We start from the raw sequence: 143206 nt of genomic DNA on the forward strand, positions 1-143206 counted from the left end.
CAATAAAAATAAAAAATCTGATAAACTTTAAAAGTAATATGGAAAGAAACTCTTAAGTCTCTTAAAAGTCCTCCTCGCTACTCCTAAAATGTTGGACCTTGTGAGCTCTTTTAAGGATTAAGATGCTTTATGAATTACTTTTTTCTTTACTAGGATCTTTTCTGTAATTCTAAGGGGAAACGCCCACATTTCAAAGAATTTTCTTAGAATTTTGTCACTAGGAGCAACTCTTTGCGCTAGAGAAAATCTGAAAATCTGAGCAAAAGTCTTGTAGTGTATTTTAGCCTTAAGCAGTTACCTACGACGTCAGAAGTCTCAAAATGCAACGCAAAACAATTTAAGGGGTGCAGTTCTACTCGATTTTTTCCCTGTTTTTGTTTTTAAGAAATTAAAAACAAGATTTTAACTGTTCTACATATTTTTATATGGTTTATGTAACCCATACAAACACAAGAGATGACGTTGAATAGCGGTCCACAATCGTGACCTCTTCGTGAAAGCGTTCGTCTATCATTTTTTGTCTTCCTGGATAAGGTAAGAGACAAAATCCTCCCTTCAATTAATTTACATGTATATTACATGGACAGGTTTAAATTAAGTGTGTGAGGGATGATTTTTTAGTCAGGTGTGCGTGAGATTTATATTAAATGGGCGCGTATAGAGTGTGACGGAAGTTATGTAACGTTAGACATATTTTAAGAAAGGGAACCAATCGGGGGTTTCCCTCCCTTTATTAATTCTATTATTTTGCTTCAAAAATGACAAAAACGTTGGTGGGGTTTTTCCTCATGTGTTTTTTTTGTCTTTTTTCCGCATTTATTTTCGTATGAATAATTTTAAGCTTATTTGTCGTGTGTACAGACTGGTGACAATGTACATTCCCATCTAACACAGTACGTTCTGACAACGTCGCCAGTTCGTCTTCATTTGGTCACCGTGACATTACTTTGTGACCATGTTCTGAGGACGTCTTGGCAACGTTCCATTTCTAATAATATAATAAACGTCTGAGCTACGTCCTCAAATAACGTCGTGAATTGATCCCGTTGAGAACGTTGTAGCGACGTGATGTACTCGTCTTCAGATGACCTGGACACTGGTCATTTGATAAACGAATCTGGTCATTTCTGTTTATTATGTTATTGTTTGGAAAATGTATGATCAGAGTAAAATCTGTTATAATGTCAAGACGAATGCTATTAATCTGACTTCTGACAGCTATTAAACTGGAGTTTAATTAGATACCACAATTACAACTATTTATTTTGTACGTGCGCGTCTACAGCACGCACGCGCCTTCTTTGCAAAGTTCCGCGCGCTCTCATCATTTAAACGTTAACGGTCATTTATTTTTACCTCACAGCCTGATTTTACTTTAGGGGTTTATTAATATCCTTTCTTTACTTTATAGCTCACAGATGTGAGAGTAAACACATATTTTAGTGATATGTGACTAAAGTAGCTTGATTGTTGTTTCTAAAAACGGACAACCTGCTAAATTTATGTGGTAAGACAAGAATATAATGTTAAGCCTAAACATAATGTTTATTCATCTCTGTCAATAAATATATGCTTTAAATCCGCTATATTGTGTTGAAGTCTTTGATTATTTATGTCATGTAGGCTATACAGTATAAATAAAATATCTGATTGTGATGTGTTGAGTTTTATAATCGTTATACTGTGCTTTATACGTATTTGAATAGAGAATTACTCCAATTATGCATAACATTTCATATTTAACGCACAGATTAAATCACAAATTAATTTAATAATCCATTTGATGGATGATAATTGTTTAAATTAAATTAAATATGAAGACTGTTTGGTCGTTAGGACGTGCTCATCACATCCCAGAAACGTTATTTGGTACGTCGCTGCGACGAATATGGTACGTTCCAGCTATGTCTTCAGGAGGTAATCACCATGTCCCAACAACGTCCAATGTTACGTCGTCAGGACGAATATGGGAATCACAAAGTTACGTCGCTGGAACGTTATTATGGTACGTCGTGGCAACGAATATGGTCCGGTCCACGTACGTCGTCACAACGTAACTGTGTTAGCTGGGTTGAAATGCTTGTTGCAGGGCGAAGGCAATCTACAGCAAATACAATTTATAGTAATATAGTTAAAAGAACAAAGTGAAACGAATTAAAAGTAAAAATAAAAACTTACTCAATATTTACAATAAAAATGTATAGGCCTACAGATATGTTAGTTTGTGGAATATGTACAATAATGTCTTTGAAATTGCGGATGCTAACGTGAGTGGTGGAAACTTTGCACGATTCATGAATATTCATCAATATATATTTCCTTTTGTGTAATATATTGATATAGGGAAGAAAAACGGGAAAAGATTCAAATACGTTTGTACTTGTTAACTGTATCAAACAAAATGTTCTGTGTTTGTTTACATGGAACCGAGAAGTCACATGTTATCTTTGAATGGCATATCTGATAGCCTATCAACACTGTGTCACTAAATATAAAGAGAAAATGGGACTTTTTTGTAAAGGATAGATTTGAAAGATATATCTGAATAAATAAAAGTACATTAAATATTGCTCATTTGAGTTATTGTGAATAATCACACAACTAAAAGTAGGCTATCCACAAGGTGGCAGTCTAATCCAATCTTTCGCTGCAACCGCCATATATTTTTTTTAATAAATAATTCAGTATTATCTTTAGTCATTCCGTGTTTTTGCGTTATCATCTTGATAATTATCAATAACTAATTAAATTAATAATGTAATAGTGCTGGAATCAAATGTAAATATGCTAAATTCAGTATTACAAGAATAGATGCGGTTGTTTAAAAGTGTTGTTTTAGTTTCATAGCTGAACACAAGTTTAAGGATAAGAAATGTATCGTTATAAGTTTTCTTTAAAAGCCAATACTTTGCCGGCCTGAATAATTCATTATTAATTGACGCAAAATGACGTCACTTCCCGTGCAGATGCGCTTAGGAAAAATGGCCGCTCATTGAATTGATGTGTGCTGAGTCAACCGCTTTAAACAAAACACGAACACTGCTCTATATTACACACACATGAGCTGTTTTACCCTGCAATATAGGTAATGATATAAAAGCTTAAAACGATTAGAAACGTTTAGTGATTGTTTTACTTATTTGTTATTTTTGATAGACTGTTAAAGTGAATAAAATGTAAAGGCTGATAACTAAACTCATTTGTTTTTAGAGAAGAGCACTCCACAATTACGTCCTGAGATCATTTATTATCTTTTGACGTTGTTAACATTTATAAAATAAATAATTATTTCATTGTGTAATATTTATTATCTATAATAAGCGTATTAACACTTAACAAGGCTTGTTTCACATTAGGCTTTCATGTTAGTGTTTATTTATAGGACTAACTATTATATTATTATAGAAATCATTCACACCGACAAAAAAACACAGCTTCAGAGTGTACTGAATAAACATAAAAATTAAACAAACAAACACTAAACAAGTTACTGTTTAGTTTACACACTGCTGATGTGTACTTTCATCTCTCCAGGGTGCCCTATGGCCCAAGATGCTGAAACAGCCCTCCTGTTACCTTGTATTTAGGAGAACCAGGTTTGAAAAACCAGTTTTGTACATTTTATCCTTTTTTTCACCCTTATTTCAATTCTGAAGAACACTGGTAAACAAACAACATTGCCCACATTGACTTCCATTGTATGGGCACAAAACTATTTCTCAAAATATCTTAGTTATATACAGGTTTTAAACGACATGAGGATAAATAAATGATGACAGAAATTTTATCTTTGGGTGAACTTCAAAGTTGACGCCATATTTCAATTCCAAAATATCTTCGAAGTAGGCAATAATTTTAGTCTGCTCACCACTGAGATGAGATTTATGGGTAGGGTGTGAGGGGTGTTATTAGGGAGTTGTTAAGGTCAAGTAAGTGCTAGAGCCACTGGAACTGTAGGAATTCCGAGGTTCCACCCCAGTTCCCTTGTTGGCCAAAGGATCTTTACAGCCATACAGGATTCCACTAGAATGGTGTGGTCTGTTGCATGTTGCTGTGGGGGAAAGGGAGTTGAATTTCAATATAAAGTGAAGTTGCTTGGGTTGTATGGAAAGAGCAGAGGTCATTTCGGCACACATATTCTGCATTTAAACAGGCAAGTGTTGTAGCAGCAAGAAATGAAAGGAAAGATAACGTCACCCTGAGCTGTGCTGTAATAAATAGCTTGAAGGGATGACACTTTTGGTAAAAGATGTCAGTTTAGGTTTAAGTTACAGATTCAGTAAGCTGCGTATAAAGTTGATTATGGCAGGAAATACATTTGAGTATAGTCTCTCGGTAACATACATACTATTGAAATTAAATAAAATACTTAGAAATAAATGTTAAAATACACTGTTTAAAAAGTCATAAGTATCCATTCACTCATCCATTAACATATAACAATAAACCCTCATTTTTGAATGATATAGAGGGTTTCATTGGACGCACATGCCTGGACCTAAGTTAACCTCCGGTCTGTGTTTGGTAGTAATATAACAATTTATTTTATATTTAATTTATATTTAAAAAATGTATTATATATTCATTGTATTAAATTAAATTAAAAGTACTTAACAGTTATTGATTCTTTGAGGAGGTCTACCGGAAGTTAAGTTTGGGTCTCATACAACGTTTGTTTGAAACTGTCTATACTGTGTGTGCAAGGATACAAGAAAATGTCTGTTTACAGAGAAAATCCAAATCCAAGAATTGTACAGATGACAAATAACTTAAATATAGCAAAAATGTGTTGATTTAGACAAATTGTCGCCTTGGAATTATAAAGTTCTATTCACATTCTGAGCAGGTTTGAGATATTGAGTCTCAAAGTGTTTGCATTCCATTTGATTTTGTTTTAAAACCTGTTTGTTTTCTAAAAAAGTCCCAAAATGTACGCACACAAAAAACTTCACATTATGTAAAAAAGTTGACACAGAATAAGAATAGCTATGCGAATAACTCAATTTTAACAAAAATATTAGATAGAACCTTATAATTCCAATGCGACAAAATGTATGACTCAATTCAAATACATTTAGACTTGGAATTGCTTTAAGAAAAACACAAGCTTAACATTTATGCTTCAAAAACCATCTGGGATGTCTTGCCTATCTCCATTGTTAGTCCCTTTCCTTAACCACAACCTTTAAATTAATTAAAATTCATATTGTTTGTCTTTCAATAGATATTAATCTTGATAATTAATGAATAAATTGTTTTGGTCTAATTTATTTTTACAAACAATAATTTTAAAGCAACAAATTTTGATCCAGTTCATGATTTTTAACATTTATACTCTACAGCAGATTAAAGTATCAAAGAACATTTCATTAAATAAAATTAAGAAAAGTATGTTTGCTCTTTCAATGGTAAGTGCCCATACTGTATGACATGTAAACGTCATGGCTGTAGAGTTCTGGAAGGTGGATGCTTAGATGATAGGTTATCTTTAAAGTAATGTTCAAAGCTCCTCCCTCAACCCTCAGGGCTTGTTTGAATAAGGCTCGCTTGCCCCTGTATGGGGTGGACTCCCCCTGGCCCATTGCCCTTTGACCCCCCATGTACATTCCGCATGTATTCGGCGAAATGAAGTGTGGAATTCCTTTGAAGTTTGCTGCTCTTGCTGGTCACCATTTATTCATTTTTAACAACTTTTTGCATCCATAAATTTGTTTTAATTGATCCTGTGGTGTAACAAATACATTTTTAACTATATTTTATATAGTGTCTCTATTAATATGAAGACAACAATGTGTGCATATTAACTATAAAATAATTAGCAAAATGCAGTTTAAAGAACTTTAAGATGAACTTTAGATAGTACATTTTGGATGTCAACTTCCCAAATGTTTTTTTTAAGTATTTTTATAGAGCAAAAATTTGACACTTTTTAGGGCTAAATGTATTGCATGACCAAACAGATTCATATAAAAAATGTCATTTAACGTTATCATTAATTAAACTATCCAAAGATTATTATAAACTATGAAATTTCTGCTCTTTGAGTTTTGGCATAAGTGTCACGCCATCCTTTAAAAACAGCTTCTGAAATGGTGTGAACAAAAATGAACATTTTTTTGTGCTCCGAATTTTTTTAGTTCACACCCTTCACGAGATTTTGAACTGGAAATACGGACGGAATTCACCTACAGGAAACCCAGAGCTTATTATAGTGATGTTTTCTGTCATGTTCAGCATTCAGAACTCTCACCCTGCCACCCACACAGCTGGAATGTCGGGCATGCGCTCAGTACACCCGATTTAGGGTGGAAAGGGTAGAGCACTCTTCTTAAGGCAAAACAAGGGGGGAGAAAGATTCAGTCTTGGAGGTGGGGGTTTAGGCTTAAAAAATGAGATGAATCTCAAAGGGGCTTCGCCTCCCATCCATGTCACCACCCACTGGGATGGTGACAGAAAAATCTAATCCATTAACCTTCTGTTTTGCTCAGGGAAATTTTCAATGACTATCTATCACCGGTGATTTTCCTTGTTGGGCTGTCCACAAGGGAAAACACCAAAGAGAGAAAAAGAGAGGGAGGCAGAAGATGAAGCAGAGGAGGAAGGTTAAAGGGCAGAGGAAGAGGGGAGGAACATTTTTGGAGGAAGGGAACTGGGAAAAAAGAACAAGGATGAAACCTTTACCTCCCATCTCAGAGGATTTCTATTCTCTGTTTGTACACAGTTCAGGTGTGACTGATGGAAGTTAAAATGACAAGGAATGAAATTATTGAAATTACTTCAATAACCCACAGTTTTTATTCACAAATGTGTTTTATGAACTTTACACAAAAAAATCGATTGTTTTAATTACATTTAATGTGTATTCTTTCTAAAGCAAGAATTAGTTTTGTATTGTCTATTCCAGTTTTTTTCATCTTGTTGTTATTAAGGGATAATTTATGTTATTACGGTTTGTATAATAGTGTTGTTATAGTTAAAAATATTGTAAAATATTGTAAAATTTTACATGTGATTGTAGCATCTTGACTAAATAAAAACATCCTTAAAGAAATCTAAAAAAAATTTAAATACCTAAATGTGTTTTGATCTAGAAAGCACCTTAAAGATAGACAGCAATGAAAGTAGCCTACATCTTTATTCTCACACACATAAAAATCATTTATTTCTGTTTATTTATTAAATCACGTATACAGAGAGATATGATGTAAAAAAAGTGAGATTGAAAGTATCTTATCCCAAAAAAATATTTGCGTTTGTAAACTGTGTTATTTAATCATCCATGTCTGTAGTTACCAATTATTTTTTGTTAGGGTAGTCAATTACATATTAAAATCATTTTATTTTGGGATTTCATTCTCAAAATCTGTTTTTAAAATCTGTAACAAATGTTTATAATCACCATAATCTTTTTCCAAATAATTATTCCGACCACATGTGCATATAAAAAAATGATTGTAAAAAAGGTAAGGTGTCTTTTACACTGTAACAAGCAATTGAAACAAATGATTTGTTTTAATGTACATTTCAAAATAATTATTTTATGCTTTTGTGAGTAGAAATGTTGTTAGTTGGTTTATTGGTTTTGTTAAAAAATTGAAAACTTTAGAAAAAGCTGGATGGAATACAAAATTACATGTTTAATAAAGTATTTTAGAAATACTGCAACAGTGCTATTAAATACAAACACAGCACATTTGAGTTAGGTAGTTATTATTTATTTCAATTTTATTTAGTGCTTTTCGAAAGAAACATTCGTTCTGTTTTACACTTTTATGTAGTTGATTACATAAATTATTAAGTGCTACATTTGTTCTTTTATACAAAATTAAATAATGTTTTTAGAAAGACATCTAAAAGTAATTTTAACATGATTGTATTTGCTCTTGCTTGTTGCAAATAACATAAACTTAAGCAACATAAATTTGTTAAAAACATCTGCTTGGAATATGTTTTACTGTTGAAATTGTGCTTTGTTGAGTTGCACATTAACCCTTAGACAGACATTACATGATAACCTATAACCTTGAAGAGAATCCACCTATACAGAACATACCAGAGGGCTTTCGGTCAAAACTAGATTATTGTGTGTGAGTATGCAAATGATTTACAAAATGTTATGACAGCAGTTATGACCAATTCAGGGTTTTAAATCCAGTTAGATTTCTAAATGTAAAAATTCCCTTTAAAAGCATGCTTGTTGGAAATCCAACAATTTTTTATGTGTGATAAAAAGCAAATATGTATCTCCAGTCTTGTAAATCACTTGAGGTTATAATCACAAAACAGATGAGAGAATATCTCTTCATGTTTTTTTTTTTTTCGCAAGCTGTTGAATGCATTGCTCTGCCTCTCATCAAACACTTTTTTACAGAGTAACCGCACAATCAGATCCCTTCAAATTGGGGGACAGTGAAAGGGGATGGGGGGAAATGGGCCCTTTTCCACCAAACAATACCATTATTTCAGCTCCCTTGACCAAGAATGCCACATTTCACAGCCCACTACCCTCCTCCAGATGTCAATCAAAGCTGACTGAGGACCCAGGCACCTCCCAGGACTGGCCCTTCTGGTTTGGCCCACCCCTGTGGTCCAACCCACCACAATTTGATGAATCTGCGTGCTTCTGTTAAAGGTTGCCACATCAAAAATGTACTTAAAATCAATATTACGTTTCGTTTAACATTTCGAGTAAAAAAGTTCGTTTTATGCAGTTATATATAGCTTTTAATTTTGGTTTTATAAGACTAAATAGAAAAAGTAATAACTTTTTATACTGCATGTACGATATACGATATTGTATTGTCATTGTGTTAAATGTCTGTACTAGAAGCTTCCAACACCAAAGAAAATTCCTTGTGTGTGCAAGCACACTTGGCAATAAAGCTCTTCTGATTCTGATTCTGATTCTGATTCTGATACAAATAAATCGCAGCTTCATGTTACTATGTGTTTCTATAGAAATATTTCTATAGGCCTACAATAGTAGCAGCGGAAATAACGAATTAATAATGATAACACGACATAAATAATAACAACGCATGCGATTATGCTTCTGAATGTAAATATCACCTTTTAATAGGACTGGTTGGACAGGAAAGGACGGTGGTGATATGAAATTTGTGAATGGGACACAGTGCGTGGCGTATTTGTTGTTCAATTAAAGTATGCAGCCGCGGTATCACATTCGCGTCCAATTACAGAGCGAGTCAGAGCGCTGAAGAGCTGCAGATTAAACCAATGGTTGATCGGACAGCAGAGACTAGCGCAGGGACGTGCCAATCACCGCCGCGCATGCAAATGAGGCGCTTGCTCCGGCTGGATCTGAATGTCAACTAGTCAAAGATGGAGTCTTTACGCTGGAAGGCCGTGAGGCCGCGCGCGTCTTTACATTCGCGCATTTATTATCTCCCGGATCCGCGCTTTAAGATTTGAACTGCGCTCGTGGAAACGGAAAGTCTTAATGCACACGTCATTTGAAAAACGGGAGCAAAAAAGAAGACGTCCAGGTTTTGCACCTTTTGCTCAACTTTTCTTCTACTCGCACACTCTTCTTTTTTTCCTCTTCGTTTTTTTTCCTCTGGCGAAGTGTCCCTCCCATGGTTATATACCATTCATGAAATTTGGGGGTTCACTATATGCTCTCCAAGATTTGGGGATGATTGGGCGGAAATGGCGGGAGCTGTAGGGCGTAAAGGAGAGTTTGGGGTGGATGGGACCAACAGAGGCTCATGTGCAGAATTAACGTAACTGATCGCCTCGTTTTCATGCGCATCAGGACCGTGTGCCATCGAATGCTGGGTACGAGCAAATCTTTTTTACGGTATGCAACGTTTATGTGCGTGGTGTCTGCTGTCTAAGAACATTGAGAACGATGAACGAATCGCATTTATAGTTGTTGTATAGTTGTAAATGGACGCGCTAATGTGTGATCATATAAGGTTTACATGTCAAACAGTGTTAATATGAGGGTAATGTGTAAACACACCAGCGTTATCGAATCAACTGTTAATTCGAGTCAATGCTGAGGTTTCGTTCGTAACAATTTAGTGTTGTTTTGCATTTATTCGGAGGAAAAACAAAAACTGGTGAGTGCGTTTAAAATCCGACTTGATTTGCATTATAAACGGAATCTGTTGAATTCTAGAATTCGTTAAAAAAATGAATGAATGTACTTCGGAAAGTTTTTAAGATTGTCCACAGGTCGTTAAAAACGCATTTTTAGGATTAACTTCATTAGGCAACATGTTAAAGTGTGTTTCTTTTTTTTGCGTCTTTTTAAAGAACGTTTCCTAACGTTTCGTTCTGTGTTTCAATTTTATCGAATGCATTTTCGAATATAAAAATACGTTCTTTCTGTTTGTTTACTTTTTACACTTTTGTTTCGATTTAATCACCTTGTATATGACTAGCAGTGTGTAATAATTCCAGTCGTTCCAGGAATACATCAAAGAAGTGCTGTCACGCTCTGTTCTAAAGTTCTCACGACATCCATCCTAGTTACTTATAGAGTTCAAATGAGATAAAAGAGCATTTCTTTATTAATTGAATTGTATGCTACTATTAATACTAATAATGTTTGAAAAAAGATTTGCAACTTTTAATAATGTTTTTTTTAAAGCAGTGTTCCACAAAAAGATCAATCCTAAAAGAAAACACTTGGAAAAGATATAAAGCATTCAGTTGTTGTTGTAATATCTTGCTTTTATTTACATTAGTACAATAATTTACACTTTTTAAGTTTGTTTAGCTATAGATTTATATACAATAGTGTGAATATTTTGTTATGGTACTTGAGTGATTTACAATTTCAAAACATGTCCTTCAGTCTGCTTAAAGTTAAGTTCAGCTCTTTCCTTTGATGTTATTATAACATAAATTTGAGAAATGCATCATAATTGAAACCGATCAAGCATGACACAGGGAAGGAAGACTGTATGAAGAACTTGTTGATATTGACCATGTTATGTCCATTGTCCTTTTTCTGTTGTACTACTGGCCAATCAGAAGAGCAGTGCAATATTAAAAGGGCATTGGCTTATAGAACAGAGTCCTCCACCTACTCTCTATTGCCTCAACCTCTCTCATGTTTTGACATGTAAATACAGTGAGTATACACATGGCCTTATCTTTACACACGTATTGCAAATAGTAAATATTTAGCCAACTTTGAATCTACTATAGCCTTTTCATGTTAAGCCTATGCTATTGCAAAATATCCATAAAGTGTCTAAATTATTTTTTTCTCACAAGCAGGTAGAAATTCCTTTCACTTGTTTTTTAGTCGCCGTGGCTGCATGTAATTTATGCATGTACATATATACTTGGCACTAGATGTATTTTTAGAGACTTGCGGAAAACAGTTGCGAAATTCCATCGCCTGGAAACTTTGAAGAACTTTAAACTAGGGATAGGGTACGAATAGGCGTCGCTCAAAGAAGATGGCTGACCCCGTGTCCACGTGCTGATGTGCTGAGGTCAGCTGCTCTGACGATGTTGCACTACTGTACCATCCATTCTAGCAGTGCAATAGTATTGTCATAGCATTTAGCCTCTGCCTACGGTCATCTGTCACGGGAAGCAAATTCCAGACTAAAGGCCTCCATACGTTATCCTCCGACTGTGAGATGTCACATTCTTGTTTCATAAATAAAATCAGTACTTTTTGGACCCAAAGCTGAGTTGAGGTTTGTTTGGGGCCCGGGGATCGCAATCACAATCTGCGCTTTATTTTCCGCCCTGCGATACTTTGTAGGTAAAGTTAAAAGGTGAGAATGGCATAAATAAAGGTGCGTGGGTCGGATCCTCCCTTGTCGCAGGTTGGCGGAGGGGGGGATGGGAATGTTTTCAGTGGAATGCAGGGAAGCAGGTCCAGTTGTGAGTATAGGGGTGGGGGATGGGTCAGGAGTGGGGCCCAGGACTGCTAAACGTGTCTCTCGGCATTGCTTAGACAGTCCTTAACATAACTGAGTGATTCAACCCTATAGCCTCTGAATCGTGCATACCATGCTATATGTCAGGAGCACGTTACGCTTATGGATTTTAGGTGTCTGTACTTGCCTCATATCTATGGTCTTTTCTGTAACCAATGTACACAAGAATCCAATTCGTAGTAATACCTGCAGTTGAATACTTTGCTCTGATTCACACAAATGATGTTATAAATGTCTTGCACTAATGCTTGAGAGTCTAATGCTCCAATCCTCCACACCTGAGTAAAGTAGATTTCACACCAAAGTAGGCTAGCGCAGTCTCAAGGCAGGCATGCAGAATATGCCTCTGGTTAAATGTTAACCCCGTTTATCCATAGGTGTGGGCAACAGAGAAAGCAAAGCACCTCAACCACTCAAGTAACAAATGCGACGTGTCGAGGCATGTTCGCAAGGGTTGCTGGGAAATGGTGGAATGTGAGGAATGGGAGATGATGTGTCTGAAGTGCTATCAAATAGGAGATATCATCATCGTCATCAGGCTGCTTTCGCTTCTCTGAGGCAGACTGCACAATAATCCAGTAGATGTCTATAAACATTTAGGCTATACAGTGTACAAACACAGACTGTGGAGGAAAACATGTACGTATATGTTTTTTCTAAAGTTAAAGATTTGTACATAATGTCATTAACACTAAAGACTTAACTGAATTGCACTGCACAGTTTATTTGGTGGTTAGACAAAGAGAAATAACCATAAATTGAGTTGAGTTAAACATGTTAAATGGTTCATTGCCTGTGTTGGGTTGGCCATACTTACAGGCCAATAAAGTTGTTTTATGCTTCTAAGTGGATATAACATTTAATATCTTAAACTGTCCACAGGGGTAGCATTATCTGAGTTTTATGTTAATAGCTTAATTTCATTTTAAAGCGAAGTCGAGTGAATGTGGTGAGATGGGTCTGACTAAAATGGAGTCTACGTTACTACGTCATAATATTTAGTGGGCGATAGATCGCTGTTTGGGTTTAGCCTATAACGAAAACTGTAAAAACAGAAAACACTGAGTGACTAAAATGTGCAGGCATTTAAGCAAAGATTTAACGCATTATTAACAGTATAATTTAAACGAATATCAATATTACTAGTAACGTAGGCCCATTTTACCGGTGTTCCGTGACCAACGAGCTCCACATCCGGTGTTTATTTTCGTCAGGCATTTACTTGACCGGATTGTAAATAATAAACAAGAATTTAGGAGACAGGGACAAATCCTTGGATTAAATTAATTAAATTGCATATTACTTCTTTAAAGTTTACGTTGGTTTTGAAAAGACTTGACTTACACGGACGTAACTTGTTTATGCATTTGCATTGCGTTTAAATGACATTAATTCCGATGTCTGGGACAACATATTTTGTTACTTCGTAGCTAACAAACACATAAAGGCCTAACGTTAACTAACTTGATGGCTTAAAAATATATTGTCACGTCTTCGTTTCCTTCTAAGTTACCTAAAATGGTCGACGCAGCGGATATGAGTACAAATCGAAATCTACTAAGAAGACTTAACATCCATAAATAATAAGAAATGAGTTTCATCAGTTTCCGTCACGATACGCCGTGTAATAGCTCGTGATTGAAGCTTATGGTTTTCCATTGCAATGTAGTCAGCTGCAGACATGACATAGGCTTTGCCGCCATCTTACGGACAACGTACAGAGATTTTCCTGAAGATGTCCGTATGTTCATTCACTTACACCTTAAAAGTCGCGTTTAAGCCTACTAACGTTATCTAGTTATAGCTTTAGTTGGATGTATTGCGATAGGAAATTATTTTCATGGGTCATGTGCAGTTTTGTAACCTTTAGGTAATTCATAAATATTTACAAAGAAATATAGCCTACATGACAGGGTTAGAATAAAACAAGGCACTTTATTGTATCATTTTCATACAAAAAAACCCCAAAGGTAAATGCATTAGCAACTCATTTTAAATCAGTCTTATAGGCAGAATAGTAGTTTAAAGTTTAAAATTCACTGTTACAAGTTAAATAGGCAACTTTTAATATAGTGCAGTCAAAGGAAGGCAACTTGTGAGTAGATAAGTATAAAAAAACTGTCGAATGAGAACACCCAACACTAAACCAGTGACCTGGTACCCCAGTTTTACACCCAGTCATGAACAACAAACAAAATGCTAAATAATATCATCTATCAAAATATCAGACGTGAACTAGTCTTATTAAATGCACAGACAAAACATTAATATAAAAGTCTAACAAAATGATTACTATTATCTAGCTCAATTGATGACATTAATAAATGTCAATGATATGGCAAGAAACAGTGAACCTCTACTGCAAATCAAACTCAAATCGACAAGCAATGTGTATGAGTAATACATGAAAGGAATGAATACTGTGGAGGTTCATATTTACAGCAGTACTAAAAGTTCACATCAGTCCTTACGTCTCAATGGGAGCAGGGTTATTTTGGACACGGTTAACTTGTCCACAATTACTGTCCTCACACTCACATTGGCTTTGTATGGAGAAGATCAGACATTTAATTCATTGAAAGGCAAGAGAATTGTAGAAGTGAATGATGGTTATTTTAACAGAAAATACTGCAAATATGCATTAGTGGAAATAGTGCAAAATGACGATAAATTGTTACATATTCATAATAAAGTGATCATGTCAATCAAACCTTGATGGGTGTGGGTTTAATGATGTGAATGGTTGACAGCTCTGATGTGGTCTGTTCTTTGGTCTGTGGATCCACAGCGGCCTCATGAGGCAACTGAAAAAAGGTTGTGTTGACACATCAAAGTCAACAAAGATGTATGTATATTTTGACATATAACAAATCCAACTGATGCTCAGCCTTTTCTACCTACACTTATGGGTAAATTGTGCGCTTGCTCACATAATTTTATTAGCTGGATGAATTATTTCTTCTGAAGTTTTCACAGAGAGTTTTCACCCGTTCGTCCACATGTGTCATAATAATTACTATGGGCATTTAACATTGTCTGACAACCACAAAGTGTCCAGATACATTTTATCTTCCTTTGTAATGTATGTTTTTTTAATAAAAAAGTGTGGGAACGTGTTGTTTTTATAATAAAATCACATTCAATAATATAGTTTAATATTAACATTTTAATAATATGTATTATAAATATGTGTTATAAATATTTTAATTTAATATTTTAGTTAAATGTTTGCTTAAAGTTTCCTTTAATAAAATAAGAAAGTAACACTTTATAAATTGTATTTGTTAACATTAGTAAATGCATTAGCTAACATGAACTAACAATAAGCAATATTGTTTTTCAGCATTTATTCATCTTTGTTAATGTAATTTTGCATGAACTAATGTTAACATTTATATTGTTTGATTTTAATAATGTATTACTAATAGGAAAAATGAACAAACTAAGATTAAAAGATTATATTATTGCTGTAGAAGTATTGTTCATTGTTGGTTCACTTAAACTAATGTCAACAAATACAAACTTAATGTGATGTGTTACTGAAGAGAATTCAAGCGGTGTGATATTTTGCATTTATAATATGTTAACTGGTCCCTTCTTTACCTTTATGAAATCAATTCAGAATGGCATTCTTGTATTTCTCAGATAAACATTATAAATGTTAATGTATTTTATATGTTTTCAAATAAAACAACAATATTGGACACGTTACCAGGACAAGGGGTGCTCTGAAGAGGTAACTGAAGGGGTAGTTCAGGAGATTGAGGCAGGAGTCTGAGTATATATCTGCATAACGCAATAACTGACTGGCAAACAGGGTTTTTGTGGAACCACAGCGAAACAGACTGCCCATTTTCCCATAGCACAAATCCATGCCATATGTCACCATCTGTAAAACAGTGAAACTTATTATCACAGTGCAGTCAAATACAACAACATTTTATAATGAGCAAGACATTAAATGTTTTAAAATGTGTACTGAGGAAATGGCTTTATAAATCCAACTCTATTGAACTTACCTTTATCCTGTTGTGAATGGCACTGATATCTGGGCACTCCCGGCTCTCACTGTCCAAATGCCTGATGGGAGAAAATTTTGAAACAAAATGTATATTTTGCGCCATGTATTGTTTCATATGTAAAGATGAATAAATAAATCAGACTGTAGATTTGAAAAGTCTGCGCAGACATGCAGTGGCGTTTACAGAGTACTCTGATGCCATCTATTGGCCATTTTGATTATTGCAACCTGTGGTTATCTTTGACTCTCAGTCTGGCATATTTAATCAATGCAGTAATATTATATTATATGGATATGATCTAAATGGCTAAATAGCCCACCCTATCCACCTATCAATATTTCATATGTTTATGGTTAACATTAAAGTTTTGTTTTTACATTCTATTAGGTCATCTTTTTATGGTTTTTAGGTTTATCTTATGTTTATTGTATTGTATTTCTTAATTTTTTTATACCCATAGGCCCTTATTTAAATAATTGTGTACTGTATTCTATTGTGTTATGGTCTCTGTGTACTGTTGTTGCTGTTTCTGTGTACTGGATGCTCCTGTCACCAAAACAAATTCCTTGTATGTGCAAACATACTTGGCAATAAAGCTCTTTCTGATTCTGATTCTGTAATTGTGGAACAGAAACAATGCAAGAAGACAAATTCGTTCTTACTGATATAATCCCTCAAGGAAAATATCGAGATGTCTTAACTCCTCAAACATAGCTGTAAAAGAAACAGGATTTTTATGTATTTATAAAAAAAATCTGCATAACAATATATATTAGTTATTAACATACAGCTGCGGAAAAAATAAAGAGACCATTTCAAAGACCAGGTTCAGTTTTTCTGAATTTACTATTTATAGGTATGTGTTTAGGTAAAGTTATTAGTTTCATTCTGTGAACTACTAACATCATTTCTTCTAAATTTCAAATAAATAGTGTCTCTATTTGCATTTATTTGCAGAAAATGAAAACTGGAGAAACAGGTCAAAATAACAGAAAAGCTCTGTGTTTTTTCAGACCTCAAATACTGCAAAGAAAACAAGTTCATATTTACTTTTAAGCAATACAACAGTAATATTTCTACATGTATTAAAAATGTATTCTTTTATGCGATAACCTGGATTTTTATCACAGTTTTCATGTGTTTTGTCATGCTGTCAGTCTTTCACATTGCTGTTGGATGACTTGATGTCACTCCTGAGGTTAATTTTGTTGAAATTCAACAGACGCTGGACTAAAATGGCCACAATACATCTGAAATGCTGATTAAATGAAATTTTGGATGGTCTTTTCATTTTTCCCGTGGCTGTATATGTTATGGTTAAAGTTACCATTAGTAAATGACACCAGAACACTCACAGTTTTTGTCTGCCCACACATGCAGCTCCTTAACAAGCTCAGGAACGACCAAGAATGTCTTCCAGCCCTGACGTTTCTTGGACTTGAGAATGTCCCCGAAGATATGATCGCCCACATAGAGGATGTCTTTACCCCTAACATCCAGCAGGTCACACACAATATCTGAAGACCCTAAGAAAGGGGTTGAGCAAGAGCAAGTGATGTAAGCCACCATGAAAGCTTAGCACAGAAATGAAAATTAGATCTGAACAAAATTCTTTACCTCCAGAATACACTGTCCCGTGCTGAAGGCCTCCAGTGTATGTTCCTATACGCAGCTTGCCAGTGTCCTACATCAGTGGTGTGACGTGCATTTGTTAATCATTTATTACAATAGCTCCAAAAGTCAACATTTATTTATAAAAATTTAAAGGGGTCATATGACACGGCTAAAACAAATATTATCGTTGGTTTTAGATGTAATGCACTGTGTATACACGATTTAAGGTTCAAAAACGCGGTATTTTCCACATACCGTGCATGTTTGTATCTCGCCTCTCTGAAACGCGCAGATTTTTAACAAAGCTCATGGCTCTGAAAAGCGAGGTGTGCTATGATTGGCCAGTTAACCAGTGCGTAGTGATTGGTCGAATACTGCAAGTGTGTGACGGAAATGTGACGCCTCTTACCATATTTGGAACATCAGGTTCCAGAGCAATTTTTCTGACAGGTACGCCCACCTTACTTGCGTGTACATTTGGGCGGTCTTAGTCAAATCATACCACGAACTGATGTAGATTTGTGGGGGTGTGGTTACACGAGGCGTTTCAGGCAGGTCTGGGTGAGCATTCGCTTTTAGATAGAATGTATCTTTTGTTCCGACACTTTAATTTTTGCAATTGTACGTGTCTAATACATGCATGGGCAACTTATAACATACCAAAGACACAGAAAAACACGTATTCATGCCATATGACCCCTTTAATTGACATCAAATGACATCTGTATGTTTATAGTGGGATAGATGCATTTATGCTAGTGGATAAATCCTTTAAAAAAATCTCACCGTATCTACTTGTCGTAAAACGGTTCCCCCTGCAAAGAACAATGGTTTCTTCGTGTCCACCACCACCAGATCAAAGTAGGACTGCCAGGTTTTTTTGGGGTTCTAAACAACAGGAGTGTAATGTAATATATACGGTGTGTTATATCAGTCCTTAAAGAGAGTTCACTGAAAAATAAAAATTCTGTCATCATTTACTCAGCCTCAGATTGTTCCAAACTTGTATACATTTCTTTGTTCTGCTAAACACAAAGGAAGATATTTGGAAGAATGTCAGTTACCAAACAGACCAAACTGACTCTCATAGTATTTATTTTCCCTACTATGGGGATGAGATCTGTTTGATTACTGACATTCTTCCAAATATCTTCCTTTTTGTTCCGCATAATATTTATACAGGTTTGGAACAATTTGGGTGAATAAATGATGACAGAATAATAGTTTTTGGGTGAACTATCCATTTAAGAATTCCCACTCAATGTCTTTTGTGTGTGAGATCAAAAATACTTTTTCATAAACAATAGAAAGATGTGTTTTTGTGTTCGGGCTGCTCACCTTGGGGCCATGCGGTGAATCTAATAAGTATTTCATAATACCCTGAGTGGGGAAAAGAATGAATAAATTAAAAACAAATGATAAAATGATGTTATTGTCCAATAAACTGTTGTTCACCGTCTGTGCAGATCAGAATTATGAATTCTCTTTACCTCTGTGTAAGTGAAGTCGCTGTTAGTGGCTAGGAAAACTTTGGCAGCCTCCTTGATGCGACTCAGTAAATCAGGGAGGCGGGGCTAAACAAGAACAGAATGTTTGTAAAACTGAAATACAACGTGCTTCTGGACTAGTGTTGTTTATGTTTATGTATGTGTTTATTGTACAAATAAATGGATCATATTATCACAGACATAAAGCACAATATTAAGTTCAATTATATGAATCATTAACGCACATTACTTACATCTTTAATCACATATTTATCCAGGTTCTTCAATGTTCTTTCCTTCAAAGTGCCCTGAGAAAAAATTTAAGAAATAAAGTAAAAATACTTTACATTCATTTACTTCACATTAAATACCTTAGTACTTCAATAATAATCATGTAAATGCTTCAGAATGTCTTAATTTTTTTCTCATTTGGTTAGAGAACTGATCTGCGTGCAAATGTTAGTGGTCTTGCTTCATTTAACTTACAGTGTCATGAAGGTGATCCATGGCATCCCGCACATCTTGAAACATGCTCCTGTGTGACATGAACAGGTCACCATGTTTGAAGCCTTTCTCACAGCTAAATCAGAGAGAAAACAGATTTTAAGGGAAACTGTGGGATGGCAGTAATAAATGCACACATGTTGAGGTATAAGTGTAGTACAAATTTAGGGAGAACAAAGTTGTGGTTAGTGGTTTTGCAAATATTTAACCATACCTATACATATGAGAAGTAGGACCGGTTTCATAGACAAGGCTTAGTTTAAGCCAGGACTATGCCTTAGTTAAATATGGATATTTAAGTCCTTTTTTTAAAAATGCCTTAGATAAAAAAACATTACTGTGGCGCATCTTGAGACAAAACAATGGCAATTATATATTAAAAAATATGTCAGGAAACTTTATTTTTAGTTAAGACACCTCAAACTTTCATTTTAGTCTAGGACTAGTCCTAAGCCGGGCAATAAGCTTGTTTGTTTAAAGAAGCCCTAGATGGCAAAGATAACTGTCCTAAAATTGAATCAATGCTAAATTGGTCATTTTTAACATTGCTTCAACATTCAACACGAAAAAAAACACTCACAAAGATCACTCACTTTTTGTATCTGGTGCTTTTGGTGAAGAAATCCACGAGACAGGCGTAAAGATACGTCTCTGTGAGAAAAATGGAGACATTAAGTTTGTTAGCCTTGTAACATAATATATCAATTATTCATTTAACCATTTAAACTGTCTGTACCTGACAGGTTGAAGAGCGTGTTAAGGATGTAAAAGCGCTCAGTGTCGTCTCTCTGGATAAACTTGTTCGGATAATATCCCTGGATCTGTGGGCTGCAGACAGACATGTTACAAGCTTATAGATGCAAGAATCCTGACAGATTTACAAACAAACATGTGCTGAAGTAAAAAGCTTGTGATGGAGCAATAACAGTCTGCCGCTGCGCACCGTCCCGTGCTGACAGACAGATCTAACAACTATTGTTCGCGATGAGCCGATCTCTTGCTAAATAAAACCACGTCAACATTGCCAAAAATAACAACTAAAAAATTGTAAAAAAAGAACAACAATTCTTTATTAAAACAGAATACAAACTTCGGAACACAATGTAAACTTGTTTAGTTGTTTTTTAAATTATGATAATATAAACTGACAAAAAAACCTAATTTGACTAATTTCAACACAAATACGTCACTAACTACTTACATACAGCAGATATGTAAAAAAAACGGTTAGTTATTGTAAATACTTACATATATTCTTGGAATGATTGATATTGTATAAATATTATGTTTATTGATAGTACAGATGCCAAGTTTTTTCTATTTTTGTATTTATTGTGTTTGGTTTTTAAAGGTCCAATGTGTAATTTTTTAGAGGATCTATTGACAGAAATGCAATATAATATACATAACTATGTCTTCAGAGGTGTATACAGACCTTACATAATGAAGCGTTATGTTTCTATGCCATCTAGTGCTTCAAAAGGGAGGGGTGAAATTCCCAATCTCACCACTAGATGCCACTACATTTCATACACTGGACCTTTAAAAGTTCAATTTGATGTTATTGATACATCGTAATTGCCTTGAATTGCATGCTCTGCTCACTGTTCACCCTATTGCAATAAAAACCTTAGCTCAGAGCTTTTGAAGGTCTTTTGAACTGTGCAGGCTACTATACACACCAGCACACAAATCCTGACACACTGTAGTTATAAGCCACAGGTCAGTGTGCCAGTCCCATCTGTTTATCCTGCATGTGTTTTAGCTGCCAACAAAACCCATATCAGTAAACCAGAAACCACATAAACAAAATCGACATAAGTCATTGTGCAAAACCTCCCTATACACCAGGTGTCAGATATAAATAAACTATTAAATATATCTCATATAGTTGATTACATCATCTGAGCTTGACCCAAATAGTGGGGTTAGGTGTCCTAAGATATTTTCCACAAAGGGCACAAAGCATTATGTTTTCAACACATGGCCAGTGAACGGAGGCCATTTCTGCCCTAGTGGCACCAGTCAGATGTGTAGAACTACAAAACTCCTTTCTTCAGATCTGTTTAACTCTAGTGGTGCAGAAAACATTAAACAATAAAAATATATTTGACAAGGATGTAAAGCAGTAAACAGCGTGTCTTTTTTAAGACTAAAAATGCTTTCTGCGTATCCCCAGAACCATCCCCTTTTATTCCTTTAAATGCTTTAACCTTGCGTCCCTTTAACTTTTTGTCCCATGCAACATTTTATATTTTCTTCAAACCTTCTTTGTCAGAAAAAAAGGGGCATTTGCGAACAACATCTCACTAAAGGACCCACATCTCACTCACCCTCTGAGGTACTCAAAGCCGTGTGTGCAAACCAGAATGTTTCCATTGGAGTCTATTTTCAACAGGTTCCCGTTCTTGGTATCGTAGACAAGACCTCTGGAGAAAAAAATGAGAGAGAATGTTAAAACACAATGATAAAGAGAAATGTGGAAGGGAAACCCTGTCCGGTCTGCTGCATCCATCAACATATTACTGCTGTCCTTCCGAAACCTTGTATCTCTATATTTCGTGATTTTTAGCCATAAATCATTAGTCACCCTTTATGTTTGTCACTGGGTTTAGCAAATATCTTACCAATAAAAAGTATTAAAAAGTGCTTGTCAACTTTGACAACACAGTTTTAAATCATTTGAAAAGATTACAATTATTTTCCATTGCCTGAAAAACAGTGAATTTGGACATCCGAGGTTTCGGAAGGAATTAAAACCAGTTAGATATATTTTTTAATACTCGACAAGAATATGTTAAATGCTCACTCTAATAAAAAACAACTCTTCTCCTTTATCTCGCCCTCCTCTAACAGGTAATCTTTCTGAAACTTTGTATATCACTTCACATAATATTATTGCATCCTTGCGATGAATTACTGAATTGTTTTCCTCATTGTTGTAAGTTGCTTTGGATAAAAGTGTCTGCTAGATTGTAACTGTAATAAAAATTTAAATAATGTGTTATAACAAATTCCATCTTCTAACTATAACCCCCCGCAGCATAACTGAGCAGAAAGTTCTGGCTCCACTCAAAAACTCCACTCATTTTTAATAATAACATCTTCACGCGCAAATTTTTTTAAGTGTTTCATTAAAATATGTGTGTTAATACGTGTGCATTGACAACCTACTCCAGTATGAAAAACATGCAGAAAACAGCTGACTGTGTTTATTCATATAAACATACAGAGGTTGAAAATGTAAACCTCATTGTCAAAATAAAGATCTGTATACTAGAGAAAGCGCTGGTGGAGCATTTGACAGATAAGAATTTGTAAGATGCATTCTGTAGGTTTGGATAGCGCCCAGTCGGTTTCAAATACAGCGAAATGGATTTCCAGAAGCACAGGACCTGCCTCCTCATTGGTTAACGGATGCTGACATCACAGGTCACATGACTGAGCACCACATTTAAAAAAGGATATGCACCTCTCTCTTTTAAATCTGGATTCACGGCGTTGTTTGACATGACATCAACAATAGTGTGTAGTCAGTAGACACCCTTTACCAGAATTTAGGCTTTAATTGTAAAACAATGAAACAATGTGCTTCTGTTTTGCATCGTCACACACTCACCGGGTAGGGAAGCTGGGGTCATATGTGTAGCCCAGCAGCTCGTGCGGATAGCCGATTGACACAAGTCTGTCCCTCAAAAGCTCAAAGCCCATACTTTCATACTCAGGAGATTTGTACACTGTTGAAAGTGAAAAATACAATGTTAAAGGGACAGTTCACCCAAAAATAAAACACCCGTCATCATTTACTTACCCCCAAGTTGTTCCTAACCTGTATAAGTTACTTTGTTTTGTAGAACACAAAGAAATAAATATTGGGAAGAATGTTAGTCATTTTCAGATCTGGGACCTCATTCACTACCATAGTAGAAAAAAATGATTGTTTACATTTTTTTTATTCTGTTGAACACAAATAAGATATTTTGAAGAATGTATGAAAGCAAACAGTTCTGGGGCACCTTTGACTGCCATTTTAATTTTTCCTACTATGGTAGTCAATGGTGCTCCAGAACTGAAAATTACTAGCATTCTTCCAAATATCTTTATTTGTGTTCATCATAACAAAGACATTTATACAGGTTTGGAACAACTCGAGTGTGAGTAAATGATGACAGAATGTTCATTTTTGGGTGAACTGTTCCTTTAACACACGATAGCACATACAACCTGACAACTTCTCACAGAGCAGAGTCGTAAATGTTCTCACCTGCCAAAGTGTAATCCATGTCAAAGCCATAGCACTTTATATTTTCAAGTGTCAAACTCCGATTCACGAACACCCTAAAAGAAACAAATGTTTGTTTTTTTATTTGATGGGTCAAGTTTAATCACAGAAAAAAAGAGGTTTGTTGTAACCGTGCACTGTTATCTGTCAAAGAGATAGAACGGCAATTATGACAAGAATTAATTGTTATACGTCTAATCATATTTTTTAGGTAGCCTATATTATAGTTTGCGTCTAGCTCCAGGACCCTAGATCTTATTGTTATACCCCGGGTTTCACATATTTCACACACGTGCATAAATAAATAAATGAGGCCCTGTATATCACGTCAGCACAGTTTAGCTCTGTTCTTATCAGGTCGCTCACATATGTCAGCAACTCAGCTGGTGTATAGTCACTTGTGTTTAAATGACGTAAAGACGCAAGGCGAAGTGGCTGCCAACTGGCACACTCTCTTCCTGGCAATATCTCTATACAATCCCTCACGTTTCCATGAGTAGAATGGAAGGTTAATGACTGAGCGATCTAAAAATAGTAGACAATGCAATTGAATTAAATCTGTGAGTAAACTGATGTTCTAAATGTGCAATCATTATTTACAATTACCAGAAAATGATGAATGACTCATAATTTCTCGTTCTCACGTTATTTATGCCATTAAAAGTTACTGTAATATATTTATTTATTATTATTATATATAGTATACAGTATATATATATTGTGGATTTTGTTATTTTATATAATATAATGTTAATATATTATATAATATAATATGTTGTTAATATAATTTCAAAACTTTAAATAAAATATACAACAAAAAAAAGTTACTGTAATATTACCAACAAACAACTCAATATACAATATACTTTCTATAGCGAATTAAGGGTGACTTAAAAATTCACAATTATTTGATTTCTGTAAACTTAGAAAATAAGCGTATTGAAACTAAACCTGAGGCGTTTTATATTGTATCACTGAAACGATGGCAACGAAAGTGTCATTAGTCATTCAATTTTTAATCAAACATGAAACCCACTTTGTTTCTCGAGACAGGCCTTCAATGTGACATCCTAAGCTAGTATAAAACACTATTAAAGGAGTAGTTCACCTTCAAAATGAAAATTCTGTCATCATGTACACGCCCTCTTGTCATTTCAAACCTGTATGACTTTCATTCTTCCGCAGAACACAAAAGAAGATATTTTGAAAAATGTTGGTAACAGAACAGCACAGCCCCCCATTCACTTCTATTGTAACCATTGCAAGTGAAAGGGGGGCTGTTAACAACATTCTTTAAAATATCTTCTTTTTTGTTCTGCGGAAGAATGAAAGTCATACAGGTTTGAAATGACAAGAGGGCGTGTACATGATGACAGGATTTTCATTTTGAAGGTGAACCAATCATTTAATGATGTTAAATAGGCGTGTGATGAAACTATTAGTCATCAATAGCTATTTAAAGAAAAGAATGTTGACAGAGATTAATCATTGTTTTATGCTCAGGTTAACACGGAAGACTAAGCAAACAAATAAACATAAGCAATGCAACTAACTATAGTAACTAACACCAGTAGCCTAAATTAACACACATTTATGAAGCAAACTATTTAAAAAATTATGAAATGCTATGAATTAATTTATAAAATTACGATATTCGACTATAAAACAGCAAAAAGGGTTTTCTTGTCAAAAGCAAATATATTAGTGAGCTCATTTTCTAAATGATAAATGTTGCTATCTGGAGTAAGTGGATCAATTCCCCAATAAAATCTCCTCGTGACTGCAAGATTAATATGTGGAAAACATAAGCTTGTGAAAACAAATAGTGATAAACTTGGTATAGCTAAATAAACACTAAAACTACCTCACTTTAATTGTCAAGCTCCCTTTTGAATGCTCCGAATCTACCTGTTGTTCTTACCTGGAGTTAATGTCTTTTTTGCCCGTGCGCCACTCCATTGCAAGTTTGCGCTCTGCCTTCTGCGCGCTCTCGGTCGGCGTTTGAGTCTCTAGACTCCCCATATCTGATGTCACTGTCTCGACAGTCTCTTCAGTCTGAAGCTGTCCCGACACTCTCCTTTGGCATTTAAATTGTTTCATTAGGTTGACATCATCAACGTGAGCTTACCTTGGGGTTTGCTTATAAACAACCGCCCTGCGTGCGTAATTTGGGCGCGGGTGTGGGGCGCACGCATGCATTTGTGAAGTTTCACTAGAGGCTGCAGCGCACGGCTCGAGCACGTAGATTGTGTTATCAGACAGGGACACGCGCTCGCCTCTGAACGCGGAGCACCCCAAACAAGACAGTCGATACCGCGCCACCGAGCAACTCACGCATCAATATTTCATAAAGCACGTTGTTTTTTTTCCCACCTCTTCGTTTTCACAACGATGGAGAGTCACTTATAAAATGCAGGGGAGACCTGGCTGTCACACGAGGGGGTGGGCTGACTGTATCTCAGGTCAAAAGTCCAATCAGAAAAACGAGTGGTTTTGTGTAATGGCGAAGACACATCGTTTAACACTATTTACAAACGTCAGGGCAGGTCGTCACGTGACTAATTATTTGTCCGTTTTTGAGATACTACCCTTCAGAAGTTGACTAAAATGTTTAATCTGAAAGTGTGTATTGTTTGTGTACAAACATGTAATGGTACCAAAATATTTTCTTTTAACAGAGAAATATCTTTTAATTTAAGTTTTATTTCAAGATTATTTTTTGTAATCTTAAAGATGCTTTTTTATGGTTTTAAAAAGCATCCCAGAGTGAAACCTCAGGTAACTGGTGGATAAAACGCCAGAAGTACATTATACATTCTAGAAAAAGTATAGCTGCTTTGAAGAATGAAACAAAAAAATGTCGCAACAAGCGTATAAAGTAGTGCAGGGTTATAGTGTAAAATAGTGTATAGTTCTTTCATTTGTATGATTTAATTGTTTGAAACTTTTGTGTTAATTTGTTGTTTCATGGATTATATTGTGTTTGATAATTGTTATTGCTCAAAATACAATAATGAGCTATTTAAAAACTCACCTTTATGACAACACACGCCCTAAAGAACAAACCATATTTATTGCACTAAAATACCAGCGATACTATTTACAACCTCAATAAATCCATGATCATCTGGTATCAGTTTTAAATAGGTCTAGTTTGCTGATTTTGAAAATAATTTGGTCTCTAACACAATGGCAAAACCAAACCAAATCACACCCAAGGCAAACTTGACCTGTTTCAGCATTTAATCTCATTAACAATAATTGTTCACACGTTAAACAGCCATTAAAGAAATAAAAGGTATAAAATAACGCAATTACCTGCTTAATGTGGATAAATATGAATGATTAAAGACAGATGTCGCGCTACATACTCATTTTGGTGGAGTCCAATATTCAATTTGGGAACTTTATGATGTGATAAGAGTTCATCACACCCTGAGGACAGGACTGATGCTCATGAGAGACTGCAGTCTTACTAATAACTCCACGAATCATTCAAGCAACAATGTCAATAAATGCATTGCACCTCGACAACTGTATCAGGCCAAATCGGAATTGCGTCCCTTAGCATGACAAAGTACAAATCTATTGATTCAACAGTTATAGTGCCTATAATTGAAATTGGATTTTGGGTTTACAAATGGGACGTTGCTTAGAGTTTGCTTTAAGATTTCACGAACAAGAGCGCAAAACCAAGCGCATGGTCATCAAAACAAGGAATGATTATTGGGTGTATATTGGATTGTTATTGGTCAGCCTCAGATTTGATATTAAATGACTGATACATCTGTATTAAAGCTTGGTAGATACGGCGGCCTGGATGTCATTGATGTGTACGGAGCTCAGTTTGGACTCGAGGGAGCGTCTGGGTTTCTGGTGCATTTTATTAAAGTCCTCCGTGATCTCCAGAACAGTTTTATTCTTGGTTTCCGGCACGTTGAACCAAACGAACACACCGGAGAAGAAGCAGAACACAAAAAAGATGAGGAAGCAGAAATAATCCAAATGCTTCTGCAAGAGAGAATTGCACATGTGGAGAAAAATATGAGTAATATGTTTTTAATAGCCTATATACTGTAGAACATAGTTTAATCTATAATAACGCAAAATATGCATTTAGTCAAAAAATATTCAAGCTATTTTAATAAAGCTTACCACTATGAGTGGAAACAACATGCCCACCAAAAAAAGTCCGACCCAGTTAAGGGTGCCTGCCACAGTGAACGCTGCTGGTTTATAAGACTGTGTGAATATCTCGCCAGGCAGTGGAGCTGTTACCGCCGCTGTGAAAGAGAGAATTAACTGAGCTACAAACAAACCTCTCAGATACAGGAGTGGTATGGTAGAGCATGTACCTGGCCCCGTGGAGAAGAACAAAATGTAGATACAAATGAGGACCATGCTGCAGTATGACATCCAGGACACAAACTCCTAACACAAAGAGAATACAAACCCACAATTATGCAATCTTTTCCTTCATAATACTGAAATGTCACGATGACACAAACACAGATATACTAGAGAAGACCAACCAAATCTAAATGTATTGAAGCTGACCTGGAGGTAGAGTGTGATTGTAAGCAGGGCCAGCGCTGCTGCCATGCCCAGGTAACCCCTAAAGAGAAGAACCTTCTTTCCTGTGCTCTCAATGATCAGCACCTTCAACCAAAACAACCCAGTTAACAACCACACTACTTCATTTAGGACCCACCACATAATGTATTGAGTTCAGATGAGATATATACGAGCTATGGGCTGATGTGGTAGAGAAGAGCTCACACAGGCGATGGAGGTGGAAATTTCGCACAGCCCTGTTCCTAAGGCAGCATAGTGCAGGTTCTCATTGGGAATACCAGCCGCTTGAAACACATCAAATGAATAGAGATAAACCTGTAAACACATTACAAACACCGAATTTACATTTACATATCATTTGCATTTGACGGATGCTTTTATCCAATGCAACTTTAGAGTGTGTATCTTCTGTCTATCATGTATCTGTCTGTATTCATAATGATCATATATACCATATATCTATAGATTAGATGAATAAGTATCAGATTTTCTTCGAGGGGAAATAAAATGCGATTATATGCCATGTGTTTTCTGCTCTCTGCCTGTTTCCTGTATACACAATGTGGCTTTCGCAAGGGTTTTTGACAAAGTAGGCACTCTCATATCGATAATTCCCGCTTAGGGCGTATGCGGCAGCTGAGACTCACGGCGTTGATGCCGCAGAGCTGCAGGGTGACGAAAGTGACGATGACGGTGAGGAGCTGCCAGCGGACATTGACGTCGAGGAAGAGGTCCATGAGTCTGTGGATCTTCACGCCCTTCAGGGCAGCGTCTTCAGCCAACATGTCCTCCATCTCTGGTTTGGGGTCCTTTGTAGCTCCCCAGAGCCTGCGTAAAGCTGAACCAAAAATGACAGACATACACAGCAAAAACTCAGATTGTATTTCAAGTAGAAGTATAGGTACAATTTCTGAAGGTTTTGCCGTGGCGAAACTTAGGCCACGATGATGCGAATGTGTTTTACCATGATGCTAGCATAATGAGTTGTGACGCTAACGTGTTTTAGCATGATACTGGCATTATGCTAGCATGTTTTACCATGATGCTAACTTGTTTAAACCAAAGATATTCATATTAATATTCCACGGCAATGAATGGCGAGGAGGAAGTGCCGCCTTACTGTAAAACAAGCCGATTCTCTGGGGCGGGGCTCTTGTGAGGCAGTAGATGAGGCGACCTTGAAAATGGTGATTTTTTAGCACAATTTAAGCTTAGCAAAAACCATATTTATGATACAGTTCATGTCATATTTAATTACTGATCAGAAATTTGCTGTTTAAATGTGATTTTTGCCAGCGATTTTAGAAATACATGCCTTCAACCATTCAAGAAGATAGGCCTGTGGACTTCCGATGATGTAAATAGTTGCCCAGATTTGTTGAATGCTTATGATTGGGCCTTTAAAGTCCCCATAAACCGGAAGTTGCGAACGTTTTTACTTCCGTATTCTGACACATTTACGAGTGAAAGGAAATTTCAAAGGAGAAAATTAGTGGGCGTGGTTGCGTTTTTTACTGTATAAAAAGAGCTGTTGCATTTTGAATTGAAACTAGCAGCCGACTGACAGTGGAAGGGGAGGAGTTAACGGATGCTGTGCCCAAGCCGTCTAATTTACGTCATTTGAGAAGGATCGTCATTTCAGGGCGGACGTGCATTTTCAGATTTTAACTGAAGATTATTAGGTTGCGTGAATTTTAAAAAGAAAATGACCAACATTGATAAGGTATTTATTATAAACGCTGCAATATTTCATGAAAAAATAAGAATGGTCATTTTTATTTCACTGGGAATTTAAAGGGACAGGTCACCCAAAAATGAAAATCCTTCCATCATTTATTCACCTTCATGACATGTCATACTAATGTCATAAACCTGTATAACTATCTTCTGCAGAACACAAAAGAAGATATTTTGAAGAATGCTGGTAACCAAACAACATTTATTCCCATTGACTTCCATTGTATTGACAAAACCACTGAGACATTTCTCAGAATATCTTTTTTTAAACAGAAGAAAGAGTCACAACAGGTTTGAATGTCAAGATGGTGAATAAATGATGTCAGAATTTTTATTTTTTGGGGTAAACCATTCCTTTAAATAAGCAGCGGTATTAGTTATATATCGCTCATATAGTGAACACTATTGTTGTCCTACAAAGTTTTATAAAATGTAAGTTCTGACCCATCTCACAGCCGTGACGGTCCGCCCTCTCCAGCAGGAGGTACCGCGGGGACTCAGGGAAAAAAGGCAAGGTGAGCAGTTGGAGAAGACCGGTCACCCCGCTGAAGGCCAGCAACCAGATCCAGCGCTCCTCAGTGCCCAGCAGCTCACTAACACACACATACACCATCTAAATCAATTGTTTTCAAGAAATGTAAAGTCCTTAAAAAAAAGAATGTGCTCTAATATGGTTCCAATTAGAAATCGTAAATACAGAAGTATGTTCGGATACAAACTGATACAGAATCAATACTGTTAATAAGATCAGCAGAACACCCCACCTGATTCCTAGCAGCTGTCCGGAGAACTTCCCCAATGAGACGAAAGAAGCGACAGAAACACCAACCATCCCACGCAACCTCTTTGGGGCGCATTCCAGTATATAAAGAGTATGGACGATCAAACTCACACCTGCGCCATATAACACATCAAACAACTATTTTTGTAGGTATAGACAGTACTGCCTACTGTATGTAGCAACAATTTTACGCACCAGCGTTAATGCCATATACGATACGTCCCACAATGATCATCTCAAATGAGAGTGTGGTTTTACTCAACAACATTAGGACGGCACCACAGATTGCCACCACGTTGTTTAACAGCAGCGTTTTCTTCCTATGGAGAGATATGAAGAGAATGCAAAGAGCCTGTAGGAATACACTTCATTGCTGAGAGACAGATATGACAGATATTATAAGCACCCCAAAATGAACATTCCAAGCCTGTATGACTTCTTTCTTCTACAGAACACAAAAGAAGATATTTTGAAGAATGTTGGAACTTTGACCCCCATTGACTTCCATTGTATAGACATAAGACCTTTCTCGAAATATCTCCTTTTGCGTGTTGCACAGAACAAAGAGTCACATACAGGTTTTGAAGGACATGAGGGTGAATAAATGATTTCAGAATTTGTATTTTTTTGGGTGAACCCTTTAATCTACACTAACACAGCATAAGGATGAATCTTAATCCAGGTTAGATGGTTAAAAAATCATCATTGGCTGTTTTCTCCTCCCCTATTATTATTCCACGTCAATTCTGAAATTAAAAGCCAGCGTTACTCATTGCACTACTCCCATTTGTGTATCGATTCACATGTTGAGCAGAGTGGCAACACTCAATACCAATAATGGCTCTTAAAAATGAAGAAAAGTAGCTTGTTAAAGGATCCGTGTTAGAGGCCTTGGCACCAGCCGGTCACATACACCCAAATTTTCGAGGTATATGCATCCCCAGAGGCAATTTACCTTCCATACACTGCTGCCAGACGTCCAGCGGAGAGGGTGCCGATCAGTCCACCGATGCAGTATATGGACACGATGAAGGACCAGATGAGGGTCAGCTCCCAGGGCTCGAGAGAGCGGCCGTAACGCTGCTGGCAGGTGCTGTTCACCAGGTTTTTAATAAACTTGCAATGTAAGCACAAATCTCGCTTGATTATGTCATTCATTTTATCGAACTTTGGTGCTTCACAGGTTAGCATCACCTCATAAGCTCTGGTATTGATTGCTGAATCCCTTGGGAATGTCTCCCTTTAGGACAGCAGTGGAAACAGATTTAATTAATACCGATTACACCCAACCCCCCCACAGCCCAATCGGCGGGCCAAGAAAGACCGTAAATCACCTCACGATGCTTAATAACCAAACCATGCAGTACTTACAACCGATGGCGAGTTCAGTACGGAGATATTAAAGCCATACTGGAAGGTTCCTCCGATTCCTGAAATCAAAATGACTGCAAGGAGCACAGGACTTCTCAGCTGGAGAGAAAAAACATGAGTTATATTATTCAGATTATACCCAGCACGTAATTCAATAGAGAACATCAAGATTTTGTACCAGTAGTGTTAAGGAATTAGTCATTGTACGTGCGGCTTCGTATCTGTTGGAGTGAATCAAGATGACATAGCATGGACAAAAATGTCTAACTTATAGTTGAGTTGTAACTTGGTTGAGAAATGACACGCTTGGTTGGGCTTTTGGTGAGATAACAGGGTAAAGTTGAGACTTCACATCCATAAGTCACTTCCTTTCATTTACAAAAATCAATAAAACGTAAACGTCTCTGGATTTGGTCCCATAAATGTTAGAAATTACACACTTTTGAGATGAGGTTACAAAAACGGTCTTTTTATTTCTGCTCCATTTTAAATGACAATATTTTGGATGCTTTGACAATATAAATAATACAACAATTCAATTTAATGAATTTTCAAAGAAAAAATGACCTATCTACAACAATGTCATCACTTACACACGCACCTACAAAATGAATTTGACAATATGTGTGTTTTTAATCAAAAGGATGCTGATTTATTGACAGCCATATAGAGATACGTTTTAAAGAGACAGTTCAACCAAAAATACAAATTCTTGAAAAATTATTTGTTCACTGTCAAGTTGTTTAAAACCAGTATATGACTATTTCATTAGTGGAACACAAAAGAAGATGTTTTGAGAAATGTCTTCTGTGGTTTTGTGTTTATACAGTGGAAGTCAATGGGGACCGATGTTGTTTGGTTTCCAATGTTCTTCAAAATATCTTCTTTTGTGTTCTGCAGAAGTCATACAGGTTTGCAACGGCATCTTTTTGGTGAACCATCTCTTTAAGTAAATATTCAGAGGAGATCATATTTTAAAACAGTATTTCATGGTAAATACGAGTTCATGGCATTCGACTACATCCCAGTAAACAAATTATGCATCTCCAGCCTCCCAGAAATTCAGTCCTCAAATTTCACTTTGTCATTCTCGTGTTACTGGCTGTGACAAACTTGAGTTCATGGTGTACTTTAAAACTTGTTTAAAGCGATGTGACGGAGGTGGGCGTCTCCGAGATCTCACACCAAGATGAAGCGTGTTACCCCGCCTCCTCTGACCTCCCTCAGGCGCTGACAGTGGCGTAACATGTTCAACATGCCCACAAACCTCTTGTCCACCTTCAACTGGGCAAACTCTCGAATGTCCTGCTCCACGATGAAAAACTGACCTGCAGGACACAAAAGGAGTTGATGGATCACCTATTTAACACCATAAGAGCTTATTAAACACCCGACCAGGATAAATGTCCTCCGTCACTGGAGCACGTATACCGGTGCGTGTGCTCGTGGCTTTAATAGTTTTCTGGAACAAACTGCAGACTTTCAATTCCCCAAATGACAAGACTGTTAATACATGATGGACTACAGGGATCAATAAGGTCAAGCTGTTGACCTGTGAACAGACATAAAACTGCGATACCCTTGGTGTCCTTCGTTTCTTGGTCTTTAAAGCGCTGGTGGAGCGCGCGGGACACGTTGTTCAGGCTCTTGATTGGCTGATGGAGAATCTTATATTTGGCGGTTACGGTTGTGTTGATGCTTTGCACCGCAGCATTCAGCTGGTCATAGGTCACGCGGCCTTTCATGTACCTGTGACAACAAAAGTGATTCAGAAGAAAGTGACTCTCTGAAACTTTGTGAAAACTCACAAACTTTCTCAAACATCTAAAGCATCAAACATGTCGGCATATAATAATGATTTCTATAGTATGTAGGCAGCTCACTAGATTGTGGAACAGAGCCATTGCTTATCGTTGTCATCTTCATTTGTTTTAAGAGTTTGTTTAGACGGATATGGAAGGACTCACGGTGGTATGCTGTCAAACTCTGGAACAGTAATGAACTCCATCTCTTTGATCTGGTTGCGCGGATTTTTCTTCGGTGGCCCCGGTTTCTGCGGGGCATCTGTCTGCCTGCTCTGAACTGCCACCTGTCCTCCTCTGAAGAGAACACAAAAAGCCAAACTCATCAGTTTCAGTCAAACACAAGATGGCTGGGGTTACTCATACATTTTTGTGGTGTCCCTATTAATGATGAAGCAAACTGAAATCGCCATCCCACCAGATATACAGAAGATCTGTAAAGAAAATTACATTTACAAATAAATCAATCAATAAATAAAGTAATACTCTTGTGGTGCTGCTTGTTGGCCTTTTCTGGGCATGTGCAGGGGTGTGTTGTTCTTTAGGTGATGGGCATCTTGTTCATCTAACTGGAAAAACTCTTCCAGATCCTTTTGGAGGGAGTCGTTAAAGAATATTTAGTCATCAATAATAGTGGCATTTCGTTGCATACGTTTATGATATCTTATAATGCGAGCAGAGAAAAAAAACGTCACACCTTCAGATGCTTTAGTAGGTCTCTCTGTTGACCTACATGTCTCTCAAATCGATCGAGAAGCTCATTGATGGCATTGACTTCTTGCTCGACTTTGATAAGAGTTCCCCGTTTGTCTGGATCCTTCGCTGAAAAAAATCACATGACTGCCATATTGTATCCAATCATAATACCATATAAAAAGTTTTGAAATGAAAGAGATAAAATAAACGCCTCATACCAACAGCTCGGAGCTCCAGAAGTCTTTTAATCACGGAGATTTTGTCATTAATATGTCGCGTCACTTCTTCAAACTCACAGTGATTCATAATGCTGAAAGGGGAAACAAACAGATTATGGGTCAACGTGGCTTAATATTTATAAAACACAGAGAGCACAAAGAAGTAATGGGCAGATGAAACAATAAAGGGTTATAAATAAAGTCCTGATAGCACAGAGCAAATGCTTTTATCCAAATTCCATAATGGAAAGTCAATGGCTGTGTCTCGTTTCGGAAGGCTGCGTCCTCTGGAGGTCTCATTTGAAGCCTGTTATGTCATCGAGGCTGTCTGTAGGCACCCTTCTAATGCGACCTACTTTCACGAGAATTCGGAGGACACATGAGGTGTATCCTTAGTTGCTAGAAATAACCCACAATTCTTTGCGTCGGCCAACGTCTGTTAAATAAACGTGTGTTGAATAAACGGCAGCAGCTGCACATTCAATCAAATATGTGGTGTTTAAATGTGAACAGTTTACAATTTGTGTCACTTAACAGGCATATGTAGTAAATAGGTTTAAACGTGTTTAGTGATTAGGCAATTTTTTTACATTTGTTTAACTCTTTTGGCATTGTTTAGGGTAGAAAGTAACCAACGTTCTACCTCTTAAAATCATGAAGAAATCATTTTAAGTAATTTGACAGGTGTTGGAGTGCAAAGTGCTGTCATAGCAACGTGGTACTTCCTGTTTCCTTTTCTGCCAGTATGTCCTAGGATGTCTCGTTTAATTCTAAGTTGAGAGAATCCTCCATATACCGCATCCTTTAGAGGATGATACCTCTGGAGGACACAAGGATGCAGCCTTACGAAACGAGACACAGCTAATGGGTGCTTATTTTGAAGTGAACTACTCCTTTAATCTCAAGACCCAGGCAAGTGCAGACTAGTAATGCTTTTTAAAAACTAAATCAATACAAATTATGATATAAGCAAATATTAATGGGATGATACAATTTTGACCAATTTATTGAAAAGAACCGAGTCAAAGTTTGACACGTTAGGTCCATTTGTTATGTTGTGGGTGCAGACAAAGTTAAATGATAAAAATGAGAATACAGATTTATTTACTTTAAATATTTAAACACATTTATATGTTAATTTAAAATGTTAAAGCTTAATGTAAAAAACGTTTTGAAGTGAGGGGGAGTGGCTTTGTTACGTCATATCCATGTCACGTTATTCACAGCTGATTGGTCAAACTTTGAATTGCTTTTCTATCTCTTACCGTAAAAACAGTTAAATTCAAACCATTGGTGTATACACTTGAGACCCAATGAATGAGAGTTTTGTTAAATTAAACTCCATCTTAACGGCATGTACCCACTAAAACCAGCTTCGTGCAACATGCTACTGTGTGACAGTATAATTTAGGTTACGCTTGTGAAGACAACACGTTCATTGAGTGACAGACTGCAGATAAAGTAAGACCCTGCCCACAAACACACACTGTTTAACAGTGTTGTCGTTTTCATTGTTATTACAACAGAACAGACCTTATACCACAGAGTTTTATGCTCTATAGAGCATAAACTCTTCAATAAATGACACGCTAGTTGCGCTGTGCAGATTTAGGCTAAATTAGGACTGTCACGATCTAACAACACCGTTGCTGCCAATCTGCAACATTATAAATTAAGAAAGAAAACACAGTAATAAGTAAGGATACTTACGTGTTTAAGACTTCGTCAAAGTTAAATGTATTTTCTATGCGGCTGTGGGTGAAAGCTTCTTATGACGCGCCAACTTTTGAACACGCGCGCACGCGGCTTCTGATTCGTCGACGCACTTTCGTCATGGAGATCCTTGTAACATTTTCCTTAAAAAGTTATAATATAATAATAAAAATGCAAACAATTATTTTCATTATTATTTAAGCATTTTATGCCATTGTCTCGAAATGCACGTGTATTTTTTTTGTTTGTAAAATAAACGATATTAATAAAAATGTATAATGTAAATTTGATAATCCAAGTGCACCGTATTTTCAGATGCAGATTATTGTTGTCTTTGAATAATGTGCTAAACAAAAAAGAAGCAGAGCCAAGACCAGACCATAGATCTAGACCTGTTGGTCCAAAAAAATAGCCTGTCAGATTTAATGAATAAATGGGTAAAAAAAGTCAAACATAAATTTCAGACACTGATCCGTTTTATAAAATGTCATTCAGAGACTGTACTGACCTGTAAGGTTGAGGTATTTAGTTTGTATAAATTGACTGTGGCTTTGACTTTATAATATATCTGAGACCTGAGACATTGAGCTGCCAAGGTCAAAACCACTAACTTTGAAAACGTGTAAATTAAACAAAACAACTTTTTTTAATCAAACACTTTCATCCACATATACAAAACAAAAACAAACCTACAACACGGTATTACAGTAAGTAAAAAATAAATGTAAACATCTGTTCATCTTAACATTATTTTTTGCAGGTAGTGTAGGTAAAGCACATTTCAATGTGTTACAGTACTTCTTTCAAATTCAGTCAAGTGTCACAACATCACAGTTTGCTTTGAGTCTGAGCTGGCTTTCAGAGTCCAAGAGATGCTTTGAGCAGAGAGGTCATATCATCGGGAAACGTGTCTTCTTCTCCTGGAAGAAGCGAGAATATTTATCAGCTTGTGCGTCTTTATATTTATTTGACAAAAAAACAAGACAAGCCTGAGCTTTTTGAAAGTCTTCTCACCTTCCTGAATAGCAGTCATGTCTTGCTCTAGTTTGAGTTTTCTTTCTCCAATCCGGAGCATGGCATCCTCTATGGAGTCTTTACTTATCAACTTGGTCACCTTTACCGTCCTGAAACAGATATGAACTCAGATATAAAGCATGCTAACAAAAACACATGCTGTCCACGCAAAAACTTACCTGGTTTGTCCCACTCTGTGGCAGCGGTCTTCAGCCTGTTTGTCATTGTAAGGATTGCAGTCGATATCGTGAAGAATGACCACATTGGCAGATGTCAGGTTAATGCCCAAACCTCCGGCTCTGGTGGACAGCAGGAACACAAATATGTCCTGGTCTGTGTTGAACTGGTCAATCAGCCCAATTCTGTAAAAGCCCGTTGAGAGGTTGAGATTGAGAATTACTGTCCATTTACTTAATTGCCATTTGGAAGACACTTTTTCGTCTTAAGTGATTTACAGTTCACTAACAGCAGAGACGGTCCCGGTGGAGCGGGAGGTTAAGTGCTTCGGTGAAGAGAACAATGATGGCAGGGCAGAACGATGATATCAAATGCTGGCGCATTAATAACCTCTTTCTTTAAAAGCCTATTTATTTAAGGGGTAAATGGTGTGGTGAGTAGTAAAGTCAGATCGTTGCACATTAATCAGCTAGTGCACATAAAAACAGCAAAGAAACACAAGCTGGGATCTCATTGGCTATTTTTATGTAACTTCCTGGAGTGGGGATAAACGGTTTTATTGCCCAAGAAGTCAGTTGTAAAAGAAGGGCTGCTAGAATAAATTTTCATAAGTTCTGTGAGTTTTTCCACGTTATGACAACAAAAACTGTAGTTAACCCAAAGTGGAAAACGTATTCCCATCTTTTGGTGGTATCTGGGCCTGTCGATCACCACAGTTTGTCCAAAAATGAAAACTCTAGCATTATCTACTCACCCTTAAGTTGTTCCAACAATGTGTAAAATTCTTTGTTCTGTTGAACACAAAAGAAGATATTTTAAAACTAAACAGTTCTGGGGTACCATTGACTACCATATTAGTTTTCTTACTATGGAAGTCAATAGTGCCCCAGAATTGTTTGCTCACAAACATTCTTCCAAATATCTAACTTTGTGTTCAGCAGAGCAACGAAATTTACACAGGTTTGGAACAACTTGAGGGCGAGAAACTGATGCCAGAATGATCATTTGAGGTCCCTTTAAAACCGCCAATGTGTAGCGTATAAGTATGCCTACCTTTCACCCATGGGGGTTGAACCGTCCATTCGGATGTATCTGTGCTTATGGTGTCTCAAGAACACCTCCAAAATGTCAAGCATCATTGTGAACTGGCTGAAGAGAGCCACTCGATCCCCCTGGGGGAAAAGAGAGAGATAATGCACACCCTTGTGGTAGAGAATTAAAGTTCAACAAAAAAATATAATTCTGTCATCATTTACTCAACCTCGAGTTGTTCCACATCTGTATAACTTTCTTTGTTTTGATGAACACAGAGAAAGATATTTAGAAGAATGCTTTAAACCAAACAGTTCTTGGACCCCATTGACTACCATAGTAGAAAAAATTGCTTTATAAATTTCTTTGTTCTCTTGAACCCAAAAGAAGATATTTTGAAGAATGTAGGAAAGCAAACAGTTCTGGGGCACTTTTGACTACCATTGTATTTTTTCCTACTATGGTAGTCAATGGGGTCCAAGAACTGTTTGGTTACAAGCATTCTTCCAAATATCTTTCTCTGTGTTCATCAAAACAAAGAAATTTATACAGATTTGGAACAACTCGTGGGTGAGTAAATGATGACAGAATTTTTATTTTTGGGTGAACTGTCCCTTTAAATACAAAGAGACCTGATAATATAGTAAACATAGACGCTATTACAAGCGCTTTGACATGACATTGCATCCTTGACATTTAATGACCTGCTATAAAACAAAACCGTATTTAAAGCCCTGTTACTGAAAAACAAAGCATATGCTTGTATTGCAGCGTGAAGGCATTGGAACAGAGTGTGAAAGTATTTTTCCGCACAGTTAAATAACTTTGATTGTACTCCGAGGGCTTGTTGAAAGTGTAATTTTGTCTGTGGAACAGAACAGGAGTACGTGTTCCCAAACCTTCTCCTTCAGAGACTCGAGCAGCTGTGCGAGGAAGCTGAGCTTTCCCGAGTCCAGCAATACGTCTGTGTCGAGCTGATATTCCTGCAGAGTACAGTACTGCTGACAGAGACGATGTAACTCAAAGTCTGAAAGCACCTCCATGTCCTCTTTGATCAGAGCCGGATCTGCATCGCGGTGACTCGGCTCCTGGAACATTTCAGCCAATTAAAAGTAACACATTCTTGAGATGAAAACAAAACAAGTGACTTAAAACCCGCAGGCACAATAAATTTGATATTTGCCCTTTAATAATTTATTCAGCCTCATGTCATTTCAAACCTGTATGACTTTCTTTCTTATGCAGAACACGCCAGAAGATATTCTGAAGAATGTTGGTAACCAAACAATATTGACCCCATTGACTTCCATTGTGTGGACACAAAACAACGGAGACATTTCTCAAAATATCTTTTTTGTGTCATATATAGGTTTAAAAGGACGCAAGGGGGGGAATGATCCAAACTTCCTGTTTCAAACTTTATATCTCATACCTTAAGCATGAGTTTGCTCATGGCTTTAAGTTTCTCGGAGGTATAATACTGCCGGTGAAGGAGCGGGTGGTTGGACATCTTCCTCAGCTGCATCATCACATTGGTCAGCTCGCGCTCTGCAACCAATCACAGACATCCTAAGTTAAAAATGTTTCAAATAGTCCTGTTTTAACCCCGTACAAATACATACTTTCGGCATTACTGGAACGCTTCAGTTTGTCAAACAGGCCGCTGTACAGTTTCTGCTGCCTCTCGGACATGCCGCAAAATTCGATTTGCTCCTCTTTGGCAGGCAGTTGCTTCAGGACCTGCCGGGCACATCATTATCTGTCAGTGAATCACCCGAATGCCGGAAGGTTGCGGAGGGTCAACATTGCAAGCAGAGCATCCCATCTGCTTGTATGGCTGAATAATGCATTTGAGATGCTGCCGAACACATTTTCACATTCGCAAATATTTTGAGAGCGCATGCATTATGCATATTTCTTATCGACTATGCATGCAAACGGCGGGCGGCGCTGTACCTCGCTCTTCACGCGTCTGAGGATGAACGGCTTCATGATGAGTTTGGCGTGAGCGATCCTGTCCCTCTCGAAGCTGCTCTGCTCCTCAGATGACTTCTGGAAGAAACGCACCAAAAGAGTGTCAGTTTTGTACCTTTTCTGAGGAAAATGGTCATCCGGATGCCAGGTTGCTAGGGTATTGTGAGGGGTTGCCAGGTATTGTAATGTGGTTTGCGAGATTTTTGTACTTTTTCATTATCGGTCAAAATCAGAAGTCTGATTGGTTAGAAGAGTGGGAACACATGTCACCTCAACAAGCCCTGGGATTTGATGTATCATCGTCATTTAGGACTGGCGTGATTCATAAAAAATTCACCCTAATCACAATTATTATTGAAATTATTTATAAGTTAATTAGTTAGTTAATCATCAGCCAATTTTCATAATCATGACAACCACAAAGGGTGCAGTTTGGTACACTGCATTTGTTTCAGGTCTTTGACTGCTGAGTGTCAGACTGTATGATAAGACCCCAGTAAAATCTTGGTTGAAGGGAAGGCAGACTAAACGACATCATCTGTCTTTTATGTCAAACTGATGCAACTAAGCTCTCATCATGACTGACACTGACAGCACAGACTGGGTGTATAGATTGTCAATCAGTGTTAAATTCTGACATCTCCATCGGCCCAAGTGATTTAAATGTAAGCAAGTACTTACATTTGTGACCCTGGACCAATTTCTTTGGTCAATTTTTGGAAATTGAGATTTATACATCATCTGAAAGCTGAATGAATACATAAGCTTACCATTGATGTATGGTTTGTTAGGATAGGATATTACAATATTTGGCCGAGATACAATTTTTAAAACTCTGGAATCTGAGGGTGAAAAAAATCTAAATATTGACTGAGAAAATCGTCTTTAAAGATGTCCATCAGAGACTCGGTAGCAGGCCGTTGCTAAGAAGAAACAGGTTTGTTTTAACGCTCACTATTGGCTTACCGCTGCAATGATGTTGTGGAGAGTAGATGAACCTGAAAGTGGAAATTCTAAGCTTTACATACATACCAAAGAGCGGGCAGCAACGAGCGAAGTTTGTAGGCGTGTTTTCGGCCATTTTTGTTAGCAATTTTGCTGCATTTACTCACAAAAATAAAGTTTGATATATTTGCGGTAGAACATTTACAAAATATCTTCATGAAACATGATCTTGATTCTTCACTTATTATCCTTATGATTTTTGACCCATACAATGTATTGTTGGCTATTGCTACAAATAAACTCGTGATCTCGGGAATAATTATTTGATCCCCTGCTGATTTTGTAAGTTTGCCTGCTTACAAAGAAATGAAGGGTCTATAATTTTTATGGTAGGTTTATTTTAACTGATAAGAGTTAAAAATTTCACTGACTGAAATGCAAATCAATTTATAACATACATTTTTTCCCCAGATTATATTAAAATAAACCTATCATAAAAATGATAGACCCTTCATTTCTTTGTAAGCAGGCAAACTTACTAAATCAGCAGGGGATCAAATAATTATTTCCCCCACTGTATATACGATATACTATATATCGCTGCTGTCCTTCTAAAACCTTGTATCTCCATATTTCGTGATTTTAATTTTGGAATCAACAACACAGTATTTTTTCATTTAAGAAGTACAGTGTTTTTCTGGTATATACTATTTACATACTGTACATAATTATTGTTGTGCGTATAATGGTTCCTCATTATGCAGAATTATTCAAACTGTAAAACTGCAACCCCAACATCTGCAAGAAATCCGTCATTGCCTGAATTCATTCGAGTCTCAGATGAATCGAAAAGGCAATCAACCTGCCAGTTCCACTGAACTATTCAATACTGCCAATTTTTTCCCACGACAAAATAAATCTTTTATGATCTCTGAAATCGACCTCCGTCACCAAAAATCGTACAGCGGTTTACCACTTAGGGGTGAAGTCTAAACGCCTGTTTCCTTGGCTACCACAACTAATAAGTTCAGCCCTATGAGAAAGTGATGATAAGGTTTGTTGTGCAGTACCATGGAGAACATCTTGGAGATCTGTGAAGTGCTGCTGGAGAACATGTTGGGCATGATGAAGTTGAGCAGGGAAATGAGCTCTAGAAGGTTGTTCTGCAGCGGGGTTCCCGTGAGCAGCAGACGATGTTTGGCCTAAGGGGGCACACAAGACAGAGAAACAGTTTCTGAAGGGGGCACAGACTGTTAAATCCAAGTGAACCCATCTGGGAAGCACAAGCTCCTGCTTTTACAAAAACCGTCCGTGTGGCTGTAATAGAGCTCTAGGCATTTATTCTTAATGACCATTGGCAGGCTTAAGTCACCTATACATGCAAGGTATGGTAGTCATGATGATCTTACGTTGATGGCCATGAGGTGTCGGTATCGCAGCGAGTTCATGTTCTTCAGCAAGTGGCCTTCGTCGAACACGGCGTACTCCAGCTTGAGCTTGCTGAACAGGCTGCGGTCACTATTATTTCCGATCGCCAGATTGTAGCTGCACACAGGAGACCATCTTAATGAGCCGTGGTGTTAAGGTGCAGGGCACGAGGCACAGCCACGTTTCATTACCATGAATAATGAATGAGACTGGGTCATTTTACTCGGACCTTTTCAGGTTCACTCAAACGCTGAGTATTTTATCATTATTGTGTCATTAACGAGGGTGCTTTTTCTATGGTAACTTTCATGGCCCGTGACTCTTTTAGGGGCATCGAGATACGCATTTCACTTGGCACCTCATGCTCGGTACCCGTGTTGGATTTGCATGCAGGTAGTCTATGAAGAATATGACACTCGGCTTGAGCTTATTTGAGAGTTTGAGCTTGTTTTTCAAGCCAACTTTAATACTTACGTTGAAACTATGATGTTGTAATCCACCAGTCGATTCAGTATCTCGTAGCGCATGTACTTTCGATCATCAACAGACCCTAGCAAAAAAGATAGATTTTTCTTTACACATATTCTGGTATAGACGGTTTCAGCGGCAACAACATTAACAAACGTTATGTAGCCCGAACCTAACTTCCGGTAGACATCCGCAAAGAATCAATAACAACCTGTATATTAGATTATTTCAATACAATTTCAATAATTTTTATATAAATATTATTTTGTGTAGTTTTGGTAAAAATGTTAAATTAGCTTTTATATTTAGTTCTCATGTTGATGTTTGTTGAATTTTAAGATATTTTTACTTTTATAATTTTATTATTTATTTATTTTTAATACTGCTTTTTAGCTTTGGTTTAGTTTTCAATAATTTCCATTAAATAACTTTAGTGTCACAGCCTAAACCTATTTCAGTTTGAGTTTGAGTTTTATTTTAGTGTTTTTTACTATTTAATTTATATAAAACCAGCTGTAAAAATAACATTTAGGCCATTTTTTATTAAGAGAAACGCTTTTTAAGTTTTAGTTTAGCTATAGTAATCTTGGTTAGGGATGCTCTGATCCGATATTTGTATCGGGTATCGATGTCATTACTGAATAAAATTCTAGATCGGGTAACGGTGACAATTGGCCCGACCTGACATCAAATTTCTGCTAGGCGATGTAAAAGTTTATGGAGACACTGACTCTTAAACGCTTTCGCACCACGGCTGTGCTATGCGCAGTGTGTGACATCATAGTACGCTAGCAAGATGCTCTGTATGCAGGTGAGCAAGCTAACATATGGAGCATAGAGCAGCGAACAGGCGAGCCAAAACATCCGCGATTTGGAGGTATTTTACAACAGTTCCACCGCTGTTTGCAATATATGCCAAGTAAATGTTCTGAGGGGTGATGATAAACTTTGAATTATAATAATACAAATTTAATGAAGCATTTACAGATATTTCATCCCAAACAGCACGTTATAAACTAAACAGTTATAAAGAGATTTTGTTTCTATTTTTTTGTACACGTTTACCGAACTAGTGAAGCTGTTGTTTTATTTAGCTGCTTTTGTTTTGGATGTTTAATTCCTATTCGCACTTTAATTTTTAATGTAAAGTTTAAGCACTGGTGCTGGTTTAATAAATAATTCAAACTAAACTTGTGAACAATTTTTTTTTTTTTTTTTTTTACAGAGTTAGGAAATTATTGTTTAAATCGAGCCAGATGCCTTGCACAGTGATGCATACAGTTTATAGGTAATTCAGCACTTTTAAAAATTTACCTTTGTATCGGATCGGTGCTTGGTATCAGCCAATACTGAATCTCAGGTATAGGAAGCAAAAAAGTGGATCGGTGCATCCCTAGTTAGGGTGGCACCATATTTTAAAATAATATATAATAATATGAAAAACCGGCACACCAAAGCTGAAATAATATTTTAAAAAGTTTAATAGACTTTCACAAACATCTGATGAAGAGCCTGTGTGCTCAAAACGGTACACACACACACACACACACACGGGTCAAAGACGAAAAAGGTTTTAAGCATTAAAAACAATAAGTGTAATACTGCATTTGTCGTTGTTAAAAAAAAAGAAAGAAAAAGTTTTCTGTTTAATTTAATTGCACTCTTGTTTTTCTGAGCAAAAAATAAATATAAAATTTTCCCTAATTTACAGAAGACGCCCACTAAAAATGTCATTCAGTGAAACAATCTTGTCAGGCATATTTACAACAAAAATCAATATAAGAAATATTAGAAGACTAATTACTTAAACCCCAAAGGCTAATTAGTTGTAATTTTAATTTTTTTTAAATTTGCCACTATCCTAGGTTTTGCCAATTTGTCAATAAGAATTTTTCAATCATTTAAAGCACAATAAAATGTAAAATGCTCCCTTATTCTTTTATATATTTTAATATGTACATGTCAGAATAAGCATGTTGTTTGAATTTGTACATAAATATTGTGTTACACTGAATGACAATGTAACATTATTTCAACCAAATTTTGACATTTTATTCTCCAAAAACTTAGTTGAAACCATAAAGTAGACTTAATGTGCCTTCTATGGACATAAAATCACTTTTGTAAATTTCTTTTGATGGGGACATCTTAACGTCTTTGACCCGTATATATATATATATATATATATATATATACACTGTAAACCCAAATGTTCAAAATAATCAAACAGATTAAGTAATGTAAACTTAATTTTATAAAAAAGTTCTACTTACTTAAATATTTTAAGTTCGTGAAACACTTTTTTACTTTTGAGTAAAGTATAATGATTATTTTTGATTAACTTGACTAAAACTCAAAATTTTTATTTGCTCCTTACTTAATTTAAACATGTTAATTCAACAATTGGTCAAGAAGGATTTCCAATTCCCAGCATGCTTTGCATCAGACTGCATTAGGAGAGTAAATAAAAAAAAATGATTATTTTATATGTTTTTAGTAAAGTTAAAGACTTGTTAGTGTTTAATGTTCACTTCTCTTAGATATTTAGAAGAGTTTGACATATTTTTCAGTTTTGTGGTTACCATTGTTTAGAAGAGTGGTGCATGTGCCTAGTCTCTGCGAAGCTACATTTCACCTGTAACATGTGGTATGTTACCAGTGAGCAGTAACTGTGCTAATGCCAGTTCTGACATTAGTCTCTTCTTGCTCATTTTGGATTGCATAAGTCAAGGTTTTTGATTTATGCATATTAAGACTAAGGAACATGCAAAATAATGAAACCGAAAGAATTTAGTTTAGCTAACTAAGATTTGTTAAGAACTTTAACTTAACAGTAATCAAAATTTGAAGGTTCTGCTTACTTAAACCAAGAATCTCTAAAACTCAAAATATTTGAGTATTGCCAACTTATCCGGGTTTACAGTGTATATATATATACTGTATATATATACTGTACAGGTTGGGGGGATGACTACTGGTTGGTTGTGCAGGGCAAATAGGGCACCCCTCTCTTATTAATCGTTTTAAATCTTTTAAATACTTTATATCTAACATAACATCATTTTCATGTCAAATTCTTAAATGTAAATCTAAGAGACTGTTTAATGCAGCTCACAGGCCATGAATCCATGAATGGTATATCTGCAAGGTATCATCTTAATTTAGCATTTACATTTTGCCAGAGATCTGAGATAACTTTCAACTAAACACGGTTTAAAAAAGAACGAGCAGTTTGTCCCTTCACGCATCCCGTATGTCGGTTGTTATAACTTTGTATATTAGTTAGCAGAACGTTGTTAATTTTTTAATTTACATGGATGGATTTAACAGTGTTTGCATATTATTTACGATCTGTCGTCTTTAGTGAGCGGACACAGACTGTGAGGAGCGAGCGTTAAATGGAAAACGCGGAGTTTTCCATTATTCAGTCAAAGTCATCCATTTAAAAAAAAACATTTAAGCATACACTTTCAGATCAAACGTTTTTTAAAATAATGAGAAACATTTCACTCAAGTGTCCAAAAACGTTTGACTGGTAGTGTATATACTGTATTTGATATGATTAGGCTAAGCACCCAATTCAAGGTGATGTGCTTGCTTTTGTGGTATTTTGTTATTACCATCTTTTTTTAACCATTGGCACCCAATTCCCCCTGCATGGAGACATATTCAGCACTAAAATAAACACTTTCCCTTTAAATTAAAAGATCAACAATTCTCCTTAAAAATAATGTATAAAAGATTCTTGGTTTTACCATAATACACCAGCACTTTTAAACTGGGGCACCAAAGTTCCAATTCTCGGACCCAATTATCTGTAAAAGTAACATAAGATTAAGATTATTAAAATATCTGTTGTTTTTAAAGATGCTTCAATTGGTTTGAGTTGATTCACCGAGTGTAGAGGCAGGAACAGTGATAAGATGAGGCCCATGGTTCCCGTCCTGATACAGTAGGGCCAGAAATGAGATGGCCTGGATGGTCTTCCCCAAACCCTAGCCGTGACAAAAGTGCATCATAATGACTAAATCTGAGACCCCTGTCAAATAAATCATATTTTATCATTCATAATCAGAGAATCAATTCATATATATTTTTGGGACAGAGACCATCTCATCTGCCAGGATTCCACTCAGTTTGTTCTGATGCAGTAGTGCAAGCCAGTTCAGTCCTATCAGCTGGTATGGCTTTAACTGGAGTCTAAAACACATAACATAATACATAGAAATAACAAAACACACTGACATGACAACATGCAAGATATGCAATATGCCATGATGTTAGTAAAATCTTACGTGCTAGTGAGGATCTGGGGCTGGCTCATTGAACCCGAGCCCTTGTTCAACACTTGGGTTACATCTTGAATCAGCTTTTCCGAAATCTCCTCGCACTTACTCATGAGACCCTTTACAACTTCTCTTTCTTTTAGAACATCACGACATCCTGCCAGCAGCCTGGTGGAAAGGCTGTTCCCTCTGCGCATAGCATAATCCTGTGAACCGGACGAGCAAATGTGTTACTCTTTGAATATGACCTACAAGTACTTGTAGATGAGCAGTTACAAACAGAAAGAAGAACGCATTCATTTTCTCACCAGATCTTTCCATGTTTTATATGGTCTGAGCTCAATGATCTTCTGAGCCTTCTTCAAAGAGCATCCTGCAATGAGTGTGAGCTCGTCCACTGAAGCCGTCTGAAAAAAGCCGAGGATCTCAGACTTGAGTTTGGTTAGAGTCTCGTTTGACTGGTCAGCGTCAGAGTCCAGTAATGGATTCACAGAAGAGGCATCGGAGTCGATGCATTCCTCCTCTGAGCTCACCACGGACTGCCTTCTGCTCATCTGAGATGTTTGGGTCCTAAGAGATCTGCGGGGTTTTGGCGGGGGTGTGCTGGGACGTTGGGTGACCTGAGCTTTCTGACGGGTGTTTGTGACCCGTCTGGTGCGTTTGGCAGCAGGGGAAGTTTGAGATTCATCACTCTCAGACTCGACGGCTAAAAATACAGAAAGTATGTAGGAGCTGTAACAATTACAAATAGGGTACGCTGGAATCATGGTAACAAATAATAATGTCTTCATCCAAAATTCTTTTTTAATTATAAGTCATATTATAATTGTATCTTTCAAAATAATTAAAAAACTTCTAAATTACAGAATAAATCAATAATGGGAGATCATAATGGAAGTATTTCTTTTACAATGATGCAAGCAACTCAAGACTTTTGCTTTGTGATACTGCCTCCTAACCAACAGGTGTCAGTAGAGTTCAAGACGCTCTTATATTGGTGTTTAGACCAACAAAAAAGAGCAACAAAATTTACTTGAGGTGCGTCCCAAATCGCGCACTTATCCACTATTCTACGCCATTTTGTAGTATAAATAGTGTGAGTAGTGCGTTCACATTGAAAATCCTCAAAAAAGAAGTGCACTGTAAGTACCCGGATGATGCACTTTTTCGACCGAAAATATGAAATGTGTAACTGTGGACACTTCACGCACTCAACGGTCGCAATTTCGCTTACATAGCAGAAGGGAGGCGGGGCTATCAGATGCTGCTCAAGCAAAACTCTCCTGCAGAGTGATAACGCTTCAACATGATGATGACTAAAGTAATGCTGGGCAAAACACATGAAAACTACATTAAATGAACAATGCACAAGTATATTTTTATTCACACACATTGTGGCGTGCGATTGACGTCATTGGCGCTCCTCTGGGAACCGATATACTTCCGGTTAGTATAAAACCGTTTAGTATTCCATTTGGGACGATACTACCCTTCTAAAATTCATATACTAGATGGTTGAGTGCATAGTGCATAGTTTAAGTGCATAGTGTATAGTATGTCATTTGGGACACAGCTTTGGTGGTTCTCGACCTTTTCAAATCAAGTGCCACCTTTTGTAAAGTAAGACATTTCAGCTCACCTCCGTAATAATGTATAATTATTTTATTGCCGTTATTGGCATATTTCCGTATTTACAGTATTTGCTAAACAAAATACTAGCACGCTATATAGCGGCCAAACTGAAAAAAATGGTCAGATTGTAAAAATGTATCAACCGATGTCGAAAATGCAAAAATTCCAAATACTGACGCATTATATCGGCCATGGTGTTATATCGGTCTATCGCTAGTATTTACTACTGATGTATCTTTGAATAGAGATGCACCGATACTAAATTACTCCACAGACAATTATTCAGAGTTATATCTGCCAACACCGATTCTGAAAACAAAACTAATATTTCTTAATTTTCATAATGTTATTAATTCATATAATGACTATTACTATTGAACGTCAAACTGGTGACGTTTCTTAACATTTTCTGTATACAGAGCACAAATTCATTGCATTTTCCTGTCCTCTTTTGATGGACACAGTGTGACCGATAGTGTAAAAATTTGCTTTTATCGACCAATTCCGATTATTGGCCGATATACTGTATATGTGCATGTCTAGTTTTGGGTAGTCGTTTAATACATTTGTGCTGTTGCAATGTCATGCATTAATTTTACGATAGTCCAATAATAAATAAATAATTACGAAAAACTATATCAAAATTGATAAAACATTTAAAATAGTAATAAAAAACTAATGTAAATCAATTTAAAATATATATATATTTGGCATTTTCCATATCAGTTCGTTTTATGCATACAACATTTTGAGAATCACTAAAACGGCCCGTCAGATCTCACCAGTGTCAGAAAACATTCGTAGCGCTTCTAAGGCATCTTCAACGAGCCAGCAATGTTCATGCAGTACATCCCTGAGTTCCTGTGAGAACAGATTACAGAATGAGCCCTCAAGCTAAGACAAATATATCTTCAGTATACCATCACCAGCCTTCAGTCAACTTCAACATCAGTCATACCGAGTTACATTGTGTGCTTATTTACATTTTTGTTGAGGTGTGGGAACTTTCTCTGGAGTTTTCTCAGCATACGTTCCTGTTCTTTAGATCTCGGCTCTGGCTCTTCATCCTCTGAATCATCCATCTGTTAAGACAGAAAAAACCTAGTGAAGTTTCAGTATTTTTTTATTCATAGAGTAACTGATTTTCAATCAGCCTAAAAGAACCCTTGTAACACCCCTCCTGATTTCACTTCACTGGCTGCCAGTTGCCGCCTGCATCAAGTTGAAATCTCTGACACTGGCCTTCAGAACGATAACGGCATATTCGCCCATCTACCTTAACTCAGTGCTCCAGGTCTACATCCCCTCCCGTCATCTTCGGTCTGAAAATGAGCGACGCCTGGTTGTTCCATCACAGCGAGGCACCAAATCGCTTGCAAAAACCTTCACTCATTCGGTTCCCCTGTGGTGGAATGAACTGCCAGCCTCCACCTGAACTGCAGCATCCTTCACAACTTTCAAAAAACAGCTCAAAACATACCTGTTCCGCATTTATTTGAGTAACCGATAACTGTCTGACTGTGTGCAAAAATAAAATTATTGTTGTTCATTCTCTCCTTTGCTTACTCCAGCTTTAATCCTCCTAGTAGCATAGTCTTGTAAACTAACGGTACTGTGTAGCGTGTTGACAAAATGTTTATATGCTCTCCTACTTGTAAGTCACTTTGGATAAAAGCGTCTGCCAAATGAATAAATGTAAACACAGTAGATGTTAAATCAATATCGATCAATTTCTAATCTGCAATGAAAAGTAGACAGGTTTGGCCTGTCCATCCTAAAAAGTCAACCGTTTTGTCTGTCTCTAACAATTAAAGTCAACCATACGTAAAACAATGTATTAATGTTTTATGTGTTTATTTTCGAGGCGTAATTTAAAAATCTGTCACCTATTTATCTTTATGTACTTTATAAATATATACATTTTGTTTCTTTAATTTAACTTTAATCTTTATGCTAGAGATTTACGAAGCCTTGACATTTTCTGAAGGATAAACTTTCCTCTGACGCTTTGAGGAGACGAGAACAAAAAAGGCAATTTGTATCCCATTCATGAAGAGTGTCACATGCTCATTCATACACACTCCCCGATGACAAATGATGAATAGACTAATAATGCAGCCGTAAATCATCCAGAAAAGGGATTAACCAGCAGCCTGGCAGCTGATATCCCATGTGAAAAAGACATATACTGTTAGTGTCCTTGATTGGGACACTGTTTTCAATTTAGCCTCAGTAGCTCTACAGGGGCATAAAAGGCTTTGCTGTCAGAATTGAGAGAATCAGTGAGATTGCGTGCTGCGGTAATCCAATGACTGAGCTCACCGACGAATCCCGCCTCTTTTTGCTGTGCCGAGAGCTGGTGCTCTCCTGGGAAGAGCCACACATCTGCTGCTGTCTCCTCCCGTGGACCAAATCAGAGTCTGAAAAAGAGAGCATGTCGACAGGGCTCAGCGGCGCACTGATCAATGCGGTAAACGCATCTTCATCTCACATCTCAGTTGTGTGAGAGCGATCAATACGGTTTTATTATGGGATCTGTTAAGACTGATGGAGCAACTCGCCAGGGTCATCTGTAGCTGCTCTCTCAGATGTGTTCAAGGGTGAGGGGGATGCGCTCTTGGTCACCTGAAATGTCAACGAGATGATTATTGTCACACAATACAAAAACACGACTGGGATTCATAGTGTGTACGAGAACACTATGAATCAATTTTTTAACCAAAATTTGAAATTGATCAACCCAAAGATATGCAACTTGAGTATTTGGATTCTACATGTCCTATGAGTGACATTATGAACGTGTCTATGGCCAGTATTTCAATACAAAACAAATTGTGGTTGGCACGAACCTTATTTATCCCCGTTGAGAATAAACCTTTATCTAATAGCTTGTGTTTTATTTAAAAAAATTCTGTGTTCCACAACCTGTCCGCACTGGCATCTTCCTAATTTGGCTATACTTGTTTTTAATCAACATCATAAAATATGAAACGCTTTCTCACCCATTTTATAAGCTCATACGCCTAGTGATAGTTCAACCAAAAATTCAGTCATCGTTTACTCACCCTCTTGTCATTTCAAACCTTTATGACTTTCTTTCTTCCGCAGAACACGAAAGAAGATATTTTGAAAAATGTTGTTAACTGAACCCTATTCACTTGCATTGGTTTTGTGTCCATACAATAAAAAGTGAATGGGGTCGAGTGCTGTTCGGTTACCAACTTTCTTCAAAATATCTTCTTTTGTGTTCTGTGGAAGGAAGAAATGATTTGAAATCTTTCGCCAATGACAAGAGGGTGAGTAAATGATGACTGACATTTTTGGGTGAACTATCACTTTAACATTTCCACTTTATACAAGAGTATACAATTTTACTGCCGTTTCATTTTTGCATTCATTATTTGCATTGTTGTCTGTGACTGGTTGGGAAGCACTACTTTAAGGGAACTAAGAAGAAAATGGTTGTCTTTACCATTTGTTGTTTCTGGCTTCTTTGTGAAGTAGATCTGTGCCGCTGAATTCCCGCTGTCTTTAACACAGTCACTTCCTCCTCACCAGAAGACGGTGATGCCACATTCTCCTTTGATTCTGCTTTGTTCTCAGACTCCTCTTGGCTTGATATCAAAGTGTGTAAAACGTGTGTTATGCATTCGTGTGCTTTCAACCGTGCAAGTTTTGATGCTGCATGCTGAAGTTGATAACTCACCTGACTGGCATCAAAGAACTGCCAGATATCTCAACATCAGAGTCAGAATCAGCATGGGCGATGGAGAGAGATGTTCCTGATGGACGTTTGGGTTCAGGCGTCTCCGGAATGATATTATCTGACTCTGCTAGAATAAAGCAATGAGACATTAGAAGCATTTTTTTTTTTTCACGACGGCAAAATCAATGTTAAGTTGTAAGGCAGACACTATTGTTACAATCATGCATTTGGCAGATGCTTTTATCCAAAAAGCATTCAAGCTTTAACCTGCTTTTTTCAGGCAAATGGAGAAAAACTGTATTGTTCAAAGGTTTAGAATCTGATTCATCTATTTTTATAACATTTGATAAAAAACTGTCTTAATTTATTCACCCCCATGGCAATTAAACCTCTATATGACTGTTTCTGGTCTTTTTTTGTGTCAGTGGTTTTTTTGCTCATACAATGGAAGTCAATGGGAGCCAATGTTGTTTGTTTATCGCTGCTGTCCTTCCAAAACCTTGGATGTCCAGATACACTGTTTTTCAGGAAATGGTCAAAGTTGACAAGCACTTTTATGTGTTAATATTTGTAAAACCCAGTGACGAACATAAAGGGTGACTTATAATGATTTATGGCAAAAAAATCACGAAATATGGAGATACAAGGTTTCAGAAGGACAGCAGCGATATGTTCTTAGTTTTGTGTTCTACAAAAGAAAGAAAGCCATACAGGTTTGGAATGACATGAGGGTGAACTATCCCTTTGTGCTGAAATGTCATTTTTAATCATATCTAATGGGGTTTTACGTATGTTTTAATGTTGTAAGTGCATCTCGTGTGCATCCCATTTGAACCACATAGCATTTTAAAAATGATCAATAATATTTTCATTTATTATCTTGTCTTCTTAACACTGTCACTTGTCACAGCCTACCCGAAGGATCCACATGATTTGAGGATGCTGCTCCATTCTTTCTTCTCATTGTTCACGCTATGCTTTGACAACAGCTGAATCCAGGTTTAAATATCATGTCATGAATCTATTGATACGGTCATAATCGACATCTGACTCGCAGTTCCCCGAATCAATTCATCTATCGAAACGAACGGACTTTGGACAATAATGACATCTTTCTCTCTCTCTCCATAACAAAGGACTCTCACGCCGCCGAGCAAATGAATTATCGCTTTGTCAATAAACAGCCTTTCATCGGCCTCTGTCATTGATAATGACCACTAAACCCCGTTGAACTCTTTGAATTCCTCTGCTCGTTATTATTGGAGAAGGAGATATTTCGCCGGTTGTATCCTATCTCAGAAAGACCACACAAGCTAACCGGTTAACGTCTGTATTACGTACGGTGGCCGTAGAGGTACGCACGTGTACTTACATGAGCACATACTTGAGTCGCAGCGGGACCGAGTGTGATAGAAGATGGTAATGATTAAAACAATAATGCATTATTAAGATTACGTTATTGTGTTAAAAATACATGACCACAATAATCAACAAATACAACCCACTGTTTGTTGCATCACAGTCAATATTTAAATATAAAAAAAGAACATACAAAAATTGAAGAACACGCTTTGTGTTTAATGTGTAAACAGTATGCGTTCAGCTGTCTATTCGTACTTTTGTACTATGACAATACTGAGATGCCAATCATCACTTCGTTATTCGATTGACAAAAGCCCTGTGCATCGGATCGTTTGATCACTCTTCCCAAGGATGCAAGCTGGCAGGAGCCGAGACAACAATAACAAAGGCATTTCAGATGAAGCTGACGCTGCGAGGTGACGTGCTTCGACTGCAGTATACTGCAGCCACTGTTTTCACACGTGCTACTTTTCATAGTACGCTTTTACATAAGAGTACAAACAGTGCTCGCGTACTAGTGCTTTACGCTGTTGTTCAGGTATTTTTGGTATAAATATAGTATTTTTATTTATTTTTGTAATTTTTACACAAAAAAATTGTTATGTAATAATACATTCGTTACTGTTAGTATAGCTGGTTACGAACTGGCGTGGAAACGAGAACAAATATAAAGTCAAGATGTTTTGAAAATATGAATGGTATTCACAAAACGTCACCAGCATTAAATCATTGAAAAAAATAAAACAACAAATTTGTATTGTTTTTAACTAAGATGTGATGTCATGTTTAACGTTCGGTCAGTTTAAATTCAGTCAGTCTCGCGAGTAACGTTACACCAGGCGGGTAGCGCTGCACGCGCGTGTAGTCGACATCCAAAACGTATAAACTTAAAGTGACAGAAAACATACTTATTTTCTAACGAACTTGAATAGTCATAATGACAGATATTCAATGACAACGAAATGTATTTCATGTCAAAGGTTGAAGGCAAAAAATATTTGAAAATCTTGATGAACAAGTATAAATGCTTAATTAAAGATAATGATTATTGACAGTTCATAGCAAACTTTAGTCAATAAAACATAACATTTCTTCATGTCCCTTCTTTGACAGGTCTTTAAATCATGACAGGTGTAGCTAATTGGACCGCTCAATGCAACGAAGTGTAACAACAGAACGAGGAAACCTGCACGTATATTTGTGAATGCCTGTATTTTTGAAAAAGCATGTTGCCACCTTCCTGAAGTGACGACAGGCCAGTTGTTTTGGGGCGATCGACCAATCGGAAGCGCGCTCCCACATCTACAGGAGCCGACGTGGGTCCGTCCTCGCGCCAGCTTTTATCCACTGATACTCATCACAACGCCCCCTCGGTAGGGTGCATGCACGGGGTTCTCAGACTGCTGCTGCTTTAAACAGCAGCTCTGACATGGAAACCCCATTGCAGTTGCAGAACGATTTCCATCTAGAGCAGCAGCAGCAGCACTGTAAGTACCAGCAATACTGCGGACGCGAGGACGAGCGCTCCATCAGGCACTGCACCTGCAATAACTCCTCCACCTGCGAGGATGGGAGAAAACGGCAACCTTTGCACGGGACGCCACTGGGAACTTTGAGGACGCCGTCCGTATCATCTTCAACCAGGCAAGGTGCTCAGTACAGCGAGTTCACGCCCTCTAGTCATGGTAGTTCATTCAGACATCATCCTCATCGCGACCAGAACCGGCAGAATAATCGGGGCAGTCCGGCCAGCAGCCACAGAGAGAGTAACTCTTACACCCAAATAGCCATGAGCAGCTGCAGATATAACGGCGGCGTGATGCGGCCGCTGAGCAACTTGGGTTCGTCCCGCAGAAACCTGCACGAGTTTGATTCGGAGTCCCAACCACTGCAGCCGGTCTCTGCGGCGGACCCTTCCGATACTGTCCCCTCCAAACCGGAGAACAACTCCACCACCCTCATGCCTTACTCGGCGGGGGACGGAGGAGGGGGTGGATGCGGCCACAGCGGAGGCAAATCGGGCAAAAAGAAGAACCAGAACATCGGACAGAAGCTCGGGCACAGGAGGGCCTTGTTTGAGAAGAGAAAGCGCTTGAGCGACTACGCGCTCATCTTTGGGATGTTTGGCATCGTGGTGATGGTTATTGAGACTGAACTCTCGTGGGGAGCCTACGGAAAGGTGCGTAACTTAATAGTGCCCGAATCCTGCGGGTCTCCCACATCTAGGTCAGAATTCATTAAAGCGGGTCTGCTCGGCGAATTGTAAGGAGAACTTTGTCAAGTGCGGATGAACGAAAAACTGTGGCAAGGTCACGTTTATCCTTCACACGTTTTTGGCGTTTTTAACGCACTATGGTAGAGAGTACGTTTAAATGAGGCAATGCAGTTGTCATATGAATTGTTCACTCTTGTAGCCAAAAAAGTGATTACAAAAGCAAAAATAGTCCAAAAAATTAAAATCTCCATTTCTATTGAGTTTTTAGTTTAGTTCACATTTCTTTAATTCATTTATAGGTTTATGCACTTGGAACTCTCACAAGCTCAAAATAAAGTAGAATCAATATAATGTAATATTGCTTGTGAAAGTCTAGCTCTTCACTTTTAGTTGTGCACTCTGCTTGCCTTTTCTGCAAAATGTAACCGTTTTTCAACAAAATGTCGAAACAATTTATTTAACAGGAGGAAAGATAAATCATAAGCGTGTTATACATAAATACAGTTGCACTACTTAAAAAAACAGTATTAAAGATGCAGTTATTTAGAATACAGTATATGTATGAGTTTAATAGGCCAATCTGAAAGGCACTTCTATTTGTAGCTGTACCTCTATGGTGTGACCCCTTGGAGGGAAAATCAAATGTCAGGTAAAAAAGCTGTATACTATTAGTTTCTTTATAACTTGAATTGCGACAATGCATTATGTTCTGTGTGCCAAAGAAGGTTAAAATGACTCTTCAATTAACTTGTGACTATGTAATTCATACATGCATGTGTTGTGCTTATATGGTAAGATCTGCAACTCAGTCCTCAGTATTGTGTTTTAGGGACATTTTAGCAGGACCGATTTAGTGCATTCGTGTGTACACTGACTAATCCGATTTTTTTTTTTTTGCAGGAGTCACTGTATTCTTTAGCCCTGAAATGCCTGATAAGCCTTTCTACAATCATTCTTCTTGGTCTGATTATCATATATCACGCCAGGGAGATTCAGGTAACTTAACAAGCGTTTTGTCACACAACTTTAAGTGGGGTTTTTTTTGCAGAATCAATCAGTTTTCGAAACATCGTCATCTCCAGACTAATGCTCAACATATTGCACTTGAAATGATATCCATTAACATGGATTTGCAATCGGATTATCTTCCATCCCATTGCATCCTCTCCATTCCCACTGGTTAAATTGAATCATCCTATGAAATCCGGTCAGAGGCTTGATGGCTTGACTTAACAGCTGTTTACAGTTTATTAACTAGCTGAAGAGACAAGACCAGGTTTAATGAACCTCAAACCCCATAAAAAGTTTTTTTTTAGTATTTATTAATTTTCATTAAAAGATTACGGATATGCGCTAGAGCATACCATGAGATGCATAGACCATTAATTTTGCTTACCTGCACCTGCACTTGTCCTTTTGTAATTGAAATTTCATTGAGAGATTTACCACGTATATGTGTCTTCATATTGATATTTGTATCCAAATGTTCCCTTGAGCGAGTTTCCTATGTATTGCCCATATATGGTCAGGGAACGTACTTGGACAACATTCAGTGCTGTGACCTTGCATTAGTGCATTGTTGTATTAAATGAATTTTATGCTGTTCAGCATCTACGTCTCTATTATAATGCATCACGATGCATTAAGTAATGCTTTTATGAAAGATGCCATTCAGCTTGCGCTGGCAAGGAGGAAATCCTGTACATTTTGAATAGCATCTATGATGCTGTTTGAGTCGGAAAAATGATGCATTATCGATTTCCTTGGTTTCTTTCTTTCTTTCTTTCTTTCTTTCTTTCTTTCTTTCTTTCTTTCTTTCTTTCTTTCTTTCTTTCTTTCTTTCTTTCTTTCTTTCTTTCTTTCTTTCTTTCTCTCTTCCGTCATTCTCTCTTCCTTCTCATGAAATGCATGCCGCTATAAAACATTGCTTTGCTTGTATGCACCAAAATGCAATAAAAGTGGTTTTCCTTGCTGTTCGGTCTGCATTGTACCATTGCATCATGGGTAGGGAAAACCCAAGACCAGCCAATATAATCATTTCACTTTTATTTCTTTTCTTGGCTGACACCTTCGTATGAAAGCAACTCGACAAGAAGGCTGATATATATTGTGGTCGAGTGATATTGAAGTTAATAGCAAAACATAAATCAGGCACCTAGATTAGACCAAGGAGCACAAATAAGCTTGTACTGTCAGTGAAAACATAGTGCCAACAAGATCATAGCTCTATTGGCGGAATGGGGCGAATGTTATTAGTTAATGGTGGGCGGCCAGAGTAAAGGGGTAATACGATTAGTTGCATTTTTTTCTTTGGATGTTCCTGTGCAGAGGCGTAACAGAGGAAGAAATCTGTTAAAAACAGAGGCCATGTAGCAACGTTCTGGAGGCACTTGTATTTATAGAACAGTATAGAGTGTGGATGGGGGGGTGAAAGAGATCAGGACACAACCCAGGCCGGACTTGAACCTGAGTTCTAGTGAGCCGACAGCTTTTTTAAAATAAAACAAATATGAAAGGGAAGCCTACTGAACTTCAAAAATCACAGAACAGCACAAAGAAATGTGGATAAGTGATAAATGAGTCGTGCATTGACGCCATATGGTAACTTTGGATGAGTTTACATCATTATTCACTGAAACATCATTCAATGTGCCAAGATTATAAATATGCAGATTAAGATTTGATTTGTTTTTAAAGAGTGACACCCCCAACACCCCCCCCAAAACGTTCACACCCATTCCCCTAAAATGTATGGCAAAGGCCATAATTCTGTGCATCTCATTTGGTGTTTCTTACATGTAAGAAATATTTGTTAGATGTGATGTACGGATGAGCAAATAATGAAAGGATATTTATTTTTGAGTTTAAGGTTTAAACTGAAATTTCATCAGATTTTTTTTAAGTTGTGATGTATTTTCAGGAATGGTTGGTTTCTGTAATCTAGTTGACAATGATTAAAGTCTGGATAGTGAACGGGTAGCAATGGGGAATTCAATGGGTTTGAATTAGGGGTTTTGCAATATCTGGTATTGTCATTAACAGTGATATTAAAAAAACATGATTATAAATATTATGTTAATTGTACAGATAATACCGTTAATAATTCAGTACCGTTTAAAGGGGTCATATGACACGGCTAAAACATATATTATCGTTTGTTTAAGATGTAATGCAATGTGTGTACACGATTTAAGATTCAAAAACGCTGTATTTTCCACATACCGTGCATGTTTGTATCTCCTCTTTGCCCCGCCTCTCTGAAACGCGCTGATTTTTTACAAAGCTCATGGCTCTGAAAAGCGAGGTGTGCTATGATTGGCCAGTTAACCAGTGCGTAGTGATTGGTCGAATACTGCAATCTTGTGATGGAAATTTTACGTTTCTTACCATATTTGGAACATCAGGTTCCTTTTCAATTGTACTGACAGGTACGCCCACCTTACTTGCGTATACATTTGGGCGGTCTTAGTCAAATCATACCACGAACTGATGTAGATTTGTGGGGGTGTGGTTACACGAGGCGTTTCAGGCAGGTCTGGGTGAGCATTCGCTTTTAGATAGAATTCATCTTTTGTTCCGAAACTTAAATTTTTGCAATTGTACGTGTCTAATACATGCATGGGCAACTTATAACACACCAAAGACACAGAAAAACACGTATTCGCGCCATATGACCCCTTTAAATTTTGGGAGAATTTTTTGGAGGTTCTATTGATAGAATTGCAATATAATATACATAACTAAGTGTTCAGAGGTGTTTAAAAACCTAAAATAATGAAGTGTTATGTTTTTATTACCTTAGAATGAGCTATTTCTATCTACATACACTGCGGGTCCCCTTGCATGGAATTCGTCATGTTGTTTCTACAGTAGCCCTAATGGACAAACTGCTCTACAGAGCACGTTTCGTAAATATGTTATCGCCTTCGGCAAAGAAGCGAAAACGTAATGACACATTAGTCCTGTGAGAGGGGTGGAGTGAGCCGTTAGCTGCAATTCACAACCTCGCCACTAGATGCCGCTAAAATCTCCACATTGCTCCTTTAAGTGTGATATGTTGGCCAAATAAGGAAAAATTAAAAAGAATTTGACTACAACAAACATGCAGATATCGTGATAATACAGCGAAATGAAAACCTGATACTGTGAAAGCCCTACTCTGAATGAAAACAATTAAGCTTTCTTACATTATGATATCTGAAGTCGCATTATCAAGACATTTCTGCAGTGGAACCAGACTGACCAACCTTTATAAGTCCAGGATATTTTTAATCACTAAGAGACCCCAAAAAAAGCCAAAAAGACCTTCAGCCAAGATGGAGAAATGGAAAGGGCAAGAATTTGGCCTGAAGGGAAAGGTACTCGATCTTGCCAAGACTGCAGGTGATAAACAGCCATCCAGCGGAGATGTCAGAGAGCCACGGGGAGTATTTCTCTGTGTGGTTATTGAGCTGGAGATAATTAAGTAGTGCTGGTATACAGGAGAGGTATGAGAAGGCATGCAATCCGATAACAGCGAACCAAGAGACCTGTTGTAAATATAAAAAACATTTTAGTAGCCTTTGTGTAGCTCCCCCGGTGCAGGTTGTAGTACAGTGAGTTGACCTTTGCTTTTAACTTAGATGAAAGTATGCCGAACTGAAAAAGTGCATCTGAACTTTGTTTGGTTCATTTGTTAAAAGATAGAAGGCAGTTTTTCATCAAATGAAATTGAGTGCAGGATGTCATTCGGTGACAGGATGACAAAATATGCACGGCCGATCCTGTTGTCATAGCCGGATCTCATGAAACAATGTTTAAAAAACAGCAAAAATTGAAATTCTGTCAACATTTATTCATCCTAATGTCTTTTCGAATCCACATGACCTTCTGTGGAATTTAAAACGAGATGTTTTGCAGGATGTCCAACGACTGGTTGGTGATTTACACCTCCAATGATTTTCTATCGTAATCTCCCCCCTGCGCTGAAGCTTTCAAATCTCATTTGCACTTTGTTCAATGAAATAATTTTATATTTAGACGTGTCACAGCAGGATGCGTTTACATCCGTGTACACACGAAAACCGCAACTTTTTCATATGTATGCAAATGTCCTCCCCAAAAAAGCCATTGAGAGCTCTGGCTCTGTGACCATAAAGGGCTGAGCAGTTTTATTACATTTCACACTGTTGAAATATAGTGGCGGATATTCATGAGCCAGTCGCGCCCTCTGTAATATTTAGGAGCTGTAAATCTCTGAGGGACATTAATGATGTGAATGCTTTAACGGAAAAATGTGTTTTGAATGTGGATTTCTTATACACGTACATTTGGTGACTAATGGTGGATTCACACGGTACGCGGTGAGCGGTCGAATTTCCACGCGGCGGCCGCCTTTAAGCCTATGTGTCTGCCGTTCACAAAAAGATCAAATATTTGTATCTTCCGCAAAGAGCCGTGCCCGTTCGAAGTTGCAGGATTTTGGATGCACGAGCACCGCATTTTGCCGCTTACCGCATGTTTCCCTTTGAAAATGAACTGGACAAATGCAACTGTCGCATACCGTGTGAATCCACCATAAGGCAGTTGATGGGCACACGTGAGAGGCGCTGATGCAGAATGGGGGATGTGTGATGCGTTTTCCTGTGACATCTTCCCCTAACCTGAGACGACTGACTAGTGTCACGTAGTGTCACGTATCCACGTAACCAGTGACCCCTGAGTTTTCACTGGGCAGGGTTACAGTACAGATATTTAGTACATTTACAGTTTTATTTGAATCGCTACTTACATTAAACTTCAAACAAGTAGCACGCATTTTCTCTAAGCAGGGTTACAGTATAGATAGTTCAGGATTATTCGTGAAAATTTAACCTACTGTAAGACGTTTGTTTACATCCTCGTATAATAGAGTTAAATTAGGTTGCAGTTAACCTAAAATAAGTTGCATTCATTTTTACTAAGCAGGGTTACTGTATAAATCTTAAATTGTAGGTTAATGTTTCACGTAAATCACTAAACAAGAAAGTTAAATTAGGTTGCGGTTAACTTAAGCTACGGGCATACATAATACAACAGCTGTCATAGTTTACTGACAGCGTTCAATTACACAGACGCCAGCTCGGAGACCTCGTGGGTCCTTCCTCAAAGAAACTTGAAAGCCAGAAGCGACCTGCAACTGAGGATTTACTTAGCAAAGTGGCCTCTTAGGGCACACTTTGATATCATAAATTAACCATTGCATTAATTTGTAATTGGGCTGAACCTCTCTACCTATTTCTTTAATGAGATTGAGCAATTCCTTTTCTTAGCGACAAGATATATGTTCTCATTCTCTACATTACACAGATTAAATATTGAGCCATGCTCCATTAGCTATATTGAGCTCTTCTGAAACCAGTAACCAACCCCTGCTGTCGACCAGACAGACGGATTGCACAGGCAGATGACCTTTTGTCCGTGCCCCTGTCAGGGCAATGTAAGGGGAAATGTCTACGCAAACACAAACCTCAGAGCCTTCGGGATGGACGCGTGTTAAATAGGTTATTTTTATTGTCCCGGTAGACTTTAGATCTAGTGACAGTGAGGATGTTACTGATAAACCGTGGTAAAATACTGGCAATCCAAAAAATAAATAAGAGATTATAAAATGAAATAATAAATCATATTTTTTCATACCTCACAAGGTAAAACAAGCTTCTCAGCCACAAAGACTACTTTAACTTGGTTGCAATTAAATAACAACAATTTGTGATTAATTAACAATTTATTAAAACGAAAAATTATATTAGTATTTATTGAATAAATATTTTTCAAAAAAATTAGAAATGTTGCCTCAGGAGTTAACTGAAGTATGTTTAGAGCAAGGCACTAAAATTATTAACAAAAAACCCCCCTAAAAATTAAGTTAAATAAATTTATGTTAGCGGCATAATTTTTTTTTAAATAAATAATAAAAACACATAACCAAATTGTAAAAAAGGAGACTAAAATGAACATAAAACAAAAAAAATCAAGAAAACCAAAACAAAACTTGAAAACAAAATTATGCTAACAAAAACACATCCGCCCCCCTGCTTTACTGGAACGCTTATACTCTTCTTCACAATGCTTCATCAGACACGACTTAAAAATCATTTTAGGAATTCGTAATGTCATTTTAGTTAATGGTCGATTTGGTTGAGTTAATTGCCGCAGTCGGGCGCACAAGTCTTGTTCGGGTTATCTGGTACGACCCTTAGCTGTTGTAAGCGGGTCATTACACATGCACCTTCCCCTCTGTTGTCAAATTCAGCATTTTTCCATAACTACCCGCTCGAGCTCTCAGTTGGAATATTGGATACTTGAAGGTGAAGCACCCTCGAGTATTGTATTGCAGGTTGTCCATTACCATAATTGGTTTTACCTACCAAGTAGGCTTCCTTACATAACCCATTTTAAATGTTTAATCGCTCCATTCCGAAGCCACAGAGCTGTGGAGCGGTGCCTTTGTGACAGCCGGCGTTTTGCTCAAATAAAACAAAATTAAAGCTTCGCGGTTATCGTCCTTTGTGCAGGCTGTGTCGTCCGTTGGTTGTTGTTATTGTTGTTAAGCTTTGAATAAGATAGCGTCTGTCACCGGCTGAAAAGGCAGCTTGTGTTTCGCTGTCTAAGTTACACTCGCACGGAAAGTCGAACAACGGCCTGGACTAACAGACGGGCTGGTTAATGTTACAGCTTCGCTGGCAACTGGTAGGCCTTTCAGGCACTTGATGTGTCCTGTCTGCTCAGAAATCTCCATCTCTTCTTTACGATTTCTGTCAGGAATAAATGTGACTGTCCAACCTCGATTAGGTTTGATTATCTTGAAGTATCTTGTGTTATGTCGCTACGTTGGATTTAAACCGTGCAGTGACTGTGAGGGATTAGTGTCATATTTTGAAGCTCTGTGATTTTGAAGCGTGCATGTGCCGGCGTGGCGCTACCAAAAACACTGTTTGTTTTGTCATTATTGAAGAGTTTTGGTTTGGGAAACACTTGTTAAATGCTTTGAGGTGTGAAGAATTTATTTTCAGTGGGATTGATTCAGCATTTTATGTGGCACTTGTTCAAACAAGCATCACTGTTCCTGTTGCTCACACCGTACGGATAGGACTTTGTAAAACTGCAGAAAACTCCCTAGCAACTGCACAGCATCGTACCAACATCCCCTCTGAGCTCCTTAGCAACCACATAGCAACACCCTTATGGATGGTTTTAGCAGCAACAACATAAACGAACGTTATGTGGCCCAAACTTAACTTCCGGTAGACCTCCGCAAATAATCTGTAACTGTTGAGTAGTTTAAATTGAATTTAATATAATTCATATATAATAAAGTATTAATATACAGTAAATATAAATTAAATATCAAATAAGTTGTTATATTACTAGCCACCAGCCAGACGATAACCATATGGAATACAATATACTGTAGAATACAAACGACAATTATAACCGAATCAAACTGTTAAATGAATATCTTGAGGATTTAATTATTTATCTATGATAAAAAAATTAAGTAAAAAATGAACCGTTAATGCTAATGGACCAGTGTTTACATTTTGGGATGTGGTTTATAATCACATTTACAAACACATTACAAAATGCCACCTAGCAACCAACCAGGGGTGCGTTGCCCAAAAGCATCGTTAACCAACTATGGTCGTAAGTTTCGTCGTTCCAGAATAGTTCAACGATTCAAGTGTTTCCCGAAACCATCGTTCCAACGATCAATCGCAAGCAGCATCACAAAGTTGCGTGGTTGAACTAGGTCTAGAGCTGTGGTTAGAAGCAAAGTTCCTTATTATTATGGCATGTAGATTTACAGGCATCATGCCTTTGAGCAAACTAAGCAAGCAACATGCAGTGCATTCTATATCCAGCATTCGAAATACATACAAATTTAATTTGACTTCTTTTAGTTTGTTAAGAAAATACAAGTGTTGTTTTTTAAAGTGCGCATGCGCACGATCCTACGTGCATTATGACCCTGGGGAATCCCTGGACGGAGTGACGTATGAGAAAACTTATGAATGAATGAAATATCGTGAAATAAAACAACAGATAACAAAAATAGGATAACTAAAGTCGCCGTTAAATGCAATGTATGTTATTTACAGCAAGAATTTGACATTAATTCAGTCTGAACGTATTTATTAGTAGACGTCATTACTCCACCACCTGTATGGCGTCATCAACTAGATTGCTGAACCAACTTGGTTCAAACATTTTATCCGTGACAGAGTTACTGCGGTTTCAGGAAACAGTCGTAACTACATCGTTTAATTCCCCAATGATGCATCGTGCTATGGTGGTCAACCAGCGAGTTATGTTGTTGTTCGGGAAATGCACCCCAGGACAGCATCATGGTGGCAATTTTTGCAAATCTGAATTTTTTGCAAATCTTATTTTTATTTAATATCCCTGAAAATATGATGTGGTTTGTTGAGCTCATTTAATTTCTAGAAGGAGAGCATATTTTTTTCTTAATGAGGACAACGGGGATTAGAAATTCAGGGGAAATGAAGGTATCTTAACATTGTGTCTGTTTATATATTTTAAGATTGTCTTCCGTCAGGTTTCATTGTTTATTGTAAAATGTCATTTTAATGTATTTAATAATCTGGCCCCTTTTATCCTTGGACCTTGATAGAGAGATATCTAAACATTCTTAAAATAATATATTTCCTTTGTGCTATCCATTAGTGTTATTCACAACCATGGCAAATTGCCATTTTAAGTGGATATCACATTTACATTTATTTATTTAGCACACACTTTTATCCAAAGCAACTTACAAATGAGAGAGCATTTTAACATTTTGGTTAAGGAGGATCTACCAAAATCTCAAAAAATCTACCAGAATTTAGTGAGGTTTATGGTTTAAAGGTCCAGTGTATGAAATTTTGCCGCATCTAGTGGTGAGGTTGTGAATTGCAACCAACGGCTCACTCCGCCCCTCCCTTTCGAAGTATTGCGGCAGCTGACACAGGACTAAGATGCTGTCATGTTTTCGCTTCTTTGCAAAGGAGATAACGTATTTAACATGGAGAGTTCCATGTAAAGGGACCCGCGGTGTATGCATTTAGAAAAATAGCTCATTCTAAGGTAAGTAAAACGTAACGCTTCATTATGTAAGGTCTATACAACACTGAAGACATAGTTATGTAGATTATATTGCATTTCTGTCAATAGATCCTCCAAAATATTGCACACTAGACCTTAAAGAAACTACTAATGGAGTAGGAGAAATACTGTAAAATATATTCTCTACTAAACAAAGCAAAATAATTATGAAAATGATTTTTTGAGTGCCACCATTATGCGAGCGAGAATCCTATAAAACAAGCTTTAGAAGCCCCAAGCAAGACTCATATTAGAAAATAACTCTCTTGTGCTCCACATAAACCTATTACTGTGTGAAATAGCCTGGTGTTATACGACGGCAGGAGACCCATTTGCACATATTGCATCAGGGGTTTATCATTTGTGACTCTTTCTCATATCAGATAGCCACAGTCACGTTGGATAAAGTCTGTCAGCAAGAAGCCTTTGAATTGTGCTGACTGCACTGCTCGGGTGAAATATCTCTCCCTGATGGTGGCAGCCGAGTAGACCTTGAGCTGATTGAATGTGCTGGTAGGAACCGCAGTTGATTGGCACAGAGCGTTGAGGTGTGCAGGGATTTGCAAAAGTCGTGTTTCAGAAGATAAAATCTCGTCGATAACATATACAGTATACACGTCTAGACAGATCTACCCTAAGCATGAGATGATATATACTTCTGTAGAAGCCAGTGTGATTTAGTCTGGATTAAAAAAAACAGTGTCTATGGTGCCTAGTTCCTGGGAAAAAAACTACATTACCTATAATTCTGAAGCGTGTTCTGCCAATAAGAGAGATTATCCTACAATTATCCCTATAGTTTGACTTATATTGAGTTTATTATATTGTGTTTTCTTATTTATAATGCTTCATGGGACAAGCTGTTCATTTGTTCATGAAAAATTACGGTAACGCTTCATAATATCACTTCACAATTAATTACAACTGCACTAATTTGCTGTTAGTGGACAAATTTGGGCGCTTTGTGATTCCATTGATATTCTACATAAATGTCATAACACTGTCTTTTTTGTTTGTTTAAACTTATTTACCTCATTTACTCATTTTACTTACTGTAAAATAACCATTTTTTATGTTTTTTGTATTTGTATGTTTTTTTCACATAAAAACATTCCTCTTATTAAAACACAGCGAAAACCCTCGAAATTCCCCTCACTTTTGACCTGATGGAATCAAAATAGCATGTACATGTAATTTTAATGGCTGAAAAAACTATAAACTAATGTTGTAACAAACATAACATTTTAAGTTCTAGATTTTATCACAAGTTAAAATTTAAAACCAATGTAGGTTGGTAAAACAGTGCAAAGATGCCAAAATATACTTACAAACTAATTTGATGCATTCCATAAGAAAGAGAGAAAGTGGGAGAGTCTCTGCTATATTAAACTCTTTGCCATTGTTCTGCTACAGAATGAATTGAAAGCTTCACTGTCACAGGGTAGCAGTAGCAAATCTTGCAGTGGGACTTTGATCTCACATTGAAGTGTGTGTGTGTCATGATCCTGCATCACCTTGCCTTGCTTTTCTAGTCTTGTGGCAGGGTCATGACAGTACCCACGTGTTTAGTGTGGAGAGAGACATGACATTGTTTGTTTTGGCATGCCATGTGCTCTCTCCGGTCTCGTCTCTTGACCCCCCTCGTTTAGCTTCCCACCGTTGTTTCACTACCCACACCTGCCCATTGTTATCTTCTCTTGTTAGTTCCCATATTTAATGCCCTTGTGTTTCTTGTCCTGTGCTGTTTCGTTTTGCTTGTTACCCTGCCATGCGTTTGCTTTGGTTAGTACCGTGCCATGTTTGAGATTCTTACCTTATCCTGATGCCTTGTATTTCTTGTCAGTCTAAATTTGTGGAAATTAAGTTAAGTTATCCTGTTCTCTTGTTTTTGCCCCTCGTGGGAAGTTTTTTGTTTCAGTTTATATTTGTACTGTTCTTGTTTTTCTCCCCATTGTGGGTCTTTTGTTTTGTTTTTAATAAAGTTAAGTTATGACATGTACCACTGCCTGCGCTTGGGTTCTGCCATCTCCGACCGTGACAGTGTGTGTGTGTGTGTTCATGTTTGTATATCCCGGTGGGGACCTAAACCTGAATGCACACCAACACATGGGGACTCGTGTCACCGTGGGGACCAAAATTGAGGTCCCCATGGGCAAAAAAGCTAATAAATTGTACAGAACAATATTTTTTAAAAATCTAAAAATGCAAAAAGTGTTCTATGATCTTTAGGTTTAGGGATAGGGTTAGGGGATAGAATATACAGTTTGTACAGTATACAACTCATTACGCCTATGGACTGTCCCCACGGGGATAGTAAACCAGACATATGTGTGAATGTCAGTTTTTATTTTTATTTTCATAATTCTGAAAAAAATTACTCTGTTATTGGCTTATTCACTTGTATGTTTATGGGTGTGTGTGCGTGTTTGTGTGTACGTGTATGTATGTGAGTGCCGGCCACACTGAGGATGTTCTATAGGCTCACTCATTTATATATGTGTATGAATTATCTGCATTATGTGGGTTTTGTTGTATGTTTTTTGGACAAATAAAAAAATTGCTGTGAATTCTTGTACCCAATCATTTCTTATGGGTGCCCACAAATGGGCCTTAACAGCTCATTAAGGAGTTTTTTATTTTCACCAACTTTACATTGTCGAATAAAGTCCAACTTTTTTGTGTGTGCTAAGGTGGAAAACGTAGGGAAAGTGGCCGAGTTTTGTACCGATTTAGAGATTTAGAGAAAAAAAAATTATTTGAAAAAACTAAATCATTTTGCCCACATTTGTCCCCAACATCACTTTGGGGTTAATGCATTGGCTAACATGAACTAACAATGAACAATTCTACATCACTTAAAAATCTTACTTCATGTTAATTTTAACATTTACTGAAACATTTTTTTGAATATTTAACATCATGCAACATTAGTTAATGCAACCTGAACTAACATGAACAATTGTATTGACATTAACTAACATTAAAAAAGATTAATACTGAAAAACTATATTGTTCATTGTTAGGTCATGTTAGCTAATGCATTTACTGATGTTAACAAATGCAACCTTATTTTCTTTTTTTGGGATTTTCATATACTGTTTGCTTCAAATTTAATAATGTTGATTTGGTTCGAGATTAAGAACTCTTTATTAAAGAATTTGGTAACACTTTACAATATTTAGCTACCACAACAGTTAAGATGAACTGATAATGACACTTTAATAAGATTTATTAATCGTCTTGGTCAATGTTAACGTTTACATATATTATTTCAATTAATAAAAACTGTTATATATTGTAAATAATAACAATGACCAATTGTTTATTACCAGTAAAAATCACCATTCATCAAAATTAATTATTCTGTGTTTAAAAAAATGTAAGGTCATTTTTAATTCATGATACATACACAATGCACAAATGTTATGTTTTATTGTTAAAATTTCCTATGGATTTAATAAATAGCAAAAATAGTTTTCAAACCAAAGCCACTGTAAAAGTTAGCGGGCAGTCTTGGTCTCTGTTATTGAGTGAAACAGATGTAGCATAAGATCTGTACTTGAGGGAAATATTTATGAAATTGAGCAGGAGAGGCAAGAGAGAACATTACTGTGAATTAGGACATGAAGAAAGCAATGCGGCTCCTGAGCCCGCCGGTCATAGGGAGAAAACTGTCTGTGTTTGGCACGAGTCTGCTAAGCTGAGGTGCAGAGAATGAGATGCAGGTGGCGCTTCATCACATCTATGGCCTCGGAGATGTCGCAAACATCCCAAAACATTTTGTTAATTAGTATCTTTGCTTTGTTTTCCAGCAGAAATGTCTGAACATACTTCAAGCAAGATTTACTCAAGTAGCAAAATTATAACTTAAAATTCTGTTTATTTTTCTTACTCCATTGGCAACATTTGTTTAACTGTTTTTAAGCATTGTAGACTTTTGGAAAATAAAGTGGTATAATTTGTCAACTAACAAATGGTCTTCAATAGAGCATATACAGTACATTCATTACAAAGCCATTCTGTCATGAATGTTTACATTTGAGTTTCAATCTTAAATTGTGTCTTGTGTTTCAGTTCCGTGTTTAAAAGGATACAAATTTATCGACGGTAAAATTGATACACGTGACCCATAGTGTGTACAATTTTCACATTTTTTTATTTTAGATTTTTTTGTGCTAATTTTACTTTTTGTTTAGATTCATTATTGTTTTAAAGGAAAAGATTTTCATAATTTCAATTCAAAACAAAAATAAATGTTGTCTAAGGCCGTGTTCACAATTGACTTCTTTTTTGACAAGATAAAGTTGACAATGGCACTTTTTTAGTTAAAAAAAAGCTCGCAGCGGTTTCAAATAGCAGCCGGCAATGTTCAAAGATAGCATTTGTGCACGAAGGCATCTTAGAGAGACAGTCTTCATAGGCTATTTGAATTATAAACAGAGAGCGTCTTTGCAATAACCAGTCACATATTTCAAAACTACAATACTAATTTCTCGCTAGAAATGCAATTAGAAGTTATTGAAAGTGAAAATTCTACATTTATCCAAAACTATGCTCCAACGGGCGTTTTGGCCGCCATTTTATTTTTTCGAGCTTGAGCCTTCTCGACCAATCACGTTCCTCACATGTTGTTATGGAAACGACAGGTCCCTGTCATTGGTTAGCTGTGAAAAGGTGCTTGACGTAGAGCATTTTTCCAGAAAAGTTGAACTTTTTTCAACCTCAAAAGACACTCTGAGCTGCAGAAAAAGACGCTGGCACTGGTGTTTAAAAAAAGTGCTCAGGACTTTTTTTGAAAACACGGTTTACTCCATAGGATTATAATGTAAAACACACTAACAGCTTCAAAAAAGAAGTCAAGTGTGAACACGGCCTTATACAGTTTTCTTCAAGTAAAGGCTTAAGCATTGAGGTATTTGAAGTGTTTTGTGTTCAATTTTTTTGTATTTTGTAAGAACGGGAGTTTTTCCACTCATACTCATTCTTTGTTTTTTCATTTTCTCTGAATAGTTATTTATGGTGGACAACGGCGCAGATGATTGGAGGATAGCCATGACCTACGAGCGCATCTTCTTCATATGCCTGGAGATCCTGGTGTGCGCCATACACCCCATCCCGGGCAACTACACCTTCACGTGGACAGCGCGCCTGGCCTTTTCCTACGCGCCATCCAAGACGGACGCTGATGTGGATATCATCCTGTCTATTCCCATGTTTCTTCGTTTGTACCTCATTGCTCGGGTCATGTTGCTGCATAGCAAACTCTTTACCGATGCTTCATCTCGCAGTATCGGTGCCCTCAACAAGATAAACTTCAACACACGCTTTGTCATGAAAACCCTTATGACTATCTGCCCGGGCACAGTACTGCTGGTGTTCACCATCTCCCTGTGGATCATCGCCGCCTGGACTGTGAGGGCGTGCGAAAGGTGGCACGCTTTGTTGATTGATAGAAGTTGAAATCTTTTGACGATGCAGTTTTCTTTCTTGTGCTGGTGTTTTTTCTTTGAAGAAAGCGTGACAAGAACGCCAAAGAGCAGATTTTTTTAATGAATAGAATGCAGTTATGTCATGATTTGCTAATTGGTTGCAAGTAAAGATGAAAATTTTGTCATCATTTACTCACCCTCTTATCATTTCAAACCTTTATGACTGACTTTCTTCCGCTAAACAGATATTTTGAAGAAAGTTGTTAACCGAACTGCTCTGGGGGCCAGTTAACAAAATTCTTCAAAATATTTCCTTTTGTGTTCTGCGGAAGAAAGAAAGTCATAAAGATTTTAAATGACAAGAGGGTGAGTAAATGATGACAGAATTTACATTTTTGGGTGAACTATCACTTTAATGGGAGGGCTAGTCATTACAACTAGCATTTGATTGGACAAAAAGCTGTGGAGAGTGCAGGATGAGTCATCAATTAGTTTTTTGTTTTATGTTTATGGGTAAAAGTTCATTTTAAATGCATGATGTTTGCACATGTTTAGGAGTTTTTAAATATAGCATATAGATACTTTAGATTTTAAAAAATGTAGTATTATAAAGTAAAAAAAAATCATTTTAGGTAAAGGAACAAAGGCCATTAAAAATGAATTATAAAATATAAATAGCAGGTTTGATTTAACAAAAAAATTGCAATAAAATAATGCTCAGATTATATAATACTGTTAGCTCACACCCCTCCAGATATTTATTAAAAATAGCATAGGCACACTTTCTAACCTACCATTTCACAAAAATACGTTTGTACGGTTTTAAATGATAGAGATACTCCATACTGGCAAAAGTAAGTGGTCACCCAGACCCATATGTGGTTGTTGAACATTTTAATTTAAAAGCCACAGACAGGAATCAATATAGAGTCCTGTGAAAGCTTTCCATTAGCTGTTGGAACATGGCTGCAGAGATTTCCTCCCTGTCAAACAAGTCAACATTCCAGTTCATCCCAAATGTGTCTACTGTTGGGTCAGACCTGTCAACTTCTTATCATCCGGGCCTATAGCCTTGGACCTCAAGCCACGAGCCCAAAATCAATTAGCAGTTTTACAGTCGAGTCAATAGGCCCTGCAGTGTTGACATAAAACCTGGCCTTAATACACAGCTCTGGTGTAAATCAGATTCGTAAACTTGAAATTAATTTATGAAGGGGTGGTGATTTCATTTGAAAGGGGGTTTTGACATTCTTTTGGCCATGTAGTGGACTGCTCATGATGTCGACATAAAGTGTTTCAAACAATTTCAGGGTGTCAAATTTAAAGGTATAGTTCACCCAAAAATGAAATGTACCCCATAATTTACTCACCCTCCTGCCATCTAGGTGTATACCGTATGCCTTCCCTTCTTCAGCCGAACACATTCAGACACGTGTTTAAATTCAGCAAGGAGCCGTAAAGTAAATGCAATTGCAAAAGTGAATCTAGTTTTAAGATCATTTGAAAAAATCACATTGTTTGAAATGTAGTATCATATTATCGAAGGCCTGTTATTTAGTCATTTTTTAAGCAAAAAACTTGTTGGGGCCACTGTTTAAAGATATAAAAGAATTCTGTTGTCATTAATTCACCCTCATGTCATTTTAAAATCTCTATATAGTGAAACGCAAAAGAAGATCCTTTGAGAAATGTCTCGGTGGTTTTGTGTCCATATACAATGGAAGTCAATGGGGGTCAATGTTGTTTGGGTATCAACGTTCTTCAAAATATGTTCTTTTGTGTTCTTCAGAAGAAAGAAAGTCATACAGGTTTGGAATGACATGAGAGTAAATACTGTAAAAGATGAAAGAATTTGAATTTTTGGATAATATTTGTGTTTTTGTAGAAAATGAGACCTAACTACTAACACGTCATTATAGGGAAAAAGATACTCTTTCTTTAACCCGGTAAACCTTTCAGAGTATCAAATCTCTCCTTTTGCAGTCCTGGAGGCCCATTGTGTGCACTGGCTGACCTTTTAAACAGCAGTTAAATAGACTTGGAAACTAAGTGACTCAAGTCAGCTAGATTCCTCAAACAACCAATTACGTATTAGCTTACAACAACAACATAGTCTCAGACTACCAGTAAAGAGTAAACTACTTAAATGTATAATGCAAGAGAACTACACAATATAGTGATAGATGGTGAATGTATAGTCTGCATTATTGTAGATTCTGTACTGTTTACTCGTTATGTCCTTTCACTGCTTTCAATTGTTAGATACCATGACAACATGGATGTAACCAGCAATTTTCTTGGAGCCATGTGGTTGATCTCAATAACTTTTCTAACCATTGGATATGGGGATATGGTCCCCAATACATACTGTGGGAAAGGGGTGTGTCTCCTCACCGGCATTATGGTAAGTTTATCTCAATGTCACATTTGGTTTGTTTCAAGCTGTACGCTGATTGTAAATGGGTTTTGTTTGTTTGTTTTGTCAGGGTGCCGGATGCACTGCTTTGGTGGTTGCTGTGGTCGCAAAAAAACTGGAATTAACCAAAGCCGAAAAACATGTACATAACTTTATGATGGACACCCAGCTGACAAAAAGGGTACGTTTGAACTCGTGAGCCCGCACCTCGCGGCGCCGTTCAGTCACAGTTTTTCTTAATCCCTGTAGAAGCGTGGAAATGAAATTTATTTTATGCAAAGTGGAAAGTAAGTTTACACTTGAGTGCATAAGTCGAGTGCATTTGTTATATAGTTCACCCCAAAAAGCAAATTCTGTCATCATTTATTCACTCTAATGTCATTTTAAAACCGGTTTATGACTCTTTGTTCTGTGGAACACAAAAGAAGATATTTTGAGAAATGTGTCTTTGTGTACGTACAATGAAAGTCAATGGGGACCAGTGTTGTTTGGTTACCGACGTTCTTCAAAATATCGTATTTTGTGTTCTGCAGAAGAAAGAAAGTCTGGTTTGTAATGATGTGAGGGTGAATAAATGATGAAAGAACTTTTATTTTGGGGGGAACTATCCCTGTAATTAAAGAAAGAATATACTCTATAAAAGACACTATAACTTTCACTAGTCAGAAATGATAGAAATACTCAAAAATGTCATGGGTCCTATTTTTTGAATGTGGTCTTCCAGATTTTACGGAAACATTTCTGCCAATCAGATGTTATGCTTAAATTTTAACATAACACAACACTCACAATCACCATTCTACTTTTTTTATGTGACGCATTTATGCATTTTCAAGAGAAAATGTCATTTATTGGATTATAAAAAGTGCTCTTTACATAGAATGGAGGCAAACGTGAATTTGTGGTTGAATGTGAAAGACTAAACTTTTCTCAAACACATCCAGCATGTATATTATAATATGGCTTTAGACCAACATGTTTTTGTTACTCAACCAGTGTTTGTGGACCCACATACACATTTCATAAAAAATTGTGTAAAAAGCAATATAAATTAATGTCAAAAATACTTTACATTTACATTTAATCATTTAGCAGACGCTTTTATCCAAAGCGACTTATGGAGAGTCCTTTACAGTTACATTTCCTTGATCACAATTACAAGCCACATTGAAAGAACGAGGACCAGTGGACATCAACAGAAACAATGCTAACGCTATGCTAACACTCCCACAGGTGAAAAACACAGCTGCTAATGTACTCAGGGAGACGTGGCTTATTTATAAAAACACAAAGCTGGTGAGGAAGATGGACCATTCTAAAGTCAGGAAACATCAGCGCAAGTTCCTTCAAGCCATTCATCAGTAAGTCACACGTCTAGAGACCCATAATAACGTCTCACTGTCTTGGATGTATGTTTTTCATCAACGGTCTTAACGGTCTGAGCTCTGAATTGTTTGACACCTGTAGCCCAGGGTAGACACCGCTAATGATTTATTCAAGGAGTCTGAATGGGTAAATCCATTTGCACTTTTCTATTTCAGGGACGTTAGATGTTGAGTATGGCTCTTTTCGATGTGCAAATATCTGTTCTTCTTCAATGATAAGGTTAATCCAGCTCTAAGTAAGACACTATGCTGTTTCCACATCAGTCTCACTTTCGATATTTATGGGGCATCTAAAAGCGGCAGTAAGTGCCCTGTAAATGTCACACTTTTGCGGTGACTGATTTTCTTGAGATACCCAAAAGGCAAAAGGGTTATTAACCAGAAATCGTCTAAGTTTGTCGTTTCTTCACTGTGCCTTTTTTCCATCACCGCCAGAGATGCTAGTTCGATATGGTTGGGTTGTAAAACACATATCACACGTCCACTTTCCACTCCAACACAATGCGGAATGGTACACAGAAAGCAGGCACCTGCGAGAGGTTCACATGTTCGTGAAGGTAATGCTTCTGTAATTGAAGTTGTGGGGCTATCTCTCAGCAGCAGTATCAAAGCAGCGAGGCAACTTTGAAGTCCTCGGCTGACGCTGTAAGTGCGTGTAAGCTAATATTGAACAGGGAGCATCTCTAAAGCAATCGGAAACCATGGCGGATGCGTAGAGCACGCGCTATCATCCTTTACCTCCGTTTCACTATTCATGAAGGTGTCAGCAGACGAGTTTCACCACCTTTCAGTTTAGAGCTCCGCCAGGCTCTCCATTCCTTTCTCTCTTTTTCTATCCTCATTTAAACTTTATTCATCACTCTGTCCCACTTTCTGTCTATTCTGTAACATTAGCATCATGTCCGGTGCAGTGCTGGCAATTTCCACAAATACGGTGCACAGGAGGGGAAAAACATTAGGAAAACGTTAGCAGTCAACCTACATTAAATGTTATATAAGCTGTTTCATTATCTTTTTAGTTTTTATAGGTTTTGCAGTTTTTGTCAACCCTGTTACTGTGATGTGGGTCTAAATACAGTACATTTAGTACAGTACATTACTAAATGCCCTGATTTCTGTGAGTTTGTAGTTTTCGGTAAATATCATACTTAAAGGAGTAGTTCACTTTAAAATAAGCCCCCTTTGACTTTCCATAGGAATAACAATGACTATGCAAGTCAATGGGGGCTTATTTTGAAGTGAACTACTCCTTTAAATAGACATATTAATGGGGTAAATAAAAGGGTAACGGTTGCACATTTATGCACAATTAATATCTGACTCAGTAAGTGCTAGCTATTTATGAGCAGTTGTTGGTTTCAAATTATTCATAATCATTTTTCCTATATTTTTTACAATAACTTGTGGAACAGGGTTGAAGTTGAGTCAACAATTTATGTAGAAAATAAAAATGGTAATGGTAATTGAAAAATGTGTGTGGTAACAGGGTTCTGTACGAACTTTGAGCTATAGCTTTACTTTACAGGTCATTTAAATTTGTTAAAAATATAAAACATTTTACTATGCATGGTGGGAAAAGACATTTGATGCATATAAACTAGCTACTTTTAATTATAGGCTAATTTTATTTATTTAGTAAAATTTTTTTTGAATATATCCTATAGAAAAACTGGGGATTTGTGCCTATAATTATTTAAACATGTAGTAGGACTCCAGTGGGTACCATATTTGTGGATTGTGCAATTAGCTAAATCAGCCATGCTTGTACAGATAAATATGCTACGTTCATGGACACTCTTTCATCATAATTAGCTAAATTGAAGAAATGAACATTGAGACAGTTTCGACTGAGCTTCAGCTGACAGAAATCATTCGCTTCGTTTCTAATTTCTAATTACTTTCATTTATTTTGCATCTGTTTCATTAGTGCTGTGTGCAGATGCAAGCATCACAACATTGCTCATACTTGAACAAAAGCTGGGATTCAGTCGTCCTACTCTGTGTGAAGGACATAAATGAGACCCCAAATCATGCAGCTTGCAAGCAAGCTGTTATCAGAAATCAGATTTTTATCTTGTAGATGGAAAATGGGTAAAATAAACCTTAAGACTGACATTAAAGGAGGGACCAGATCCATATCTAGAGAAAAGAAGATCACAGAGGATTGGGTGTGATAACCACCCAGAACATCCTAGCAACCACCTACCAGCATTGTAGCAACAGCCCAGAATCCCTTAGCAATCCAGGTAGTAATCAACAAAAATTCTCAAGCAACCTCTTAGCCACCCATATCACCCTAATTACTTGCTAGCCATTCATATCACCCTAGCAACCTCTTAACAACCACCTACCAGCATCATAGAAAAACAAACAATGCCCTAGCAACCAGTTATTAATCACTCAAAATTCCGTTGCAGTCGCCCATATCACCCTAGGCAACCTCTTAGCAACCACCTGCCAGCATCAAAGCAACAGCACATAATGCCCTAACAACCAATTAGTATTCAACAAAAATTCCTAGCAACCTCTTAGAAACCACCTAGATCATCCTAGGAACCTCTTAGCAACCACCTACTAGCTTCATAGCAACAACACAGAATGTCTTAGCAACCAGTTAATCACCCAAAATTCTATAGCAACACACTAACAACCACTCAGATCACCCTAGGAACCTCTTAACAACAACCTACCAGCAACACATAATGCCCTAGCAACCAGTTAGTAATCAACAAAAAATCCCTAGCAACTTCTTAGAAACCACCTAAATGACCATAGCAACCTCTTAGCAACCACCTACCAGCATCATAGCAATAACACAGAATGCCCTAGCAACCAGTTTGAAATCAACACAATTCTCTAGTAACCTCTTAGCCACCCGTATCACCCTAGCAACCTCCTAGCCATCCATATCACCCTAGCATCCTTTTAGCAACCACCTACTAGCAACACAGAATGCCCTAGCAATCAGGTAATCACCCAAAATTATCTAGCAACACACTAACAACCAGCCAGATCACCCTAGTGACATCTTAACAATCACCTTCCAGCATCATGTCAAATACAAAGAATGAGCAACCAGTTAGTAACCACTCAAAATTCCCTAGCAATTACCCAAATCACCTTAGCAACCTCTAAGCAACCACCTGCTAACATCATAGCAACAAAACAGAATTCCCTAGCAACTAGTTAGTAATCACCCCAAATTCCATAGCAACACCCTAACAACTACCCAGATTACCCTTGCAACCTCTTAGCAACCACCTACCAGCATCATAGCAACAACCCAGAATGCCTTAGCAAACAGTAAGTAATCACCCAAAATTCTATAGCCACCTCGTAGCAACTAACTAGGTCACCCTGGCAACCTCTTAGCAACAGAATTCACTAGCAACCAGATAGTAATCACCCAGAATCCCCTAGCAACCACCCAAAATACAGTAGCAACCGTATTAGCAATCACCTAGCAAGAACCAAGATGTCCTTGTAACAACCAAAAATGTCCTAACAGCCACCTAGCAATGCCCTAGCACCCACCAGAAGACCATAATAGCCACTTAGCAACGCACTGCAAACCAGTGCATCATTGAGAAGCATTAAGAGCACCACTCAGTATTTCTTCAGATGTAAAATGCAGAAATGCAGTTTTCCGTACTCAACCTGATTGATTGTGTAATAAAGGTATTGATATTTGGACAGTGTATGAAGATATGATTTGTGTACTCATTTCCAATCTCACCACAGGATGGAATTGGACGCCTTTGGGCTTTGCTTTACGTGATGCAACTAATAACACAGAGGCTAAAATCACACAGTGTTTATGTGTTATTTTATAGCCACAGAGCTGAAGGAAAATGGTCTGAGGTTGGTTGGAGCAGCAGTGTCGGGAGCCGGGTAATGTTCAGGGCATATAAACCATAGGCTGTCGGTCACACGTGACTCTGTAAGATTAATGGTCAAACCGCTCCTGACTCACGCTCTACTTTTTTGAAACTGCTGTCTGTAAAACCATTAGCGTGTGGTCTTGTGTTTCATGTTTATGGTTGTGCACGTGTGATCGCCTGCTTTCATTTAAGCTATATGTGTAAATCAATACGGGCGGTCAGGTGTGCGTGCGGCCATCTTAACAGGCCTCTGTGGGTTTGCTGTCTATCAACTGTGTTTGCTTCCCGTGTTTCCATTCATTGTCCTTTAATTTTGAAAGCACTCGGCTGTGTTCCAATCCCATAACAGACAGCAGTCCCATCTACAGGAAACTGTTGTTTTACACCAAATCTGAAAACTCCCAGTTTGCTCTTTTCTCATTAACGCTTCCTTGTCTGTCCTTTCTCACTTAATTCATGGCGTTTTGCATAATGCGGCCGGCCAAAATCGATTTCCACTAATCGAGAGTTCTTATCATGCATTAGACCCAGGCTCGGTCTGAAACAGCAGGTTTAGTAAAGCATGAAAATATCTACAGGGCATGGAACATTTTGGATGTCCTGCATATCGTAAGACCACACAGAAAATGAAAGAGCGTGTATTTTTTTTACTAGTTGGAGGTCTGTTTGTCCTCTGCTGCAGAGGCAGGTGCTAGACTGTGATAAGCAAATGCGCTGGCAACAGGTGATGAAGGTTACCTGCACCTAGGGGACCAACAGCGGTGTGAGGACAGGGACAGTATTCCACAGCATGAATATATATATCCATACGCAGAACGCCAGGATCGTGCTGCTGATGGGAGGAGGGGCGGCTGGCGGTCATGTGGGTGGTGCCAGCTGTAACTCAAGCCCGTGTGCGGCATGCCACGCACCACCTGGTGTCCCACCAGCACCTTCAATCATCAGCAGTGTCTGTACACTTGGGCCAGTATGTTGTTAGCTAGCTGAACGGCACAGGAGTGACGCAGCGCATCTGGCACGTTAATGAAGGTTAGAGGAAAAGACACAATCTGACGGGTCCTAGTCATAATATGGGAAGCTGATATGTGACATTGGTGATGTTAGTTTTAAATATTTTAAAGGCACAGTGTGTCATTTTTTATGAATACCTAACCTGGTTAAATATGCAAGGGTCATTTGTAGTTTTAAAGTCCCCCTGTGGTGAATTTTTTTTATATATGTTTGTTTGGTGTTTTTAATATACTTTTAAGACAAACCATGTGCAAATTCATCAGTCAACACCATTGTATTTTCTCTTTAAACCTGTCTATTGGAACTCCCCGTTTTCTACGTCACAAACATGTAACCAATCACGTCACGTATTTTATTGAGTGGATCAGGTAGTCTGAACTGGTGTGATTTTGTCGAGGCGGAGACTAATTTATATCAATGGTTCATGTATACGAAACCAAGCAAGGGTGTAGAGTTACATTCAAGCTATTTTAGAGGAAAAACATTTTTATGTCTTTTTAATGATTTAAGATAAGCTTTAAAGTAGCGGTCGACCGATATGGGCTTTTTAATGGCTGATAGGATACGAAACCATGAAAAGGTCCACACAACATTACGTTAATCTCGGGCAGCTAAATGTGGCTAAATGTGAATAAATTATATAGGAATTCATATGTATTATTACTTACAATACAATATTTGTATCTCAGCCACCTCACAATACCCATTTTACTGTGGTCATTTTACTATGTGTCAAATGATGGCTTTACATCCGAGTGGCCTTTTTTAAGGACAAAATGCTAGCTCGCTATATAGCGGCCAAACAGAAAAAAATTATAAATATGCAAATAATTCCAAATATCGACCCAATATATGGGCGACGGCAATATATCGGTCTATCACTATTCATGGTCCTCGTATACGGGAACGAAGCTTGGGTGAAGAGTTACATTCAAGCTATTTTAGAGGTAAAATGTTTAAATATGTCTTTTTAATGCTCGAAGATGAGTTTTGAAGAATTTAATTATAGAGTACAGGGGGACTTTAAGTTACCGAGAAGTACAAATGCTGTGGACTACTGGGGCTTTCAGGACATTGCTGTATATTTAATTTGCCTGATTTGTCGTTTTCACGGTTAATCTACGCTGTGAGGTTAGGTCGGGGTTACATTTTCATTTGAAATTGTGAGTGTTGGGGAGTTACTAAATATTTATATAGTATATACTCTGTATATATTCTGTAACCCAGTGGCAGTCATGAAGTGGAGCGGAGTGTTTTGGCAAAGGCTTTTGGAAACGTTATTTTTGCAATTTCATTTAGTGCCTCAAGCGCCACAGAAATATCATACCGTCTCTTTAAATAATGCACACATACAAGTATGGCCAGTGAATGATGTTATGGACTGGTGGTTTGGGGTAAAAGTGTTCATGACTGTGTGTATGACTGAGGGTTACAGAGAGATCTGAACAGAATGATCATGACACATTTTAACTGTTGTGATAATTCATTTGTCTATTTTATGTTTCCTTTTTTTCCTGTTTGTGTCAACACAATGCAATAGAGCTCGGAAGTAAGTCGTCGCCTCACCTTTAGATACAGATCTGTTGTGTGCATGCAAATGAGAGCTTGTATTTCTGATGAACTGAGCAGAACAAATGTACATGCCCTCATTTGATAAGTGAAATTCATTTCTGAAGTACAGGCAAGCCTTAAAAGTTCATTGACACGTACTTGGCAACAAACATTCTGAGACAATTAAGGATATTAAATTTACGATGTACAGTTAAACAAATCCTAAATGGGCGAATCTCACGAAACCTGTCAATAATCTGTCAGTTCATATTTATTCTGAAAATTCCTTTTGCTTAAAATGAAACCTGTTTTAGGCATTGTGTCATTATTTTTATGACAATTAATCTGATTTTACTATAACATAATCTCTCATTCTCATGTTTTGTTGTTATTCAATATTATATTTTAGTATTTATGTTTTATGGCGCTATTTGTTGTATTTCGTTTAATTTATGATGAATTTTTTTTTATTAACTACTATTTGTTTTTCTTTTATTATATGCAGATTCATTTTCTTATTAATTAATTGTATTAATTCATTTTGTAGAACATGTTCAAAATGATTTAATTACAATCACAAATTGTAGTATCAAAAACATAATAATAAAAAAACCTATATTGCTATAATTGGCATTGCAAAGAAATCTTGGTCATGTTTTATTTTTATTAGAATCATTTTCTTTATATTTTAGGGTGAAATAAGACGGGACATGTTTTCGTGAGATTCTCTTCAATAACATTTTAGCGTGTACACTCCGCAGCTGCACAATCATACAACTAGAAGTAACAAACCAAATCACTTTTATTCTTTTTTTTTAATTATCGTATCAAATGAATTTCAGTTATTAATAACAGAGGGTGTTTTTCCTTTCATTGCTGCATGAATGTGATGATTCTGGGACATTTAATCAGACAGACACTGATTAAAAACTTCACTTTGCTTCCATGAACCAAGGGATGACGGCTGGATGCTTCACTGTTCCTCAAATGTGTCTCATTTGACTGAAAGCATCTTTGGGCTCATGGAATCTGTGTTGCTCCTCGACCAACATTTGTCTCCGCATACCCCCCCACCCCACCTCCACCCCTTCATTTCTCACTTGGATGACCGGTAACCGTGCACACGTTAGTGAAGGCAGCGGCACATGAAGCTCTCCGTCCTAATGTGAGTGACCAGGCAGCTGAATTCTGCCTTTCGCCACGGACGCGTTCTCAATTCCCGGCCGTGTGCATTCAGCTGTGGCATTTCAGCATTGCGAATTACTTCTTGAATCTTATGCAGCCAGCCAAACTGGCATAAAGTCTGCTTCAGATGCATGTCCTGTGATGAAAAGTTTAATGGGGAAGGTTAAAAAAAATCTCATTTAAAAATGCTCAACTTCACATCCATCCAAACCTGTATGATTTCATTCTGTCAGACACAAAATGAGATGCGTTTAGGATGTTTGCTCTGTTCTTTTCAACGGGCTACTAGGAATGTGAATGGGGACCAGGCTTCAAAAAATACATTAAAGACTAATTTTGTGACGTCATGCTATAGCTTTGTGTGCAACAGCTTCCACAATCTCATTCGTGCCGGTTGAGTATGGACTACTGCGCACAAACAGTATTAAGAGATGTTTTGTCATTTTTGTACTTTGACCATCCCTAGTCACCATTCACTTTCATTGTATGGAAACGAGCAGCTAAACAGATTAAATCTTTTCTCTTGTGTATAGGACAGAAATTCATAAAGGTTTGAAATAACATAAATGTAAGTACACTATAAGCAAAACCATTTTCATTTTGGATGAATTTGCCTAGAACAGCATGTGGTGACGACCACACAATTCTCACTATAAACAAACACACGGGGTGAAAGAAACAGAATCAGTCTGGAGGTGATGCCGGTTAGCTCAGTGACTCAGGATTGTACGAGTTGGAGAGAACTCTCAGATGAGGGGGTCACCAGGCGCCCGAGGGAATCTGTATATTACTTTTATCCCAAAATGCACTGCTCCGTTCGGACCTGCAGACCCTGATGTTCACACGTACACGTCCCAATGAAAACAAATAGCATTAAATAAAGCCAATCACATTAAACTAACATGCACAACATACAGTAAATACTTCTGATGCATGTTTTTGCTTCGCATTAAAACAGATGACGAAATGTGACGCACATCTCCAAAAATAGTCGTCCGAGTCATCTTTAATAATAATTACTTTGAGTTTCATTTCTGGTAAATGTTAATTAGAGGTTTTACATGAACAATGCATCTATTAAAAGCTATCGGTCATCCAACTATAAAATGATATTCTTGGATTCATTCTCTCTCCAGACATACTTATTGCAAAACAATATTTCAACAATGGGAATTAAGAAGCAATTATCTTTGTGTGTATGAAGTGCCTGGGATTTGCTGTGGGGGAGACTATTATGTCCCGGTCATATTTAACCATTAAATCAAAAGAAAGCACTAACGGCCTGAATTATATTGGAACTAAAGAAAATTAGGCCTATTTTTTAGGATAATAGAATTTTTGCATTATGAGATTATTTTATATAATTAAGGACCCTATCTGCACTTGCTTTCATTACACGGCTAAAAAAGTTTTTTTTGTATATATACAGTGCTTAACAAATTTATTAGACCACCACCCAAAGTAAGGTTTGTACCACTAACAGTTTGTAAACTGACAGTATTGGTGATTACCAAAATCATTTTTGATGTTTCTGTAATGATAAATAAATAAATCCTCCAGTATGTGTAAGATCTTTAACCACAGTTGTATAGCTAAAATATAATGATTGTTGTTATCCATGAATTTAGGAATGACTTTTTACAAGAAAAGCAGAAATAATAGTAAAGCACTTTATTATTCAGACGCTCAATTACAGTTATTTACTTGCAGTCCTTAATAGAAAAAATAAGTTTTAATGGTTAACGGTATAGTACCCTCAGGTTGTTTCAAACCTGTATAAATGTCTTTGTTCTGCTGAATACAGAGGAAGATATTTGGAAGAATGTCAGTAACCAAACAGATCTCATCCTCCGTTTACTGCCATAGTAGGGAAAAATACGTTTTTGACAGATTTCTAAAATATTTGTTTTCTCTTATGACAGATCGTCTAATAAATTTGTTAAGAACTGTATATTTTGTATATATGTACATATCCCAATATACAAAAATATTTATTTGATTTTAGGGTGAAATATGACCTGCACGTGTTTTTTTGTGATTAAGACAATGATCTTTTATATACTCTGGACAAGTGCTTTTCTGTTTCTTTATACGGTGCGTGTTTGCACCCTCTGGTGGTTGGCAGCATAATCGCAGCCCTTGTATTTGTATATTACAGTCCATGCAGCTTTACTAGATGAAATTGTTACATCTGGGCTAATCACCATCCGGTCCCTGGAGACCGCTTATATTCTCTACTTTCTGATCTGTCATCATCAAACTTCATTAAATGTTATAACTCTGAGCCTAATGTGTCATTTAGTGACCTGCTAAATGTTGTCCATTCAAAGAAATGATCACAAATATGGAAGAGTTTTTTTCCCTACAAAACAAAATACAGTTTTTCGTTACCTTGTGAATTCAGAAAACCTTCCCAATGCAAACCATGATTTGAGTGTGTTACTTAAACAGATTTCCCAGAAGAGCTTTTCGGGTTGCTCTTGAGAAATGAAACGAGAGCACACTTAATGTATAGTGAAGATAAGTAGTTCCTGAGAAACTTAATTAAACAGAGCATATGAATAATTAACGCCGGTAGTATGGATTTGAGTAAGTGGGTTGGTTTACAAAGCTGTGTGATGTAGCATGCAGGTTGTTCATCTTATCTTTCTTTAAGTATACACTGATCGGTTTAGAGTACAGCAAAACCATTATGTGACAAGGGAGTCATAGATATGACATTAAAGAAAGCTCCTGGTTCAGAACCAAACGATTACCACAGACGATCATTTCTACTGTCTCTCAGTTTGTTACAAAAATCAAATGTCTCAATTTCAGTAATGGACTTGCAGTGGGAGTCTATGGGGTGAGATACTGTGGTGGTTTTAAAAGCATAAATGTGCAGTTAGTGTTTTTGCTAAAGCACTTTTATGAAAGGGATGTTTAACCCAAAAAAATAAAAATTCTGCTCTTATTTATTCACCCCCATGTGGATCTCTTTATTCTGTGGAACACAAAAGAAGATATTTTGAGAAATGTCTCTGCGGTCAATGGGGGCCAATGTTGTTTATTTACCAAGGTTCTTCAAAATATCTTCTTTTGTGTTCTTCAGAAGAAAAAAGCCGCACAGGTTGAAATGACATGAGGGTGAATAAATGATGAAAGAATCTTTATTGTTGGGCGAACTATCACTTTAATTCGTACTAAAATGTGATTCATTTGAGCTGTAAAGGCTGATCATGTTATTTGCAGCAGTAGAATTGAGTGTGACTAATGTTTTATGTGGATGAACAAATTCTTTTAGTTGCACATTTTATCATTAGTCAGATTCACATAATGTTTAAAGTGATAGTTCATCCAAAAATGAAGATTCTTTCATCATTTACTCACCCTCTTGTCATTTCAAACCTGTATGACTTTCTTTCTTCCGCAGAACACAAAAATTGAAGAAAGTTGGTAACCGAACAGCACCGGACCCCATTCACTTCTATTGTATGCACACAAAACCAATGCAAGTGAATGGGGGCCAGCTAACAACATTCTTCAAAATATCTTCTTTGTGTTCTGCGGAAGAAAGACAGTCATACAGGTTTGAAATGACAAGAGGGTGAGTAAATGATGACAGAATTTTCATTTTTGGTTGAACTATCCCTTTAAACTTTTATCCCAGGACAGTGTCTTGCCTCACAGAATCCCATTGAAGGGGCATTACTGTAAACGCAATTTTATATAATAATGGAATCAAAATTATATTCTGTTCGAGAGCATAATATTGACTCGATTTTGGTTTCAAGTCCAGAGCGATGCGTTTTTAAAATGTCTAAAATGCATTTTCTAAGTTCTGTAAGTGAAACGTTTTTTCAAAGGAAAATAACCAGGGAAACGTATGTCAGGCTCTTATGTGGTGTAATATCAGATGTAATAAACTCCTAAAGGATGTGCGAAAAAGAAAATCCCTGAAAAATAAAGTGACTTTCTTCGCCCAAACCTCCCACTGAATTTTGACTTGCATGCGCCCAAATCCCTGCATTCTCTTCATGTCTTGTGCATGTCCTAGGAGTGCTTCCAAAATGTATGGCTTGTGAATGGAGAACCTTTCTACACGATTGTGTACTGACCGCTTGCCACTATGGGCTCTGAATGGTCTTGTGTTCAGATTGAGAAGTGTTAAAATGGAGCAACGCAAGCTGAATGACCAAGCAAACTCGCTAGTGGACCTTGCAAAGGTAAGATAACTGACCTCAGCTGAATGTTTGACTAATGCATGACAGAACATCCAAAAAACGTCCAGGAAACGTAAGTCTACAGGTGTCAAATGAACAGACGAGATATTGAATAACATTTTAAATGTAATTGTGTTTGTTTTATGTTTGCTCTTGTTTTGTCAACAGTATGGTTTGTATATCTCACCAGTTGTTTGTTTCGCTCGCTGCAAAGACTATCTAACCATGAAGTCAATGCCAGTAAATGTATTCTTTCCTTTCTAAAGCGTCCTTACACGCCGCAGTTACGCATTCGCTATGGTATTATTTACCTCTTGTTATGCACAATTCATCACGTTGCCTAATGGTGCGCAAAAGCATGCGTCTCCAGGGAAAATAAGTAAATGATGGGATGCCTGAGGTGTTAAAATAGCTTGATTTATCGGAAACGCTGCACTTGCGCTTCCCCACTGCCAAATATGTAGATGCAGATGGGGAACACCAGACGCAATGCAATATCTGACTCTGCCAAACCCACAGCAACTTGGAAAAGGCACGCGCTACGAGATCTGCCGAGTCAGCTCGAGTCGCCTCTCACACGCGAGTGCTAGAGCTCTGACATCCAAACATCCGCAGTGGTCATATCCCAGCATATCCCTCCATTAGTTAGCGTTACCCAACCACCCTCCTGTCCCGCGCCGCTCCAAAACTGCGAGAGGGTGACACTGAAGCAGGCAGAACGGAGCGTGATGTGAAATGACTCATACGGGCGTCCCGCCTTTTGTCATTGTGGTAATTGGCTCTGGCCATCAGAGGGCGGTATAACATTAATCACGGATGCAGTTGCTCCCGGCGGCGCTGAATCCTTTAATGCGCCTTAAAATAACTTAAGCAGCTGCAGCGCTTGTTCAACCTTCAAGACAGCCCTCGGGCTCTAGTGTGTTGCGTCTGCAACTTTTGTTGCCACATTGATGAATATTAGCGATTCGTTTGTGATATTGTGAGTTATTTTTTAGTATAATGATAAAGGTTGTTGTTAAATCTTCTCCCGGGAGATTAACTGTAGGGGGTGAGAGGGGTCAGTCTGCTGCCAGTTCCATTACAAAATGCAACAGCTGTTTTTAGACATCCTATCAAATCGCAGAGAAATACGAAAGCCACGCCCACTGTTTGTCTCATTAGAAATTCCATTTCACTCGTCAAAATACGGAAGTAAAAACGATCGCAACTTCCGGTCACGGTGACTTTAAAGGAACAATACTGGGTTTTTAGGAGGATCTATTGACAGAAATGCAATATAATATACAAAACAATTTCTTCAGAGGTGTATAAAGACCTTACGTAATGAACCGTTATGTTTCTAATACCTTAGAATAAGCTGTTTATATCTACATACAGAGTGGCCCTTCATACATAGAATTCGCCGCCATGTTTTGTACAGCAGCCCTAAACGGACAAACAACTCTACAACGCGCGTTTCCTCTCCCCTGCGGTATCGTGGTGAAACGGATCACGGATGATCCGTACGGATCGTGCTCTACGGTGCAGAACGCATGTGACCCGCGGATTAAATGTAAATTTATTCATCATTGAGTAAGAGAGTAAAACACAGTTTTAGCGCCAACGCGCTCTCGCTCTCTCTCCAGTATCTGGACTAGTACAATATTAAAGCGGTTCCAGATAAACAATGACGCTCAAAACTGCTCCGTCACACAACTAATATTACAACAACAACATATCTTGGTTCTAACAAACAGAAAAACCAATGTTACTCACATAATGATCCGAATCAAAGCAACCTCATCGGGGGTGATTTTTAGACGAACTTTCTCTCCAACGTCTCTCTGCTGGAAAGTATCTCCATAGATATCTGTGAGTATCTCTGCTAAAAGCCTACCACGGGTCTTAATGCGTCTCTGCTGGAAAGTCTTTATAATATTAACTCAGGTCCTAGCTCCTGCCTGACTTTTATCCTTCTTTATAAACTTAAAATCCACAAACCTTTTATTTTATGTAATACATAAGTCATAGCTCTTTCTACAGTCTTTCTAATGCCCGCATGATCTCTTCCCTGCGTCAACATGAGAACGACATCTTTGTGTACTATGGTGGCCACCGTCGTGTTTGGACTGAGCGATTCATTGCAAATCTATAATACAGCGCTAGTGGCCGCTGTAAATCAAAAACTGCGCCTTTAAGTCTTGTGTCTTGGATATATCTCCTGAGAAAAACAATCTCATAAATCTCTTCCTATTGTCTTGGTGAGTTTCGGGAGAGATCTCAACAATGTCACAAACTGAGCCCCCGTTTGCCAAATCTGCAATCAAAGTCAACATTATTGAAGATCTCAATATGAACTCAACAATGTCTTATCAAATTTCTCCTTAGCAATTTTAGGAGAAACGTCTGAAACAAAGTTAGCCAATAAAAAGAAAATTAACAGATGAGGTCTCTTTAATATCTCAATTATTTCTCCTAGACATCAATGAGATTAAATGTAGAGCAAATAGAAACATTTCCTTAAGTCTCCTGTATATGAGATATTTCTTCTAATAAAAAGACACAACCTCACAATTGTCTTCACTTAAGTTTCTGAAGAGATCTCAACAATGTTACAAACTGAGCTCAGATTTGCCAATTCTGCAAAAGTCACTGGGTATGGCGTTAGAAGTTGGACAAAACTATGTGAGCGTGTAAACACAGCGCGCAAGCAGATTACAGTTGCGCGGGCACACTGAAAACGCTCGCGCGTAAAATGTAAACCTGTAGAGATCGCAAATCTCTAACTTGAACACAAAAACCAAGATTGTGCACGTAAATCAAGACTTACGAGGGGAAATAACAAACCCCCGAGTCAAAGCAGTCGCTCGCGCACAGTATTGACTACACGCGCAAGTGCTACTCTACGCGCGCGAGTCATTTTGACTTTTGGCACTAAGGGGGCGGGACACTGCAATTTTGTGACAACAAATGCCATTGGCCCTGCTCCTTTCTGGAACTCCCGTTGTGATTGGCTGTTGCTGCCGCCCTCAAGTCGATGACAGAACAGGAGAGATGGCAGGAAATTGGGGAAAATTGGATCTAAGGAATTCACATTAAGTAATATTTTTTATGTTGGCCCAAATGCAGGAAAATGAATGTGTGCAGTAAGGAGATTTATTAGAAACACTGGGTTAATATAAAAAAATCAATTTATATGAAAGCCCTTCAGCTCTGCATTCAGCCATAGCAAATGTGCATTACCAGTGGTCACCTTTTTGTAGATAAGTCAGCAAAATAGATTAGTAAAATGTGTTATGATATAACGTTATATTACAATTTAACATAGACCTAAGGATTTTTAACATCAACCCTGATAATACAGTCTTGTCATCACTTCAAGAGTGTAGAAGGACCCACAGCATGTCAGCTGCTGAAGACTGGGCCGTTGGTGAAAGCGCTAGCATTAGCTAATGCTAAAGATTCGACATGTTTTACTTACATTTTACGTCACAATCTGTACAAATATCCCCAGTGTTTATCTAATCTTTAGCATTAGCTAATGCTAGTGCTTTCACCAACGGCCCATTCTTCAGCAGCCGAAGCAATTAGAGCAGAGGTTATTGGCCCTAGTATGATGTTCGTTTTATTGATCAAATTCCATTTTCTTCACTTTTAATTTGTGTGTATTCTGCCTTTAAATGTTTGACATATTCTGTATTCTTTTTAAGAGGTAAATGATTTTTTGTTAAGTGAAAAGCATGTCTAAACCATAAAGCTTCAATGTATTAAATTTATTTAATATTATTAATATTTAATATTTTTTAATATTTATTAAAAGTTTAAGTAAAAAATGTCATAAAAACAATATTTCATTATTTCTTAGGGTTTAGTGAGAAAGACATCGCTTTTTAAATTATGTCGCCATTAAAAAGGCTCATTAGACTATGTTAAAAACAAGAATAAGCTACATTCTGTGTTTTTGAACACATTAAGCTTTGTGGGTAAACAAATAATACAGACCAATCGCTTTTTATCTCATGCCAAGCGATAGAGAAACTCGTTAATACAGCAGACGGTCCTATCATATGGATATAGACTTTATATTATTTCACGTATTCTTGTTAAAGAAAACCAAGCTATTTCAGCATGTGAAAGTCGGCTTCTATATTCCTGCTGTAGAGAAAGGAACTCATCCGTTTGCTCAGACTCTGAGACAGACAGATGACTCTGTGAAGCGAGTTGATTTGTACTTTTTGTTTAAATCATTTTGATAAATGTAATTTCAAACTTTGCTTATCTAAATCAGATGACGCTATATAATCTCTTATGGACTAACCACTCCTGCCTTTCTTGTATAAAATATCAAATTCTAGTTCTAATACCAGCGTTTATAATCTTAACGTAATTGTATATAGCTTTTAGATTATTATACTCTTTTTATTTTACATGTCAGGCCTAATACATCACTATTCAATTACTCATAGAGTTAGAGCGCTGCAATCTAGAATGTCAGTCGTTTCTTCAAATAGGCTACAACAGACAAGTGTTTTGCGCAGTAGGCTAGTGATGTTCAAAAATACGAGCTCGAAGGCTGCTTGCATTCGGCAAAGCCTTTGTATGCACTGCCTAACAAACAAAAAACTCGGGCATTTACCATTGTGCATACAGGAAAATATTTCTGCGCATTTAAGTTCTTTTATTTGCTGTTTAATTAAACTATTTGTAAATGAGTAACAACAGGTTTTTTTATTACATCTTCATTGATAGATTGAAGATACAGGCTGATTCAGTCCTTGAATTATGTTTATTTGTAAAATTTAAATCAAAGGCAGCAATGCCAAAAAGTGAGAGTTCGCTCTTTTGTGTTGTTATATTGATGCCATTGTTTTACGGTGTGCTATACAGATTTTTTTCATTATGTGTTTACAGTTGTGAGGTGAGCAAGGTGCCCCTCCAATGAACACAATGGCCCCCTCACTTACGCCCTATAGCGCCAACTCTGCCTGGACCGTCACGTCAGAGGATTTAAACGCGGAACATCGAAAACGTTAAATTATAATTACTATATATATGAAGAGTATGGTAACTCCGTTTTGAATTTTTTTTACTCTATATCATACTCTATATCATAACACATTTTACTAATCTATTTTACTGACTTATCTACAAAAAGGTGACCACTGGTAATGCACATTTGCTATGGCTGAATGCAGAGTGGAAGTGCTTTCATATAAATTGATTTTTTTTATATTAACCCAGTGTTTCTAATAAATCTCCTTACTGCACACATTCATTTTCCTGCATTTGGGCCAACATATAAAATATTACTTAATGTGAATTTTCCTTAGATCCAATTTTCCCCAATTTCCTGCCATCTCTCCTGTTCTGTCATCGACTTGAGGGCGGCAGCAACAGCCAATCACAACGGGAGTTCCAGAAAGGAGCAGGGCCAATGGCATTTGTTGTCACAAAATCGCAGTGTCCCGCCCCCTTAGTGCCAAAAGTCAAAATGACTCGCGCGCGTGAAGAATCCCAGCTCGCGCGCGCGTAGAGTAGCACTTGCGCGTGTAGTCAATAGAGCGACTGCTTTGACTCGGGGGTTTGTTATTTCCCCTCATAAGTCTTGATTTACGTGCACAATCTTGGTTTTTGTGTTCAAGTTAGAGATTTGCGATCTCTACAGGTTTACATTTTACGCGCGAGCGTTTTCAGTGTGCCCGCGCAGCTGTAAATCCGCTGTGTTTACACGCTCACATAGTTTTGTCCAACTTCTAACGCCATACACTGGGTCTCATTCAAACATTCGTAAATATATGAGTGATTTGCACGTAAAACGGACCTTCCCGAAAACACTCCTCCGGATTCACAATTACTTCGTAAACGTCATTTGATAGTAAAACGTGTGTATGTTAATGAATACCAATCATTCGTAAATAAAACGTGCATGCACGCTCATTCATAATTAGCATAATCCTGCCTGTGAATTACAGCTACGCGAATTACGTATCTAGGAATGCTGTGGAAACCTCTCGATTCCATTCTCAGGTTTTGCTACATCATATTGCATAAATGCATAAAAGACTAATAGGCTATATGCCTAACAATAAATTAATCGATTAACGTGTGTCCACCAAAGTGTTTTTAGCCATCTGAAATAATGCCTGGAGCTCTTCTGAAAATAACCAGCTGGTGGCGCTTGAGAGCGCTTTGGATGCACTGCGCGTTTTTCCGGAGACACGGTTGCTATGATTAGGAATATTCACGGCAGTAACATTAAGTATAACTTATTTTGAAGATTATTAATGAAAATAAAAATGCAATAACCAGCAACGTTAACTTCTCCATTGTTGTGTTGTACAAGTGTGATGGTTGGTCAATGTACTGTTTGTCCCGCCTCTCCTCCACTGTGATTGGAGAGCTGTGTTAAAAGGGATAGTTAGGAGGTCTGCGTTTTAGCCAAAGTTAAAGAGTAAAAAAAGAAGAAAAAAAGACAGGGCAAAGGAACTCGTGAAATATCATTATTATGAAACACAGTGCATCAAAATGCAGCGTAATCAGTTTGTCAAAAAGAACACAAAACATTTGAATGTTTTACGCACCATTCACACGTGGTAGGGAGCAGGTGTAAAACATTTTCGTACCAACTAACATTTTGAAAATGCGAACATTTTATGAATCCGATAATTTACGTCAGAACGACTATACGAACGATTTACACAAAAATTCTTTCTGCTCGTGTTTCGTGAATGAGGCCCAATATTAATGAAGATCTCAATATTATGAACTCAAACATTTCTCATCAAATGTATCCAAATCCAGATTATGTGACCCGTACAAACTACATAAATTTTACTGTTAAAGTATTTTAACAATTTTCCAGTCAGTACAGGTATTTAGTTTTATTTCTCCAAATAAGCAATTTTATGAGAAACATCTGAGACTAAGTTGATGCTTAAATGAAACACAACTGAGAAAACCATCACATCTCTTGAGCTATAAAAGAGCAAACTAGATGTTTTGTTTGCATGATGCAAAATTATGAAAGTCCCGTTGTCATTGGTTCTGGGACTCCAGGTGTCTAAAATAAAATATAATGCCACACATTTCCTCCTATGTCAATCCATCAATGGAGTGTTTTTAGAACACCTTTCTGTCACAAACATCTGCATTGTCGCATGACTGATTTTATCATTTATTATTGTCAAACGATAAACAACTTTCTAAAACGTTGTTATAAAACTATAGATGTTTAATATTAAGCATGAAACATTGCACACACATCATGTTTAAATTCATGACCGCTGTGTCTCTCTCCCCCGCTTGACCACAGACTCAAAACATCATGTACGATCTGGTTTCGGACCTGAACGAACGAGGCGAGGACATGGAAAAGAGAATCGGCATGCTGGAGACCAAACTGGAGACGTTGCTAAGCAACCTACAGGCGCTTCCCGGCCTCATCAGTCAGATGATCAGCCAACAGCATCGGGACTTCATAGAAGTGCAGCTCCAGCCGTATGACAAACAAAGCCACGACCGCTCGCAGTCCGTCTCCAGACGCCGATCGTCTTCCACGGCTCCGCCCACTTCTTCAGAGAGCAGCTAGAGCCAGCCCGGCACCTCTGGAGGAGACTTTCGCCATCATATGGCCAAGTTGCATTTTACTGTAAAGCCTTATGGTTTTAATAAAGTATTATCCGAATTCTGATGATCATGCGGTCAGAGGTTACCGAGGATAATGCGTTTGAAACAGTTAACTTCCACATATCTTGTTTTTTTACCTCAATGAACGATGCTGTTTCTTTGCCGACGGTGTCATTGAGGGACTTTACTCAGAATGTAATGATTGCAAGTTGGGGCTATCAGGTCAGCAAGTCCTTAGAGTCGCCTTACGGGCGACTTTATTCAGGAAAGCAATGCAACCTCAATTGGCACGAAGTGCCAGACTAGTGCTTCCTACCGAATCGTCTGTCTCTGCGTATGTGACCTGTTCCCCGAATCAACAGGCTTTAATTATTCTTTATTGAGGATATAATAGCATGTCTGAACCTAAGACGGAGCAGATGAAGAATGCCTCCCCCACCCTATCTGAAAAGCGATAACAGATTGACGCGCTCAAAGAAAAACATATATCTTTTAGGTTAGAAACGGCATTCTGTTGTGCCCTCCAAAAGCGAGTCTTCCGGGGGCCAAACGATACTGCAAACAAGTTACTCCTCTGGAAAAATGAATGCATCCGAATCTATACTTGCACTTTTTATCAATGCACTTCAACGCTTACTGACAATAATAAGAATTTGTGTCGCTCATTAAAATAGAAAGGCACCTTTAGTCATAGGATAATGGCCAGAATGGACAACGGTAATGCGTACTTTCAGGCGGAGATTGCAATGCCCCCGCGGTACTAAACCGAGACTGAGACAACTGTGCTTAGACGTAGATGTTAGATTGCTGCTGTTAAGTTTCGGGCTCTCCATTAGTTCCAGTTGCAATTGACATATCTCAATGGAGTAGCTGATGGGGAACTCTCTCGCAGTCCACTGTGTGCTCGACGCTAAAGCGGTCTTCAAACCTAAACGAGAAGAGATCTACCGGATGGTGTTTATAGATGTTTCACGTCTGTTTAAGAGCATCAAATATCTTGTATATGTTCGGAAATGCCTATTTTTGTATATTAATGAGGACAAGCACACCTCCGAAAGTGTACGTCTTTTTCGAGAACTCCGTGTGATGGGGGGGGGGGGTGACGGATTCGTAGAACCAAAGCTTTCAAAATGTGCAAGAAGTTTGGCTTTCTTAGGAAAGCTTTTTGGTAAGACCATTGTTTCTCTGAGATGGCATACCTTGAACAACCTGTGAATTTTGATTCTGTACTTTTTAAAGGTCAAACAAAACCACAGCACAAATATACAAAATACATAGACAAGGGAATTTGTTTTTCAGTCGGTCTTGATCAACTTCAGAACGTGAAAGCAGAAGTCTGAAGAGTTCACGATTCTCTTGGTTATTGATGGCATGTTATTGATGGATTTGTGCACTTTGGATTCTGAAGATGGTGGGTTTGTGTTGGATAAATTGGTGTATTACATAACCCAGCCTGGGAACAACACATCCCAGAATATAATGTCCTCAAGGGGTTACAAAGGTTATGAAAATATGGTGGATCCAGCAATTTTACCAACATAGAAACTATGAGTGATTATACTGTATGCAAAATTAATATAAACAATAAAATGAAACTATTTAACAGAAAACTGTGTGCGTGCGTGTGCTTGTCTGCGCGCGTGTGCACGTGTGTGTCTGAGCAGTGATGATTTATGTTTGTTTTATGAATGTAGTCCCTCGCTGTGTGCAGATCATGGAAATACATGGTACTTATCATGAAGGGGTTTATACTGATAGGTCGGATGTCAATATTTGGTGGTTTAAATACACATGTTTTTTTAGTTTTTAAAGCATCATTTTCAGGTAAGTGCCGAATTGTCACATCCATAACGGTCCATATTCCTCATAAATGGGCATATGAAAATTAAAATATAAAATATTATGTTCTATGAAGAGTCATCCCTTTTGGGTATTATTGCTTCTGGTTTGTGCGTTTTAATTCACAGAAATCCTACTAAGCATGTCTCTAAAAAACGTGTGCTTTTTGTCACATCCCAACCACTTTTTTCCCTCATCTTAAATTGAAAACACATGTATAGACTAATTTGTCTAGATCTCATGTCTAGACTGTATTAACAGGGGTTTAGGAAAAATATGAACGGATGATTCAATATATTGGTTAGATTTGCTTAATAGGAATAGGTGTTATAATACTATTTCAGCACATATAATGTAATAAATACATTTTCTGGGAGTTTATATTTCAGGTTTTGACTAAAAATTTCACATCCATAAGCTTGAAATAATTGCCCCATTTTTAAATACATTGTGTCAGATGAATTGATAAGGTGGATGAAGCTTAAAGGTAAATTAAAACAAAAATACTAATTATGTACGGACTTTCTCTTTAAAGAAAACAGACCAAAATAAAATGCTCAAATCATTGTTTATGGATGTGACAGAAACTAACGCTATTGGGGAAACGTGTCAACATAAGAGCAAAAATAAATTTGATGGGTTTTTTAGACCCCATTCCAAGGGACGACACTGTCAGGTTAGCACAGGTTAAGTTAAGTTTTGCAGATAACCAGTGCTAATTAAGTGTAGGCCTAAATATAAATTTGAAACAAAACATAAAAATACATACAGTATCAGAAGTGAGTACACCCCTCACATTTTAGTAAATATTTTATTATATCTTTTCATGTGACAACACTGAAGAAATGACACTTTGCTACAATGTAAAGTAGTGAGTGTACAGCTTGTATAACAGTGTAAATTTGCTGTCCCCTCAAAATAACTCGACACACAGCCATTAATGTCTAAACCGCTGGCAACAAAAGTGAGTACACCCCTAAGTGAAAATGTCCAAATTGGGCCGAACTAGCCATTTTCCATCCCCGGTGTCATGTGATTCTTTAGTGTGTAAGGTCTCAGGTGTGAATGGGGAGCAGGTGTGTTAGATCTGGTGTTATCGCTCTCACTCTCTCATACTGGTCACTGGAAGTTCAACATGGCACCTCATGGCAAAGAACTCCCTGAGGATCTGAAAAAAAAGAATTGTTGCTCTACATAAAGATGGCCTAGGCTATAAGAAGATTGCCAAGACCCTGAATCTGAGCTGCAGCACAGTGGCCAAAATCATACAGCGGTTTAACAGGACAGGTTCCACTCAGAACAGGCCACGCCATGGTCGACCAAAGAAGTTGAGTGCACGTGCTCAGCTTCATATCCAGAGGTTGTCTTTGGGAAATAAATGTATGAGTGCTGCCAGCATTGCTGCAGAGGTTGAAGGGGTGGGGGTCAGCCTGTCAGTGCTCAGACCATACGCCGCACACTGCATCAAATTGGTCTGCATGGCTGTCGTCCCAGAAGGAAGCCTCTTCTAAAGATGATGCACAAGAAAGCCCACAAACAGTTTGCTGAAGACAAGCACACTAAGGGCATGGATTACTGGAACCATGTCCTGTGGTCTGATGAGTCCAAGATAAACTTATTTGGTTCAGATGGTGTCAAGCGTGTGTGGCGGCAACCAGGTGAGGAGTACAAAGACAAGTGTGTCTTGCCTACAGTCAAGCATGGTGGTGGGAGTGTCATGGTCTGCATGAGTGCTGCCGGCACTGGGGAGCTACAGTTCATTGAGGGAACCATGAATGCCAACATGTACTGTGACATACTGAAGCAGAGCATTCTGCAGAGCATCTGGGCCGCAGGGCAGTATTCCAACATGATAACGACCCCAAAAGAAGCTGAGGTTAAAGGCGATGGACTGGCCAAGCATGTCTCCAGACCTAAACCCTATTGAGCATCTGTGGGGCATCCTCAAACGGAAGGAGGAGCGCAAGATCTCTAACATCCACCAGCTCCGTGATGTCGTCATGGAGGAGTGGAAGAAGACTCCAGTGGCAACCTGTGAAGCTCTGGTGAACTCCATGCCCAAGAGGGTTAAGGCAGTGCTGGAAAATAATGGTGGCCATACAAAATATTGACACTTTGGGCCCAATTTGGGCATTTTCACTTAGGGGTGTACTCACTTCTGTTGCCAGTGGTTTAGACATTAATGGCTGTGTGTTGAGTTATTTTGAGGAACAGCAAATTTACACCGTTATACAAACTGTACACTCACTACTTTACATTGTAGCAAAGTGTCATTTTTTCAGTGTTGTCACATGAAAAGATATAATAAAATATTTACTAAAATGTGAGGGGTGTACTCACTTCTGTGAGATACCATATAAACAGATACAGATACATATTTTGGGCACCAAACAGCCTGTAGAGGTAGAGATTTCTTTGGCTATGACTTTATATTGTTTACAAAATCTGACACAGAAAAAATAGGGTTCACAAAACATCTATTTGAAAAATATTTGCTTAGTAGTGTGGTTGGTTATTTTATGAAGAGAACTAAACCTGCTTAAAGGGATAGTTCACCCAAAAAAGACAATTCTGTCATCATTTACTCACCCTCAAGTTGTTCCAAACCTGTATACATTTCTTTGTTCTGATGAACACAGAGAAAGAAATTTGGAAGAATGCTAGCCACTGACATTTCTGGGGCATCATTGACTACTATAGTAGGAATACGAATAGTAGATTTTTTTCTGTTCTGTTTAACACAAAATAAAATATTTTGAAGAATTTAGGAAAGCAAACAGTTCTAGGGCACCTTTGACTATCATTGTAATTTTATACTTTGGCAAAAATGTCAGTTGCATTCTTCCAAATATCTTTCTCTGTGTTCAATCAAACAGAAATGTATACAGGTTTGGAACAACTAGAGCGTGAGTAATTCATGACAGAATTTTACATTTTTGGGTGAACTATCCCTTTAAGCCTACTGTTTTCTTTGACAAAATCCACTCTTTAAATTGGAAATACTCACTCCTTACCAGCAGGCGGCGTCATTTTGTCGGGTATGAGAAGAGCATGTCGAAGCACCGCGAGAAGTGTACAACAAAACCTCGCGAGAGCACCGCGGGACTGTATGGGAAAGCGTGACAGCGGTGTTCAAACGGCCAACGAAGCTTGAGGACTAAATAATAACTCATTGAAACACCATCAACTTTGCTTTATTTTTACACTGTGTGAAGGACCAACGCCAAAATGAGTTTACTACAAAAAATAGCCGAAATCGAGAGCGAGGTGAGTTAACTTAGTGAGGTGTGGAGGAGAGCCATTAGCACATGAGCGCCAAAGCCCATTCAGCGGTAAATCCCGTTTAAAGGATGAACTTGAGATTTAATAAACGAATAAAATCATTTCAGTCGTCCATGTCTATTGTCCAAGAAGACGTTTGCTGTTGTCGTCTTGATCCGTCATTGTAATGGTGTTGTTTTTGTGATGTCACGTTTTGCAGATGGCTCGTACTCAGAAGAACAAGGCCACAGCTCATCATCTGGGTCTGTTGAAGGCAAGACTAGCCAAACTGAAGAGAGAGCTCATCACTCCTAAAGGAGGCAGCGGAGGAGGTCCAGGAGAGGGTTAGTACGGTGCCATCACATTTAGTTGTAGTTACTTTGTCCCTAATACTAATGACTATTGACTAATACTGTCCTCACGAACCAAGTTCCAGATGTAGTCACCCATCATCGCTTCATCCCACCTTCCCTGTGCTACAGACATTTCTAGAATTTTCTGACAGCGACAATTAGAATTTTTTTTTTAAATATGTGAAAGTTTTTGTTTATTTGCAATATACTGTATCATAATTAATGAAATAAGCTCAACATTTACTAGAGCTAAATATAAACAAAAACAATAATGATGCATGAAAATAAATATTACCACAATAATTAGCACCACAGAATTGTACAAGAACTATAAAAAGGTGGGGTCGTAATGCCATAATGTTCGTCATGTCTTAATATGTTTTGGCTGTCATACCTTTAAAACATACATGTATCGAATAAATTGCATTGTGTGGTGGTGGGGTACGTTGACAAGTGATGGATTGTCATTTCTCACTGTTATTTCCATGGCAGGTTTTGATGTGGCGAAAACTGGTGATGCCCGGATAGGTTTCGTCGGTTTCCCATCGGTGGGCAAGTCCACTCTTCTGAGTAACTTGGCTGGGGTGTATTCTGAGGTAGCTGCTTATGAGTTCACCACACTGACAACTGTTCCAGGTGTCATCCGTTATAAAGGAGCCAAGATCCAGGTACATGCAATTGCTCATTATACACCACAAGTGACTGTATACGGCAGTGTTCATGTGTAAAATTTGTGGGTTCAGTTCTCAGGGATCATGCATTATGATAAATGATATACCTTGGCTTGAATACACTGTAAGTTGCTTTGGCGAATAATGTATGCCAAATGCATATGTATGTTTTCTGTCAGCATTTTTGTGTGATCGCTAGACTCTATGCTTTAGTAATTGTGGCTATTAAATTACACAGTTGTAACAGTGATGTATTGATTTTGTGTTTTTTAGCTTTTGGATCTCCCAGGTATCATCGAGGGAGCCAAAGACGGCAAGGGCAGAGGGCGACAAGTTATTGCTGGTAATTTAAGTGACAGACTCGTTCTAGTCTCCTGTTTTATGCCAGTCACATCTTTTCTCTGATCTCAGTGTTCCTCTCATCTTGCCAACAGTTGCTCGCACTTGCAATCTCATCCTCATTGTCTTGGATGTTTTGAAGCCTCTTGGGCACAAGAAACTCATCGAGCATGAGCTGGAAGGTTTTGGCATCCGTCTCAACAAAGAACCACCAAATATTGGCTTTAAGAAGAAAGACAAGGGAGGAATCAACTTCACTGCCACTGTAAGACATTGTGCATTTAAAGGGACAGTTCACAATTAAAAAAAAAACTTTTATTTGCTATTCTTTCTTTTATAATTTACAATTCATTTTAAGTTAAATTGGCAGTAACAGTTGCGGTCATGTTTCTGTTTCTCAGTGTGCCCAAAGTGAGCTGGACGGAGAAACGGTGAAAAGCATCCTCTCAGAATATAAGATTCACAACGCAGATTTAACTCTACGAAGCGACGCCACCGCAGATGACCTCATTGATGTGGTGGAAGGAAACCGGTAAGACCATATCCAGTTTAACCTACATCTTCAGTATCACACTGGAACTCTTGGATCTAACACGGTTCTTATTGTCGTCACCAGGGTTTACATCCCCTGCATTTATGTCCTAAACAAAATCGACCAGATTTCCATTGAAGAGCTTGACGTCATCTACAAAATCCCTCACTGCGTGCCAATCTCGGCTCATCACCGCTGGAACTTTGATGACGTGCTGGAGAGGATCTGGGACTACCTGCATCTAGTGCGCATGTGAGTCACACACTCCGATGCTAATGCAGTGTAACCTGAAATAAATCAAATTAGTTTAGTGTTGATATAAAATCATTTGCTGTACACATTTAGGATACTGCAACGTTGGTGTTCATTTGCAATTGTATTTGTTTCTTATGTGAAACATTTGATCTCATTAAACGTTTGATCTTTTTCACCCCAAAATTGAATAAACACTAAAATGATCAATGAAATTGTACATTTTGCTTGAAGAAACTAAGAATTGCCTGTTTTTAGAACAAATACGAATTTTTTGTTTAAATAGGGAATGGGAAATGCTTTCATTTTTCGTTTATCTCTCCCCCCACACTTCCCAATTTACATTATTGTATTATTCATTATAGTTGGATGTGTTATTCTGCCTTTTAAAGAAATTAATTCAATGCAATTTTTGACTGTACCATGGAAATATAGTACATTACAATAATGAGAATCTAATGTCTAGTGCTCACTGCCAGACTTATTAGAGTTTACAAATATGCATTACATGTTGAATAACCCACAGCTTAATGTTTATATTTTGCAGCTACACAAAACCAAAAGGACAGCTTCCCGATTACACATCACCAGTTGTTCTGCAAGACGGCAAGACATCTGTCGATGATTTCTGCTTAAAGATTCATAAAAACCTCATCAAAGAGTTAAAATAGTAAGTCACGACTTCATTTCTGATTCATTTGACAATATTGAGGCATTACAGTGCAACACGGTGTGAGCATGATTATATATTTTTCTAATGTTGTGCGTCATTGTTACTTTGTTTTGAGATTCATGGATTGAAATTCGCACTAGAGAACGGTTCTGATGTCATTACAGCATTGGTTATCTTTATTTTTTACACACAAACACAAGATTCTGAGTTCCAAGTTTAGTACAGTGCGTTACATCTGTTCCAGCTGCAAGCAGTGAAGATATGAAGTTTATACTATAAGATATATTTTTTTCATGCATTTATTTCTTGTTTTAACAATCAGTTTTTTATAGTCTCCTTTTTTTGTAAAGAAACACAAATGTACCTATTTGTACATAAACGTAGGACCAAAAGAATCTAAAAATGACATCTGAAAGGTTGAAGGGGATTTTAATAGAAGAATAAAAATCCTTTGAAATTAACAGAACATTCCGTTTTAAAGCTGTGTAAGACATTTATAAACTACTATTGTGTTGAAACGTGCCTAGCGTCATCACTCTCCTCTCTCCGCAGTGCGTTGGTGTGGGGGTCTTCGGTAAAGCACAACCCGCAGAAAGTCGGCAAAGACCACGTGATGGAAGATGAGGATGTGATTCAGCTCGTGAAGAAATAAAAAGACTCTTGTGTTTTGCATGATCATTACACTTCAAATAAGAAGCTATAAGACATTTCCAAATGCCCTGAAGGTTCCCACGACACCCTTCCTATTTTTGGCTTTCATTTCAGGACACAGAGTATGACTGTAAGTCACACATTATCTGACTCATTTTGGATCGACATCAGAAATTATTTGAATGCAGAATAGAATGTAATGTGTAGTTTTTGGCTGAAAACATTAAATAAAACTCTGAAATGAAAATCTACACAAGTCTGTATGTGACACTGATGTATGATGCAACAGATTTGCTCTGATAGGAGTCTTGCCATTGAGTTTTCAGCATCATTTAGCGGTTGACAAGGAATTATTGAGATGTCTAGTCCCCATATGGTTACTCTACTAGTCATGTGACTGTGTATAACACCCTCCCCCTCTCTGAGAATCAATCACTCGGATAACCAGGCCACTTAGAGGATGAAATGGATAGGGAATAATACACACCCAGTCAAAAGCACTGATGCCCTTAATCTGCCCCTCTCACTAGGGACATTCGACATTATGCGTGAGGGGAGCAAGACCACCCTCAGGTTAATCAGCCAAAAAGCCTCTTTTCTTGCCTTATGGTTTTGGGCTGATAGGAATTCAACAGTGCTTTGTTTTTTAGTTGTAGGTTGCCTGTCTATATTGTAATATTTAGAGTCAAGAAATCTACATGATTTTTTACTTATTGAAGGGATTATTTACACAGAAATTAAAATTCATTTATTCACCCTCATGTCTTTCTAAACCTGTATTACTTCATAAACACCGCATATGACTGCAGAACACAAAAGAAGATATTTTGAATAATGTTAACAACCAAACAACACTGACCTCATTGAATTCTATTGTATTGACACAAACCCACAGAAACATTTACATTACAGAAACATTTCGTAAGACATCTTGTCTTGTGTTCCAGAAGAGAGAGATACAAACAGGTTTTAAATTATATGAACGTTAATAAATGTTAACAGAAATTTTATTTTGGGGTGTACTGTCCCTTTAATCTTGGTTCATTTTAATGTATAAATATATGACTGCTTAATGTTGGTTAAATTAACAAATGGTAAAGTCTAAAAAAAAGAATTTCTTGTTGAGAAAATAGTCTTCATTTTTAGTACAAATATAAAAAAATCTTGAATCAAGACACATTTACTTGACAAGGAAAGTGCTCAGAATAAGTCTTGTTTTATAGAAGAAATATAAGAATGAAGTATGTTTGTTTTAAACAAAAAGCAAAAGAATCAATGGGGTAAGAGAAAATAAACTTCAATTGGGTTTTTTTCATTGTATCTTGATTTAAGCATGTTCTTTATTTGTACTAGAACAAAATACAAAATCCACTAGTAATTCAAAAGCAGTTCATTAGTAAGAAATCATTAATTTCTTGTGTATATATGTGGAAATTAGAATTAGTCCAGATTAATGTTGTTAAAAAATATTTTCATTTTTAGCTAATAATGTTCATGGTAAATATTGTCTTATCCAAAATGTAGCATCTTATTTTAAAGTGTTATACATTTTTGTGTTCATTTTTAAAAGAGGAATGGTGTGTAGAAATTCTGAGTGAGTGTAATCTGTAAAAATAATTCTTTAAAAATCCTGCTGCAGTCATCACGAGACAGAAAAAAGACAGTTTATTTGCAAAAACAGAGAAAATCATGTTTTTTATTATGTTATCATGTTTTTATTGTGTTAGTTGTATTTTTTAAGTTATCATTACTAAACCAAATTGACCCAACTGCAGTTTGAGTTGTCTGTTTTTGCAAATGAACTCTGCAGAAATTCAAGTTTAAGTTATCCTGCAATAACCTAGGTCGCACTGCTCACGACAGAAAAACACAAGAGTTCATTGGCAATCTGCTGTATGTACCTGTAATAAAACCAAGTCTTTCCTCAAATACATTTCAAAAGATAATACCTTACAGGCCTAAGAACAGGAGATGCTTTGGACTTTTTATTGGCATTCTCATCTTTAAAAATAACGCGTACGTAGCGCAAACAATTTCCAATTTGTACATAAAAACTGCATCACAAAACCTCATACCAGTGACCTTGTTCAGAAAACAACGAATGTCTTAGATTATATGAGATAAATAACGTCCCAAAGTAAAGGATCATTAAAGATGTACCAAGTCACCAATGAGAATGTAAAGCATGGCCTCAGCAGAAAAGTAAAATGTACTATGGATGTTCGATACTGCTGGGGTTACTGGGTTCATTGGGATGAGATGGAGGCAAATTCAGCCTCTGCTCCGAGTGTGTTTTTTTAGACAGTAGGGACGTATGCCAATGGCAGAGTATCGCTAGTTGCCCAACAAGCTCCGCCCTTCCCCCACCCATCATCCCCTGCTGCACTTTCCCCTGTAAATTATAGCAGCACTTTAGCTAATGAAAGAGTTGAAGTCCGAGCACTAATAAAAGCCATTAAGTGAATAAAGCTCTTCCCCCTCTAACAAAATTAAAGAATTTCCCCCCTCTCAAGAGGGAGGACTCTGTATTAATATTTATGAATTGCGGAACTGGACCCTCGACCCTCTCCCAATGACAAGTACCCTGGCCCACACCACCCAACTTCTCCTCGGTAACCCACCTATCCTGGGTGAAATTGCATGACCCCCCCGTGAGGTGGAGGGAGGGGCGGAGTATGGGGGGGTTTGGAGGAGAGACATCCTGGACAGTTTGCCTTCAGTCCGACTAAAACAAGTCCAGTCCAGATGGCCAGCTCTGAGCAGCAGCACCGTTTCGCCCTCAACACTCTCAACCGATCTTAGTCGCCAACGGGGCAAGAGCGAGATGCATCGGGCGAGGCGTTAAGATTTGCTTTGAGGACGTCCATCCTTGTGGTAACCTGTTGGATGCAAGTTGAGGTGAGAGCACCAAATATGTTCGGCTGTTGAATGTCTAACTTTTGCCTTCTCGCAGAGGAACGCTGACTTTTGAAACCCTCTGAAAAAAGAAATTTCCAGGTTAATTTAAGACAAGGGTTGGGTTTGTCCATATTTTGACCCAACCATGGGTTAAAGCAATCCACCGTTTATTTTAGAATATAATTAGTTGAAACCGCAGTTTTATTCAAGTTCAAGAATTTCTTTGCTCATTTTGAGTTTTCTTGGCGAGATATCTTTTCAATCAACCAAGAATTTTGAAAGTTGTCGTTCGCAAGAACAAACCATCTGGGTAAGACGTAGTGTTTAGTCTAAATTTGTAAGACAAGTCTTGTAGGACAGACTTGAGAGATGTGATAACACCAAACATACCACACAACAGTGGCGTAGACTGTGCCATTCCATTCCAACTGTTTCATCTTTTCAGCTGTTCTCTCTGGTGCCATCCATTCTCCATCCTAACATCTCAGACCATCATCCTAAATAATGTTTGTTTCCTCCCATCTCATCATGCTAAGTAGTTCAGTTGTCTGACCTTTAGAGTTGATTAGCGAACCCATTTTTACCATTCCCGCTAAAATGCCCCGTGGGACATGGCAAGTACTAGGGTAATTAGATTATCCACCAGATGGATGAGTAGATTGTAAGACAGGTTCTCTGGAGACGTTTTTCTTCAGAAAACATTTCCATAATTTTACAGAAACAAGTTTAGAATTTGCATTTTTGCGGGGCAGATGTAGTTCCAAAAAGATCCAAAATTAGGAACAATGGTGGTTGAGCAAAATAAACATAAAAAAGCGGTAATATTACGGCAGCTGGTGTCCCTGAAAAAAAAGGTAAAAAAACATAACATATCATAAAATGTACATGTTAATCATGTTATTAACACCAAACATGTAAATTTCCAGTAAATTTCCGATTTTTACCGCATTTCAAATGGTCAAGCCAACAATTTTCTTCTGCTTAAATGCTATTGATGTCCCTTAACAAGACAACCATTGCGCAAACAAACTCTATTTCTATAGATTTCCTGAAAAATCTCCCAACAATTGAATTCTAAACTTATTTGATTACCGAAACCACTCATCTGTCAACCACATCCTAAATTTCCATTTCATCATTTAACAGAAACTTTAGAAAATCGAAAGCTTTGTCGACCGGCCGACAGACGTAGATGGTAGTGTGGCGTACGATTTTCGCAGGGGGTGGGGTTTGTCGCAGTTTTTGCGCAGAAAGGGCGGTGCCCACGTATCTCTGCAGTGAGAAGGCGACCTATGACTAATCTTTTCGTTTTTTTAATTTTGCAGACATCCTTAGTCGCAGTCTATCACGAACACCTTTCCACCGTCTCTCATTGTGTGAGACACAGTCACTCTTAGTCGTCACCGACAAAGATCTCTGTGATGCCCATCTCTTCAGACCAGTTTTGGGGACCTGAATACAGTCCCGAAGACAATAGATGGATGGTAGAAGTAGACTCTGTGTCAACTCGTTCATTTGATAGTCTTTTTGAAATGACTTAACCTGGTGATATGACTTCTACCTCAAGAAGACATGGAGCCGTGACCTGTTCCCAGACTACAACCGTTTTCTTTTGCGTAAACCTGCCTTGTCTGACTGATTCAGATGTTTCTCCTGACTGGATTTTTTTTTGCCCAGGACACCATTGTGCTTGATCTAACCATGCAGTTCCCTTTCTGTCCATGGTTGTGCCAAGCACTTTGGTGACTTGTGTGCATTTTCTTCCGTTGCACTTTCCTTACCCTTCGTTTTCTTTTTCATCCCTGAGTGAAATCTGCCGTCTATCGCAGTGTAATATTTGTTGTGCTAAAGCATTTAATGAATAAAAAACCAAGACCCTTGTGTTGTTTGGTTTGTTAAATATATTAAGGGTGTAACATTTTCACAGACGTAGGAAAAACAGTGGAATGGACCTTTACATTCTTGTTGTTGCCACACAAAACATCCTCAACAAAGCTGAAATCTTGGCATGTGAAGTATGAAAATACGAAGGTACATAACCACTATAATTATTGGGAGAACATGACCCTTCCAATATTCTTAGTGGGTTTTTCAATAGCAGATTCTTACATTTTAATATTCGTTCCATGTCCAATCTGGACATTTGGATATATCCTTGAAAGTTTCAACTTATGAAATGGTTAAAGATGATAAATCGTGCACAGGAACCAACATTTCACATAAATGTCAGGGCTACAAGACTTGTTTGAGTAAATCTAATCTCAGACGCAGTCGGGAGGTCATGGGTGGGGTTTACCGCAGAGTGGCACTCACAGTCAACCATCTTGAAAAATAAACCACCCTGCTTTCCCATCACAGGCCATTCTAGGTTGCGCGGCTCAAAGTAATGAACAGCGCTTTGATTTTGAGGTCCAAGTGTCTGCGCACATGTGGCTAGTGTTGAATTGAATTTGGTTACAAACATTTTATAATTGTATGTGCCGCTTTGTGAAGCTTTTGAAAACTGAAGCAAATTGTTGCCGATTCATAGATCTGCTAAGAAAGATGCATAGAATTGAATGAATCTGTAACTATAAATGCAATTTATCAGTGAATGCAATGAACGATTAAAGCCAATGAAAATACACTCTCAATAAAAAGTGACCATTTTTTCATTGTCAATATATTAACCTATAGTCACCCCTTTAGTACAAAAAGAATATTTATCCGTAACTACACTTCAAACACCACATTCACTGTGACGTATTGTTTTTAAAGGGATAGTTCACCCAAAAATGAAAATTCTGTCATCATTTCCTCACCCTCTTTTCAAACCTATGACTTCCTTTCTTCTGCAGAGCACAAAAGAATATATTTTAAAGAATGTTGATAACCAGCACCCATTCACTTAGGTTTTGTGTCCCTACAATAGAAGTGAATGGGTGCCGGCGCTGTTCAGGTACAAACTTTCTTCAGAATATCGTCTTTTGTGTTCTGCAGAAGAAAGTCATACAGGTTTGAATTGAGAAGAGGGTGAGTAAATGATGACAGAATTTTCATTTTTGGGTGTACCATCCCTATAAGGCCAAATGTTTTAACAATGCACTACATTATCTACACCATTACAAATCTTAATATTTTAATCACTTGATGTTTTCAAAATAACCCCAACATGCATATAACAGGATTTTGACATAATTCTAAAAAAACTGCATAGTCTGGGATGAGCTATGTGTATAATATCATATTTGTCGGTTTTTGTTTTAACGATTAGAACAAAACTAACAATTTACTGTAAAAACAACTAAGGTCAATACTGTATAACTACATTTACATTATAAATACAATGACACAGAACTCAGAAATGAATTGAATTCATTTTATTATCACCAATTAGTGAATTACATGATCGATTTCACATTAGAGCAAAAACCCTCATGCTTTAAACTGTATCTACTCACTCATTCATAAATGATTCCAGCCTTAATTCACTCGAGATTACAGCCGAACAATTCTAGAATGTCATATAGTAGAAAATGTGAAAAAGCAATCAAGAGCATTAAACTGCAGTTGAGTCACGTTTCATTGTGCCATAAGATGATTTAACTATTAAATCATAAGCAGACTTTTCTCTAACATCAATGAAATGCACTTCAGTGTAGTATTACAAATGTAAGATCTCAGACAAGGTTCAGGTAATAAAAAATAAGCTGAATGCATTAATCATGCTCAACAATCATTTTCGGGATAAGCAGACAAACATTAAATGGTTATTATCTGTCTGTTGATAAACTGATACTGTTATTTTTTGCTATGGTTCTTCAGAATGATGCAAAATGACAAGGTTCCTATTTAAACCCTTGACTGAGACCAATGACACTGCCATCACAAGATCCATCGTGATAAAATGTATTCAAGCTTTTAGTGTCTCAAATACAAAAAGGAACGACAAAATTTGCAAAAAAGAGTGTCTTTTTGCAACTTTTTTCTTGAATATGATGTAAACGGGCCACAAAAATGTTCCAGCCGCTTTTATAATGAAACCCAATAGAACAGTTGGCAAACAGGACCATGACTGGAAATTGTCAATTTAAAATACAAAAAAAGAACACAAAAATGTTTGCTCACACATAACGGCACAGCAAACAAATGGTTATCTATGCTTTTAATAAACAGCAGATGGTTGAGTATATAGAAATCGCACTCATTTTGTAATTCCTAACAATAAATCATAATCACTGGCGCAACTCGTCATCTTTTGTCATTTAAGTGCAACTCATATTTATTTCTGTAAGTATGGCCTTTTTACTACTACAATCATAATAAACTGTTCACGAACCACTCTTGTAATCTAATATAACGTTCAGGAATTGGTCATGCCAAGTGCTAACTAAGGACGAATTGAGGACAGCTACACAAGATTTGCACAAATCCTCAAAGTAAAATCTGACCTTGAGACTTAACAGCCCTCGAGCCGTCTTCATTTTCAATTCTCCTCTGCAGACATCACAGGACAACAAAGGCCAAAATCAATTTGCCGTGTACTTCTGAATTTCCTTCGATGATTTACGTAACCTTGATTCTGGCTTGTCATGCAAATGAAGTACTGCTGTAACTTGAAGAATGCTTTGACACAAATCAATGTAAAAGCTCATAAACTGAGACTTAAATATTTCGATTTGAGGACCACGAGTTAATTTGCGAGCAAATATTGTAAAATATCAAATGACTTACTTTCTGCATCATCTGACTAAAGTTAATTCATTCGTGTCTATCAGAATACTGAATCTCATTGAAGAAGACTGTACCAATTCATTTTTGAACAAGGTATTTTTTGTTATCTTTATGCATAAACGTGTATAACACACCGAACACTCCCCTTCCAGTGGGTTCCCAGACACAAAAATCCCCAAACTTGCTCTTGCACAACAGCTGCTGAAGCCTCAGTGTGTGCCAACTTAAGTGTCACTTTCTCTACAGAGTCAGTCGCCATCACCGATTTTCAAAATGTGATGTGTAGCAGACAGATGCTGAGATGAGAGTAGAAAAAACTTCAGACAGCCCTCGACAGCGCAGGAGGAAGCCAAGCCTGCTAGTGAGGATGTTGCGGTTGCCATAAGACACGCCTCTCTGTTGTTTCCACAAGAGGTATCAGTGATCCCGTGAAGGCTGTTTTGGGTTTTACTGCCAGTGAACGTTCTCACACACACACGTAACAGGGTTTTTAAGTCTGGTTCTGCTCTAGGCATAAAATCACAGTATAACCTAGAGAGATCCACCACAAAGGAAAACCGTGGCTTTGCGTCAACTTCCTGAACTTGAGATTGCACGCTATGGTTTTTCCAAACTTGAACGTCTTCGAGTACCTCGACCTCACGCTCGATTACAATGATGCGTGTAAAACGTAAAGGAAAATGCTGCTTTGGCAGGATCGTCTTCAATTAATAGATGTTTGTAATGTTTGTCACTCAGCAGTTTGGCTTAGATGCACTCTAAAGAGGAAGCAAACTAACACTGCAAAAACTGGGTGACGTAACCAAGCGGTAGAATATCTGGTGCAGGCCAGGTCAAATGGCAAACAAAAAAAAAAACTGTGAAGAGACGTTTTGAATTTCTTTGTGCCTTCTCTTACAGACCCTACAAGCAAGAATGTTGTTTTGGGTCACATATCCAGTGGCTCTTGCTCAGGCGTAAATCTGGTTTGGGCCGGCAGTGTGAGTGTTGTCAGCACCTAGTCGTTCCTGCGTGATTTGAGACGGTTTGACAACGCTGACGTAGTCGTGGACACCCACATTCATGTTTTTAGCTCTGAGAGCAGCAGTGTGCAGCTTCTCAAGGAAGTCCGGCATGCCTGTGGGACAAAGCGGAAGTTGACAATTGACCTATCAAACTCCATACCGTGATTGTATAATAAGCCAATGAAATGAAACATCAATTCTTAAAAAGAAATTCTCTATTTTGACTATAAGAACGATGGCTCACCGCTCGATACCATCCAGCTGACGCAGTAGCGTGGAAACACTGTCTGAGGGTCATCGCTGTAAGTCAGCAGGTAGTCAAAGCCATTCTGTTAAGACATGATCACTAGTTTAATCTCTGCATACTACGACCAAAACCAGACGGATTGACACACAATTTCCTATTCTTACCTCATCGAATGACCTGTGTGGCCGGATGACCATCTTAGACTGGTAAGAATGAACACGGACAAATTCCTGAATCTCAGGGACACTGGGGTGTTTAACAGCTCTGAGGATAAACAGAAGGCAATATATCAACCACCATTTAATGCTAAACAAAGTAAAGCATTTAAAATGGCAAGTCTTACCTGGAGACTAAAATCATCAGGTTATTCTCCATGTCGACGTGATAGCGGCGCATATATACGTAATCTCTGGAGTACATGGGATACTGCAGGGGAAAGGTCACCAAAATGATCAGATGTTTAAAGGTACAGGTCACCCAAAGCTACATTTTAGGGTTGTTAAACGATTAAAGCGATATTTCAGAGGCAAAACTAAATTTCCCCACGTTTTACTCACCTTCAAGGCATCCTGACTGAATATGACTTATAGTAATGCAGTCGGAGTTATAATACCACGTATCATTTTTCTTCCAAGCGGTAGAACGGGAGTGAATGGGGGGCAATTTTTTGAAGCTCCAAAAAATGCATCCATCCAGACCTCTGGTTTACGCGCAGCCGAGGGATAACGGAAGCTATAGACATCAACGTTAATAGCGCTCTCAATATGGATGTTTCTCTTAAACGAACGCATTGATTCGCTTCAGACGACCTGTGTTAAGACCACGGAGCCGTGTCGAGCAGTTCTTTGATGGATGGATGCACTTTTTGGCGCTTTAAAAAATTGCAACAAGTGAATGTTTTGTATGGGCAAGTGAGAGAGAATTTTACTTGGAAAAAATAATAACAGTGCTACGAAAAAAATCAGTCTGTGCTAAGAATAATAAGAGGTGCATTAGACAGATCTGCGTGTTTGTGTGAATTGCGTTTGTCTTGGTTGTGCGTGACAATAATCAATGGCGCAGCGCATTGAGTCCATATAACTAGATTGAAATATGTCGTCTGGCTGTTCTGCGTCGTCTGAGTGAATGAGGTGCACAGATTAACATACTACACGAGTGATGGTCGAGGATTTGTCTGCGTCTGCACTGTATGAGGATATGAACACATGAACTTCATCTCCAGAGTTGCTCTGAGAGTTTATTTTACAGGCATTTTACTGTTTGAGTGAAGCTATCGCCAAACACACTAAAACTCGAACGTCTTCCGGACGACCCGTCAAAATAAAAGTCCCGTTAACTTGAACACTCAGACGAAAAAAATACTGTAGTTCTTGCTAAAGGAAATTGTAGTACCCTTGTAGTAAATTGATAAACTGTAGTAAACACTGTAGTATGGTTAAAAACACTACATTATCTAGGAATTTTACTGCAGTGTACTATAGTAAATATCACTATAGTATACTACAGTAATTTATGTGGACAAATACACCTCTATTGCAAAGTAAAAAAATGAAATACACAGAACTTAGAAAAAATAAAACAAATTTAGGTAAACTTAAAATTATACGGTCCTAATTTATCCATCTGTATGTAACATTAATGTCATTTTTAAGTTATCTGCCGATTCATGTGATGAACTGCACTTGCATATTTTTTTAAATGATGACAACAGATGTTTTATACTTATACTACAACTGTTTGGCCTCTGTAGCACCAGTGCTATGTGCAATAAAAAGGTAACGTACAGCCCTGACACTAATAATAATAACTGCTTGCCTTTCTTCTATAGTATTCATAGAGAGTATTAACAAATTTAGGTGACTGCAGCGGACACTAGATAACACGTTTATAAGCTAATTTGACCAATCAGGATCCGAAACGATTATATTGACACTTCAAATGAAATATCATTTTTTTATGTGTGAATGACAAATTTACCACATGACGATGCTTAATGTCAAGCCCTGCTTAAATTATAAATACATTTATTGGTTTTTATTTTTTCTTAAATATATGTATGTGTTCATAAATACAAAATTAATATGCACACTTCAAGACACATTATGTAAGCACACACTTTTATTCTGGATGCGATTAATTACGATTAATCATTTAACAGCCCTGCTCAAAACAAAAGGAGAATCTCTAAGAAACAAAAGTCATGTGCAACTTTATGATTTTGTGGTGTATTTTTTGATAGACATGATTAATATGAACCTTCATAATATGGAATAAATCTATGTGAGGTAAAATGTGTGGGTGAATTTCTCCTTCAACAGGTTTGAAATTCCACGACACAATTGAATCCAACGCAACAAACTGATGAAACATGACGGAAAGAAGATTAAGCTTAAGAAAGGCTTTTACATCTTCTGCCAGCTAGTACTAGAATACACTACAGTTATTTCAACTACGATCAGTCCATTGAACTCAGTCCATTGAAACTCATGTGTTCTTTCTATGACAACACGCTTACCGGAAAATGTGTCGCCCAATGAACGACCTCACTGCCTGTATTGACATCCCGGTCCACCACTTCCAATTTAATAACCAGTGCGTCCCACTTCTTCCTGTACTCTGTATCCAACTGGAGCAAAGGGAAACATTTGGGAGACGAGGTCTTACACGTGTCTACACCGGATGCGACAGGCGCCAAATCCCGTGTGGACAAAATGTTTTAACTTTCATGCAACTTTAGAAAAATGCACATCAACAAGTGCAAGTGATGTTTGCATGTGCTACAGAAAGAATACTATTATATTATGAAATCTTACAAAACAATTAGTACCTGTACGTTGAAGAATTGCCTGGGAGTGACATCCGTATATGAACCAAACACTGGAAAGAGAGGAGTAAATAAAATATATTGTTTCTATAGTATTATAATGTTGATGATCTAAATTCCATATCATATTATTTGTTACAGGTATTTCTAACTATTTGTTTATTTTTCATCAACCGTTTCATTTTAAAGGGCTGGGTTTACTAAGATCAAGTAAGAAGCATTCAGCATTCATACAGAGTGTACATCTTCCGAAACAAATTTTGAAGTACTATTTATGTTATGTACAGCATTTGCTGTGCAAAGGCCATATGTTCGAGCTTAAATGCACTCAAAGTCACTTCAGATGAAAATGTTAAGTGTGCATTTACTATTTGAAACTTACCTCTATATTCAAAGAGATGACTTCCCTGGATAGGTCTCCTCCACACTTTAAAGTTTTTCTTATCGATTACCACATCCCAGCCGGGATCTGCAACAACAGACGTCTTTGGGGATTCGCTCAGCCCTGTCACAGCCTCCAGTGCTTGCAGCTCCCATGCACACCTACACAACACAGAACACGGTGACTTACAAAATAAAAAAACACCTAGATCACATTACCAAGGAGCATATTTTTGCACTCACTGTCACGTGTTTTGTGCAACTAAGCATTTTAATCCTATTTCTCATCTAAATTTCCGTCACTGTTATGCATCTGGACTGCAAACATTCTCAGTGTTGATTCTCAACACAGCATTTTTACTCTGTTACTTAAATTAAAGCCAATGCAATAACCGTAACGCATAAATGCAGTACAATCTAATTTTACAGTATTGAGGAAAATCAATTGTAATAAAAATAATGTCATATCCAAATCTCAATCATACATAAAAAGGTTTTATTTTCTTGAATCGAAATATCATTTATTTCGTTGAATTTTATAATATAAGGATAATACATGACCTACACGTGTATGAGAAAAGTCATACCCAAACACATACTTGAATACTATAAAACATAAAATATATATATTAAAATAATACTTGAATCAATTAAATATACAATAAGGGTTGTTTATTAAAAATTATGTTAAATGCTTAAATTCGCAAAACAATCAATAATGCGGTGAGGTGCAAACCTTCTCAGCTCCTCATCTCGAATCTTCTCATCCTCCCACATGAAGACTCCAGCCAGGGCTGCTATGAGTTTTCCAGCGCGCGTGTGTTTGCTCTGCAGGCGTCGCCATATGCTGCCCACGAGTGTCCACCTGGTTCTCTCGGAGTAAAGGTTTGAATACAGCTCTCCTATTTGAAAAGCCCTTCTCAGCCTCTGGCCTGTCACGAAACTACAGTGGTTTGCAAATATAGACAAGAGTCTCTCTTTCTTCTTCTCGGAGGCCAGTTTGCTGGTTCCTCTTCCTGCCTTCTGGAGCCATGACAGGAGCAGGCCCACGCGCTGTCCCATCCACGAGAAAGTCCAAGATCTGCTACTTGTTTTTGCAATCTCACCACTGTAGTTACAAGTACTTAAACTCTGGAGTCGAAAAGCTCTTGCTCCTATGTTGCACAACGGTCGATGCTGGACGGAGGGGAACATCTTTGTATCCTATGACCAAGTACTACGCACTCTCGCTATGAGGATTTGACTTTCTGATTGCAAGTGCTGACTTCGAATTAAAACCTTTTGAACTATCATATGATAAACGCTTTGCTATACGAATACGTTTCCATGTGGCGCTGGCATGTAGATAACAAGTGCAACCCAATGTCAAACATGCACGAGCAGTTATTTTGCTGCAATGTAGCTGGCCACAGTTCTGTTTGCTTTATTTGGCATATGAAATGCACGAGAGAAAATCAATTCTAAAAACGTTCATATTTTAAGACGCTATCGTAATCTCAACTAGATGAACAGACAGTTTGACATTTGCCAGTGTAACGTTAAACGGATCAACAAGACTCACGTTAGCTAGCCAGTTATCAACGCAGAAAAGCAATCTCGACAACTGTAAATAAATCAATCGAAATAATAATAATATCCTTAACGACGTATCATAGACAATATTTCTTAACAGCCAAATATATTATCATGTTACGTTTGTTAAATTAATCTTAATTTAATTCTCCTGCGTTAGCCTCATGTCCACACGCCTCTTCTTTAGTTGAGAGTAACGCCTGTTCGCCACGCCTACTTTAATATATGAGAGTTTCTATTGGTGCCCCCTTACGTCTTGTGTGCGTCTGTAAATGTAATTGGGCGTTACTGTTGTCTGTTTTCGTTGGTCTCCACCTCGAATCAACCAGCATGTTTGCATGACTCACCTTAAGTCAACCCATGCTAAAAGTCCTCTACAACTTTAAGGTTAAAGAGGGTTAACATGTGTCTGCTCCATGTTGTGAAGATAAAATTTCTTTAAAAAAAAGTTTATTTTAGACAGTGAATATTATTAAGATAAGTATGTATGTACTTTACGTTAGTACTTTAAAAAGTTTAGTTACGCCTCATTGTTTGTTATTAGCCTACTGTTTTTCCCACATTTTAGAACAATACCAAAGTCATTAAAACTTGGTGTGTGAGTTGTGTAGTGACCAATAATGCTAAACAAATAAAACTATATAAATAATATGTTAACAATGAATATTTATTTAGAAGTTAGGCACTTTTTGCCTAGATAACAAATAGACTTTCTACAGTTTCATGCTCAATCATGCTTTTAAAACAGTATTGATGGCAGTGTTCGTTTTCTGACTATTAGTGGCTATTTTTGTGCTTAAGTTTTTTCCGTCTAGATTTTGTTAAAAAATGTATGTATAGACATTATAACTACAATAACTAATTATAACTAATGTCTAATTTATATGAGTTGTTTAAACATTTAATTCCAAAGGTTTTTACAATCATAATGAAAATAATGTTTTAAACCTTTTCACTGGTAGTGCATATATATATAATAACACGAAGTTCATAATTACATTTTTGCAATTAAGGTAATGATTACAGACAGCTACATACACAGGGAGTGGATATTTATACCTTTTTTTCTTTTTTGTTCTCCTGTTCTTTGAGTAACAAATCCTGGACAAAAATTCCAACTGACATTTCAGTCAGTATCGGCTGTGGCCACATGGGGGCGTTATAGCATAGTTTGCATTACCCTTAATAGTGCTTCATTTGAGCAAGTGTCGTGTTCCTAATTCCGATAATACACCATAAAACATTTAATTACTAAAATGTGTGTCACAAGGATTGCAGCTGATAGAAACATGCCTTGAAAATGTGTAAAAGGAACACAATGCAATTTATTTTGTTTTTATTTTAAATGTTTGTGATTTGCCAAACATCCTAATCAGAATCGCTTGTATTAGGTTCCGTGGTGACTCGAGTAGAATTTGCAGAATAAAATTCCTGAAAAAATGTAGTAGTCTTATGTTTGATAGGTAAATAGAGCCTTTTCCGCCTACTCACATTGCCAAATAAGGTCAGGGGCGCGGTTTATTGATCGGCGTCGCTTTCAACCAGAGACGGCCCCGCCCTCCCAGCAAGAATATATATGCCTTGCGTGGACAAGCAGGAACTCATCATCTGAAGCCGGTTGAAAGCGGTTTTTGTACATTTTCCATTTATTCTTAATCAGACATCCTTAAAAGCAGTGACGTCTCTGTCGCATTAGGTTTTAAATACGATATATCTATCCGACGTTAGTGCTTAAGGAAGAACGAGAAAATTATTATATTTTACCCCGCGCGCGCGGAAAGCGGCTACGGGAAGTTGACTGGGCGGGCTTCGGTGTCAAAAAGACTTAAAATCGACATTTCTTGACGAATTTGTTTGAGTGGTAAGTCAAAATAAATACTTTGAAATTAATATCGTAACTGTTAATGAGTCGTTTTTTAAAAACAATGATGTATCCTCATCTAATTTCATCGGTTAGAATGAGCGCGAGCTCGTGGCTTTTGTCAGCTGATGCGCTCTGGTCGGCTGTAAAACAGACGCACGGCTCTTTTAGTTTTAAATTACCCATTGTGAAAGCTTTTATGTATAAAGAACTTGCTTTGGTATCATTTTATTTATTTCCTTAAAAAAAGAAAAAGATTTATCATGTCATATTAGCTGTTAGCGGGTGAGAATGAATGACGACACGTGTAGTACGCACTACGCAGCCGGCGCGCGCAGCATGGATAAATACCGTCTTATCAACATACAAAAAATAATTTAAGTCTCATTTTGTGCGTTGTATTCATACGTCAGCAGAACTATATAATTTGGGAAACTGTCGATTGCAGTGATCTTCATTAGTGATTTGGTTCCTTGAGCAAAAACATTAGCGAGGAAGTGCGTGTCTAGCGCGAGCGGGGAGAACCCTGAACTGTGTCAACGTCTGCTTTGCTTGCCACATAAAGGCTGCATTACTGGAATGTGCTCGAAATGCACACGGCACAGTTGATCAGGCAGAATTCCTGTTTGTTGTCACAGAGCTTAAAATATTAATTAAAGCGGTGCCTTATGTTATATGGCTTGTAATACAAAGCGGTCCAATTGCCTTTCGATCTCGCGCGAGTTACACAGCATGGTTTCATTTTAGCATTCGTGTTATTACATCGGAGTGTTTCTCCTGAATATACATTTAACACATACAGTTGCCATATGGGCTTCAGATATATCGGATGCTCTAATTTTCGACGAGCCTTGGTGTGCGCCTCCTTTTTTTTTATGACGAAAGAGTTTTCGAGGGACCGTCAGCACCCCACTCTGGCTTAGAGTATTACTGTTGTGCTTAGCACATAATAGACTTATGTCCAACAAGTTCTGGCTTTATTTCTCTGCAGTGAAATGTTGCGTAATACGGGAACCTTCCCACTTTCTCCTCTCTTTTTTTTCAGGAATGATCTACCATTCACCCACCGTGTCTGTTGCACAATGGATGTCCTCTCTGTCTGCCTAATCGCCCAAGACAAAACAACCTGTAACAGATCTAGTCTATTCAGGGGATAGCAATAGGCCCTCACTCCACTTTCTCCCTTGACGTTATACATCAGTTTAGAGCAGAGCAGTACAGATTCTTTCTCTAGTGTCTGAACTGCTTTGATTTGCTGGTTTAGTGAAGGGTGAAGGTCGGTCTGAGGCAGAAAAAAAAATTAAGTTTACTCTAGTACCTCAATTATCTGGGGAGAAAAATCCAGTGTGCTGCTTAAAGTTATTTATTTATTAATACGTTGTTTCTTATCCCTGTAAAATAGTGAAATTCTTTTGTTTTTGTTACTTGAAATCCATCTCACAGAATGGTGTCGACAACTGTGGCCACGATAGCACTCGTGACCATTGGTTATGCTGCAAATTTGTCAGATTATCTTTGGCTCCTAGTGGTAGGCTTTATCATAGCTTTTATTCTGGCCTTTTCGGTGGGTGCTAACGACGTTGCCAACTCATTTGGTACGGCGGTGGGATCAGGTGTAGTTACCCTTAGACAGGCTTGTATTCTTGCTACTATCTTTGAGACCCTGGGCTCCGTGCTGTTAGGAGCCAAGGTCAGCGAGACCATCCGCAAAGGCATTATCGACGTGAACATGTACAACGGCTCGGAATATATGTTGATGGCTGGCTCAGTCAGTGCTATGTTCGGTAAGTAGCTAGGGTTTGTGCGTAATGTGTATGTGATGCTATCATGTATTTTCTGAATTTTCTTCATTACCCGTCAGGCTCTGCTGTATGGCAGTTGGCGGCCTCTTTTCTGAAGCTTCCTATTTCTGGGACTCACTGCATCGTGGGAGCTACCATAGGCTTTTCGCTGGTCGCCAAAGGTCAGCAAGGAGTCAAATGGCTAGAGCTGCTTCGAATTGGTAAGTCAGGCGTTCACACGGACAATTTTTTTAATAAACACTGTTGTCAGAATGTTGGTGACGTGGATTTCATTGATATTTTTTCTCTTATAGTTGCTTCATGGTTCCTTTCTCCTATCCTGTCTGGCATCATGTCTGCCATATTGTTCTACTTTGTTCGTATGTTCATCCTGCAAAAGGTAAATAATAAATATTTTAAAACTTGTTTCTGTTGAGTTACTCATGGATGGAGGTAGAATGACAATAAATAAGATGGTTTACAACTAGGTCATTCAAGGTAATGAGATATGGCCACCTTGATCAAAGTTCAGACAAATCTTTTTTGTAATTGTTCATTATCTCAGGCTCACTAGCTTAATCTGCCAAATGTAACCTAACATGCTATTTGGTTGGGTGTTGGCTAAGTCAGTATTTTGTCCCCTGCAGAAAGATCCAGTGCCCAATGGTCTGAGGGCCCTGCCTTTCTTCTACGCAGTTACAATGGGAATCAACCTGTTCTCCATCATGTTTACTGGAGCACCGAGTGAGTATTACTGTATTTCCCCTTTACTTTGCTTGTCTGCTAACATCCTAACCAGACGCCCAAACTCTGCCAGACTGTGTTTACAGTGCTTAAGGCAAAGCAGTGTTTAACCAGTGGGCTCTGGAGAGCTCAGTTGGAGCACTCATGAGGTGGAGTTTTTCCTTCTCCGTCATAGGAGAGAAAAAAAGTGGAATAAAGAATTCTTGTCCATTTGAAAGAACCATCAGCCTCATACTCAGTAGACGTTGAGAGCACCACATTTTTGAGTGCTATTAGCTGTTGAGCTCTAAATATTTTTTTTACCCATCTATTTTGAAACCTTGTTAAATTTTAACAAAGTTTAAAAACTTTCGCTCCTTTTTGTTTTCTTTTACCCACAGAGCTCAACAATTCAAGAAGTCAACTGGCCTGGGCCATTAAATGAAGGCCACAGGCCAGAGTGTGACTCAATATGCACCTAGTAGTGTGTACATGTATGCGCTCCCAGGCAGGTGCATCATTCACGCATGCACATAGCAGCTCACATAAGTTTTGTACTTTGGACACACCTCCTGCATCATTAAAAACATATGGAGAGTCTATAGCTAAAGGATGTATTTATAATAAAACCAGTGCCTTCAGGGGTATCTGAGGTTAAATTTATTTAATCCAATTTTAAAGATTAATGTTAACTACTTCGTCCATTCAGATGAAAACTTTATGCATAGTAATTCTTATCTGAAACACAAGTGCCGTTTCTAATCATTTGTAAAGATCTACCTTCTCTTCAAATTGAAGGACTGTCCCCTAGAGCCCAATTAACCACTCTAGTGTCACTTCAGGGCTCTGATTAAAATTAGACCGAAGTTCACTTAAGTCAAATTCGTCAGTTCACATCCAAAACATCATGTGGTAAAATACACTTAACATACACTCACCTAAAGGATTATTAGGAACACCTGTTCAATTTCTCATTAATGCAATTATCTAATCAACCAATCACATGGCAGTTGCTTCAATGCATTTAGGGGTGTGGTCCTGGTCAAGACAATCTCCTGAACTCCAAACTGAATGTCAGAATGGGAAAGAAAGGTGATTTAAGCAATTTTGAGCGTGGCATGGTTGTTGGTGCCAGACGGGCCGGTCTGAGTATTTCACAATCTGCTCAGTTACTGGGATTTTCACGCACAACCATTTCTAGGGTTTACAAAGAATGGTGTGAAAAGGGAAAAACATCCAGTATGCGGCAGTCCTGTGGGCGAAAATGCCTTGTTGATGCTAGAGGTCAGAGGAGAATGGGCCGACTGATTCAAGCTGATAGAAGAGCAACTTTGACTGAAATAACCACTCGTTACAACCGAGGTATGCAGCAAAGCATTTGTGAAGCCACAACACGCACAACCTTGAGGCAGATGGGCTACAACAGCAGAAGACCCCACCGGGTACCACTCATCTCCACTACAAATAGGAAAAAGAGGCTACAATTTGCACGAGCTCACCAAAATTGGACAGTTGAAGACTGGAAAAATGTTGCCTGGTCTGATGAGTCTCGATTTCTGTTGAGACATTCAAATGGTAGAGTCAGAATTTGGCGTAAACAGAATGAGAACATGGATCCATCATGCCTTGTTACCACTGTGCAGGCTGGTGGTGGTGGTGTAATGGTGTGGGGGATGTTTTCTTGGCACACTTTAGGCCCCTTAGTGCCAATTGGGCATCGTTTAAATGCCACGGCCTACCTGAGCATTGTTTCTGACCATGTCCATCCCTTTATGACCACCATGTACCCATCCTCTAATGGCTACTTCCAGCAGGATAATGCACCATGTCACAAAGCTCGAATCATTTCAAATTGGTTTCTTGAACATGACAATGAGTTCACTGTACTAGAATGGCCCCCACAGTCACCAGATCTCAACCCGATAGAACATCTTTGGGATGTGGTGGAACGGGAGCTTCGTGCCCTGGATGTGCATCCCACAAATCTCCATCAACTGCAAGATGCTATCCTATCAATATGGGCCAACATTTCTAAAGAATGCTTTCAGCACCTTGTTGAATCAATGCCACGTAGAATTAAGGCAGTTCTGAAGGCGAAAGGGGGTCAAACACCGTATTAGTATGGTGTTCCTAATAATCCTTTAGGTGAGTGTATATTCTCATAATCACACTTGGGTGTAATTTACAGTAGATCTGTAACACAGCCAGCTCAAAGGGATCATCAAAATTTCCCCATGTTTTACTCACCCTCAAGGCATCCTGACTGAATATGGTTTTCTTCTTGAAGAATAATATATTTTACTTCCAAACGGTAGAATGAGAGTGAATGGATGTTGACTTTTTGAAGCTCCAAAAAGTGCATCCATCGATCAAAGAACTGCTCGACACGGCTCCGTGGTCTTAACGCAGGTCTTCTGAAGCGAATCGATGCGTTTGTTTACGAGAAACATCCATATTGAGAGCGCCATTAACGTTGATGTCTAGCTTCAGTCATCTCTCGAATGCGCGTGAACCAGAGGCTTGTTTTTCCGGCAAATGGCAGTGACGAAAGCTCCCGCCAGAGTAGACCCTATTGGAACAAAACGAAAAATGCAGCGTTCATCACCGGAACTTACACGCCTGCGTCATCTGCCGGAAAAACAAGCCTCTGGTTCACGCACATTCGAGAGATGACTGAAGCTAGACATCAACGTTAATGGCGCTCTCAATATGGATGTTTCTCTTAAACAAACGCATCGATTCGCTTCAGAAGACCTGCGTTAAGACCACGGAGCCATGTCGAGCAGTTCTTTGATGGATGGATGCACTTTTTGGAGCTCCACAAAGTCAACACCCATTCACTCCCATTCTACCGTTTGGAAGTAAAATGATATGTGGTATTATATCTCCGACTGGATTATTCTTCAAGAAGAAAACCATATTCAGTTAGGATGCCTTGAAGGTGAGTAAAACATGGGGAAATTTTGATTTGGTAGTAAAGTATCCCTTTATCACAAGATTGTCCCGATCTTTGGCCAAACTTAGTTTTGTCATCTGATGTTGGATTAGTTTTAAAGGCATCAGACACCACCCCTTCAACCCCATACCCCCCCCCCCCCCCCCTCAGCCTGTTCAAAGCAGTTCTCTCAGGTTTAGAGCGTCTATCCCAGGACAGGACAAAACCAGCAGCCGCCGGGGGGGTTGAGAGACTTGCAGCATGTCATGAATTGTTGATTGCCCTCTTTTGTCATCTGGGGGCAATCATGCAGCAAGCATGTCCTGTACAAATCCAGTCAGTATGTGACAAGGTGGAGTTTCCTCGAAACATCATATTTGCAATCTACTTGGAACTCCCTGTTTGTCTGGTTTGATTTTAACTGCTTGTGCAGTACGAGGGTTGTGTGGTATAACACATTCTAACTCGCGTACTGTCACGTGCGCTTAACCTGTTCCAGCCAGTTCGGTGTGGGATATGCAGGTTAAACGCTTCAAAGTCAAGGGTTAGGGTTAAATTCTCCCTCTCCTCAAACATGGTTCCTCTAAACACTTTGGTAATCACGTGAACTCTACCACAACCCACCTGCCCCTAGATTCAGGACATGGGCTTGCAAGTAATGCTGCAACCGCAGTGCCTTGAAAGTTCTCCCCGTGCAAAGCATGACTCAATCTCCCTTTTATTTTTTTATTTGAATTACTATTAAAATTGAACAAGCCATTGTTCTCTGATCTAAACTTTGTATAGGCCATTTTTTATTTTCTTGACTAACAAAACTAGGATTTTAAATATAAAAACTGTTATTACGAGCAAAACACTGTGATTGGCTACACCCTCCCACCTTCAGGACATGATGCTTGTTTTCTGGTCTGCTTCCCTTTTTGCAAAAACAGACAGTGGGTTGTTTTTGTTGCCGTGGGGATGTAAAGCAAACACAAGCCGGCAGTAACTGAGCTCACGGATTTGAAATGGAACGTTTTTACATTTGTCTAGACTCATTCAGCGTTACCCCAAACAGTTTACAGTGACAATAACGTTTTTGTTTTGAACTTTGGCTTAATTTGAATGTGCCAGACGTGGTGTTTGGCATGAGCCGTTATACTGGGTGTGTCACTGCCACACACCAAACAACTTTCTGGCAGTGACTTTATGGTGTCTGATCGTAACATTAGTCTGCCTTTATTGCACCATAAGGTTAATTTCATTATCAAAATGCTTGGAACATTTTCCATGGATATTTTACATGCAGCAGTCAAAGAGCATATGAGGCGTAAACAACCCATCCCACAATGACTCAACCCATCATTCCGTCACCATGATGAGGCATTGTGCTTAGCCGAGTCTAGAAAAACAGCCCGGGTTGTGTAATAAAGGCTGCGGCATAGTTTTTATTGTGAGCTACAGCAGGAAATGAATCCACTTCCATTCATTCATCCCACTGCATGCTTGCGGTATTGTTGTTACCCTTTGTGGGATGTGTTTGTCAGACAAGCTACGTGGGTACAGTCATGGATTGATTCCCTGTTTACCCCACAGTGTACAGACTGCATTTTATGTGCTGAGCATGAAGTACAGTAGACAGCCATAACAAATAACAACACATTCCTTTTTTTTTTTTTTTGAGGGGGCGGGCTTTTGTTTCTGTCACTCAACCCCATACCTTCACTTGCCACACCTGGTCTATCCTTAGATGTTGCCAGATCATTCCAGTTTTGGGAAGTTCAGCTGCTCTGCCTGCAGTTTCTCGTCTCTTGGGGAGCTTGAAATGGAGTTGCATAACCAAAGATCATGCACGTCTCCTGCAGGAGCGTGAGCATGTGGGAGGGCATGAGGGCTGGAGAGTTTATACCCCTCTGGCCAATTTCCTCTTATCTCACAACCTTGTTGTTTGCTATTTTGCTTTGCCAATGCCAGCTTTTTCATTTGACTAAATTCCCTGTACTTTTAACACATTTCATTGTTGGTTTTTTATCCCCATGGGGAATTTCTAAATGTCTGCCTGTCCTGCCAGAAGTCGTCTTTGGGAAAGCTGCTCATATTCCTTGCCACCGCAGTCTTGGCTCAGATATAACCTTTCTGCAGGAGTGGTAACATTTTTTTCCCCTCCTTCCTCTTTGTGAGATGGGGGGGTGGTATCGAGCCGCAGTAGCCTTTTAAGGCACCCACGCTTGCTGACCATATGCTACAGCGGCCTTTTGCGTTGTCTTGTGTCAGTGCTACTTTTTGCAGCTTGTCACAGTCGTGTCTCGCCTTGAGGTGTTACATAAGAGGGCAGGCCCTGTGCTTGCATTCTGTATGCAGCCAGGATATTTGACACTTTGTTGCAGTTGTTTTGATTTCTATAGAACCTTAAACGAGTTTTGTTTGTTTATACCATTTCCTGGAAGACCCATAACTATAGTTATTTTAATTGAACATGATCAATGTTAGCCCTGTGGTGTGAATACTTTTCTTTCCCTAAAGATGCATTCCTTTTCTTTTGAAAGAGTGCAGAAACTGTAAAACTTTTGCTACATGTTGTGATTTCTCACTTGTTAAGGCTTCAGAACTTTTACTAACAAATAGAACACACTATTTTTAATACAGTTTGTTGTGTTAATGGTAGCACATGCTGCCTGTTGTCTCAAAAGCCCATTTTCCTTTCTTTCCCTCCACTGCCTGTGGACTGCAGTGCTGGGCTTTGATAAGCTGCCCTGGTGGGGAGTGCTGCTCATTTCCATCGGCTTTGCCATCATTACAGCCATCTTTGTTTGGTTTATCGTCTGCCCTCGGCTCAGGAAGAAGATCGAATGTGAGTATCAATGTTTTGTTCTTTTTATGCTTCACATGATAGAATAAACCTTCGTTAGTTCAATCAATCATATCCAGTTGCCCAATATAACTGTATAATATAATAAAATATAACAATATAGTAAAATAGTACAAATTGATGATGTGGTGTGGAAGATGTGGCAGGATGACAAAGTGTGATGATGGGTGGGGTTCTGCCAAGATATGTGTCGGGGCCACTGCAGATGTTTTCTCAGATTGGATTTACTATAGTTATACCCTTTATGACATAAAAAATGTAGAAATTTAAAGGTTTTTATTTGGGGTATATGCATAAGCACATAATTTGTGTATGTCTACACATTTTTAAGTAGGTATTTTTCAAGGTCCTATTACACTTTGGAGAGCAATGTATAGACGAGCAAGATTTATTAGCTGTGGGTCAAGCACCAGGTGCACTAATGCCCCACAGATTAAAGATGTTGGCAGTAGATAGCTGTTTTAATCCGATACCTAGACAATACACTATTGCTCTAAAGCATTGTTTGTGTAGTTGTATGATTTTCTTTATTCCGTTAGACACACAAAGAGAAACTGCATATTGTTTTTTAATGTGCAGATTTTCCATAATATAGGTTGAGGCTGTCATATTCCAAAGACAACAAAATGATGATTACAATGTTTGTGCCAAGTCGTTTTACATTCCGTAGCTTTGAATCTTATTTGCATTGAGTTAAAAAAAGGTGCATCTTGTTAGGCCAAACATTATTGGTCGCGTTGACGTCACATTTTCTGTTTTAAAAAGCTGGGAGTTCATAATAGAAAAACGCTCGGGACACGATGTCCACACTGCTTTCAAGTATTGAATCTTGAGGTTATGAGGGGATCTCTGTTTGTGTCAATGGAATTTATGTTGTCTATGCAGAACAGGATAGTCTGGCCGTGTACTGATGCGTCCTATTTGGGTCATAGCGATACACTAATTGGTCTTTGGCTGGTGGATTTGAATAGCTTGTGGTCAAGTTAAGGTGTTGACAGTGAGTTAGTTCAGATGAAAGATGTGAGTTGCCATGTAAGTGACATGTCTCGTGCGAAAATAGAAAACATGTCCTTTAACGCTTCCTATGACAGATAAATGAGTGATGTAGCACGCTATGTCAGACTGTCCCTAAAATGTAGGTTGTAGTGACTGTTTAGGCAAACAGATTCGGGGACAGTCACATGATGGCTATTTGAATTTCAAGTAATGTTGTTTACCAGCTCTTCTGCTTATCGTAATTGAATGTCACAAATGTTTGCTTAAAAGAAAATTATATCTGCATATATTATACATCTTTTTTTAACCATTCTGCTGTCCTAGAATGTATTGCGTGGTTTAATCTGACCTCGTCCTTGATTTCTGATCAGTTCTGAAGTTTTCTGTAGTAATAGCCAAAGCCAATATGTACTGTCATTTGGTGTTTGGCAAGGATTAATTTTGGATCCTGGCATGCAGGTCAAATTAAGTCTTCCAGCCCATCTGAGAGTCCTCTGATGGAGAAAAGTGAACTGCTTGATGCTCACAATCCCATCCTGAAGCCTGTCCCTGAGGAATCAAGTGTTGCCCTTTCCTCTAACACCTCTCCACCTCCTGCCCATGAGGAGCGCAGGGTCACCTTTGACATCGGTGATACAGATGACGCCGATCACAAAGACTGCAAAGAATCAGAAACGAGCAATGGTAAGTCTGTGGTCTGTCTTGACCGTCAGGTCACATGGTTTGTGTGATGCTTTGTAGATTGATCATTTAACCTCTTTAACAGTTCCAAAGATGGCCCAGGTTCACTTCACTACTGGTCCTCCTCAAATTCCAAGCAACGGTTACACTCAGTACCACACGGTTCACAAGGACTCTGGCCTCTACAAGGACCTGCTGCACAAGCTCCACCTGGCCAAAGTTGGAGACTGCATGGGCGAGGGCGGAGACAGGCCTATTCGCCGCAACAACAGCTACACTTCCTACACCATGGCCATCATCGGCATGCACGGAGACTTCAAGCCCAAGGAAGCTGACTTCCGCGCGTCAGAAGATGGAGACAAGGAAAAGGCCGGCGCGCAGGAACGGAAGCGTGTCCGCATGGATAGCTACACAAGCTACTGTAACGCCGTGGCGGAGAACGGTACACCTGACAGTATTGGGGAGGCAGAGGTCACCTTGGAGGTGGTCGACGAAGATGCTGGGAGCAGCCGTAGTTCTTTGGAGGAAGACAGAGCGGATGCTGACAGGCCCGAGGTGTCGATGCTCTTCCAGTTCCTGCAAATTCTCACTGCCTGCTTTGGCTCCTTCGCTCACGGTGGAAATGATGTCAGGTAATAAAAATGAGTTTTAGTGGTGCTCAGACTTGAGTGTCTCTGGATTTGGGCTGATAGTAGGGTGTATACAGTTGCTGCATTAATATTGAAAACGCAGTATGTGTTTACTGTGATTTTACAATCTTTTTTTATAACTGACAGTCCAGATTGTAATAAGTCTTTATTTTTTACTTTCAGTAATGCAATTGGTCCTCTGGTTGCTCTGTGGCTGGTCTATGACACCGGCAATGTTATGTCAAATGCACCAACTCCAATCTGGTTGCTTCTGTATGGAGGAGTGGGCATCTGCATCGGTCTGTGGGTTTGGGGCCGTAGAGTCATTCAGACCATGGGCAAGGACCTGACCCCCATCACCCCATCTAGGTATTACACACACACACACCATATCTTATTTTGTTTTTGAGAGTTAACGTGCAACACCGTGTCTACACCGGACGTGACCGGCACGACACGACAACAGCTCGCGTCGCTCTGCATCCATTGTGGACAAAATGTAAAATTATAATAGGTTCTAATGCGTTCTATTGTCTTTTATCGTGTCACACCGCATCCGGGGTAGACGCGGTGTAATCTTTTAAATGGATTTGTATCCGATAAATTACACCAATTTTTTTAAAGCCAATTTTTGGCTTTGGTTAATGTCTGACCTAAGCACAAAGTTACAACACCTGCATTGCAGGCTCTACCCATCCTCCTACTGACAACAATGTTTTAATTTCATTTCAGTGGTTTCAGCATTGAACTTGCCTCAGCCGTCACTGTCGTGGTAGCTTCCAACATCGGTCTTCCAGTTTCCACCACTCACTGCAAGGTAAGCTAAGCGCACATGCAAACAAACCGATGCAAAACATGTCAGCCAGAGACCATTTGAATAAGGTTGATGGCTTCAGCCTGATGATGAGGGCCTAGCCTACTGTGACTGAGCTTAAATCTGCGTCATGTTTTTTCAGGTCGGGTCAGTGGTGTCTGTCGGTTGGCTGCGCTCCAGGAAGGCCGTGGACTGGCGTCTGTTCAGAAACATCTTCGTGGCCTGGTTTGTCACAGTGCCTATCTCAGGCCTGATCAGCGCTGCCTTAATGGCTCTGTTCTACTACGTCATTCTACCTACACCTCCGTGAGGGACCCAGTGAAGATGCAACCAGGAGCACCAGAGAGAGTTGGAGAGCGTTTCTCATATCAGCCATCTTTATTTTTATCAATGTTTTCCATTCATTCCTTCGATGGATGGGGAATGAAAAGCTTGTAATTTTGGGCTGCATCATTTCCTGGTTGCAGTGCATACCCGTGCACCAGGTCACATGCTGTGAGAGAATATATCTTCTGTCAAACAAGAAAGGTGGCCATCTGAATTCTCGTGTACATAGTCAAAATCACCATGTTGATGTTTTTTATGTAATTATGTACAGAACTACTAAGTTTTTTTTTAAGGTAAAAGAACAATTACAATACAGTACTAGCCTTTGTTTGACACATTACATTCATAATTGGTTAAAGGTTGCCTAGTTGAAGCAGTATTTAGGTCCAGATGAGTTTAGATTTTGTTTGTTTACTGTACATTTGATAAACATATCAATTTTTTTTACAAGCAGGCCTTACTTGTCGAAGTTGGCCATATGACTGTCAGAAATAGAGCCTTATCAATTTTGAGAATGTTGATTTGCCAAAGGAAATTGGTAGTTCCTTAATATGATTTCGGTGAACTTTTTAGCATGTCTTGTTTTATTTTTACTTCAAGTTACACTACGGACCCGAGCAGCAATCGAAGCAGATACATTTGAAAAGAATTCGACCCCAAAGGCAATTCTGTACTTGTTCTTTTAGCCCATTGTAATTATTTGTATCTTTCTTTAGTGGAAAACGTATTTTCTGCACCACTGTAATTGAGCTGTTAATATTTTGCCCAGCGTTTCTAATAACAGGGACTATTATAATAACGGACCAAGTCACGCGTGTAGGTACTCAATTAAACATTCATTAACTCCACCTCAACATCCGCTTCGAAGACTTAAGGCACGGAATGTTTCGAATCCTCTGCTGTAATTACTATGCTCTTAACGACTCTCTTAACTGAAATGTGTTCCCAAATGTTTGCTGTAGACAATTAATCTCCATATGGTGGATTATGTCCCTTTGTGCTCGGTGACTATGTGCCACTTGTGTTGAATACGGATGAAGTGTTACTAAGAGACCCGAGCTCTGTTTACTAGAGGAACGTGTCCCAGGCTTAGTGCAGGGGCCAATTGTAATGATCCTTTTTTGGAATATTAACTATTGATGTAAGTTAATAACGATCAGAATTTCCCTGTCCAAAATAGCGATTTATATAAAGAAATTCAGTTTTTGGCTATCCTCAAGAAATATTATTATTTAACACTAAACATTTTAATTTCTACTATATCAAAAAGTACGAACGAGTCTCTTCTCTTTTGAGAGCATTATGCTAATGCTTTGCTGTGGCATATCAGAATGAGTAATGCAGTGAATAATGGAGTGAAGTTTATGCTGGAAATGAGACCTTCACAATTCCTGTAAAACTTGATGGCATTCTGCCTTCTCATACATACTTCTGTAGTACTGCAGAATTATACCAATTCACACACAGTGTATGGGTATATACATATGCGTATGTACATGCACAGGGTTGACATACCAACCCCTACAGCAACACAATAACTTTAAATAAATAGGCTAGGTGGTGTTAAATGATGCATTTTTACTGGTTTGAACTGAAGCTTGTAGTAGCTCCATTAGCAGTGTAAAACATAATTACAGTCCTTTGCAGGATGTGAGGGATTGCACTGCTGTGATGTCACCTTTTGGTTGCTAAGCTTAACACATTTAGACCTTCTATAGTTGCTGTAGTTGCCTTAAGTTTTTTTGTTACCAAAGGAAAAAAAGGATTGTTCTGTTGGCAGTTTGTAGCTTATATTGTCCTCAGTGGGCTTTGGGGATGAAATAATAAAGTCTTTTTGAATATAAGCTGTTTGCCTGTAATTTCTTTACGCTAATGGATCATATATGTGTATATATATATATATAATTATCTAAGCTAAATGGTATTAGGCAGTAGTTTTCCACAACTGACTAAACTTTGCTATGTGATAAGAACACCCAATTTTCTTGATCTAAAATCAAATGCTGCTATTTTTCACATTTTTACTATTTTTTTACCATTTTCTTAGAAATGTATCAACATTAAAGTAAATTGTGACTTATGTACTTTTATATGCATGTGACAGCATAAATGCCTCTTTTTGTTGAACAAGCAGAATACTACAAATTAACAATACAAAACAATAACAATAAAAATGCTAAAACTGAGTACATAATTCTATTTAGAATTTTCCAGTCCTTTTGAAGAAGATAATTTATTCTCATCATGCGGGATGAGGTGGAGGTGCATCTTTGGTCTAAAAATAAGCCATGACAATGCAGACAACGAGCGCTGTAGACGGGACTGGCCTGGATATACAGTAGTTGTCCTAGATATACTCTACCTACATCTGCTACTTAAACGGTTTCCTCTTAAGAGGCTGTAATTATAGAACACTGTAAACCTCCCATTTAATCACCTGTTAGTAAACGCACTGAAATGTTCTCTTTTGTTAAGAATTTTGTACACTGGTGAATGTTTTCAGGCTTTATTTGAAAAAGCAGTGATCTTTGATATGTTGTGAAAGGAGGTCACAATACACGCACAGGTTTGTTTCCTTGTGCCAGGTGGTGGATATATAGGTTTAAAATATATAGATTCCCATACAGTAAGTAAGCCTAGGACTCATAATATCCCATTTCTTCATCAAAATATAAGGGGGTCGTCTGTGGAAAGAAAAGGTGAGATATGTTGTGACTTCAGACTTAAACGTGACTCCTTCAAATAATGTACCCAACATTTTCTACTCACCGTACTTTCCACATTCTCCCCAACCTGCTCATTGTGTTCTAAAGGACAAAAACACATGGTATGTTAAAGACTGGAAAAGGAGACAGAAAAAACGTGCCATAAAAGAGATGTACTAAAAACAAGTAAACAATGTTAAGATAACATGAATAAAGCAATACATTAAAGAGATACCACAGACGTCAAAGGTTGATTTTGTAGCCTTTCACCCCTTATTAATCCAAATGTAGCCTATTAAGTATACTCACTGTAGCCCTCAGTGTTTGTCATTTCTAAAACAAAGACAACAAAGTAAACATGTCAGCTTTGGCAATGGTCAAGGAGGTTAATGTTATCAAATGTGTAACCGCTGCACTGTAAGTGGCACTCTGTCGCCCTCGTGCGGTGATCAGTGGATCTGATGGGAGCGCGCATTGCACTCACCTGCGGTCTGACTTGCGGCGTTCTCTTCTGCGTCAGAACAGAAATTACGTAAGTGTTTCGGCACGTGGGATGGCTCAGTACAAGTTGTTCACATTTTGTATCGATGAATAACGTGAAGGTAACAGGATTATAATATTGTAAAAGGTTTAATAGATACAATATATAAATTGTTACAGTTAGAACTTTCCCGGACTGATTTAGACATTATGTTTTTAAATGTAAAATATTACCTTGATTTCCTGTAGTGCATGTCAATGCCCCTGTTTCGTCATCTATTAAATTAAGAGCAATGATGTATAATAATTCATTACATTTATATAGCGCTGTTCTGGGTACTCAAAGCGCTTTACATGGAGGGGGGGCAGAATCCACCTGGATGATGCGATGGCAGCCATATTGCGCCAAAACGCCCACCACACACCAGCTTATTGGTGGAGGTTATATGATTTAGGTTATATGAGCATTAATATCACCTAAATAAATGATATGTAGAAAGTAAAGAAAAAAACATTTCTTACCATCTAATTCTTCATCACTTTTATCCTCTGTAATAAATATTAAAATACATATAAGTGCAATTCATTATTTATTTAATCTTTACACGTCCTATGTTTTATATGCACATCAAATTAAGCATCTGATTGTTACACAATATTTTGAGATAACTTTAAAGAATTAATTGATATAAAAAAAATTAATTGATATAAAATGTGTTACCACGTTTTTCTGGTGTAGTGCGCTCTTCAAACACTAGGGGGGGAAATCACATTTTTGGACACATAAGCAACACTTTTTTGACGTGTAACACTTATCTGATGTTACTGCATCAAAGATAACAAAATATTAAACCAGCTGGCACCTGCACTTTACTTTTTGAATCTTTGCAATTATTTATTTATTTTTGGTATCCTTCAAGTTTCACAGGTGTGCAAAGTAACCACATAATGATTGAAAAGTATGTGGTCTTTGTCTTTAAAATACAAATACATTCTTTACAAATATCAAACAAAGACAACAGAGTGGCATAAGGACCTAAATGTGTTTAGGGCAGGTGTATCAGGTTGAAAAGAAAAACAAAGATACGTGAAATAAGCAAAAAATATATATTATTATACTGGAAAATACAGTGTTACCCATTTCTTCAGATGATTCGTTGCTTTCAGCGGATTCCAGGGACACAGACGCCACTAGATGTGGAAAAAATAAAAATATATACTTTACCAAATTTACATAATATAATTCAGAGTAACACCTATTTACATAATTTTGTACATTAGTGGTCACTCAAATAAAAATTTGAGTAACTGTCAATACAAAAATACAAAGAATACATTTTTAAAAATTTATCAAACACATCATGCATTTTCTAATCAGGAAACAATGAGTCTGAACGATTTTAGCTGCATTTTTATTTTATTTACATCACTAAAAAATAGGTAGTAAACTACACATCCCTCAGTATGCAAATGCTTAGCCTACTACAAAATTGTAAACTCTTACCATTGTGGAAACCTGCCACTGCAACAAAGAGGATAATAGGTACAACAGTTTTCATCATGGAAGAATACAGCAGATGCTCAACAAAACAGTGCTAGATGTCGTTGTGAGCTTTGTATCAAGCATTTTCCAGTCCGTCTTTATAAATGCTGCCGGGCATCACATGCTTTGGATGGACAGGCTCATCTCTGTCTACCTGCCAGCAGTTGGGTGGCACATCTCTCCCGACACACAGATGTGGCATTATTTCAACACTGAATGACTGTCATTGTTGACTCTCTGATCAGTTGTCCAGTTTTTGTGGTGAGTGGTGACTGTGGTGTAAGTTTGGGATGGATTTGCTGGATGTTGTCTTGTGTGTTCAAAATAAAAGGTCATTTCCTCTATAAAGTTGGTGTGTTTTACTAAAGGAAATCTGATGTCACTGAAGTTGGCACATGGGCATTGTTGCTGTGCTCACCACGCAAATATATTTTGCACAAAAGTTGTAATAGTTAATAGATGTAAATGTAATTTTGACTGGCATTATGTTAGGGCTATGTTGAGCCTTCTGTGGTATTTCTAAATAAAATGACACATAATGACACTTAAATGCTAAAAAATAATAGAATTAATTCTTTTAAACTGAAGTTTTTTTCTCACATTCTTGCGTGTCTGAAAGTTCACATTATTCATTACATTGCAAGAAATCATATACATTTCTAAATATAAATTAGACATCTTTAAAACAAGATTAGAGAGGCATGAATGAAAACAGCTTATTTATATTAGATGTCATGTAAAATTTAGATGTCATGTAAAAAATAACCATAACTTGGCATGTTATACTAAGATTTGATATTGAACTGTATTTACTATATTATAAAAGAAAATAAGAATTTGTATAGTGAATAAACGAATTGCCAAACAAGAGTATTACATAAACATTTAAAAAGTAATGTGTTACCTTATGTCAAGGAAAAAATAGAATAAATACAGTAATTTTGTATTAATTTCTGTGTTTTTATTTAACAGCACCAGCTAATTCCATTAGGCAAACCTTTACCAGAAGCTCCAAAGTATTTTATCATTCAGTATTGGTTTCATGTTTTTATCACGTTAACACAACTATAATGCGTTTTATTTATAATAAAATTGTATTTGTTTGAAATGTGTCCTTGAAACGTCCTTCGACCATCTTGTGATGTTCACGTTTCATGCATACAAATTTAGCGATACGATGACTCTTACTTTGACAATCAGTAAACAGGCGACTTTTATTTTGATAATCGACTCCTAGCTGGACTCGCATACTGTGCATGTCAACGGAAGTGGAAACCGGGCTGCGCGATGACCAATATTAAAACAAAACCGACGTGCGACTCCTCTGCATGTCACCGAATGTCGAGCAGCAGTGAGGATCTGAGAGGATCTCTGCCAGATGTCGTTTAACCTGCGGCGCTTTAGCCCCCTCGCAGTGTATGTGCTGTGTACATTTAATTTCCCGAAAAGAGAGAGGACAAACGCAGCGAAGCAAGGTCAGTACTGGAAGCATGCAGCAGTCACACATGAATGAAACAGCAGCCATTTACCTTTATAAATCTCAATTACAAGTGCAATAATCCATAGTATGTACTAGTCAAGGCTGGGACGGCGCACATTTCACGTCACAGTCTTAATAGTTTGCGCTGTTGCAATTTTGAGGATGGAAGTATGCAACATTCCAAGTAATTTGCTGTGTAGGATAGCCTAGGTGTCCTAATGTATGATCTACCTAGTTGACAGCGATTTTAGCTTCATAGGAATGTTGAGTTTTTACATCTTATTTATATCTTCTATGTTTATAGACAAATTAAATTAGATTGGTTTATGCTATGCATAGGGCATAAACAGCAAATCTTTAAAACATTTCACTACTAAGGCATAAGAATCATCAGGCTACTTATAAATTTGGCTGTTTTTGCTTTTTCTAGAAAAAATGAAAGAATTTTGACTATACACAATCATTGTGAAAAAGCTTACAAGAAGGTATGTCATGGGACAGTTGCAACCCGGCTTATTCCTCTGGTCAGGAATGAGCTAGAGTGATGATGCTCATACTGCATATGATCAGTTAGCCCCTCCACCCTTCTGGAAGAAAATCAAACACGTGTGACCTTTCCTTCTAGCCAAGCCAAATTTCAAGATGAAAAAGTAATTTTTCTAATGCTCAGATTTTTTTCTCTTACTATCTTATTATACATTTATATCATTTAAATCAGTGTTTTCTTAGCTTCTAGAAGGCATTGCTACCAAGTGTCAAAGCTGTCGTGTCTAGCTAGAATAGCAATTTCTTTCATGGCTGCCAGTGTAGGGACAGTGTTGGGTGTAACTAGTTACTAAGTAATTAGTTACTGTAATTTAACTACTTTCCCCTTGAAAAGTAAAGTAAGGGATTACTCTTATTTTTTCTGTAATTTAATTATAGTTACTTTTGATGTAATTAAACTAAATACTTTGTGTAATAAATGTGTGTGCAATAGCGGAATTGAGATCAAAATTAAAAGTCTAACTTTAAAATCTGCGCTTTAATGTGTAATTCTCACATTTGTAATAGTTTGGTCAGTTAATAAGAGTACTTTATGTAGTTTAATATTATTTATTTGAATGAATTAAAAGAGCCCTTTCATGCCTATCCTTGAATCTCTTAACTAATCAAGGTTGATGTAGGATATAGAAAGTAATTAGTAATAAGTAACTAAATACTTTTTGGAGAGAGTAATTTGTACAGTAATCTGATTACACTATTGAATATGTAATTAGTAACTAGTAATTAATTACTTTTTCAGAGTAACTTACGCTGCTTATGATAACCGTGATGCAAAAAAGGGTCATATTAAGATAATACAATTATAATTTTATGTATTAATAAAGAACTCTTTCAATAGCCTCATTTTAAAGTAGATACTGTCAGACTAGACCACAATGTAGCCAACATTAAAAATATCGCGTAATAATAATAATCAAAATAATTCAAAATACTAAACATGGTTTGTTACTCATTACTTGGAAATATGTTTTTCCAATTTAGTCTTTATACAGTTAATTAACTGTTCACACACACAAACAAACAACAAAGTTCAGTTCAGAGAAGTGCGCACAAGTTTTTCGGGCCTTTTTTAGTATCTTGTTTTTTTATTTAAAATATTTTGCCAGTTTAACTTTTTAAAGACCTGGTTTGTTCACAAATAAAAAAAAGAAATTGCAAAAATATTGTTTAGAATATTTTTTATTACATTTTTGGATGTCGCAACTGTCCCTGTGGAGTGTTGCAACTGTCCCCTGTTATGGGGTCAGTTGCAACATTTGACTTTGTCTGTTCAAGTATAAATTGTGCGTATATTATCGTACATACGCATGTTACAGCAGTGTAGGTGGGTTGGGTAGCTGACAGATGTGGGTTTAACATATTAAATTTTGGCTTTCTACTAAGAACAGTCTTTGAGAAACTGAAGGAAATACAAAAAGTGTCTCCCCTACTCTTTATCTTTCCCCCTTGCTCTAGCATGAGGAGGCTCCCTGTCCTGTTGCCTCTCATCTGGGTCTGCTCAGTGTTCTACGTAGGTATCTTCTTGTTCGTGGGAGGCTTTTTATTAGTCAGACTGGAGGTCAACAGAACCAGCACCTGTGCGGACGTATTGTCTCCGGGAGCTCAGGTGAAGGGGGATTTCTGCCTGAGCGAGCCACGCTTTCGTAGGGCAGTGGTCTTGATCATCGACGCCCTCAAAGCTGACTTCACCCGCTACGATCCAGAGAACACGGCACCCAAACCGTTTGAGAATAAGCTGCCCGTGTTAGATGAAATGGGATCGTTGCACCCGTCTCATGCGAGACTTTACACCTTTCGGGCCGATCCCCCCACCACCACCATGCAGAGGATCAAGGGCTTTACAACAGGTTCTCTGCCCACGTTCATTGACGTGGGAAACAACTTTGCCTCCAATGCCATCCTGGAAGATAATCTGGTGCACCAGTTGGGCCAAGTGGGTGAGTGAAGCAGATTTTTTTTGTCCTTTTAGTTTGTGGGTGGATCTTGGGAATCCTGACAGGAATATGTGCAGGTCATGTTTTACCCCAAATTAAAGGGATAGTTCACCTCAAAGTAATAATTCTGTCATCACTTCTTTATCCTCATGTCTTTTAAGCCTATATTTGAGTCTTTCTTCTATGAAACACAAAAGAAGATATTTTGAGAAATATCTCAGTGGTTTTTGTGTTCGTACAGTGGAAGTAAATTGGAGCCAGTGTTTTTTGGTTGCCAACATTCTTCAACATATCTTCTGTGTTCTGCAGAAAACAGTCATACAGGGAATGACATTAGGATGAGTAAATGATGAAAGAATATTTTTTAGTTTTGGGTGAACTGTCCCTTTAAATTAAGCCTAAGCTTAACTATGCTTAACTAATGTATTATTATTATTATTAGTGGTATTATTATTATTATTACTTTCAAGTAATAAGCCCCCAATATCTTAAGCATAATGGCAAAAATATTATGCATTATATTTAAAAAAATAAAAGTTAAGTAATTTACTGTGAACTACTATGAAAATCATTGTAGTCGCAGAAAAACGTTATTATTGTAAACGCACACAAACAAATCATATGCCCTGAGCTTTTGTCATTTTATTGTTTATTTGTTTATTTTTATGTTGCTATATAAGATGAATAGATTTTTATTTTAGTTTTTATTATATTATTTATAATAAAAATGTTTTTAATTCTTTCTAATTTTTGCAATTTTAAGTTTTTCCAAAAAAATGTAGGCCAATATTTGATTTTAATAAACAGAAATTTTAAAGTATTTTTAAATCAATTTTTAGTAGACTAAAATAACCTTGATTCATGCAAGATATAACATCAAAGCAGTACAGTTCAGTCCTATCTTTTGTCAGAAGAAAATAATTTGAGCTAGTGTTATGTGTAGGAATTGTTTTATAGGTAAATGCATCTTCATTTCCAAACAGAAATGATTCTTAGATGTAGCTCTTCTCATTTTGTGTCTGATCATTTTTCTCCTCCATGGTTCAAAGGCAAAAGAGTTGTGTTCATGGGGGATGATACGTGGGTGAGTCTGTTCCCAAAGAAGTTCCACAGATCTCTGCCTTTCCCCTCCTTCAACGTGAAAGACCTGCACACCGTTGACAACGGCATTCTCCAAAACATCTATCCTACCAGTAAGCTGAATGCTTTATCCACCCATTTGAAACCAGCTTGGCGGGATAAAGATCTCACTTTGTTTACCTCCTAAACAAACATGCATACCTTATGTTTATGCTGTAAACACGGCTTCTGAACGAGTGGGTAACGGTTCTTGTTTGCTGTCCACAGTGGAGGGGGATGACTGGGATGTGTTGATCGCTCACTTCCTGGGTGTGGATCACTGCGGGCACAGATTTGGCCCTGATCACCCTGCGATGGCTGAGAAACTCTCACAGATGGATGGAGTCATCAGGTTCGCTTCTTCCCGCCCATGTTCTTTAACACATTTTCTTGTGTTACTCATTTTGTTTTCCGTTGCAATGCTGACCCCAGGTCAGTTATAAAGCGTCTGAAGAACGACACACTGTTGGTGGTGATGGGAGATCATGGAATGACAGACACTGGGGATCATGGGGGAGAAAGCCAGAAAGAGACGGACGCTGCCCTGTTTCTATACAGTTCCTCACCTTTATTTTCAGCTCCAGGATCTCAGGTAAACCATACACTGGTATCATTTGTCTGTCTTTTACCATGGTCAGATGAAGAAAGTGAAACTAGTAGGATGCTAGACTACTATCTGTCAATTGCCATAGTCACTTTACGTGTACTTAAAGGTGTAGTTCACCCCAAAATTAATTTTTTGACATTTTCTCACCCTCATGTCATCCCAGATGTATATGACTTCCTTTTCTCAGTTAAACATCAATTTGACATTAAAATGCTGTTACGTTCTGTTATATTTTTATATTTGGATGACTTATTATTGATGTTATGTAGGGCTGCACGATTAATTGTATTTGGATGCTTTCTAGACACCTCAGATTTAGGATATTTCCCAACTCAACCTGGAAATAATTTGTGGAACGGCACTCTTTTAATTTTAATAAATACTTTTATGGCCAGTTTCACAGAAAAGGCTTAAGGCTAGAATGTTTGAGCTGTTTTAAGTGAAAATAACTTGCCTTGACATATCTTAAAATATATAATTGCCGTTGTTTTGTCTCAAGATGCACACCAGTAATATTTTTTTCTAAGGCATTTTTATAATAGCGACTTTAATATCATAATTGAACTAAGGCATAGTCCTGGATTAACCTTGTCTGTAAAACCGGGCCCTAGTGTTTAAATGTTAATTAAACATTTGTAACATTTATGTTTTAATGCTACTAAATCCTTGTAATATTATTAAATCCAGACGTTATATCCTGGTTGACGGTGGGACATATCCTAAATCCAAGGTGACTGGAACGCAACTTTAATCCTGATAATGATTTCTCCCTCACACAATTAAATATGAATAATCAGTGCAATATTAATGTGTTAATAGCAAGCACAAAACATCATCACGAGAAGGTCAGAAATGGTTCATTCAGAGTTAAACGGTGGCAGATTATTACACATATAAATTGGCTGTAAATTGTAATAAATATGCTAATGTACACTACCGGTGAAAAGTTTTTGAACACTTGAAGGAAATGTTTCTTATTGTCTTAAAAGTATTTTTATCTGATGGTGTATGCTTAAATGTCTGAAATTAGTTTTATAGACAAGAACGAATTTTTGCCTATATAAACTTTTCTTTATTATAAACTCATAACATTTTATTAAATAAATATGTTTTTGAAGTATATTACTTTGACTATATAATGAAAAAAGAGCACCCAGTAAGGGCACAAAATAAAAGAGAAGTAGATGGAATGTTGTTTATAAAGCATTTTAGGCTGAAACCCCAAG

General features: G+C 37.8%; 10 protein-coding genes across 13 annotated transcripts in view; 4 read left to right on the forward strand and 6 right to left on the reverse strand.

Annotated features, from left to right (window-relative positions):
* Positions 1–13582: 13582 nt before the first annotated feature.
* On the reverse strand, positions 13583–26201 carry LOC130546485 (cytosolic purine 5'-nucleotidase-like). The gene is made up of 18 exons (XM_057321772.1): positions 25761–26201; positions 23822–23895; positions 23177–23294; positions 21891–21986; positions 20294–20385; positions 20151–20208; positions 19540–19633; positions 19308–19361; positions 19057–19140; positions 18905–18946; positions 18353–18454; positions 17570–17636; positions 17308–17478; positions 16615–16666; positions 15950–16010; positions 15643–15819; positions 14642–14734; positions 13583–14475 (listed from the first exon to the last, which is right to left on the reverse strand). Exons 1-18 carry the CDS (start codon positions 25937–25939, stop codon positions 14398–14400), a joined length of 1692 nt encoding a protein of 563 aa, XP_057177755.1. The 5' UTR covers positions 25940–26201; the 3' UTR covers positions 13583–14397.
* Positions 26202–27365: 1164 nt separating this feature from the next.
* On the reverse strand, positions 27366–32468 carry slc2a11l (solute carrier family 2 member 11, like). Its single transcript, XM_057321695.1, has 11 exons — positions 32304–32468; positions 31888–32048; positions 31128–31252; positions 30916–31045; positions 30596–30744; positions 29062–29252; positions 28619–28729; positions 28397–28498; positions 28195–28270; positions 27995–28122; positions 27366–27850 (listed from the first exon to the last, which is right to left on the reverse strand). Exons 1-11 carry the CDS (start codon positions 32466–32468, stop codon positions 27632–27634), a joined length of 1557 nt encoding a protein of 518 aa, XP_057177678.1. The 3' UTR covers positions 27366–27631.
* Positions 32469–32772: 304 nt separating this feature from the next.
* ska1 (spindle and kinetochore associated complex subunit 1) lies at positions 32773–36826 on the reverse strand. The gene is made up of 7 exons (XM_057321487.1): positions 36730–36826; positions 35020–35111; positions 34803–34927; positions 34592–34695; positions 34271–34402; positions 33883–34052; positions 32773–33631 (listed from the first exon to the last, which is right to left on the reverse strand). Exons 2-7 carry the CDS (start codon positions 35105–35107, stop codon positions 33483–33485), a joined length of 768 nt encoding a protein of 255 aa, XP_057177470.1. The 5' UTR covers positions 35108–35111; positions 36730–36826; the 3' UTR covers positions 32773–33482.
* A 276-nt stretch (positions 36827–37102) lies between these two features.
* On the reverse strand, positions 37103–55080 carry smarcad1b (SWI/SNF-related, matrix-associated actin-dependent regulator of chromatin, subfamily a, containing DEAD/H box 1 b). Of its 3 annotated transcripts, none has more exons than XM_057321888.1 (23): positions 54310–55080; positions 53395–53518; positions 53161–53302; positions 52250–52313; positions 52011–52108; positions 50672–50770; positions 50471–50549; positions 48365–48762; positions 48066–48262; positions 47880–47970; positions 47666–47765; positions 47526–47585; positions 43777–43852; positions 43284–43419; positions 42945–43076; positions 40912–41007; positions 40578–40695; positions 40388–40503; positions 39855–40043; positions 38977–39095; positions 37926–38108; positions 37747–37856; positions 37103–37652 (listed from the first exon to the last, which is right to left on the reverse strand). In XM_057321888.1, exons 1-23 carry the CDS (start codon positions 54356–54358, stop codon positions 37591–37593), a joined length of 2838 nt encoding a protein of 945 aa, XP_057177871.1. In that variant the 5' UTR covers positions 54359–55080; the 3' UTR covers positions 37103–37590. The 3 variants fall into 3 exon arrangements, with proteins under 3 accessions (XP_057177871.1, XP_057177870.1, XP_057177872.1); XM_057321887.1 differs by having other exon boundaries at positions 53395–53521; positions 54310–55079; XM_057321889.1 differs by lacking the exons at positions 52250–52313; positions 53161–53302; positions 53395–53518; positions 54310–55080 and having other exon boundaries at positions 50965–52118.
* A 981-nt stretch (positions 55081–56061) lies between these two features.
* kcnn2 (potassium calcium-activated channel subfamily N member 2) lies at positions 56062–95597 on the forward strand. Of its 2 annotated transcripts, none has more exons than XM_057321817.1 (7): positions 56062–56935; positions 57872–57967; positions 72107–72525; positions 74788–74929; positions 75012–75122; positions 76175–76302; positions 95448–95597. In XM_057321817.1, exons 1-7 carry the CDS (start codon positions 56186–56188, stop codon positions 95482–95484), a joined length of 1683 nt encoding a protein of 560 aa, XP_057177800.1. In that variant the 5' UTR covers positions 56062–56185; the 3' UTR covers positions 95485–95597. The 2 variants fall into 2 exon arrangements, with proteins under 2 accessions (XP_057177800.1, XP_057177801.1); XM_057321818.1 differs by lacking the exon at positions 95448–95597 and adding an exon at positions 82759–82984.
* Positions 95598–100822: 5225 nt separating this feature from the next.
* Positions 100823–105282, forward strand: drg1 (developmentally regulated GTP binding protein 1). The gene is made up of 9 exons (XM_057321220.1): positions 100823–100867; positions 101082–101205; positions 101707–101882; positions 102159–102228; positions 102320–102489; positions 102626–102756; positions 102841–103008; positions 103556–103678; positions 104234–105282. The coding sequence occupies exons 1-9, from the start codon at positions 100829–100831 to the stop codon at positions 104331–104333; spliced, it is 1101 nt and encodes a 366-aa protein (XP_057177203.1). The 5' UTR covers positions 100823–100828; the 3' UTR covers positions 104334–105282.
* A 5298-nt stretch (positions 105283–110580) lies between these two features.
* stard7 (StAR-related lipid transfer (START) domain containing 7) lies at positions 110581–118382 on the reverse strand. Its single transcript, XM_057321815.1, has 8 exons — positions 117136–118382; positions 116401–116561; positions 116022–116071; positions 115710–115820; positions 113538–113620; positions 113359–113458; positions 113192–113276; positions 110581–113060 (listed from the first exon to the last, which is right to left on the reverse strand). The coding sequence occupies exons 1-8, from the start codon at positions 117591–117593 to the stop codon at positions 112894–112896; spliced, it is 1215 nt and encodes a 404-aa protein (XP_057177798.1). The 5' UTR covers positions 117594–118382; the 3' UTR covers positions 110581–112893.
* Positions 118383–119555: 1173 nt separating this feature from the next.
* slc20a1b (solute carrier family 20 member 1b) lies at positions 119556–133410 on the forward strand. The gene is made up of 11 exons (XM_057320799.1): positions 119556–119832; positions 120878–121616; positions 121694–121834; positions 121928–122013; positions 122261–122357; positions 127982–128101; positions 129575–129799; positions 129882–130428; positions 130609–130794; positions 131158–131242; positions 131382–133410. Exons 2-11 carry the CDS (start codon positions 121277–121279, stop codon positions 131547–131549), a joined length of 1995 nt encoding a protein of 664 aa, XP_057176782.1. The 5' UTR covers positions 119556–119832; positions 120878–121276; the 3' UTR covers positions 131550–133410.
* A 646-nt stretch (positions 133411–134056) lies between these two features.
* si:dkey-200l5.4 (uncharacterized protein LOC795026 homolog) lies at positions 134057–136389 on the reverse strand. The gene is made up of 9 exons (XM_057320800.1): positions 136256–136389; positions 135889–135942; positions 135473–135505; positions 135274–135300; positions 134986–135027; positions 134756–134782; positions 134581–134604; positions 134336–134373; positions 134057–134250 (listed from the first exon to the last, which is right to left on the reverse strand). Exons 1-9 carry the CDS (start codon positions 136311–136313, stop codon positions 134203–134205), a joined length of 351 nt encoding a protein of 116 aa, XP_057176783.1. The 5' UTR covers positions 136314–136389; the 3' UTR covers positions 134057–134202.
* Positions 136390–137557: 1168 nt separating this feature from the next.
* Positions 137558–143206, forward strand: part of pigo (phosphatidylinositol glycan anchor biosynthesis, class O) — a 14285-nt gene continuing 8636 nt past the window's right edge. The window contains exons 1-5 of the mRNA XM_057321686.1: positions 137558–137769; positions 139776–140257; positions 141304–141447; positions 141602–141725; positions 141806–141965. Of these exons, the coding sequence (XP_057177669.1) occupies positions 139777–140257; positions 141304–141447; positions 141602–141725; positions 141806–141965 (909 nt within the window). The 5' untranslated portion in view covers positions 137558–137769; position 139776. The remainder of the gene's footprint in view (positions 137770–139775; positions 140258–141303; positions 141448–141601; positions 141726–141805; positions 141966–143206) is intronic.

This window comes from Triplophysa rosa, linkage group LG22, assembly GCF_024868665.1.
Source record: "Triplophysa rosa linkage group LG22, Trosa_1v2, whole genome shotgun sequence".
Taxonomy (NCBI): domain Eukaryota; kingdom Metazoa; phylum Chordata; class Actinopteri; order Cypriniformes; family Nemacheilidae; genus Triplophysa; species Triplophysa rosa.

Excerpts from the sequence above, each read along its gene's own strand:
- LOC130546485 (XM_057321772.1), bottom strand. The coding sequence starts at position 25,939 with ATGAAACAATTTAAATGCCAAAGGAGAGTGTCGGGACAGCTTCAGACT. Across the intron at positions 23,295-23,821 it reads CATGGATTACACTTTGGCAG|TGTACAAATCTCCTGAGTAT; the intron begins GTGAGAACATTT and ends CACTTTCAACAG. Across the intron at positions 19,634-20,150 it reads AAAAGCACCAGATACAAAAA|CTGTGAGAAAGGCTTCAAAC; the intron begins GTGAGTGATCTT and ends TCTCTGATTTAG.
- slc2a11l (XM_057321695.1), bottom strand. The coding sequence starts at position 32,468 with ATGTTCTCTATTGAATTACGTGCTGGGTATAATCTGAATAATATAACT. Across the intron at positions 30,745-30,915 it reads GGACAGCTGCTAGGAATCAG|TGAGCTGCTGGGCACTGAGG; the intron begins GTGGGGTGTTCT and ends TGTGTGTGTTAG. Across the intron at positions 29,253-30,595 it reads CCGTCACGGCTGTGAGATGG|CTTTACGCAGGCTCTGGGGA; the intron begins GTCAGAACTTAC and ends TTTTTGGTTCAG.
- ska1 (XM_057321487.1), bottom strand. The coding sequence starts at position 35,107 with ATGAATCACTGTGAGTTTGAAGAAGTGACGCGACATATTAATGACAAA. Across the intron at positions 34,696-34,802 it reads ACCTACTAAAGCATCTGAAG|GATCTGGAAGAGTTTTTCCA; the intron begins GTGTGACGTTTT and ends TCCCTCCAAAAG. Across the intron at positions 34,053-34,270 it reads GAGTTTGACAGCATACCACC|GTACATGAAAGGCCGCGTGA; the intron begins GTGAGTCCTTCC and ends TTGTTGTCACAG.
- smarcad1b (XM_057321887.1), bottom strand. The coding sequence starts at position 54,358 with ATGAGAAGAAAGAATGGAGCAGCATCCTCAAATCATGTGGATCCTTCG. Across the intron at positions 43,853-47,525 it reads AAAAGTGCTGGTGTATTATG|GGTCTGTTGATGATCGAAAG; the intron begins GTAAAACCAAGA and ends CTTTTTTGCTAG. Across the intron at positions 40,504-40,577 it reads GCGTTCCAGTAATGCCGAAA|AGCGCGAGCTGACCAATGTG; the intron begins GTATGTATTTGT and ends GATTGGTTGCAG.
- kcnn2 (XM_057321817.1), top strand. The coding sequence starts at position 56,186 with ATGGAAACCCCATTGCAGTTGCAGAACGATTTCCATCTAGAGCAGCAG. Across the intron at positions 57,968-72,106 it reads ATCACGCCAGGGAGATTCAG|TTATTTATGGTGGACAACGG; the intron begins GTAACTTAACAA and ends TTCTCTGAATAG. Across the intron at positions 76,303-95,447 it reads TTCCTTCAAGCCATTCATCA|ACTCAAAACATCATGTACGA; the intron begins GTAAGTCACACG and ends GCTTGACCACAG.
- drg1 (XM_057321220.1), top strand. The coding sequence starts at position 100,829 with ATGAGTTTACTACAAAAAATAGCCGAAATCGAGAGCGAG. Across the intron at positions 100,868-101,081 it reads TAGCCGAAATCGAGAGCGAG|ATGGCTCGTACTCAGAAGAA; the intron begins GTGAGTTAACTT and ends CACGTTTTGCAG. Across the intron at positions 102,229-102,319 it reads AGGGCGACAAGTTATTGCTG|TTGCTCGCACTTGCAATCTC; the intron begins GTAATTTAAGTG and ends TCTTGCCAACAG.
- stard7 (XM_057321815.1), bottom strand. The coding sequence starts at position 117,593 with ATGTTCCCCTCCGTCCAGCATCGACCGTTGTGCAACATAGGAGCAAGA. Across the intron at positions 115,821-116,021 it reads GGCAATTCTTCAACGTACAG|TTGGATACAGAGTACAGGAA; the intron begins GTACTAATTGTT and ends CCTTTGCTCCAG. Across the intron at positions 113,459-113,537 it reads CTGATGATTTTAGTCTCCAG|AGCTGTTAAACACCCCAGTG; the intron begins GTAAGACTTGCC and ends GTTTATCCTCAG.
- slc20a1b (XM_057320799.1), top strand. The coding sequence starts at position 121,277 with ATGGTGTCGACAACTGTGGCCACGATAGCACTCGTGACCATTGGTTAT. Across the intron at positions 130,429-130,608 it reads CACGGTGGAAATGATGTCAG|TAATGCAATTGGTCCTCTGG; the intron begins GTAATAAAAATG and ends TTTTACTTTCAG. Across the intron at positions 131,243-131,381 it reads TTTCCACCACTCACTGCAAG|GTCGGGTCAGTGGTGTCTGT; the intron begins GTAAGCTAAGCG and ends ATGTTTTTTCAG.
- si:dkey-200l5.4 (XM_057320800.1), bottom strand. The coding sequence starts at position 136,313 with ATGATGAAAACTGTTGTACCTATTATCCTCTTTGTTGCAGTGGCAGGT. Across the intron at positions 135,301-135,472 it reads CACTACACCAGAAAAACGTG|AGGATAAAAGTGATGAAGAA; the intron begins GTAACACATTTT and ends TATTTATTACAG. Across the intron at positions 135,028-135,273 it reads AAGTGATGAAGAATTAGATG|ATGACGAAACAGGGGCATTG; the intron begins GTAAGAAATGTT and ends TTAATTTAATAG.